Source organism: Mchenga conophoros, linkage group LG15, assembly GCF_057382185.1.
Source record: "Mchenga conophoros isolate Kocher_MC1m ecotype Shallow Benthic linkage group LG15, M_conophoros_male_GT1.1, whole genome shotgun sequence".
Lineage (NCBI taxonomy): Eukaryota > Metazoa > Chordata > Actinopteri > Cichliformes > Cichlidae > Mchenga > Mchenga conophoros.
Window position 1 is genome coordinate 15,034,293 of NC_140540.1, and position 114,865 is coordinate 15,149,157.

Sequence of the window (114,865 nt, forward strand, 5' to 3'; positions counted from 1 at the left end):
TTTGTGGAGTTCCACAGGGTTCTGTCCTGGGACCATTTCTGTTTACATTCTACATGTTTCCTTCAGGCAGTATTATTAGAAACCATAGCATAGATTTTCATTTCTATACAGGTGACACCCAGCTTTATATATCCACAAAGTCAGATGACACACACCAATTGGCCAATTAGAAACATAGCGTCTAACCCGATATCTACTCTGGATGGGATTACCACTTCAACTAGGGGTGGGCGATATAAACGATATACGATATAAACTATATAAATTTGGCCAACGATAAAGATTTTGACTGCAGCCCATGTCCAAATTCATGGACTCCATCCTCCTGAGGACCCGGCCTTTGCGGTCTATGTGGGCCGGGTCCTCAGAAGGTCGGGTAGGCCGGAAAGTAAACGGCTGGGGAAATTGGACGGTCCTCCCTTCTGATTAGCGTCACCGCCGTCTCGGTGGAGTTTAATAAACTCTGCCGTCTGCTCCTTGCTATCTAAAATATAACAGGACACTGGCGTAAATTGTCGACCGTCTCACACTTCTGTTTCAGTTTTCTGTTTGACGTTTAGTCAGCTGTGTAAAAACCAAGGAGGAACCCACCCAGGGTTAATAAAGTTTAATTTTATCTAATCTAATCTAATAACTTTAATCTCAGCCAAACCGATTTACTCACGAACAAACAAAACACTGAAAAAAGCCCAACAATAACATTTTTAGGTTGTCTAAGTGACTTATATATTACGTTTAACCCGAGTAGCGAAAGTCCGTGGTGATCTGAAAATGACGTGCCGGGAGTTGTGCCGTTCTCGGCGGCTTCAGTGACCCTCAAGCTCCCGGCTACCTATCGAGCTGGTGGGTAGCAGACGTCTCCGAAAACGTTGAAGCACGTTTGCAAATATGTGATATCTTGATAAACCGAGCAGATATTTGATGTTTACATAGCTACTTTCTCGCCTAAAATATGTTAAAAGTTTATTTTGTGACCCAGAAAGATTAGTATGAGTAATTTTAAAACTTAGTAGCGGCCGCCATTGTTGGAAACTGGAGTTTGGCTGGGCCGCGCTATGAATTCTGGGATATGGTGGGCCACGAAGGACACACCCGATCCATTCTTCAAATTCGGGGAAAAGGAGGACGCATTTGTCGGCTGCATTCGGAGGAGTCTACGAATTTGGACAGCCTTCGGCGCGTCGCTGTGACATAATTGGTCTACAAATGCGGCCTCAGGAGGATGCAGCCCATGAATTTGGACACGACCAACAAGTATCGCTCTACCGCGATAGCGCATGTTGATGATGTCATCAAGCTGCGCCTGTTTTGGTCGAAAGCATCGCAGCGGTTACAACCGTTATCATCTGCAAATTATGCAGGGCGACAGTCATAGGAAAGAGATAAAGCACTTTTGAAATATGGGGAAAGCCAAAAACTGCGCTTCCTCCACTTCTGTAATATTGATTCATTAATGTTGAGTTCTCTCGCAGCTGTTCTATTCCCATGTTGTTGCAGTATATTAATAACTAACCTTGTATTGTGGATGAATAATCTTAGTTGTTCTCCTGACTGAAGTTTGGCCCGTGTATAGCATCCTGCTATGCGGCTGCATTTGTCCCTGACCACCAGAACCCCCCACGTTAACTTTTATCGAGTGGAAAAAAGTTGGCGTTCATCCTCCAGCTTCACTGTGCTAATGTTATGCTAACATAGCTGTGTCGCTAGCAATCATGTAGCACAACATTATATACCAGGTAGTCCAACTTCAGTAACCCTGCAAACGCCACTGCTGTTTAGTCTTCTGTCTTCATTTATATTGGAAGTGATAGCAGAGCTGTACGTTTTAATTCGTTTCAAAAATCTCTCAGTCAGAACATGGTATGTCATGTTTAGGTGGAAACTAGCGAGCTAACTTCCTGTTAACTTCTAACTCCGTTAAATTGAATAAATTCTGTTTTCATGGACGCCTGGATGTTAAACTTAATTGTTACACCTGGTAAAGCAGCAACGCTGATCATTTTATTAAAGATGAAAGAATTTAGACCGTTTTTAACTCTCAGTGTTTGTTTGACTTTGGGACCTGAAGAGGACTGAGTTTTGGACACAGATTACTCCATGAAGCTCCTCATTACGGCAGCCATAATGGTCTGACAATCCATCAAGCAGTACGGCTTACCAAAGTTGTACTAAAACATTTTTTAACAGATTTCTGCACGCCCAAATCGGTTCGAGGTCAGTAAGCACAACCAGAATTCATACATAAGGCACACTCTTGATTTTTGAGAAAATTAAAGGATTTTAACCCTTGTGTGGTGTTCGTATTTTTGTTACTCAGCCAGTGTTCATGGGTCTGGTGGACCCGCTAGAGTTTTGGCTTTCCAAATTAACACTATCAAACAATTTTATGTTAAATTACTCAACAGATGTTTACTTCATCCCAATTACAAGACATATGAACAGCAAACATGGTTAATTTTTTCCCTTTACCTTTGTTAGATCACATTTACAAATTAATGTGCTTCTCGTTTTTCTTTTATATAAAATGTTATAAATAAATCAGTTATAATCAAGTGGAGTGAGTGGAAAGACACAACACATTTACACGTGAAAAAATAATTAATTGTTTAATTTTTCTTTTGAAAAAAACTGAACACGGGTCTCACAGACCTGAACACCATACAAGGGTTAAGTGTGCCTTATAGTGTGGAAAGTATGTTATGCAGAAGAAAATAATATATCGCGATATATATCGTTACAGCACGTGCTTCAAGTTATATCGCGATATGGATTTTAGGCCATATCGCCCAGCACTAACTTCAACACTGTGAGAAATCTTTCATGGTCATTTATGACTGGGACATGTGCTTCAATGTGCTTTTTAAACAAATATGTAAGACCGCATTCTTAAACTCTAAAATCAGAAAAATGCTGTGTCAGAACAATGCTGAAAAACTAGTATGGACTAGTATTCCTGGTGGTGGACTAGCAAAGGCAGCAACGCTAAAAGTTTAGTTGACTTGTTGCAGCCATCTGTACTCTGGATTTTTCAAGCCTCACTGTCAACACTTGGTTCATCTACATTTCTTTCTTTTTTTTTATTTGGAGCTAGAAGAGACTGTATTGAGGTTGATTAGTAAGCTGCATCCATACACATGGAAAATTGTTATGGAAAATTTCATGCTCCAAAACTGCAAAAGCCAAACAGGTTAATCACAGTACAGTCCGTATGACGGTGGAAGTTAACATTACAGACCAAATCTATAAACATGTTATAAACAATTTCAGTGTCAGAGTCTATAGCTTGGTTTTGAAGACAGTCGCAATAGGTCATTAGAGGAACTGCACTGAACTCCATTTTCCAGACCTGGAGTTTTCCTACTTTGTCCCCACTGACTTACTAAAAATAACGTCACCAGCATTTTAGTATTATTTCTGTTCAAGAGCAGGATATGATGACATGTTGTCCACACAAATTATGTAATTTATGGTTCAAATTAGAAAGCCCTGAACAGCTTTAATGGATGTATTTCCACAGTTTTCATATATTTGCTTATAGTTGGGGGTTTTTTTGTTTTTTTTTTCTTACTAATGCATTTAATAACTCGTCACCGCAATAAATATCTAAATGACAAATTTTAACTGATGTCACTGTTGCATAATCTGGAAAAAAATCAACCACATTATCTCCATTAACAACCATCCAGATGTGTGTGTGGGGGGCAACGGAAGTGTTGTTTCAAACAATGATGAGTAAAGGAGGAAATGCAAAGAGACAGACAGGCCACACGCTCTGTCTCCCACATTCATTCGAAACGCAGCAGGCTTTGTTGTATTTCCAACCACACAAAGACCATCTATGCAGTCTGGGTACACTAACAAACAAGGCTTCTTTGGGTCAGGTTGAGCTTGTTGTTTGTTCATTGCTCATTGTACTTACACAGAATTATAGATGAGTGGGGGCAACGTGAGTCAGTGGGCACATATACACCTACATGAGTCATTGTGGCATACGCAGCTGACAGGTTAGTTTCTGGAAAATTATTTCAAAGGACTATTCAGCCTACCTTGAGTTTACACCTGTAGAGTTTCGGGGGAATGCACTGTGTGGGAAGCGTGCCTCAGCTGCAAGCTGCAGGCTTGATAAATTTGTGTTTGGCTGTGTTGGTGGATGATATCACCTTGATGACATCACCACTGAAGTAATATAAATATTCATTATGTTTTCTTATACTTGAGAAAAAAAGAAACATAATGGGTGGTAAAAATCGAAGATTACATGTTTACTGAAATCCAGAGTCATTATCCTTTTCAGTTTAGCCACAACACTCATCAGAAGGACAAGAAAGGGGCATAAATTAAAAGATTGTCATTTAAAGACTCACAAAAGATGCCCACATATGGAAAAGATCTTATTTGATCTTCCAGATGCTTTACTCACAGATTCTTCCATTTGAGACCTCTCAAATAAAAAAAATTGAAGCTAAACTTTGAAACAGCAGTTAAAAGGTTCAAACAGTGTGCTACAAGTACATGGAGCGACCTGATGCAGGACTGAATTTATGTCTCTCAAGCAAGAAAGTATGATTTGGAGTATACTAGACGTTTCTAAAATTAAATGGGTCACAAATTCATTTGGTTACAATAACAGTAATACCATAAAAATCAAGAAAGGAAAACATGAAACAAAAAAAAAAACATAGGCACAGGTTTTATAATGTCAACGCATGAACAATACCAGGATCTTAAAACTGTGGCTGCTAAATGAATATTATTCATTTTAATGTGTGTTTCTCCTACTGTGATGGGTTCATATGCTGCTGCCAGAATGCTGTATTATAAGGTAAGGTTTTGTCTCTTCATAATAAGTAATACTATTTGGAGTATTCAGAGAAAACACAGTTACATGAAGTAATCTGTGGCTCTGGAAAGACCTTATAGGTTGTTACAGCATATGTGGGACTGCATTTTTAGGCACAGCACCAGCAGACCTGCTGTAGGCTGAAACTTAACTTACTCACAGCAAACACTCGATAGGGTTTGATCACAAACCCATCAGGTAGAACGCAACATATTTAGTTATGATGTGAAAACCTACAATCTACAGGTAGAACAATCTGTATGGTGTTATTTAAGTCTGGCACTTGATGTCATCCGTTGGAATGTATATCAACCAGAAAAACTGATTATGTAATCTAAACCAGGGGCCTCAATTATTATCAGCATTTTTGATATGGCCTGCCATAGCAAAGCAAAGTAAGAAAGGTTAATTCAAGGACCCACTCTGACACATTTCCTTAAGTTATGATGGTAGACTTTGAACTGGGAAAAACGAAGGCGAAATTGGTGAATTTTTTCTAAAGACATCTTCAGCTGTTTCTCATCAGCTTTGCCGATTGATGGTGGATTAAATTCAAAGGTTTTCAGACTATATTTTTATTCCTTAAGAAGAAAGGGCATGATTGGGAGTTTTGTTTTTTTTTTGTAGGTCATCGTGTAATAGGTTTTCTAGTTCATTTTACTTGAGATCAAATTGAGTTGTATATGGCCCATAAACTAAAACAGGTTTGACACACTGGTTTAGATTTATAGTAGATTCGTAGTTGTGTGTGGTTTGTTAAAATATTCCCTTCTTTCTAGATGCAATAAAGATATATTGTCACAGCTGTCTTCCATGGCTTAATAATTGATGCCCGCCTGGAATTCAGTTGTGCTCTCTTTTTCACATTTCTGATCACTCAGGAGTTTTTTTCCCCCACCCGTTTGTGCTCCAGTTGGCCAGCCTCTGCAGAGCTTGAAGGAAAGTCACAACATTTGGACTACCACTTATCACACTGAGGCACACAAGAAATTAAACCTTCATAGCCTCAGGTGAATGCTCTGCTGGTCAAGGCACTTTGCATTTTGGAGTCATTACATTGCTGTTCTGCTCAGATGGGAAAACAGCAGTTGTCCACATAACTCTACACACACACAAAATTTCAGAAATAAGCTCAATTTATCCCATTTGAGCAATTGTTCGCTGAGATCAGACATTAATATATGTATAGGAATAAGCTGTTTATTCCAAGGCCGAGATTTTATTCCCAGCTGGATAAGTAGAGCAATCTTAGAAGTCAAGAGGATCAGTTTGTGTTCACCAGCCTGATCTTTTCTCACAGTCTGTGCACAGCAGAGAAAGCTCTTGGTCTTGGCACATACACAGAGCTGAGCGCCTTCTCCCCAGAAATCAGCTCACAGTTTTTATTCTCCTAATACATTATTGAAAGCTATTTTTGCAGCTGCACTCAGAGAACAAAGGTATTGCAGTTGTCACTTTCAACTTCACAGACAGAACAGGGAGGATATTTTGGGAATCTTTTTTTTTTTTGCCCTTTTTCTCTCCACAAGTTCCACAAGACTTGCCTCCCCTCAAGCAATTTTTGTCTAAATATCTGAATGTATGGCGAGTGTGTCGAAACACTCTTGTTATCATGCTGTTCAAATGGGCCATCTTAAGTCTGGAATACACCGGCTATTCTGCTACAGAGCAGTTCATCATGAGAGGATTTAAAGTCAGCACAGCACTGACTCTGTAGCAGCCCATATGGAAAAGAAATAGTAAAAACTTATATGTGATTACTCATGAAAGTGGCCACTTTCTCATTACTTTCATACATTGTTTTAGTAAGTATCCAAAACATACACGTTTCATTATATAATTTTTCAAGGGATCTTATATCTGTTTTCACTCTTATATGCTTTTCATACAAGTTTCACACAAGACAGATACAAACTTTATAAGATTTATATATATCTTTTCCATATGGGAGAGTAGCATAGATTGCATGCATGGGTACAAAGGCTGCTGAGATAAAGATAAAAGTATTGTGCAACCAGTTGCTGGTGGTTGCTCATGTGAAATTGGTCACAAGAATCTATACACCACTACACAGCGCTGGTATCCTCATTGCGATTGCTTTGGCCAATAGCAGGATCCCACGGTCACCAGTAGTTTGCATGCATGAGGCCAACTTGTTTCCAAAAACGGCGGTAGTGAAGCGATGGTGAAGCTTAGAAAAGTGCAACGCAAACCGGAAATGAAAATCGTTAGATGCAAAGTAAAAGTTCCCTCAGCTGTATGGCACAGCTTTTCAACAGGTTAGAGAATACAACTTTTTGCAAGTGACTGCAGGGTACCAGCAAGTTGTAGACCAGTCTCTAGACCTGTGTGACCGAGGTCTTACTAAGGTGCATCCAAAGACCCTACAGGTGCATCACACAGACACCTGTTAATTAGTGCTAAGCATCACTAACCAAAATTGGAGCACAGACTTTGTGAATGGGGGTGTCAGTACAATTAACCAAACAACAGGTCGTACAATCAAATTATCTGTGGCAAAGCCTCACAAACAGCTAGGACTGTATCCACCTCTTTCTGCAAGAGTCACTCAGCACACACGTCTAATAATCATAAACTGAAACATTAATGTGGAAAAAAGCTACAGAAATAAAACTATGTTTTGTACCACCAGCATCGACATTACAGAAAGGTCACTGTGCCTCCTCAGCTGAATTCGTGTGACATCATTTTACTTCTAGTTGTAACAGTAAGCCATTCAGTTTTTGCAGTAACGACCATGATCATATGAATTATTCACTTAAGAATAGCTTTACTGTATCAACAGCGATCGTGGTAGCATGACTGATTTTGGAATGGATGAGTGCAAGTCAGTCTTTGGGAATTACCTATCATGTGTTACTTTGGAACTAAAAGAAGGGCATTCATCAACTTGTGATGCTAGCTTTAGAGCATGAGCTCACTTGAAAATTGCAAAACAAATGTAAATGTGTTGGGAGATATTCTGTGCTCACAGTCAGTGATCCTAACTGTCCGAGTATGTGGTGAGTTCATTAATCCTTTTCTGTACCCTGACGAAGTGTTGCTCCTCTTTTGTATACTACGCAGTCTCAAACAGATATTTCTGTACTTTCGTAACTGTTGCCCCATTTCTTTATAAGTGTAATATGCATGTATGACTGTTACCAGATTTATCATGTGGTTTAAAGTAGGTAAGTAGGTTGTTCATGCTCAAATTGCTCATGTACCCTATAGAGGTGGGTCAGTGTTTAGGTTTTAATTATAGACTATGGGACTGCTTTAAAAGTATATTTAATGAGTTATTTTTACTGTAGATTTTAGTTTATATCCTCTGTTTTGTTTCTGAACAATTCTGAACATTTCTGGTGCAAAGTTGAGTATTTAACCATGGTGCTTTACAGGCCATTTGAGGATCTGTAGTCCCCGAGGTCATTCTTTTACTTTCCATTTTCTCTTCCTTCGCTGTCACCCTTAAATAAAGGCGTAAAACGCACAAACATAATCTTTAAATCTTTTTATTCATGAGCTGATTTGTATTCCCCTTTAATTTCTTAGTTTGATCTTCTGTCGTATTTTGAACCACAGCGTTTACTTCGTTTTATCTCCTTCCTGCTTGTAGCACGCAGCACTGGTGAACACATCAGTATGTTAAGTCCAAATTGCATGGCCGAATTATCGAGCTTTCTCCCTCCATCTCCCTCTTTTGCTCCACTTCCAAGCCCTTTCCATACTTGAAATGTTTTGCAGGGTTACTGAGATGTTACACTGTCACTGTGCAAGTCTGGATTTTAAGTTACAAATCCTCAGAGCCCTGAAGACCAACCAAGCGAGACTCTGAGTCACCCAATGCAGTGTGTGCGTCTGTGCAATTGTGTGTGTAGCTTTTGTAGAGCAGGGAGCGAGGCTGTACGAGATGGGAAAACTCAATGTCAGCCACACACAGCAAAGAACCATCCAAGGCCTTTAGATGTCAAGCACAAAATTAAAACATCTCTCTGAGCGCCGTTTGTGTGTATTTGTCCCAGAAGCAAATAGATTCAGCCTGCAACCTGCGTGGATGATTAATTACGCAAACAGTTATTATGCTTGTCAGTTCACAGTGGGGTTAGGCCAAAGACGTCATTAAATTTCTCTCAGGGCTAAACGAGGTTTTAATGGGTCTGTTAGAGTCATCAGAAGAACCTATGGAGACAGGATTTTTTTTAATTTTATTTTACCTGATAGACTTTACAGTACCATTTGTCGCAGCAGCCTTGGAGTGCACTCCCAGATGAACATACATCATTGCTTCATGTAGGCTGAGAACTGGTGGAGCTGGTAGAACTGGTGGAGCTGCTCAGCGGCCAGTAGCTCTATACTTACTTCCTCCTCCTACCATTATTCTTCAAATGTGATTTCATTTACATCAACAGCCACTAAGCCAACGTGTACTGAATGATTGTGTTTACATCAGCGCTAACTTTGATTGTAAATTTTTTTGATTTAGTTGCAGTCGTAGTCTTTTGACTAGAACATCATTTAGTTTTCTTTTAGTTTCAATCGACTAAATATCATAAGATCATAGTAGACTAAATCTAAAGTTGATTCAGTTGAATAAAATATAAAGTGTTAAAGTTTGCCGTGGTTTTACCAGTGTGAGTTGCTCCATGATTTAGAAAGCGTTTCATTTTCCTTGATATCAAATGTGAAATGTGTCCATGTGTCTGCTCTTGCCTTCTTCCCAAGCACTGACATTTGGTTGTATTTTTCATGAGAAACAGGGAGCAAGCGTGTTAGCAGAACCCTCCCACCCAGATCAAACTGTGCGTGTCTAACCTTACCGCAGACAGACTGCTTCTGACTGGAGGACTTCCGAGCTTGTGCCGCCTTTCTACACAACCTAATTGGTTCTGATTGGATCGTCTCTCCAGAATGTTTTCATTTAATTTTTATTAGTTGACGAAAGTGTCAGTACCTTTCATCATAGTTTTTGTACTCATGCGTTCATTTTGATTTAGTTATCCTCTTGCTTTCACTGAAAAAAAGAAAAGAAAAAGCAATTGATGAAAAATATGACAAAAATTATTAGTCAACGAAATTAACACTGGTTTACATGATGTTATTTGGCTTAAATAACGCTGAAGTCTACATTAACACCAGTATTGGAAAATCTTACCCATAAAAAACTTTGTTACTTTTCTATTGCTGCTTGTAAGTTCAAGTCCTCATCCGGTTCTGTTCTAGGGCCTCTACTTTTTCTGCTGTTTATATCTGCTCCCTCTTCAGGACATTTTGGACATTTTTAAGAACTGCTATGCACTGCTAAGCAGGTGACATTCAGTTTCAACACATTCCGTTTAGTTTTAAGATATTTCTAAGCAGCCACCCTATGATAGCTGGGATAGGCACCAGCTCCCCCACAACCCTGAGAATATGTGGAAGACAGTGGATGGATATTTCTGAGCTTCGGATCTTGCAAAGGTGCTTAGACACTTTTAAAAGTTTGATGGATAACATTATTTTACAACTTAAGAAAATAATAGATATCCTTGTTTGTGTCTCTCACAGATTTGGTATTGGAAACTCCAGGTTCCTTTGCCACTTTTGCTATATCTTCTATCAGGAACCTACAGGTAACTTTTAACTCAGTTTTCACTTAGGATACTCACATTAAAACCTCTGGTTTGCTCTTATTTTTTATCATTTAAGGAATATTGCCGTTGCCATGCTCTGATCTAGAAATTGTTTTTCATGCTTTTATTTCATCACATTGGGGTTACTGTAATTCATTGTTAACAAAGCTTCCTTGGAACCTCTGCAGGTCAGTCAGAGCACTGCTGAGAGGCTTCTAAGTACTCACATGTCACATCGTTGCTAATCCAGTTGCATTACTTCCCTATTAATTATAATTTTGAAATTCCCCACAAAAAAATAATTAATGTTTAAGTTGCATTTTGAACACAGCTGAGTGTCTGTACCATTTAGATGTCTGTTAGGCCTCCAATCAACAGAACATTGCTCAGTGGATGAAGGTGAATTGCTTGAAATTAGGCTAAATTCAAATCTTTACAGAGCTAGAAACAAATACTGTTCAATAAAATTGTGAAGTAATTTGTTTTTAAAGCTGAACGGAGTTATACCACAAAACGTCCAAATATCTAGTGATCAGCGAGCATAATTCTGTGATATTTCAGACTGTTTAACATTAATGTATCTACTGTTGCTTGAATCATTCTAATTTTGTTGAAATGACTGGGAAAATAAGTTGGAAAAGAGCATGAACTCCCCTCCAGCGTTTCAAAGAATAATAATCAGTGTGTTTGTTTTCAGGCCTGATTACAAGTAAAGACAGAAATCAGCCACCTGGTACAACCACTTCACTGTATTAGAAATCTCAGTCTAGAGCTACTTGGCGCCTTGACCTCATCACCCTGCATATTCATCACACTGGATAATTAGGACTGCATTCTTGGAAATATGTGATGTTTTGCAAGAACTACAGATTTATGGGTATAGCATCTGAACATCGATATCAGCTTTATTTATGGTAAAAATGTTGCAAAATGTACACGCTTGTAGAATAAAATGTGAGAACGTGTTAAAAAAAACTTTGAAATTGTAATTGAATATTTTCCCTTGTAAAAATGCTTCAGACGCTTGTGTTTAAGTTACTGTAAAATAAGTAAATATCAGTAAATATGCCATTTACTGAAGGTGGTGGAAATGTTGTGGTTATATAAATTGTTTTGGGTAAATGTTAAAAAAAAAAGAATAGGGCATGGAGAGTTTTAAATTCAGTTATTATTATAATAAACATTGACTTTTTCCCAGGGGGGAGAGGGATACATTACTATAAGAAAATAAAATAAATTGCATTGGATCAGCCAAATTATTATTTTGTATATCAGTACTGGGCCAGTGCATCCTTATTAAGCTCCGGGTGTGGGATTTAAGTGGTTGATTTAGCCTTAAACAGGAATTTCCTCTTGGATACTTCATCCATAAAATAATCATCCACAGTTTATATGCTGGTGTGTAACACGTCACAATAAAATGACAATATTTTGATGATGGTTTTATCTGTACTGAGCTTCCTGTCTTGGCAAAGCACACAGAAACAGTGCAGGGAGCAAAGCTGCAGGTTTTAATAACAGTGTTTTGAACAGTCGCCTCAGACTCTCGCAGCTGCTTATGAATTGGTCATAAGGATGCTTTCTGTTTGTTACTCTAGATGATCCCTAAGTTGGGACTGCTCCAGCTGCTAAGATTTAAGGAGAAATTAAAGTCAGAAGACACCAGGTGCATGAGAACAGATGAGAAAAATGATTTGTTGGTGAACAATTCGATCCCTGGACAAAAAAAAACGAAAACTGCCCTTTTAACCTTCAACCAAAGTCCCTACAGAGCGTCTCCAAGGCAGAAAAATGACTGCTTCAGCTGTGAACATCTGCGTAGATTAAAAAAAATTTGAAAAACACTGGGGGGGGGGGGGGGGGGGGGGGGGGAAAGCTTTAAAGAGGTCACAAACAGGACAGAGACCAAAGAAGTGAACGTTTACTGACTTGATTCTCCTTGCTACTGCCCGAGTTTTGAATTTTCGAACAACATGTCTTACGTATTCCCAGATCCGTTCTGCAGCTGCTCCTGTGGTTAGGCAAGTGCTTTGGGCTCTGGTTTATGTAATGACTGCAAAGCAACACACATATACAGTACGGCTGACTGAGCTGCTGCATGGCCAACGCTGTGGCAAGCCGAAACAGAATCATTACAAACACTTTCACTTATTAAATTGGCATGCTGCTGAATGCAAGAGTTTATTTCATGGTTCAGTGCAAAGGAGTCAAGAGCAACGCCAGGATTTGAAGGCCAGAAACATGCCCTGATACTAGATTCATAGGAACAGAAGTATTTATCTTTATAGACAGAGAATAGAAAAAATGAAGCACTAGGAGTTTAAGTGGAGCCTTTTGATATGAAAAGGTTGACGTGGATGAATTCGTTGTATGGGTGTAAATATAAACACAAGTCAATTATAAGCAAACTCAACACACTTTTGCATTAAACGACTAAAAAAACGGAAGAGTGTAGCAGCAACCACCTGCCAGCGAGTCTGTCTTCCTTAAACGTCCTCACAACACGCTGCTCAAAGGTTTGTGATGATGGGTCTTCTGACACGTCAACAAAGCTGTCAGAGAGAAACTCCTCTGAGCTCTGTGCATAATACATACACTACTAACGCTTATGAATTTAACACTCAAAGGTTTGCTGAGGTCAGAATAAAACAATGTTCATAGAAACCATAAATCGGACATGAACACTAACAGTCAGAGGTACACTTTTCAAAATTAGGTGATCATACCCTCCAGATACCCAGTGCAAAAATGCAGAACAAGAGCTCCACACAGTGGAGAAAGTAAATCTAGGCACAATTTGCTCACGATTTTGGGAACGTCACAGTCTGCTGGAGGACCTTTAGTTAACATTTAACAAAATGGAGCTTTAATATCTTCTTCCTTTTCTTTTCTTTGTCTCAGCTTTGCCCTTCACCTGTGAGCCATTCACGCTGTACTTCAGTGGTCGGTCTGTGAAAAGAAAATACACAAAATACAAGAAGACAGAGAGTAAATGTACAGCTTTTACTGTGAGCTTTTAGCAGCAATGGGAGACATTTGCAGTAAAACATGACAAAGTTGCTGCTGTTTTACATAATATAAAACATTTTATTGAGCAGAATGTGGGGGGGATAGCAGAGTGATAGTACACTGACTTTGTCCTATTGCAACATTTATAGCAGATTATAGTGACAGTGTCGGCATGCTTGATAATCTCATTTTGCACCAAAACATTTTGTCGTTTTTTGTTGCTATTATACTCAACATTTGCCAGTAATTATTCACACAACTACCTGGCAATCCAAAACTGTAAACTATTTAAGCCACTATCGCAGTAACTAACAAAAGCAGAAAATATTAACATTTTAGAAAACTGAGCAAGATTGCTTTTTTCATTTTTCCTTTAAAAACTGTGATTAAATTAGAAAAATGACTAATTAGTCATGAGATCTATGTCAAGACATCATTTTCAGAATTAATTCCACTAAAATGAACACAAACCAACCTGGGAAAAGGATTTTTGTCAGCGAAGCTTTCACTTCAAAAAGCTCGGGGTTCTCCTTTGAGTCTTTCGTGGCATGGAAGCTCGTCAAGTGCAGCGCAAGCCACCAGTCTTTTCTTTCAGCCATCTTTTCACAGACAATGTTCTCCCAGTCTACTCTGTTAACATTACACAACAGTAAGAAACAATAATAAAGTATGATCTGTTTCAAGCTGAATTAAAAATATAACTTAAAAAAAAAATGCACATACTGATTTTGAAGCTTTTGGATCACTGCCTTTAAACGGATCCACACTTCCAGGTTGCTCCCCCAGCAATTGAAGTCCAGCATTTCCAGGACAACTCCCAAAGCTTTCTGGGTGTCACTTTGTTTCTCTTAAAGAGCAAAAATCATATATTTTTTTATTACAAGAGAGAAAGAATGATTTAGAGACACGGCTCTAACCTTGGAGAAAATCAAACAAAGGAATTAACATTACCTATTTAGTACTGTCAAAACAGAACAGCTAGCTGTAAATAACTTTTCTATACATTTACTATCATCGATTTTGCAGCAAGACTGAACTTTATTTGGCCAACGATAGACATTTAAATCCATATTTAATTCCCTTTTACCCGACTGAAGCAGGAGAGAGCTATACTCCAGCATCAACTCATGGCTGGGGACCAATGCATGGAGGACCTACAGCAAAACAAAAGGACATTTTAAGCTTTTGAAACTGAACTGGATACAGTGTGTCTTTTCATTTTTGTCCACATAGCTTTAAATCTAGTAACAGCCAATTTAAAACCTTATTCAGTGTGAAGTTTAACAGGGATCACTCCAGTTTTCCCTCAATACACAAATACACAAACTATAAAATATTAATCATTAATACCATTTGAACACCTAGATTCCAATTTAAATTCCATTTTTTGAGACATCTTTAAAGCACTGATTGAAATAGTAATTAGTTACAGTGAGTTTCATATGCAGCTTTACCTTCAACACTTTCATCAGTCTCTTCTCCGAAGCACCTTGTCGCTTTAAATACTGGTAGAGGTAGACATGCGCATTGGGATTGGGTGGGAAATTGCTGTCATACGCATAGTCATTCAGGACTTGCAGAGCCTCCTTATGATGCTCATAAAACTCGAGCATCTGCCAAAAAAATAAAACAACGGTCATGTAATCAATGCTAATATTTTCCTTACACTAAACAACAACAAACCTATAAACAGGGCAACATGTGACAAACAGAAAGAGGCTAAAGTACCAACTCCACTCACAGGTGTATTTCAAACACTTTATCTTGTATCCACTTCAGAATACCAACATTTTTCCTCTCAGGTTTGGAGACCTATTGATTGTCTATCCAACCATGTGGTTACGTCAGTGAACAAATCTCGCCCTGGTTTCACTGAGTGCGCTGCTGCTAGCTCCTCCGTAATCTTAAACTCTTTTTTATCCCATGTAAAGAGAACTAACTGGGCTATGTCACTGATATCAAAGCTCTGGTCCAGAGCCAAGGAGAAAAAGTCAAAACTGTCTGCTTTGTTTTTCAACTGTAGCTCCAGATTTCCCCACAATGTCCTTGATCCATCTTGTTATGGATGTTATGTTAGCATGTCAGAGTCCACCTAACGTCCACCAGAGAATGCCTTACAGCTTATTTTGTAGGAAAATGCAAAGCTGGTCAAACATGGATGCTGGTAGCATCCATAAGCTCTCGTATTTCACAGTGTGATTAGTAAGTAAGTATGTCTGTGGAGGTTCTAAGTCATCCAGGTCATCGTAGTCTAAGGAGCAGGGAAAGAAAAGCATCTGGACTTCTTTAAGTTGCTTGAAGATGTTTCACCTCTCATCCGAAAAGCTTCTTCAGTAAGAAAGTAAAAGGTTATTTATATAGCACTTTTCACAGACAGATGTCACAAAGTGCTTCACAAGAGAGGGAACAAAAACACAGTCATAAATACATCATGATAGGCTTCAGCGCCCCTGTGATCCTGAATTGGATAAGCAGAAAAAAAATGGACGGATGAAGGAAACGAAGGAAGGAATGAGTGTTTACCTCAACATATCTCAGTATGAAACAATCCCAGACGCCTGGATTTTTCAAAATCTCCTCAAGATTCACTGACGCTTGCCTGAAGTAGTTTTGCATGGTTTGATTGGAATCAGATTCATAATAATCTGAAAAAGAGAGCACCAAACATCAAAGATGTGAGCCCAGACAGACAGGTTTTCACACACAAACACATTTTTCCCCAACATAATGAATTTAAACTGCTCTGTCAAACACGCAGTTCCCATGTCTGACCTGTAGGTGGCAGTGTGACTTCACACGAGCCTCCTACACGCATCTTACTGAGAAACCTAAATAATGCATGTTCTGGGCTGTTATGCTGCACGTTGCCTTACCGCTGCTGGAGCGTGTGGACTTTTTGTCACACCAGATGATATAATCCAGCAGGCCCCTGTACGCCTGGATCAGTTTAATATTCTGAATCTGAGCTGCTGTCTCTTTCCCGTGCCTCCAACTCTCAGCGCTAGCAAGATGCCGCTTTGCATCTTCAATCTGCTGGTGGAGCAGGAGGTGGAAGGAATGTTCCAGAGAAATCTAGAAACACAAAATGACAACACCTCATAAGAAAAAAAAAAATGCAGATTCACATGAAAACTACACTGCGGCCACTTTTATTAGTTGAAGTACCATTAGGTAATGTCTAAATCCCGAATGCTTCATTCGCTCATAGATGGTGTTGTAATCTTCCATTGTTGAGTTGGGATGATGGTGAAAGATCTCAGTGGCAGTTCTCCAAATAAACTGAAATTTCAAAGAGAGCATTAAGGTCAAGGATGAAAATGAATGCAGTGTTTAAAGCTGAGTGTTTAAACAAGTCTTTATTAATTCTAATAAAATCTACCTCCTTAGATGGCTGCGCTGTGAAAAGATTTCTGTCTTCTAAAATTTGGGGGTAGTACACCATATATTCTGCTGCCTCCTCCCATCTGTGGTGCAGCATGGCTTCTCTGATGCGCTCCCGACACATGCTGGTGGTCCGGCGAAACCCATTCTGTTGAGTCTGATCTGAAGATGAAAGGTATGAGTTCCAAACCTCAGACAACATTGGATTTGTGAGGCTGATAGAAACATTTTTGATACCTTTTAAATTTGTTTTAATAAAGAAATAAAATATTTGTATTTCACATTAAAGTGAAGAAATTATTTCTTAATTACCGCTGACTAAACTTTTCTATAATGTAAAATCCAGGACTATGTAGAAGCCGGCAAACAGTGTACCATACATTGATCAGTGAGCAATAAGTCTTGCATCTAATATGTCCTCTGCTGTCTAACAGAAAAATTTATTTATGGAAATTCTGTACAACCCACCTCCATAAATGGGTTTAACCAGAGGGAACTTTGATTTCTTCTCTCCTTTTGAAGAGTTGTCCTCTGAGGAGTCAGAGTCATTCTCTAAGTCAATGTGAGGCTCCAGCTCTCTTTCTAAGTCATCCATAATCAGCACAGCAGTTAGACTCAGTCAGGATACTTTAACCGGCTCATCTGCAAGAAGAAAATTAGTAACAAATACATAAATGTATTTTTCTTCCTTTTTAAAAGGTACGTATTATTATATAAGACAAAGCAATCAAAAACAGGCACCATTAGTGTCACTGTTTCATGAAAACTTATTTAAAGATATGCATGACAACAAATTCCAATTACACCACAGTGCTACTGCACTAAAAATTGTCTATCAAAATGGTAAATGAACTGGTTCTTACATAGCACTACTACTCTATCTGAGCACTCAAAATGCTTTACACAACTTGCCTCATTCACCCATTCACACAAACACTTTTTCTATGGTCTTTCCCTGTAAGTGCTTTCTATCTAAACTTCACAAGCATTCATACGCTGATGGATGCACCGGAGAGCAACTTGGGGTTAGTATTTTGCCTGCACAACGCTACACCAAACCATATCATGCAAAAATCTTAGATACTTTGGATTCTCATCCACATACAGAAAGGTATCTGATGGCTCCCAAATTTATTGTGCAACATGATAATTACTCCAAACATGCAGTGCTTAATTAATTATGTTGTAAAAAAAAAAAAAAGAGAGAAAAAAAATGTTAGAAATTATCAAAAACTTGTTTAAACTAAAAAGTACATTTGTTATTTATTAGTCAAATAACAAGCTGAATTCACTTTGTATACCCAAAGTTGAGCTGAGCTATTTTCTTCTGGTTAGGAAGTAAACAGAAGTAGTAATAACTGTAATTTGACATCTTAATCAGAAAATAAATATCATTTAGGGTGGCTGTGGCATAAACCCTAATAAATTTGTTAAGCACTGTATATTGCCAGAGTCCTTTTTGAAAGAAAGAAAAAAAAGCAGTCAATCTCGGCTTGCATACAGACACAAGATCAAATCAGGCAGCTTGAATCCACTATAGAAATGTTTGGAACAACCTACCCAGTAGCTTAAAAACGTTGGGTATGAGAAAATAGAAGCATTACTGCTGTTTTAAAGACAAAAACACTCACTTTAGGACTTTACTTGTGTCTGGGTATTAACTTCCTGAGAAGGTAACGGACAAAATAAAAGTATTCAATACTTAGTAGAGGCTGAAATATTTGCACAGTACTGCATTTAAACAGGTGTGCTTGCCAATAGTTCAGTGATGTGTATTAGAGCAAGACCGCTTAAAAAGCTTTCATAATATAATTGGTCACTTTATACTAGAGTTGGCAATGTGCAATTGATAAAACTTTGGACATCTACACATGGGATATACCAGTGTTATTACAGTCTTGTTAGTGCAGAGCTATTCTTTGCAGCTGTATTTGATGCTAACTCACTAGCTTTCTTCACAACGGCTTATTTAGAGGCCAGCGAAAAACTACAACTTTAAGTTTTAAGATATCAAGAAATGAACATTTTTCCACAAAAGCAACAAAGAAACGGTCTGTTTTCTTCTGACTTACCCACCAGTTTTAAGTTTGCTCAGACTTTTCTGGAGAAAATTGTTTATCCTCCGTACCGATGTTAACAGCTACCTGCATCAGAGAGCTAACGTCCTATCCAACGAGCATTGCTGTTGTTAATCTTGAAAATTAATATAATGCAACGGATTGCTATGCTGTGGTTACTGTGACTTCCACACATTGTTTTTGACCGCCATGCTTTAGTACCTAAGGAAGTACAGTAGGAAGCTACGCTGCCATTGGCTGCTGTACCCGGAAAGGGCGGGGCAAATACTTTTCTCCTTCCTCCTCTGAATTGAAGCGAAGAAACCTTACAAAAATGACTCCTGTTTACAGATATTTCCGCTTTTGTGTTTCTATAAAATGCTGCGTTCAAGAAAAAAATAGGAAAAACAAGGATAAGAAACCCTAGACACAAATCAGCATTGTTTACCCTCTCCACTTTACTTTCTCTACGCTTTTATTTATATTAAACATTGGCAGTGTATAAAATACATTATTTTGTCACTTTTTACATAGCTCATGTTATTCACGGGTTTTTTTTGTTTATTTTTGTTTGTTTGTTTTTTTTTTTACCATTACTCCAAAAATATTTAGCTATGAAATACTGAACTTTTTACTCCACACCATTTATTTTAAAGATTTAGTTCCTTATTATCTTTCACTCAGAAGGATAGCAGCAAGAGTAAAACGGCAGGTTTAGAATATGTTAGTGAGATCTGCTATGATGTATGGTTAGGAGATGTTGGTCCTGACAAAAAGACAGGAGGCAGAGCTGAAGGTTGCAGAGTTGAAAATGTTCATATTTCATTGGGAGACTCTAGACAAAGTTAAAGGGACAAGGTTGAGATGGTTTGGACATGTGCAGAGGAGGGGCAGATATGCTGGACAAGTGATGTAGTGAGTGACAAGTGAATGTAGTGAGGGAGGACATGCAAAGGGTGACAGAGGAGGATGTAAGGGACAGGATTAGATGGAGCCAGATGATCCACTATGGCAACCCATAAGGGTAGTATTATAACTATATTATACGGGGTCTAAATTTTTCTTTTACCTCTTTTCAGAATAGTTACTTAGTAGAAAACAATTATCAGGATCTTGTGTAGTGCCACTTTTCATCAGCAAAGAGGCTCAGTGGTTAGTGCTACTAAAAACCTGGCAGGGCTCTTTTGTGTGGTGTTTACATCTTCTCCCTGTCATTGCACAGGTTTGCTGTTAATCTCATTAATTTCCATCATCGGTTAAATAAATGCTCATAATAAAAATATAATAAGATGCCATTTTTATGAGGGCAGAGGGATTCACATGAGCCTGAAAATCATGCCCAGTGTTCTCTCCACTCTATTTATTTATTTCTTTTCAAATAATAGATTTCCAATGGGCAACACCGCCTTTGTTTTTTACCCTCTCTGTGCCAGCCTATTTAAAAGATCTTGGAAACATCCCTGCCAAAGGCAAACAATGGAATCCATTAAGATAGTAAGATGAGGGCAAGTTATCAAGACACCAATATGAAGGAGCAATCCACAGCAGATATATTTGTATATTAAAAAAAAAGAAAACTACTACAGAGATATTCAGCATATACAAAGCAGTGATGTACATGATTTTCCCAGCCGGCAATAAAGTGTAAAGCACAACTGCAATGCAGGATCATCCTCATTAATCACGGCACAGATACTGCTCCTAAGCGCACATATGCAAAGTTAACTGAGACACATCAGTTAACTTTTTATGACGGTCATTTCGTGCTAAACGATAAATCAAAAGCATTTATGCATTAGTTATTCATATACCATTTTGGTTGTCTTTCCACTGTAGTAGTCAAATATGCCCAATAGTCAAGTATGCATGATAAGGAAACCCTTTTGCACATGCACTAGACTAAATGATAAGCCTCATTTATGACTGCATCTGCTTCATTTTTTCTTTTCTTTTCTTTTTTTTTGGTGTTGTTTTTTCCCCCCACCACGGCCACATGAAGCAGACACATCCAATCATGCATCCTGTGAAAAGCGATCCTGAGCCTACACCCAGCCGGATCTGCTGTGCTGACGTGTCGGCTCCTGCTGCCCAGTGCTCATGCTCCAGCAGCAGCAGCGGAGTCAATCCAGTCAACAGAAACTGCCAGCATGGCAGCAAAACACGTTTACCGACAGGGCTTTTTATTACTTTTATTTAACTTTATGTCAGCCGCAGCCCTGGAGAGAAGGTTCTCCGACATTAAGAGATGCGCCGATAAGGAGTGCAGCAGTAAGTCCGCTGGCTTTCCAACTATTATCTCAGGGGGGCTTCTCTGATGCGTCTTCGCACCATCCCGATACTACAGCCATAAACTGCCGTTATCTCTTGACCTGTTGCCGGTCGATATTTGCGACCTTGATCTCCTCTTGCAATTGTTGTGATGCTGTTTACCTGTGTGATGCCCAGTGAAAACAGGACAAGCAAACATTAACATTAATCATTTGGCTGGGTAGGATTACTGGTTTCGATGCAGCCCATGTTGGCTGGGTGCCTGTCAGCTTCGGCCTGCCTCGCTCCCGGATAGTGGAAGCTAAGGTTAGCAGCTAATTAGCCACCGGCCGGCTCGCTCTGCTAATGTTCGGGGTAAAGGTGATAGGTGAAGTTAAAGCCACGGTGTTTATAGTGTTCAGCCACATTTGCCTCACTCTCATGTGGATTTGTGGGATTGGGCTGCTTTGCCACAAATCAATATGCTTCTGTAACGCTTCTAGCTAGCAAAGTTTACATTTTTACCCTGCCTCCTGACTCTTAACCTCTACATTCAGTGCAAGACTTAATAAAGGACACGCAGCAGTTTTACTTACAATACAGAATATTCATTTAGCAATTGTTAACCACAACCGCAAAGTCATCTATAGGTGATAAGAACGTATTTTTATTGTTGACTTATCATCAGGGGGAGCTAATTTTGACTCATAAAACAGTAAATATCACACACTGTAACTCATAAAACACAAGTCAGAGCTGAAACTCAGCCACTCAGAAAGAAGTCTGAGTGAAATACAAAATTTCAGACAGTGGTTAGTAGCTAATACTTGAATCATAGTTAAAGCTTCACCTTTTCTGCTTTTTGTGCATCAGTTTTGGGCTTATTTTTCTAATGCACGTGTTGTTAAAGTGGCAGCATACATTTCTGTTATTTAGCTTTACATCAGTTAAGTATGTTGTAGTTAAAATGTAGTTGTCCAGTGAGATGTGTGGAATAAATACCTAACAACATAACAGAAGAAAACTGCCGACAGATAAGTACAAGAATTACTGACCATGTATGCTATCATCCCTCTTGTTGACTGATATGCACATTCAGCTGTAAGTATTAGTTATTGTTTATGTTAAGATGTCTTTGTTTCTCTGACACAACAGGCTGTAGGAAATGACAACAAACCAAAATTACTGGTTTCAGCTAAGGGTCGAATGCTTTGTATAAACATCAGCTTTAGCCCGATGTTTTACATCTGGTGCATCCAAGAACCCATCCACCCAGTTTCTTCTGCATATCCAATTCAGGGTCATATTTGGGGTGCAGTCCATTCCAGATGGTCTATCGGAGGCCTGACGAACCATTCACACTTATGGCCAATATAGAATCACCAAGTGCTTTACATGTTGGCTTGTCAAGCAAAAGATTGCTGATTCGATTCTAGCCTGCGATGCAAATAAACCTGGGGGTTTCTGTCATCAGGAAGTAGTTTCTAGAAAACTCACCGGACAATATGAAAGCACCACACAGCGGCCTTAGCCTGCAGTGGATTCAAACTCAGCTTCTTGGTGTGAGGTGACTTGAACTAAGCCCAAAACAAATATCCATCCATCCATCCATTTTCATCCGCTTTGTCCGGGGCCGGGTCGCGGGGGCAGCAGCCTAAGCAAAGAGGCCCAGACCTCCCTCTCCCCAGCCACCTCCTCCAGCTTATCCGGGGGAATACCAAGGTGTTCCCAGGCCAGCCGAGAGATATAATCTCTCCAGCGTGTCCTGGGTCTGCCCCGGGGCCTCCTCCCGGTGGGACATGCCTGGAACACCTCACCCAGGAGGCGCCCAGGGGGCATCCTTGTCAGATGCCCGAACCACCTCAGCTGGCTCCTTTCGATGTGGAGCAGCAGCTGCTCTACTCTGAGCCCCTCCCGGATGGCCGAACTTCTCACCCTATCTCTAAGGGAGAGGCCAGCCACCCAAAACAAATAAAATCTTTGAATAAGTCATTCTTACCCTTTGTTTTTTGTTTTGTTTTTTTCAGTGCTGCTGTGTCGGGGGAAAGCTGTGAATGATTTCTCAGGACCTGATTGTCGGTTCTTGTCTTTCAAGAAATCTGAAACCATCTATGTATATTACAAGCTGTCAGGAAGAAGACCTGACATATGGGCCGGAAGTGTAAGTATACTATAGCACATATTTATTGAGCTCTGGATTTAATTTGTGTAGTTAAAATCCTGAACATGTTCTCTCGCAATAGGTTGGAAGCCACTTTGGCTATTTCCCAAAAGACCTTCTGGCAGTTAACCACATTTATACTGATAACGAATATGAAGTTCCAGCTGAGGTATGGAAATATATAAGAAGATAATCCACTTGTGGATACCACAGATAGTAAGATGTAATTTTTAATTTATTTTTTTTTATCTCTTCTCAGGAAACAGATTTTGTCTGTTTTGACACTGGATTTGACAAGTTTGATAATTATGATGTAGATTTGCTCCTTGGCTTGTCAGCAGGGGAGAATGATAGCGAAAACAACAAAACATCTTACCAAGTCCAAGCAGCAGAAGCAATAGAAACAAGAGAAGAAGTAGCTCAGAGTGAAAAACAAACTGAGCATCATGATAACTTGGAGGAGCTTCATAAAGCCCCTGATGATCAAAGTGCCTCTTCAGCCGTTCTTGATCAGTCAGCTGAAACACCTTTACAAAACACAATGGAGTCCAATGCAGAAGTTGCACGTGATGCTACAGAAGCTGAAGAGGTTAAGGAAAAACATGTACCAGAGTCTGTCCCTGAAAACTTGTCAGAAAAGAGTGAAACCAAAGATACACCCGCAAAATCGGAAGTGGAGTCTGTGCCCAAAGATGATTTTGTTTCAGAAAGCGAACCAGTCTCATCTTCTGAAGGAGTTCAAATCCCTGAGTTGAAAACTACCATTGGTTCAACTTTTGATGCCATCGTCACCGATGAAGAAATCACCGAGAAAATTACCCCTTATGAAGAAGAGGAGGAGAGTGTAGACGTGGAAAACCATCCAGAAAGTGGCACTAATGTTAAAGAAGAAACTCCACTGTTCTCTTTTTCAGAAGACTCCATCAATACTCAACCATCTGTGGAAATCCCCAAGTTAAAAACGACCCTTGGGACAACTTTCGATGCTGTGATCACAGATGAAGACACCACCAAGAAAGTTACCCCGTATACAGAGGAGGACAGTGAAGATGTGGAAGACCATCCCGAAAATAATAGTGATACTAAAGAGGAAACTCCACTGCTGTGTTTTTCAGAAGAATCCGTCAACACTCCAGCATCTGACTCTATTAAAAAGCCTGAAACTCCACTGGCGACACCTGAGGATAAACCAAAGACAGCAGAGGAGAAGAACGTGTGGACATCACTCGGAGATGCTGTGTTTTCAGCTGTCACTGGAGTAGACATAACCACACAAGAAGTGAATTCAGAAGAAGAGGAAGATGATGATGAGCGAGTGCCAATCTCTAAGTTAAAAACTACTCTTGGGACAACTTTTGATGCTGTTGTAACAGATGAAGAAAGCACCAAGAAAGTTACACCAAATCCAGAAGACGACAGTGAGGATGTGAAAGATCAGCCCAAAAATGATAGTGATACTAAAGAGGAAACGCCACTGCTGTCTTTTTCAGGAGAATCCTCTAACACTCCAACACCGGAGTCTCCTAGAAATCCTGAAAGTCTGCCATTGACACCTGAGGATAGACCAAAGACAGCAGAGGAGAAGAATATGTGGACATCACTCGGAGACGCTGTGTTTTCAGCTGTCACTGGAGTAGACATGTCAGCAAAAAAAGTGAATGAAGAGGAAGATGAGGACGAGGAAGACGAGGAGGAAGAGGATGTAAAAACCCATGATGAATCACTCTCGGTAAAATCCCCAGAGGACCCAGAGAACATGGAGCCAGTTCTTCAAGATTCTTTGAATTCTACATCTGATAATTCTGATGTGAATGAAGGCACCAGTGACTCAGAGAAAGTTTTGTCTGATAAGAATGAAAATGATGTAGAAGTTACTGGACATAAGGAAGCTCAGGATGAAACCAAAAAATCAGCAGAGGATCAAATAGAGCATCTAACAGAGGGGATGAGAATATCCACGGAGCCACTGCCACAAGATAATAATTTAGACAACCATGAGGCTGAAGTAACACATATAAAAACCACACATGAAGCCACTGAAGACAAAGACGAGCAGGAGGTTCCCAAGGATTCAGAGATTACTGAAGACAAAGACGAGCAGGAGGTTCCCAAGGATTCAGAGATTACTGAAGACAAAGACGAGCAGGAGGTGCCTAACGATTCAGAGATTACTGAAGACAAAGACGAGCAGGAGGAGCCCAAGGATTCAGAGATTACTGAAGACAAAGACGAGCAGGAGGTGCCCAAGGATTCAGAGGCCACTGAAGACAAAGACGAGCAGGAGGTGCCCAAGGATTCAGAGGCCACTGAAGACAAAGACGAGCAGGAGGTGCCCAAGGATTCAGAGGCCACTAAAGACAAAGATGAGCAGGAGGTGCACAAAGATCCAGATGTCACTGAGGATAAGGCAGCAATACCAGACAGTATTACTGCTGCAGAGCAGAAATTAGACAGTGCAGTGGATGAAAAAGAAAACATGACCGAAAGTGAAAAACACCTCGACTTGTCCGCTAATGAGAGGTCCAGTGACTCAGACCTCAGAGATGATGATAACATAGTAAATGACAGCCTGCCTAATCAGATACCTGATGATTCAATGACAGATTTAGGAAGTAATAACAGTCGAGCAGAATCACCTGTTGATGAGCCAGAGATTCAGGATGCACTACATACAAGGGAGATGATGGAAGAAGATGAGACTCCAGATGCGGAGGAGGGGAACGATGAAGAGAGAGAAGAATTACTTGAAGATGAAAACGCGCTTTTGTTCTCGCAGTCAGACAAAACCTTGCCTGAAACAAGTCCACCTACCGTGTCACCTCCAGAGCCAGAATACAGCGAAAGCGTAATGAGATTGACTCTGCTGTGGGATCACTTCACAGAGGAGAAGATGGAGCAGGTCCAAAAGCTTCTGGGTCTAAAAAATCTCTTCAAACTGGAGGCCATGTTCATGGATCTGGACATAGAGTTTCAGGCTACCCGTCAGTCACAGACGGGTACTACAGAGGACATTGAAAATGCGCTCGAAGGCATCTTGGAAGCCTCTGAGAACACTATCTTGGACGAGATTGAGAAGATGCTTGATAGCCGGGACACTAAACACGACTATCATCACCATATGGACCCAAGTAATTTGGATGAAGAAACAGAAATACTGGACGACTTTCAGGAGCTGGCTTTCAGCCTGCGGCAAAAATATTCAACAGCCAGTGACAGCACGCCTTTAGCACTAGAACTGTCATCAGACACTGAGAAAGGTGGGTTTGATCTGTATTATTTGAAGTATCTTGAGTACAAAAAGGCTTACACGTCTCTGTGGTTGCTTACTCTGCTTTAAACATTGACAGTTGTGCTATTAAATATGTTCATTGCATCAGTTTATAATCAAAGTGAATGCAGAATTTGATACTGTGACGAAGCAGATATCCAGCATCTTGTTTCCAGATAAATAGATAGTGTCGTCATCACGCTAAAAGGGAGTTCAGTTCACACCCAACAGTAATGGAGCCGTTGAGATAGGATTTCCTGCTTTTCTTACCATCCTAACAACAATTAATTGTGGTCACAAAGGGAAAGAAAAACATGTTTTCTTCTCGTTCTCTTTGACATCAGAAACTTCCCCCTAGGTTTTTTCAGTGTAGTCAGCTAGTCAAATCAACTTTTGAGGTGAAATTTTAGATATGTTGACTATCAGTGAACACAGTGACATAAGACTCTGACCTAAATTAAAAGGAAATGTTCATAATTTCATTACAGAAAATTAAATAAATTACTTTTTAAAAGGTAAAAAAATAGCAAAAAGGCCCAAGAGTTTAGTGAACTTACCTCAAATTGCTTATTTTATTCAAACTCCAATCCAGAAAAAACACTCTTAAAGCTATTTTACAACAATAACAGAGGAGAAACTATTCCAAACTTTCTATCTTTTCTCTCACTTTGTTTACTGTTTTGTTTTTCTGAACCAATGGTTTCATTTTTGGGCAGCACGGTGGTTAGCACTGTTGCCGCACAGCAAGAAGGTCCTGAGTTCAATTCCCCCACAGTCTTTCTGTGTGGAGTTTGCATGTTCTCCCCGTGTTTGCGTGGGTTCCCTCCGGGTACTCCGGCTTCCTCCCACCGTCCAAAGACATGCAGCTTGTGGGGATAGGTTAATTGGATAATCCAAATTGCCATTAGGTGTAAATGTGCGAGTGAATGTGAGTGCGAATGGTTGTCTATGTCTATGTGTTCGCCCTGCGACAGACTGGCGACCTGTCCAGGGTGTACCCCGTCTCTTACCCTATGACAGCTGGGATAGGCTCCAGCGCCCCCCGCGACCCTGAAAAGGATAAGCGGAAGCAAATGGATGGATGGATGGTTTCATTTTCACTCAATATACCAATTTAGGTATAGCTTAAGCATCAAGCAGATGGTCACTGTAGTGGATTTTCTGGAGTTATCCCTATCTATTTGTTGATGTACTTCTATTTGAGGAGGTCTGAAAACACATTAGTCTTAGTCAATCTTTTAGGAGACTGATAACGTGACTGTCCAGTGATGGCGCTGGGTATTTTGGCTCTTCAGTGGGCCACAAGGACAGCTCAGCTGCATGCTGATAGTGAAGAGACATAATGTGTTTCTTTATCTTGAGAGTTGACATAGGAAAGGGTTTATGAAAATCCATAAGAGATTAGAATTTCAGAATAACTCTAACCCTTTCTTGTAATGTTAAAAATAACTATATTTCATATTACTAATGCATTTCACTTGAATAATTCTTTTTTCACAAAGCCAAAATGGATTTTCATGATAATGAATTTGTCTTTGCTCTGCAGATGTCATGCAATCTAGAGGCTAGTTCTAGATTTAAAATGTTTAATCTTAAATTTAAGCATTATTGGGTTTTCCCCTATGTTTCCATCTCAGATGAACAGGAATTGAATGTTAAAGAAGATGTGCTACACATTGCTGAGGAAGAATTGGACAAAATACCAAAGGCCGAGAGCGATGACAACCTGACAATAACGGATCCTGAAGAAAAGCCAGCTGAGGTTGAAGAGGAACAGCTGGTTAGACCGGACGTTAGTGTGGAGGAAGATGGTGGACACTTTAATAAAAACAAAGACAATCCGCTGAGCTTCAGCACATCTGATGAGATGCAAAAGGTGCCTCAAGCCACCCTGGAAAATGCCTTCGACATGGGCCTTGGTGTTGAGGTTGAACACTCACCCTCAGGTTAGTAATGTCTTTAGAGCAATGGTGTAATGGAATTAAATTGCAGGTTTCCACCAACAGTTATAATATGTAAGATTACAAAAAGGCTGTGTGGTGTAAATAGTAATACAGGTTCCCCATTGAAATTGTGCCTTGAACCTTAGTGTGCCATGGTCACAAAAAAGGAGCATAAATGTTTGATTCCTAATAAAATGGGGCGATCATGGCTCAAAGAGATGTCAGTTCGTCTTGTAACCGGAAGGTTGCCGGTCTCATCGTTGTGTCCTTGGGCAAGACACTTCACCTGCCGCCTACTGGTGATGCCCAGAGGGGCCAATGACGCGATATGGCAGCCTTGCTTCTGTCAGTCTGCCCCAGGGCAGCTGTGGCTACAACCGTAGCTTGCCTCCACCAGTGTGTGAGAGTGAATGAATAGTGAAATTGTAAACCGCTTTGAGGGTCTCGAAAAGCGCTATACAAATGCAATCCATTATTAAAATATCATTGCTTTTGTGAAATATTTAGAACATGTAAACACATTATGAGAATTTTGGACTTTGGCTACAATAAAATAGGATAATCTTGAGGTCAGCAAATCAGTCACATTAAGCTTCCTCTGGTTTTATCATATTAAAGTTACACTATATTAGTTACATATGGTTTTGCCTTTATGTTGATATTTAACTATATTCTGTTATAGAAGAGCTTTACATAATCCAGCAATAACAAACAGACTTACTAACTGTTAAATTCTGTTTGACAAGGGTCTATGGACTCCATGGAACCAGTGTCCGAAGTGCACGAAGAAGAAGTGGGGTTATTCTCAACAGGGCTTGTTTACACGGGCTGCATCCTTGCAATGATCACGAATAAAACTGCAGAGTGGAGCACTGTGGTAAGTGTACCACCATTGCATACACCACATCCTGTATACATTAGATTCACCACTAATCTAATTCACTAATCTAATTTGTGAAATATTTCAGCAACATCCAAATGAATCTAAATCTGTAATCAGTCTCGATGATCTAACAATTAAAAACGTCAAAATAATGTCCGATTTTTCTGATCTTTCTCTGTCATGTGCAGGGAAGAAGCACAAACATGCAGATTTTTAAGGAACAAGTTAAACAAATTAGTTCTCTATCATCTCCTCTGTCTGCGTATGCTGAATATCTGTTGCTGGTTTGAGTGCCGCACAGAAAAATGAATAAACAAATGTTCCCTTGATGGCTTCTTTAAAGGAAGTAGGAAAGAAAAAACTTATTATATACTTTTTAATGCTATCCCAGGACATCCTAACATCACTCATAGTTCATAGGGACATACTACATACTATACTTGAGTATGCTGCTATTGACTCTTTTTGGCGTGGTTTATTAGATTGGATGATTGAAGTCTGAAGAAACAATTTACTCATTTAACATACAGAGGCCTCGTTATCACGTGGAAGAACAACAGCTTGGCACCTCCAGCAAAACCCAAAACATTTGAACCACGCTTCAGAGCAGATTTTCAAAACATCTCGGCTTCGGAGGCTTGACACAGTGTCGAAACGTCTGTTTCGAGCTTCCCATCCCTACCAAAATTTACTATTTTATTTGAACTTAGAGTGGCTTAGAAATATTACTCGTAAATGAGCAGTACACAGTCCAGAAAAGTATTGGCCTCTCTGATATAGTTACGCACCATATTTTATGTTGCTAGGGTAACCAGATCCGGGCAAACTAAATGTGATGAAAGGGGTTTGTTTGCGAAGACTCTGTGGGACGTGTTGCCAGTGCCGAGAGGGATTTTGATCTAAATTAAAACATGAATACACACATACTGTGCAGGTTACAGGTTTGGCATTGATCAGGTCAATCACAAATAAACTTTGATTTACTCTAATTTAGTTCAACTCAATTACTATAGAATAGACATAAAGAGGAATTTAATTTTTTTTATGGTCCTATGTGGCAGTCTTTGTGCAGTCTTGCATTTCCTGTTTGCATCACTGTAACTGTTAAAATTTCCACCTCTTATCTCTGTGGTAATAATTTGGGGATTTTAGTTGGGAGGCATTCAAAGAGCGAATGGTTCATAAGATCACTGTTTCAAGACTGGGAGGAGACACAAAGCTATCCTCAGGGGTCACAAGCTAGTGGGAAGGGCATCCGGTGTAGTATCTGTAACAAATCAACATGTGGTTCCCTCCTGTGTGGCAACGTCTTGGGAAATAAGGGAACAGCTGAAAGCATGAAAGTACTTTCAGCAAGGAAGCATTCATAGTTCAGCTCATCAATTTTTAAACCAAAATGTTTCTTGTGAGACTAGTGTCATCAGGAGTGTGAGACTGTACAGCATTTTTATATCGAGACAGTGTCCCGCATTTTAAATGACTCTAATTTACAAAAATGGACTTGTGTCAGAATAAAACAACTCAAAGAGAACTTGGATGCATCCCTGCTAAAACCCAAAGATGATTAGCAGACAGAAAAGCTGAAAAGACAGCAACTGCAATGACAGCTGTTGGAAGCATGTACAGAAAACTGTTCCATAGGACCAATTATGAACTTCAGTTTCCATCTATGCTCATCACTAATAATAAAAAAAAACAAAAACAGGAGCCTCAGCTGGAGATGACAGAGTTAAAGATGCTCAGATTTTATTGGAAGTGACCAAGATGCTCAGCAGGATATCAGAGGGTTGGTGTGATAGAGTAGAATTCAAGGAATAGGGTGAAATGGAGGCAAAACACTGTTTTGTTTATAAGTTTGTTTTATAAGAATCACTGGCGAGGACTTTTGTAGAGCCAGCCAAAATGTAGGGCATTGTCGCAATATTTGGGGCAGACGTCACAGACTGTTGTCTTGCTGCTCTGAAAATAGGAGGGGATGGATCGATCTAAATATTGATTATATAGATACCGGCGTTGGTACTGGTATCTGATCAATACTTGTGTGATAGGATTGATCCTTTAGTTTATCTCCTCTGAGCATGTCGCTTCAGTTACATCAAACAGTAAGCATGTCTGTTCAAGCATCCCCACAGCCCTGTCCACACTTCGCTCATCTTCCTTCTTCCAGTTCTGCCGTAATTGGTTCTGATGTCACTCAATTTAACACTTAAATTTTACTGAAACTGAAAAAATATATCCTGAACATGAAAATATTTAAGTAATTTAAGTATAGTATAAGAACCCTTTTTGGTTCACTATCAAGTCATTTTTATTTATTAAGCACATTTAAAATAACAGGGGTTGACAGAAAGCGGTTGCCAGGAGGGCACATTTAAATTCCAGCGCTTCAAAAAAAAGACAAAAAGTGGGAAAAACAGTCGAAGGTGCACTTGTGATTTGTTGACCAATTAATGCAAAACTCACAATTATTTGTCATAAAAACGTATTCAGATTCACCTCATAAATCATTACATGCGGCTCTTAAAAGTACTGACGCAGGCAAAGCTGGGTCTGTATATACTTTATATAATAGTATACTTTATACTGTATATAATATTGAATAGATACCAAAAATTGCAATGTTGCATTCCACTATCCCACATTTTTCCGCATGAATAAACTCTTTTCCCCACATATAGTTTTTGGGGAGCTGGAGACTTGCATGACTTTAGAGACTTTTGTTCAGCCAGCCAAAATGTGGGACAGAGGATTAAAATCGTGTGGGTACACTTCTGGTCGCCCTACATAGACGTCGGTCTTACTGCTCTGAAAGTGTGGTGCATTATGTGAGAACTCAAATTTCCAGTTTTCCCTGAACGCCCCCTCCGGCCCTCCCCCTGCCTTGTTGACTGTCGCGGTACAGGCTGAAGTTCGACACAGCCGGTGCTGAGCTGGCTGCTGGGGCTAACGGCCTTATTGTGGCATGTACAGGCAGATAATGTGTTGTTGAGTTAGTGTAGCCTTTTTTGGTCGCTACAGTCGTTATCCATAATCAGAACCACCAACTCTGCTAACGACCGTCGCTTCACGATAACTGCTGTGAATGGGATTTGACGGGTGATCTTTAATTACCGTTAGCAATTCGTTGTTACCAACTCCTATCTCCACTATTTTACGTTGTCCATTTGTCTAACGACCGCTTATTTGTCTTTCATACGCGGGAGACATTAACGCTCCTGAATAACGAGCGTTTGCTTAACGATACAGTTACTTTGTGAATAGCTAACGTGCTAGGCAGCTAGCTGATACCTGTCAAACTAGCATCTGGCTAGTTCCGTTCTTGTTTTTAAACACGAGAATGGAGAGGGAGACATTATCCCTGCCTGTCATGGAACCGGAGAACACATATGTAGTTTTTGTGGAGGAACTGCAACATGTAAGTATTCATTACAGTATTTAAAAAAAAAAAAAAAAAAAAAAAGCCAGACTGACACCTATATGAATATTATTATTTACGCTGTCACGGCCTGTGGGGTTAACCATGACGTGTTAATTAGCAGGTGGCTGATGGATAATGACTTGGACGGTTCCTTGTCCTAAATCTACTCACCAAACTTGCCTTTAGTATTAGCAGCAGTCGACCGGGTCTTGTATATTTGATTGAAGACCTTTCACTGTCCTGTGCCCTTTTCATTGCTTTCTAACTTTTCTTACAGCCTAGCCTTTGTTGAATTTGTATTGAACATTTAGAACTGAAAAGCAGTAAATTGAAGAGAGGCTTTTAATATTTGCCATTAGTATTAAGGCAGCTGTAATCCCTGTATTTTATTAGAGCCACGGAGTGAGAGCATGTATGTGTTTGCTACTGTTGTCTCATGGGGAGTTCAAAGGTTTCTTTGTGATTGGACTAATATGCTCGGTTTGGTATGACTGGGCATAAATGAAGCTAGTTTAACTATAAAGTGAAACCCACCTAGCTTGTGAAAGAGAAAAGCTTGTAGTATGAATTGCTCCCTAATCAAGTAATGTATGAAATGCTACATCACTTCAAAATGTATGTATAGAACAATGTAGAAAAACACGTTATTTTTATGTTAATAAATAACCAACAGAATTATTTTGGTGACTAAACTGAGAGTGTAGACTAATCTTTTTGTGTTTTTATATCGATCCTGTGTCCTTTATCACATACACTCAGCTGCCACTTTATTAGATAAATACTTGGGGGCTTGGCAATGTTTTCCAGTTTTCTGTTGTCCAATCCTGCTGAGCCCATGTCAGTCATATCATTAGTTTCCTGTTCTAGCTTACAAGAGTGGCACTTCTGCTGCTGCAGTAGCCTTTCAGCCTTAAGATTCGTTGTGGGACAGAGATGCTCTTCTTGCTAATCTTGGTTGTAATGAGTGCTTATTTGAGTTACAGATGACTCTTTACTGATGTGTCATAGTTTGGTAAATGTTTGCACAGTGTGTTAGTCTAACGGTAGATTTAATTTGATGTTTAATCAGAGCTTCTGCAGTGTTTTTATTGTATATTGTCTAGTTTGTTTTTCCATTGGGCTTTTTTGTTTATTTATTTTGCAGCCAGATTTATAGTCATAATTATTTTGATACATTTTGAAACATGGTAACTCTCTTGTCTCTTTTTAATTAAGTGTCTTTGAGCTAAATAAAAAAAACAAACATTTTTGTAAACCAAAGTATTCATGCAATAGCCTGAACTTAAGCTTTTACTGAGAGGAAAAAGTGATGTTGTGATAGGCAAAATGAGAATATGAAAGGAAAAGTGCAATCAAGTTATAAGACAAAATAAGAGCATCACTATGAAAATAATTTTCAATCAATTTCTTTTTCAATCTTCTTTTCACCACTTTTGAAAGCTGTGTTTGTAACTAGAAATCGATATAATTGAATTGCATAGTGCTAGTTTAACCATCTGTTTCCAGTTTAATTTCGTTCTCCAGAGTTAAAGCTGTGGTTGTGGGGTTGTTGTTTTTTTTGTCTCTTCAGATGATTTCATTGCTGCCAGAAGAGTGGAAGCCAGGAGAAACTTTGTTTGGCTGTCCTTGGCAAGCTGTTGTCATCACTGCTTTGGTTGGAGTATTGACCTTCACCCTCTTCTTCTGGAGGACTGTGCTGGCAGTAAGTGTTGTGATATTGCTGCTCTGTTTATTTGGTGCCTGTAAAATGCCAATATTATTTGTATGAGCTTTGATTTAATAAGGCTTTGTATCCCCCTGGGTTATACTCCCATTGGATTGAGTTATACACAGTATAAAATCTTCCATATTTAGGTCATTGTTGGATGATATTATACACTGTAAGATTTAAAATTGATTTTTTTAATTTTATTTTTAAAGATAAAGAAGAAAGAGTACCTCGGTAAGTTTTCAGTTATAATTTTTGCACAACATGACAAAATGCATATGTGTACGGCCTCATTGATTGTGTGCTTTGTGTAATGGGAAAAGTGGATGAAAAAAGACTCGGAGAGCAAATCCAGGTGCACAAAAAGGAAAAGGATGAAGCTCTCGCCAAAATGGCTGAACTCCAGAAACAGGTGAGCCCCAGAAAGAGAAATGTTGTTGAGTTTCTCCTATACAAAAACAAACAAAACACATCTGATTCATGTTTTCTTCTTTTTGTAAAAGACTGAACAACTGAAAGAAAATCAAAAACAGTCAAAGGAAACTGTTAGTTGTACAGTGAAAAAGATGCAAGAGCTAGAGGTAAGCAGTAAGAGTCTTTCTCATATGTATTTAGTCTTACGTAACCGGGTTGAATCTTTGTTGACACTCAGTTATTTGTTGAAGGGTTGTCGTTAATTTTTTTTTCTTTACTGTTTGCAGAGTAAAGTCTTACAGGCTGAAACATTGAATAAACAGATGGCCGAGGAAAAGGACAAATACGCACAGCTACTGGAGGAAGAGCAGGCAAACACTCTCCAAAATGAAACCAGAGTAAGTGTTTCATTTGCTTTCTGCTCGTTGTTATTTGCGTTCTTTTCACTGATTCATGCTGCAATTATTTATTTATTTTTAACAGATTGAGAAATTAGAGAAGTTAAACGAGAAGCTACAAGCTAACAGGAAAAAGATTCAGGAAGCGCTCTCTAAGGTACAAATCCTTTTGGGATATTTTTTTTTGCAAACTCTGTAGTGTTACTGTGACCTTTTAGCTTTAATTTATCTCATAAACTGTTTTCTTTCATCCATAGACTACTGTTCTCCTGGATGAAGCCAAGATTCGGGAAGATGCCCGAAACGTTCAACAAAAATGTCTTGAAAAAGAGTTTGCTGCGTTAAAGGACGAGAACAAAACAGTAAGACAGATATGGATATTTCTCTTTTATATTGTCATTAATCTGAATGCCTAATCAGATTTAATTTATGCTTTTTACCCTGCCTCTTCTAACAGCTGAAGGTCACCATTAAAAGCTGGGAGGAAAAACACACAGAGCTTAATGAGAAGATTAAAGTCTATCAGAAGTCCCAGAAAGAACTGGAGGACTCTGTGGTGCTCAAAGATCACAATGTGGAGGTCATTTTTTTTCACTAACTACTGTCATAACTCTTCCTGATTTTTGTTATTATTTATTTATTTATTTATGAAATTGTCTCATTCTTGCACAATATGTCCACTTCAGGTGCTGTCTGAACTTCTGTCTGACCTGGAAGCTTGTGATTTACAAAAAGGTGACACCAAAGTTTTGGCCAATGGTGAAGTAGCACCTGGTAAGTTTGTAGTTTATCAGAATATTTATGGATGAAATACGGCGAGTAGTTTTATTAACCACTGTTTAATAATATAGTGTTTTGTTGTTCTTTCAGTGTCTCTTACAGACAAGAAGACGGCCGTAAAGAACAGAATCAAACAGATGATGGATGTTTCTAGGGTGAGATATCAACAGATGTTGTAAAGCTTATTATATTTTAGTTTATAGAGGATTGTTCGGTTTCTAAATGTTATTGCATTTTCCTGTATTTTTCCCTACAGGTTCAGACCACTCTTGCTGTAGTTGAAGAAGAGCGGGATCGCTTCATGACAAAACTACTGAATGAAGAGAAGTCCAGGAAGGCAATGGAAGGTACATTGTGAATTTGTTTAATGTCCTCGGGATTCCCATACACTTGTTTGCCATACACCTAGGGGTCATTTTTGACCCAAGGACAACACAAGGGTTAAGAAGTTGTGTAATTCAGTTGGGTATCTGCATCCTACTAAACTCCTCTTTGTTTTATTTTAAAACAGAGCAACACCAGGAGCTTGAACATGCAATCTCAACCCTGAAAAGTGAGAAGAGCCACATTGAAAACCAGTTCAAGATCCTCCAGCAGAAAAACGAAATCATGGTCGAAATGTATCAGCAGAAGGAAAATGCCCTGCAGCAGTAAGTGAAGTCTTCAGCAGATTCGAAATTGTTACTTCCTGTCGTGAATGTCTGAAAGTCTTCTGTATTTTTGTAGTTGTAAATTTTACTTGCTGTCTTTACACCATGAATGATGATGATGAGTAAGTGAAACCTCTCATCAGTTGTGATTTGTAGAAGGACTGGGAGTTACTGTGTTTCTCTGCGCACACAGGAAATTAACGAAGGAGGAGCTGGAGCGGCGCAGCAAAGAGAATCTGCTGTCAGAGGTTGGAGGGAAAGCTGTTGAAGCTGAGGAGCAGGTTAAAATTTTAAGGCAGCGCATTAATGAGATGGAGGACCAGATGAAGAAGACTGAGGAAGTCTACAAAGAGCAGGTAGACTGTGTGTTTGTTTGTTTTTTATCTTAACGTTTTCAGATTAGCCAACAAAATAAAAACATTACTCCAATCTGAATCTCGGCTGAATGGGATTTTCTTTCTTTAGATCAAAGAGCAGGAGAACAAAACTCACTCAAACTGGGTATGTTTCCACACCGTTTATTTACAGATGCGATAAATAATTTATTCGGTCTGCGTAAGATTAGTATTGAGCTAAAGCATTACTCTGCTTCTTTGTGCTGCCTGCAGGTGAACGCTCGTAATGCAGAGCGAGCTCTAAACCAAGAGAAGCTCGAATCATCGAAGCTTCGTGAAAAGTGAGTTTTGGCAGTTGTTAAAGCTTCCTTGTTGTTCTGGAGTATCAGAAATTTTGTTTGTTACTCATAATGAGGCTGTTTCTATACAGGAAGTTGCGAAAGCCTGAAAATGTTTAGTCGTTACCTCACATCATAGCTGTTCCTATTACTGCTTAATGTGACTTCAGGCTGAATAGATTGGAGGCTATTGATTGTTTGTTTTTGTTTTTTTTTGGACAAACTGTGAAATTATTTAATGACGTCACCTGTTACATTTTCATCAGATAATTAAAATTGCCGTTAGTCACAGCCCAGTTTAACTGCATCTGAGCTGTTTTTCTTCCTATTCACAGATTGGCTGTACTCACCTCTCAGCTCAATGAGCGCCGCGCTCCTCTCTTCAGACCAAACTCTGGTCAGCCTGCAGGCCCTCGCCAAGGTAAGCAGGCACATCTCACCCTCTGTTTTATTTCCATCAGCTCAGCTGTCATCCCGAAGAACCACTGAAGATAATACTGTTTTCTGTTGCGGGGCAGGGGGGCTCCAGTTTTGCCTCATATGTGTTCTGATTGTGTATTTGTCCTGTTCATGTGCTTGATTTTTCTTGGAGACCCTGAAGTGACCCTCTTTATTGCATGACTTGTGTTGTTTTGTCAGCTGCAGTTCTTTTCTTTTGGTAAATTGACGGTTCAATTGTAACAGGTGACTCATACGGGCCCTCTCCTGTGAGTGGGGGTGCACCATCCCCACCTATAATGATTGAGGGTCCCAGGCGTCCTCCTTCTGCCCCAGTTGCACGGAGAATTGACCCGTTTGGTGAGTCCAAGTGGATTGCTTCCCCCACTTCCTTTTTACCCAAGTGGAACATCACTCTCCGTTACAACCTCATCTCTCTCCTCTTTCCCTCCTGACTTTATTTTTCTTTTCAGCTCTCTCACCTCAAGTTTTCCTTTTATGTTTTTTCCTAGTGTGTATTGCATCCTGATTCCTTCGGGTACCAGCTCTTATTTTCACCCTCCCTCCCCTTCCAGTTGGATCATTTGCTTGTTTCTGTTGAAATGTGCTTTTGCTTTTGTTTCATTAAAAACAAGATTAGATTGTGGAAGAAGATTTTCTGAATTTGTATGTGTATGTGTGAATAAGTTATTCTTAGAAATCAAAGATGATTTCATTTAAATGCAAGGGTTTGGGTTTTTTTTTTTTTTTTTTTTTTTTTGTACCTCTGATTTATTTTTTTAATTTTTTTTCCTAGTGTGTACACTCTCTTTGTTTCCTCTTACTCTGTGTGTTGCGGCTGTGTTTTCCCTGCGAAGGGGCTCCATGGAGTTTTGGTTATTCATAGTTTTGTGTTTTTCTACCCTCAGGTCCTCGCCCTCCATCAGATCCCCATGGTCGTTACCCTGAAAAACACATCTCTGGGATGGGTATGTCCTCTGCAGTTTGTGCATTTCGAAGGTTTTGTGTTTATTTTGAACCTGTTATTAATGCAGTACTGTTTCCCCTCTTTCAGACATGATGGGCCCACGTAGCTCATCTCCAGCCAACTTGGATGCATCTGTAAGTTTCTTTTTAATCATATCAAACCCATTTTTATGTGATACCATCTCTCCTTTCATGTGTAGACTTAGAGCTCCTGCTGCATTTCCACTGTTTGTCCTAATCTGAAACAGACGCAAGCAGTAGATCCACAGATAAAAACAGAGACTAAGGCTGAGGTCACCACAGAGAATCCAGAGGCAGTGAGTACAGATGCTGTCAGTCCAGGTGTTGGTGTGAAGGTGTTTGGAAGCACTCCACATCCTCTTCCCTTAAGCTGGATTTGGATTTGGAAGGGGATCAAAGGCTCTTCTTTTTCTCTGGGGCTGACTAAACATTTTTTTAGGCTTAGTGTGTTTTTCATCTCACTGCACTGAAAGAAACAGCAACTCAAAAATGTGTCTTGAAAATACTGGGGTTATGAAAAATTGCAGAGTATGTGTGTCATATATCAAGATGCTATGAAAGTGGCTTGTTTTTAATCCAAATAACCATGGTGTGTGGTTAGTGGTCATGTGATTAAACCCTGGCTAAATGCACTGTGTGGTTTCTGGATCACTTCACTGCATGACAAAGTGTTAGCCCATCTATACTCTCATGAAAGTTGTCACTTCAAATTGTCATGTTTGTTTGTTTTCCAGGGTCCAGGATCCTTCATAGCATCACCAATCAGGGACTCACCTGGACCCATGGTCCACGGACCTCCACCTGGTCCTGCACCCTATGATCCAATGCTCCCTCCTGGCCGTCTGCCACCACCCATAGCTTACAGACCACCGCGACCTGGCCCATATCACCTCCCACCTGGCCCTCCTCTTCTTCAAGGTCCTCCCCTACCAGCTAATGGACACCCAGGTATGCCCCTGCCTGGACCAATGGGAGGAGAGTTTGGACCCCCCAATGGACTTGCAATTCCCCCCAGGCAAGGCCCTGGCCCAGGCATTGATCCCCGGGGTCCGCTCCCACCGCAATTCCGTCCCCCTCCACCTCATCACTTTGGACCGATGCCTCCTCCACAGGGTACGTTCAACTTTTTGTTATATTTATAACACTATATTTTTAGGTCCATATAAACCTGATGTGGACCTCTTTATATGCCAGACTTTCTCATTTTAGTTTTAGCCAAAATGGGAAAAGTTCACTAAAATGTTATAGTTGTACTGAGTAGGGCTGTAACTAACGTTTATTTATGTAGTCGACTAAGCTGCCAATTTTTCTTTGATTAGTCAACAATTATTTCCATAACTCTTATCTCCACTTCCCTCAACAAATTACAATGACCCAGGAAGCATGAATTTGAAAATAATCAAATATATTTTCAACATTACTCAACAGGACCGTCAGAATAAAAATGAAATAAATTAAAAAAAATAACGCGCAAATAGGAAACTAAAAATGGCTTTTGTCCATAAGGTCAAATAAAGATTAAATCAAAAAGATTTAATTTCTAGTCCAAAATAACACATTTCAAGATGTTTCAGTTCATGAATTCATGATTGCAGTGGACATATCTTTGAGATGATGTCCCCAGCTGTTGAAAACCACGCTAAAGATGCTCTCTGTCATGACTTCAGCCATTTGAGAGGTGGATGAGTCTCTTTACAGGACAAACTCATCTATACGACTTTGCTTAATACTAGTAAAATAGAATTGGAAAACTGTCATTTCTAGTAAAACACAAACTCTGGGACATACTTAGATCAGTTGAACTGCCAACAGACAGTCTGTTGTCATCATCTTCAGTATTCTTCAGATTCAGATTCATCATGCAGAAGAAGAGCAGCAAGCTATTAGACATGATTCACAGTGGAGTTGAGTGAGTCCAGATAGATTGACGTAGAGGCAGTGTTATGGTAAAGCCCGGAAATGGACTCCATTTGTAGCCGCTTGCAATGCTTAAAATTTGATGAAGAGCAGCCATTCATAAACAAAGCAGATAATAGCATGATGGTAAATGAGCAGAAAGTAGTGCAGTGTACCACATGATGAGAGGAGTTACGGCTTTAACAAAAAAATATATATATATATTTTTTTAATGTTTATACATGACATTTTCTCACATTTGCCACCATTAATTTCTAGTCATACAAGCCAATCTTACTTGGACTTAAAAAATATATAATAAACTGATCAGGGAAGCCATTCATATAGTTCGCCTTATCAACTCTTCGGTTTTAACTAGTTTAAGGTGGCATTCTGGCTTTCTAATACTCAGCTTTTGGCAGATTTAGATTCTGTTTGTAGCAGCTGAGGGGTTCCTTGGACTTACGAGATGAACATACACAATGCTTATCTCTTATTAAATAATGCCAACTTTATGCTTCCCTTCTAAAAATGGCAAATAACATAATCTGCTGCTGTGGTTTTCATCCTGGCTGACTAACATGAAACAGGAAGGGCCGGGGCGAGCTGGTCAGCAGTAGCTGAACTTTCAGAATAGGTGGGAGGGGATTGTCCACAAGTAAATGAAATGCAGATGCTAATTTGGTGCTGATTTAAAAATGAAAAGAAAAAAATTGAGTTGCAGAATATATTCTGGTCCCTGTTCATCTACTTGGGCTACTAAAGTCTGTGTAAGAAGACCCTGAGGCAGAAGAAGGCAAAGGCTTCTTTATTTCCTGAAAGAAGTACAGACCTGGTCTTTGGTCTTTTTTGTCTGTGTGACCATCATTTCCCTGCGATTTTCCTGTTTAGGTGTCCGTGGGCCCATGGGACCTCGTCCACCCTTCCCTCCTGACATGCGCTTCCCATTACCACGTGACCACCCTGGCCAACCTGTGGACCTGCCTCTAGGTGCCCCGCCTCATCCAGCACATCCTGGTGATGCTTATGGCCCGCCTGCACCCGATGCCCTCCAGAACTCTGTAGCCGCTCACAGCGTCCCCAGACAAGACCTGCACGTGAAGCAGGAGGCCCCTCAGGACTCAGCCAGGCCAGAAATGGTCAAGCCTTAAATATGCCACCAGCTATGGCAGAGGACTCAAACACCCCCGTTAACTAAACCTGTCACAATAACAACCCAGATCCAGTACAAACAAAGATCATGATTATTTTCATAGTCCAGATGCAAATGTTCTTACAGCGAGGCCCGCAGATTAAAGAATGATCAGTTATGTCTGAAATGTGAGCTGAAAGGGTTGCCACTTTTCTAAACAGCCTGTGCAATAACACTTCGTTTTATGCCAGATTTTCATTTGTGTTGATCTTTAAGAAAATTATATAGCTATGATTTTTAAAGGGGCAGTTTTTTTTTTTTTTTTTTTAAATGTCATTTCCTGTGGAAATTGTTTTTTAAAATTGAGAAACAGGAGGGAGGTTTAGCTTCTAGCATTTCAGGAATACCATGATTTTTCCCAAAGCTCTTGCTTTACGTACAAATTTCAAAGCAAATGTGTAATTTGACGGCCAGATGTATAACTTATTTTACTATGTTGGTAGAACTTTTATTAATAAAGAATATAAAAGCTGTGTGTGGTACGTTAATACTGAGGATGTTTTTTGTAGGGTGTGCGATGAAGAATATATGTGAAGAAATAAGGCGTACATCTGTGCTGTTATACAGACATGTTGGTCCGAAAGCTGCTGTTTCGTATTTGCTGTCTACTGCTCAGTGATTGTGCTGTTGGTGGGACAAGGACAAAAAAGCTGCTCGGTTAATCTGATTTGCTGAGCTGGGAAGTCGTTCCACCAACATGTTAATGTGCTTTTAAGTCAGAATGTGAAAACGTACAGAGACAATGTGTTTGCATTTTTATTGCTCAGAGTGATGATGACAGTTTTTGTTATTTAATTACCTGGGGTTTCTTTTTCTGGTTTACAGCTAAAATGTAACTTTTGTAGCTAATCCAGGTCCCTCTATGTGGAGGGAAAGTGTTAGAACAGAATGCCATAATTCAAATTAAAAATGAGGGGAAAAAAATTATTTGAAATACGTGAATTTGCTCCATTAATCAAAAACGTCTCTTAGTTAACCAAATATTTACTTTGACCCGCCGTGTGTCTGAGTATGACGTCAATAAGTTGGCCACCTGTGCAACAAAAGTTTCTCAGACTTCCCAAGACGTTTTTTTATGCTCGAGTGGGAGTTCATGTGAGTTTTCAGTCTTTTTCCGCTTACTCCACTACCAAAAGAATGTGTAAGGAGTAAATACACAACACTGCTTCTCACTGTCCTAGGAGACTCTCATTCATGCTTCATCTCGGATTCAGCGCTGGCTTTGGGCCACTTCTGCCTTTGTGCTCTGAGGATTGTATGCTATGTGATAGAAACTAGGGTGTCTTGTGGGCTGGATCTGGCACTCGGTGGTAGATTTCTCCAAGTAGCCCCTCCTAAAGCCATTGATGTCAGTGGTAGTAACATTGTGGTGTTGGCTTTTTGGTGGAAATTCTTGGATATGGTGTTACTGACCACCATCTTACAAACCACATTTACCCGAATATTCAGGAAGCTGGAATACCCAGAGGTAACCTGCACAGAAAGTACCCTGGCCAAAGCAGGGGATTTGAACCAGGAACCTTCCTGTTTCCTTTTTTTTTTTTGGTTTGTAAATCTGACAAAATGTTAAAGAAGCAAAACACGATACCTCGGCTACATAAAGTCATACGTCCGTGCTGATCTGTGCTAATTATAACTCAATTTTCTGTCTTTACATCATCTTCACATTAAACATTTTTATTCGTAGAGTTTGAAATACTTAATAGCATCACTTCTTGATATTAACTTTTCTATTTCAGTATATTAATGTATAAACTTTTCCTCACTCGAAAAATATCAGTTCAAATAAATCAACACACTGCCTCATTTGTAGTTTATTAGAAATTAAACACGCCGTAAATGTTTGATACAATTTCCTTCATTCTGCCAAAACGAAAACACTCCACAGTTCTCACTCCTGCCACATCAGAGCACTTCACACATACACACGGTTACTGTATATTCATCAGTTAGTGTATCTTACAGTTAATTTACAGTCCAGATTTTTTTTGTGACATTACAAAAATAAAATCTAAAAATCAAAAATTACAAGACGTTTTAGTGAAGAACATCTATAGAGTCAAAATGGAAAGAAAGATGTGAAAAGCTCGAGAAAAGAAAGAGGTCTCTAGAATAAAAAGAAGAGCACAAGCGCATGAGAACAGTTCTGAACGTAATCCCATTCACACAGAGCCAACACGAAATCTGCAACGTAACAGTGGATTAAAACCCTCTGTGTGGTTACGACAGCATGTGATCCAACACTGCGTATTGGAAACCGGTGCTAAACATCCGCTTCATGGCGAGACACTTCCACAGTATGCAGACCGTGCTGCATCTCTTTCCCTCTACGTTTCTAAATCCACGCTGACACGTGGCCACTGTCAGATTTATAGGGACATTAAACGTCTCCCTTTGTGATTTTTTCTGAAAAACCCAACCGTTTTTTTTTTAAAACCAGTATCACTTTACATGTGCTACAAGTTTAAAAAGAAAAAAACATTGATTAAATTGAAGATGTTACCTGTGATGGCCCCACTTGAGTCATTATAAACCTGAATGTGACTACTCACTAAACCAGTATGAAGTGCAGACTGAGTTTGCTTAGTGTTTAATTACAAATGAAAATTAAAAATGTACTTTTCAAATGATATGCACGTTTACTTCCGATGGCACAATTCTTGCATGACTTGCACTTCGTTAGGTACACTGGTTCAAATGCTGGTGAATGGAATGGCATGCTTTGGGCCCCTTGGTACCAACTGAGCATTGTTTAAACACCACAGCCTACCTGAGTATTGTCGCTGACCACGTCTATCCCTTTATGACCAGTGTTCCCATCTACTAATGGCTGCTTCCAGCAGGATACCACACCAGATCGCAAAACTTAAACCATCTCAAACTGCTTTCTCGAACATGACAACAGGTTTACTGCACTCAAATGGCCTCTCCAGTCCTTAGACCTCAATCCAGCAGAGCACCTTTAGGATGTGGTGGAACAACTCACAGGCATTTGCATCGTGGATGTGCAGTTGAAAAAAAAAGAAAAGAAGATATAGCCTAATAAAGTGTCCAGTGAGTGTAAGTTTAAACAGATACAGTTTGACATTTTGAGCGGGGAAACTTACAACATGTTACTTAGTGAGCTGGCGGCAGCTGAATCTGTGCAAAATAAGCCACCTTTAATTCAAAGCTGCTAAATGTCAGGAACTGTAAATGTTAAAGCAGGAAACAAAACTGTGAGACAGAGTCTGCGACAGGCAGTAAACAGATTCTTTGTCAGGTTAGTGCCCCTTTAAATTTCTGTTAATTCACTAGTTTTAAGACAAAATGAGGAAACGTCAGGACTCGTCTCTCTTGCGTCTGTTATACCTGTTTTAGATGTGTGATTATGAACCGTTCATAACTAAAAATGATAAAAGTTTATTATTGTAGTGCACTCCGGACTTCATAAATACACCCGGATTACAAAAAGCACTTCTTTTGTGGCTCAATGGAACAAGCTGTCGCTGTTTTGTCTTTAATTTATTTCATGTCTTCCTTGGTTTGCCGAACTTAAAAGTCTAAACTGAACATTGAAGGATTCAGATGCAGATGCTCACGGCCTCTTCCTGACCCCCCGAAAAAAAGAAAAAAAATCAGTGAGCTACGGAAGACTGAAATGAGGTGGTTTGAACATGCTACTTCTGGATTCTGGAAAACTTGGTATTTCCTACACTTCACAACAAAATCAAAGACTTTAAAATCTGAGTGTGAGCTGATGCGACAGGAATCCAGCTCTGTTCACTTTACTTTCTTCAAATACTCATGGAAAAAATAAAAAATAAATACCACAGGTTTTTTGTTGTTGTTTTTTTAGTATTGCTTGATGCGATGAGGGGGAGAGAGAGGCCTTCGAAGGTTCGAAGCGTGGTCCGACTTAGCTGTCTTTGTGTAACGTCTGATGAAGATGGAGATAAAGTGGTTTCTTTGTGAGAAGCTGCAGTTTCTTCCTCTTAAAGTCCGTGGGCTTCTTGTACCTGAAATGAAACACAGGAGCAGTTTTCACTCCACAATCGAGAGAAGATTTTTCTCCAGTTCACGCTGGAAAACGCTCATTGGACGGTGAGACTCACAGCTCAATTACGATCGGCCCGGGTTTGATCTCGTCCATTTCCATGAAGGCAAAACACTTTGTGCTGGTGAACCTCTTTTTGGGTTTGTAGTGCTTGAATTCAAAGAAGATAGCTGCTCCTGGAAAAAATGTAAACGTACCTCAAATGTTAAAGGAGGATATGAGAGAATATGTTTAATAGTCACATTAAATCAGGAAAAATACTGGTGCTGGCCAGGGGGATACACCTATTGTATCAATTTCAAATTCCCCTTGTTCCCAAGTTATCGCATTCACAAGATTTTCAGAAAACATAACCTCTGACCTTGAGATCGAGTTAACTGAGATAAGAACTTGCATGAGATTTTTTAAGCGATACATCCATGGTATCAATTTCAAAATCCTAGGTGACAATATTTCTAAATTTGCAGCAGGTTGCTGTCTCTTCCTGGGCTTGGTTGTGCGTGAGGTTTCTTCCTGTTAAAAGTGAGTTTTTTCTTCCCACTGTCGCCAAGTGCTTGTTCAAAGGGGGGCGTTTGATGGTTGGGGTCTTTACCTTACAATATAAAGCGCTCTTAGGCGCCGTTGTGATTTGGCGTTATATAAATAGAACTGAAATTAATTGAATTGAATTAACTTAGGTGCCACATAGGTCACATAGGTGCCACCTATGCAGTAATAATTAACCATTAACTAATAGTAAAGTGTGGAGAATTCATAGCCAGCAAGTGGTCTTCTTTCCTGGCTCCTGCACAAACTACACAGACATCTCTTTATATCTGCTACATGTGAGAAGGACTGCCTGGAGTTTTTGTTTATGTGTAAAAACAGCTTTATTTTCACTGCAGGTTTATTTTCTAGTCGTCCGCTCCTCCCCGCAGGAGCTCTCTTGCCTCTACTCGGAGAACGCTGAGCAAAAAAAAAATAAATAAATAAAAAAAATCACACAAATTACTTGGCATGCTGTGAACCCAGCGTGTGGCGGGGACTACCTTTTGGTAATTTCTCCACATGTCTCTGGACCTCCACGTCCACACTGAAGTGAATGTACGTGTCTTCCTTTCTGGTGGCCACGGGGGTATCCTGCACCGGGTTCAGATCGACACCGTTTACATCTGCAGCCACAGGAAAAGGCGGAGAGGTTTTCATGTACAGGGGACAGAGAGCGTGGGAGTACAGCTGAAAAGAGGGTGTGTCCAATCTGAAAGCAGCAGCTGTGAAGGTTATAAAAGCAACTCCAGGCCAGCCTGCTGAAGGCGTGCACTGTGGGATCTGTACCTTTGACACTGATGGTCATGTAAGGATCAATGCACTGTCCGGCGTCCTTTAACCCAATTTTTTCAATCCTTATTGTAAGTAGCGTCATCCCAGGCTCTGAGGGTAGCCGTGGTAACAAGGTACCTATAAAAGGACAAAGGTCAGAAGATATTAGCAGTTAGAACTGGTTTTAAAAACTGGTTTCAAGTTGGGGATTTTGGCAAACCAGTTTTACACATTTTGATCAATCCATAGGAATGATGCGTTTAATCCATTCTCCTTTAAGTCCCTATCACTTCCTGATGGATATCTGTCTTTGGGGCTTTGTCTACAGGCAGTTTGCCAGTAAAAAGTTAGTTTACAGAGGTTTAAATCTCTTTAGCTAAATAAAGTTTGAACTACAGCAGGAAACAAAGCTGGCGAGAGGAAATAAAGTGAACCAAAAAAATATCAAAGCTGTAGCTGTGAACCAAAAACCATCATCTGAAAGAAGATAAAGACACATTAAAACAGAAGGGAATACAACACAGCCAACGAGCCAATCAACAGTGGAAATAGGAAACACGTGACCAAATTATGTTGTCGTTTTGACCCTAATTTGGGGGCAAAGTTTCCCACCGTACACTGTGGAGTTTAATGGATCTGACTGGCAGTCCTGCACATGTGTTTTAAGCCCTTGTGACTACTTAAATCAAAGTTAATGCTCATTTAAAATTGGGGCTGCAAGTAATTGCTGGGATTTGAGCCAAGAAGTCTGCTGCTCCTTGTACATTACTCACATTTATATATAGTTTGAGCTATTGTAAGCACAAAAATATGGGTTCCTCTATTCGCCCCCATCCCGAGAATCTCACGTACTTTTGGTTTCATTATGATTAAATTGGACACAGAATTTATTGTGCTTCTTTTCTGTTGGATCAAATTTCGCAGCATCCTATGTGAACACTTTTAGAAAAGGTCATCAATGACTCTCACACACTCATCATGGGCATGAATGCCGTGGTAGTTTTTTGGCTTTTTAATAGTTTCTGTGAACTGTTTTTTCCAGGATAGAATAATAGTGCAGCATACAGCTTTAATAACACAAGTTTTAATATATTTTGCATTTTTTTCTCATCTCCATAGGGTCAAAGGTATACAAACAGGCTCAAATCTATACATACATCCGCATACAATCAACAATGTCTTTTAACTTAGCAAGGCTGAGGCCTTCTAACTTCTCGTTAGCAGTTGTTATTGACTACAACTAGCAGAAAATCTTTGCCGGCATAAAACAAAGATTTGTTTGACGGGACTCATTAGATTGATCAAGTTAAGAAGGTCTCTTGGAGAAATTTCTAAACAACTGCAGATTCCTGGATCAAACAACTTAAAACCAGGAACCAATGAGGCGCAAACTTCACATGAACTGGAAACGTCTGAAACACCAGCATCTCTGTCCACGGTGACACAATCATCATAGACGATGCTGACCAAGAAAGAAGCTCCTGCTCCAAAACCCACAACTGAAATTTGCACCACATGAACAAGCCAAATGCCTTCTGGAGAAAACTGTTATGGTCAGACGAGACAGAGATTGAGTTATTTGGCCACAATGACAAGAGGTATATTTGGGTTCGTAACGGTGAGGCTTTCAAACCAAAGAAAATTGTACCGACTGTCGAGCATCACGCGCTAGGGCCTCCAAATCCTTCCATCTAACCTCAAATCAACAGCTAGACGGTTGAAACTTTGTCACAGTTGGGTGTTCCAACAGGACAATGTTCCCAAATGCAAATCAAAACTAGGAAAATGGGAAGCAGGCTAACATTAAGCCCTTAAAATAAACTTCCCTATTTTTGGACTACGCTTAAAAGCCAGCTCTCCTCCAGGAAATCAAGCAATTTAAATAAACTCTACTAATTCTGCTGAGAAGAGTGTTCAAATATCCAATTAGAATTATGCCAGAAGCTTCTTGGTGGTTACCAAAAGCGTCTGCTTAAGGTGCAACTTAAGGGACATTTAACAAAATGTCATTGCAGGTGCATGGACCCTGTGTGGATTCGACAAAATACCAAATAAATAAAAATTTGTGCAAGCAAATCTTGCTTTTTTAAAGTCACTAAAGCTGCATGCTGTACAATCCATCCACCCTGGAAAAATAACAGGTCAAAGAAATTATTAAAAGCCCAAAATTACCATGACATTCATGCCCATGATGACTATGTATAAACGTCTGACCACAACTGTATATTTAGAGTTTTCGAAACCTCACTTTGGAATGATGATGGAACAAGGAGATGTTAGGTTGGGTATAACACATCCTCTGAGGACAGAAATGATCTCAGAGCCAAATCATCACATTTACCATAAAGTACTTAACTCTAATAAAGGAAATATTTCTGATTTTAATAAATGAGCTCTGAAAAAAAAATCTGTTTGGCCAAAGCTGATGGAATCAGGCTACCTTGATCAGTGGAAAAGCTTTCTGTTGGTGAAAGAGTGAATCATTAACTTCACCTTCCAGTCACATATACGCATCTAGTTCTAAAATTAACTCTGAATGAGGCAGGATTATTCACAGTCATGCAATAGAGGACAGATTCAAACGCCTTTCATTCATAAGCTGTACCTTGCAAAGCTGCTAATGAAGCAGGCGGGAATGAGCGGTGAAGCCATGCACGGCACCAACAGAAAAGACAAAAAAAAAAGCAAACACACACGGTCAGATGATCCTCCAAAACACGACAACATGTAACAATGACATGTGAACTCAAGCGGGTGATAAACAGGTGTAACGCACCAGGAGCCCGTGGCGGAAAAGCTTCTGTTGAACCTGCTCCCGCTGTGGCATCCTCCTCCTCTTCCAGCTCGAGGTTCTCCTCTTCACCTGGAGCAAAGATTTTCCTGATGGCAAGGAAAACAAACCCGCCCCCCCAAAACACCTGATTCATTGGACTGATAAAGTTTACATATCCCTGTAAGGAAAATATTTAAAGCGTGTGCCCCCCTTCACAGACACACTTTTTTTTTAGAGACCTGAAGATAAAATTATCAGCGCTTGTGTGTGATTACATGACTCATGTTGATCTATTAGTTATTCTTTTATTGTATTAATTCACAAAAATCTGTAAATCCAGTAATGTTGAGAGACAATGACACATGCAGCACGAGCCCAAAGCAGTAATAACACCAGTGATGGATTTTTACCTTAACGGCACCGGCTGAACATCGAATGGAAACTCTTTGTTGTAGGTGAGTACATTTCTAATTACTGTTGAAGAAAAAGGAGTTAGGTTGATTATATCACTATTAAAACATGTCAGAATATCCAGTAAATTGTCCATCAGTGTTTTTCCTTCATAGAGAAATTGTTTCCACAGGCCAGAGCAAAAGGAAAAAAGAAAAATCACCAGATCAACATTTTAAATTCGTCTTTCATTTACTAAAGTGTAATAAACATTTGTTTGCAAAATGCCCAGAAATGCATGTAGAGTTCTGTCAAATAAGGCCACACAGTTTCAGCACCTTTACTGTACACACATCAATCATGTTTTTCTGCAGAGTCGCCCCTTAGAGGCCCATTTCGAGCCAGGAAAAAACCCAGTCATACACTTACTGGTTTCCAGTTTCTTCAGGTCTTCTAAGTTGAACTCTTCCTTTGACTGAGTGCACTGAAGAAACCCAGACAAAAGATATGTTCAGTATTTGTTTTTCCTCAGGAAAAAATGTAATTTTTTGCAGCGCTGTGCAAAAGTCTTGAGCCACCCCTAATTTATTCATAATGGGAAATAGAAAAGTGTGTAAACATACAGCATACAAGGCAAAAACAACTCTAACGAGCTTGAAAGCCAAGATTTATGATCACTTTTATTCATCATGAACTGACGTCTCTTAGTCAAGCTTTCTTATGGTTTCTTTAGGTAGTCTTCAGAAACAGCTCTCCAGGCTTCTTGAATGACATTTACAGCTCTTTCTTGGAAGTTGGTCGTCTTCTGTTCAATGTGAGACGATCTCACACTTATCTCACATTAATGTTGAGGTTCAGGCTCAGGGGAGGTCAATCCACGACTGACAGTGACTCTTTGTGTGTGTTCTCTATTCAGGAATACTTTTCCTGCATTGGCAGTGTGTTTGGGCAGAAAAATAACGCCATTATCAAACACTTTCTGGACGGACCAGAATCTGATTGTACTTTTCTGTGTTCTTATTCCATCGATTTTAACAAGATCCCTAATGCACACTGGCAGAAACGCAGCCCCAAATCATTACAAGGTTTTACAGATGGGTGTAGACACCCACCGCTACACCTCTCTCCTGACCCCTTCTATACTTACCGATGATGATTTGAACCAAAAATGTCAAACTTGGATTCATCACTCCATAAAACCTTTTGGCACTGATTTCGAGTCCAGTTCTTGTTTAATTTGGCATCCCTCAGCCTTTCCTCCCCGTTTCCTTTCCTTAAGAACGCCTTCCTGACAGCCACCCTTCCACTGAGACCATTTCTGATGAGGCTTTGTTGAACAGTACATGGCTCAGCTGAAGGGTCAGATGGATCTCTCAGGTCCATGTGTCAGGTTTTTGATGGATTTTTTCTGGTTTCTTAAGGCTTTGAAGTACTGTTTTGTATTTTAGGCCTCTCACTTCTTTTCTTCTATACTTGACACTTTTCCTTATCTTATTTTAAGGACACCTTTTCAGTTATAGCTCTTTGGGAATCACTTAGTCCAACAATCACAATTTTATGCCTTTTAAAACTCAAAGTGTCTAAAGATAACATTTTAAATCATTTATTTGCTAAGTTGCCTGTTATGTGTAGATACAAGACCGTTTTACCCCTTGAATTAGGTGCCTTTTTATGCTTGAATGAGTCACTGGTTAGTGTTAAGTGACTTAACAAGGAAAAACTTCCCTTTGGAAATGGTCAGGTACAAGGAGTGGACCTGACCATTGGCCAATGTCCAAAGACAAACTTTGAAAGACCTTCAGAAAGCCTGGAAAACTATTGCTCAAGACCACTTTCAAAAGTGTTATATGCATAAGTAAAACTGCCGATGCTCAAATTTTACTTTTATATAATAACGATGACCTCAGCATCTCTGAAAACCTGGATACGGCCTCCTTTTTGTAGCTACTAATCACGCAGACTCCTATACAAACCTGCAAACTGGCACTTCTCATCTCCAGACATGTTGCAATCTTTGCCAGAGTTTTCTTTAAAAGAAAAAAAAAAAACACTCGTTAGTTTAAGTAAAGTGACAGGCACTCCGGTGCAGAAGCTGCAGGCGGATGTAATGATTACCTTCTGCTCTTCGGTGAAGTCTGATGAATTTGCTGACTGGACTTCTTTTTGCAGTTGTCTTGCCAAACTAAACGAACCCACATGAAACACAGTTAGACGCGTTAATGATTCACTGCAAGACCCTGCAAGACTCCTATAAGGTAAGGTGTGTGTCTGTGCGCCCCCCTGCGGACAGTAGAAGCCGCTGCAGTGATCTAGATTTTTGCATTGTTAGTGCAGTTTTAAATAAACTATTAACTGGGAGAGAAGCTGGGCGCATTTTAAGGAAATTGCAAAGACAAAGATCTGGTCTGAGAAGCAGAAACCATTCCTCACTCAGCAGATGAAACCCACCCATAACAATGAGAGGGTGTGGCTGACTGTTTCCCAACACTCTGAGGAATACTGGCCCGTTTCTGCATTGCATGACACATAATGAAACAGACTGCTCGCAGCTCCGACCGATTTTCCATGACAGGCTACATGGACGGACTCTCCCTTAAACTCTAAAGTGCTGCTGTGGACAGAGCTAGGATGCATCAGGCAACACATCTGCTCCCCACTGCAACAACTGCCACATCACGTCATGGATGGTAGGGTTTATTTACTGCTCCGAGAGCTGACTGACAGCACACGGGCTAACTTCTTGCACCTACTGTCTCCTACATGTTTCCCCGCAGATTTTAGGGACAGGCGACCCAGAGAAGGGAAAAATAATAATTTTTTAAAAAAAAGAAGAAGAAGAAGAAGCACAGCGCCCGGACTGCGTTCGGGTTAAACCAGCGCTGTGGACACACAGGACACACATGTTGAATGCAACTTACATTTGGTACTCATCTATAGCCTCCACTAATTGTCCCCACGAGTCAAAGTCTGTGCCTTTCTTAAAACTGGCGTGCCATTTCTGAATAGTCTTGTTGACATCAGACATGTTGGCGGGGCGGATACTCGCGGCGCTCTCAGGGCAGCATAGCCGAGGAGGAGATTCATCTACGGGGCTTCAGCTGCAGCGGAGTCGTCGGCCAGGTCATCTGCTGTCCAGAGGCGCGCGGATAGACCGGTGACACTCCGACCAAGCCCTTTCTGCCTGCTCACCCTAATATCAGCGCATCCGCAGGAGAAAGGAAGTCCCGCCTGGAGCTCGGGGTGCGCGCGTTTCGGGACTCGGGGTCGCCCGAATGGGCGAAGAGCACCGCGGCGCGTTTGAGGTTTGAGTGCTGCGGGGAGAAAGAAGAGCTATTTTATTTAAAGGTGCAGGGATTTTTAACAACTGTATACACCAGCAACAGCTATGAAGCAGTACTACAGTTAAAATACTGCAAAGTAACAGTGTTCATGTTTGGCTGTTTGGGGTTGTTTTGTTTTTTTATGTATTCTCCACTTTTTATTTTATTTTTTTCTTTTCTTTTTAGGTATAAGGATCTTTCACTACACTGTTTTGAATTTTAAAAAACAGTAAACACAAGCTCCAACGAAAACCCCCCAAATAATATTTATAATAAAATACAATATGATTGTGACTGTTTTATTTATATAGCACCATTCTTTACACTTATACTCAATGTGCTTACCAAGCGATCAAAACAAGAGAAATCATAGACGTCTACAGTGTCTTAAGGCAATACAAAATGCAAGCTAACGAACACAAACTTATTATATGTAGGAATAATTAAAAGGTTTCAAGTTAAACATGTGTTATTACAACACTAACAGGGTCCACATGATTACCTTTTATTGTAAAATTTAAAAGTGTTATTTCATTTATTTATTTATTTATTTATTTATTTGTCTTGATGGTTGCTCAGTCATGCAGGCAATGAAATCCTAGACCTTATTAGCAACTCTATAAACAGTATATTCGCATTATGTGAATACACTGTTTAGAATGAAACCTGCAGTCAGCTAAGATAGAAGTTACTTGAATGAGTGACGAAACGTTTCCCGCACGTAAAACTCTACGTCTTGTTTTCTCCCTACTGTAATATGTTCATGGACACCGTAATATTTCTACTTTGGGTCTGCAAAAGCTGAATAAATTTAGAATTAATAAAAAAAAACAACTAAATGATTTTAGAGGGATCCAAGTGATTCATGGGCTGTCCAAAGATAAGCGTTGAAGCACATCTGTGGCCTTTATTTTGAAAGAAATCGAAATGTCTTCCGGTTTCTCCCAGTATGTCGGGATGTGGCGGAGGAGCTGAAACAGCGCAGCTAGTGGTGTCCTTTCGGACGACTTGGCCGCTGACAGAATGAGATAAGATGGATAAAGAGACGGCGGCGGATTGCTGTGCGGCTGAAGACGATGAATATCCGGACTCGGAGGTTTTTTGTCTGATGAGAGTCGGGAGGAACTCAGACTGGCTTCGCTTGTTCGAAAACACAGAGGTGCAGCTTGCTAATGTTAGCTAACGTGCTATATTTATACTAACATGAAGCTTGCTGAAGTTCACGGCAGATTCCAGTTTACATGTTGGGGGAACATTACCCCCAATTTATGGTTAATAATTAAGAAGTGTTTTAAGCTGAAGAGTGTCCCTGTCCGTTTTTATAAAACCGGAGATGCAGACTGGAGCTAACTAACATGTTTATTTTTGGCTGTGCAGATCACCATTGGACGTGGTGTGGATGTAACCTACCAACTACTCTCTCCCACCTGTCCCCTAATGATCTCCAGACTGCACTGCACTTTCAGGCAAAGTGAAGACGGCCACTGGACAGTGACAGACAAGAAGGTGACAACGAGCTTTATTGTGAAATATATTTTACAGCTGTGCTAGAGGTCTTTGGTACAAGTCCTGTGCAGGGATGGGCAGCACTTTCTCTAAGGGAGGCATGCTGACGTGGATAAAATAAATAGAGCCACACGAAATTAAAACATGATGCGCATATTACTAAATTATGCCAAACCCAATTAGTGTGCGAATATCTAAAAGCTAAAAATGGGTTCATGTTTTAAAACCCACCAGTATTATGTTGGCATTTGGTGAAGTTTTGAGTCAGTCTGGTTTACTGTGACATAAAGCCATAAATACACTTGAGCATCAGCATTGTCAACTTTTCTATGTATTTATGTGTTCATCACAAAAAAAGGATGTCAGGGAATGCCAATTTTGCCCATTTGTGTTGTAGGAAGTTTATGTTATTCTGTAAATCTTTTCGTGGTATTTATCTGTCACGCACATCTTTATATAATAACGGCAAAATAAGTATTGCAACAAGTCAAACTGTGCAACAGATACCACAAATTATACATACACAAATAGCAAAAGTTTCAAACCCTTATAACTCTAGAAACATGAGATGAAAGGTGAACATCAATACCATACTAATCATATACTGTTTTATGTTCTGAGGTATACTAAAATGCAGAAGGCCAAAGGTTCAGGACCTTCAACAGCAACATCAAATCACATTAGATGTTAGGCATTGAAAATGTGAAATAGATTAAGTTAAACTGCCAATATTTTATCATTACTATTTAATGAACATTTCCCCAAAGATTGTTAAGACAGTGTGCATCCTTATGCAAACTTTCCATGCTATGGTATTTTACTTGTAGTGTAAATTTCTTCATCTGCAGTTTTGTCTTTTTCTTCCTTACTCGTGAATGAAATCTAGTCTGTTTTGGCCTTTAACAAGTGTGTTAAAGTCCGGTTCACTGTCAGCACTAAGGTGGGATTTGATAAACTTCATTAATAAGAATGTCTGTTTACGTATGAAGTTAGATTCAAAGAGGACCAACATCTTCTGTGCATGCCTCCTTATGTGTTGAAAGTTCTCCTTTTTGAGAGAAGAATTCAAATCCAGCGCTGATACTGACTCGAAGTTCTCTGCAGTAGGGAATCAAAAGTGCAACAAGCATCAGTAATGTGTTCATTTTTAGCACTGACTTATGCAACACATCCTGGTGTACAATACAATGGAAAAATACCAGTTCCAGTTATGGGTTCATTTCAGTGTCTTTATCTGGGATCTGCTTAAAAAGTCCAAAATTTCTCTCTGTAAGCTCTCGGTTGTAACACCTGTCGGTTTGTTCCATTTCAGCCTCAGCCTATCCGCGTGCAGTTCATGAATAAATCTCTGTCTTTCATACTTGCTTTCATTTTGCTTTCTGAACTCAACTATGTAGTCTTTGGTAATCTCATGTACAAAAATTAGTAACTGCTCTGTCGCCCATCCCTTTTGTATGTGTCTCTGAATGAAGCTGTGGTGGGGAACGTTAACGTGGACATGACCTACAGTCTGAACGGCAGAATGACATCATTGTAAAATGTTGCATGTTTGAAAAGAGTTTCAGTGTCCTGGACACGAAGGAGTGGAATCACCTGCTGAGACGGCTCCTGAAATTGTTTTGGTGTGAGGAAATATCCTTAAACAGTTTACTCTCCACCATGTGTAAATGTCTTGGAGACAGGATGTTTAAGTAGTGTAGGCTTGTTGTGCGAACATCCCGTACAAGACACATGGACTACAAACAATCCACGGTACCTTCGTGACATCTGTCGACCACCTCTGTCATGCCACCACATGAAAATGACTCCTGTCTCCCAGCTGGGATACAGCTCTGGGTCATACCAGATGCTACAAAGTCCATGAAATTTAGTGGGTCACTTAATATTTGCATGTGTGGCCTTTCAGCCGTGTGATGAGTTTGTATTTATCCATAGATGCCTTTTTACAGTCCTGTTATTTCCAGCAAATGGCAATATGTCTGAGCTTAAGTTTGGGCATTTGTGACTTTAAAGTACATTTAAATTCTCAAGTTAATTCAGTTTTAAATATGTTTCTGTACCAGTGTATTATTTTGGTTCTGTTTTTTTCCCTCAGAGTCTTAATGGTGTTTGGGTGAATGGAACTCGTCTGCCTTCCGATGAAGCCCATCTGGTCAGGCTCGGAGACTCCATACAGCTCGGAGTTCCTGTAATTGGAAACAAAGCAGAGTTTGACTATGTCGTCGTCCAGAAGCCCCTCAGAGACATTAAACGCTTCCTGGCAAAGAAACTGGTAGAGCGAGTAACTTCAAAATCTGCCCACATATCCAAGAAGCCCAAGAGGAAATTGACCATGGAAGAAGTGGAGCCATCTACCTCGAAGCCCAAACTCTACCGCTGCTCTTCTGCAGACAAGTCCTTGGCAGTGCCCTGCCCTTTATCTCCGCTAAAAGGTCAGCAGCGACTCAGTCACATAAAGCCAGAGGGAACCAGACCTGGCAGAGATGACCGTCAAGCAGAACGACCTTCAGATGGCTCCAGTGCTACCCGTGATTTTGACAACTTGCAAATGTAAGCCAGAGTAACAGCAAGATAAGAAACAAATGTACCCAGTAATAAAAGAATGAGTGAAAAATACTACTCTGAAGTTTTATTTTCCTTGTTTATTGTCTGCAGGTACAGTCAGAACATTCTGCTCTTAAGGGAGCAGGTGGATAACACCCAGAGGCAGGTCGCCTCCCTGGAGGGGGAGCCCCGACAGGCTGACCCGCTCAGAGAGGAGCAGGTCAGGGAGCTGCGGGGTCAACTAGATACACTCAGAGCTAAAATGCACAGGATGGAGACATTAGAGAAGTCTTTTAGTGAGACTAAAAGGCTGCTAGAGGTGAGTTGTTTTTTTGTTTTGTTGTAGTGTCTTTTATGTACAGGAGTTCCTTCATTAGCACCCATTTTAAAAATAGCCTCTGTTTGTTGTCTTGTTGTTACTTTTTTTTTTTTTAAAGCTCCTACAAGTGACAGTTCATGCTTGATTGGCACTGCTTTGTAAGATGCTATTTTAAATCAAATCTGTCATTAAATTTTAGTTATTTGACAGCCAGCAGGCCTCTGGTGTGAGTGTCTCTGACCAAACAGTCAGAAACAGACTCATAAGGGTGGCCTGAGGGGCTGACGTCCTCCGCTGAGGGCTGTGCTCACTGCCCTGCGCTGTGGTGCCCGATTGGGATTAGCTATAGAATACCAGAACTGGTAGGTCTCTCCTTTTCACGGATGAGAGCAGTTCACCCAAAGCACGAATGATAGACACTGGAAAATGTTGTGCTGCCTGTAACATTGTTTAGCACAACTGATTTGGTGTTGCGTTCATGATGGTCTGTGGAGGCATATCCATTGAGGAACATAGAGGCCTCTACGCTCACATAGAGAGTAAATACAGCCTCTGTGTGAAAGTAGATGCACAGATATTGGGATGATATGCTGATACGCTTTCAGCATGTTTCATGGTGATGAGCAGTTCTACAGAAGATGGACAAAAACTAGTCTTGGATGTTTTTCCCACTGTTATTAGTGTTATTATATTTTATCATGATTGTATGTGAGTATGCATTCATATTGGGGGGTTATGTGTCTTTCTATTCCTCTGCAAAGTGCTCTGAATTTCCTCGTGTCTGAATGGTGCTGTACAAATAAATCCAACTTGACTTGTTGCAATAGCACCACACTCAAATTCAGTGAGCTCTCTTGAAAGGTCCATTCTTTCACAAATACCAAAGATTAAGCAGTGTAGGCCCAATACTTTTGCACCTATAATCCAAAGAATACAATTTTTGCATAAATAATTGCAAAACTCAAAATATTCTCTTTCACCCTTTTATGCTTGTAGGAGCAGAAAACGCAGCAACAAGAGGAGCTTTTAAAAAAGCAGCTTGAAGAGGCCCTGCAAGAAGTATGTCGGATCAAACTAATTTGTGTGCAGTAGCTGTTATTATTTAGAGTGCTTGCATTTTGGTAAAGCAGAATACATTTTAATATGTGAATTTGTTTTCCACAAATCCTTAGCAAAAGAAAGTGATAGGTGAACTTGCGCTCTCCCGACAAGGCTTTGAAGAGATTCTCTTGGCCAAAAACAAGGAGTTGGAGGTGACAAAGGTATATTTAATTAATGCATTTATTTTTTTCCCTTCACATATTTCCACCTGCTTTTGCTTTCGAGGCTTCACTCCATTTCATCTGTTACAGGAGGAAAAGGAAAAGGCAAGAGCCCAAAAAGAGGAAGTAGTTACACAAGTGACCGAAGTGCTGGAGAATGAGCTTCAGTGCATCATCTGCTCAGAGCTCTTCATTGAGGTAGAGCTGATTACAGTTTAAAAGCAATTATTATGAAACTTATTATACGTTGTTTTGTGTTTGAGCTGATTTGTATACTAGACACCTCTAACTGTCATCACCTTGGTTGATCCCCTGCAGGCCGTCATTCTGAACTGCGCTCATAGCTTCTGCTGTTACTGCATCAATCAGTGGCGCAAAAAGAAAGATGAGTGTCCCATCTGCCGGCAGGCCATCCAGTCTCAGACCCGCTGTCTGGCGCTGGACAACTGCATCGACCGTATGGTGGAAAACCTGAGCCTGGACATGAAGGCGAGGCGGCAGACCCTCATCTCTGAGAGGAAAGGTGAGAGGTGCGTTAACAGTGGTGTCCTACATCAAATACAGTCAGAGATGCATGCGTGGCATTATGACGTCTGCTTTCACTTACAAACACAAACCACTCAGAGTAAGTTTTCCTTGTTTCAGATAAGCGAGCTGTTGACCATGAAGTCATCAGATCAGGTCAGTGGAAAGCAGTGAAATGTTTCTTTGATGCTGTTGAGTCGGTCGGGTTATTCAACAGGGAGGAGTTCAGTAGTGTGTCATCTGTGGGTGTCTGTGGATTTATATGCTGATGTCACATTTTAGTTCATAGTGAAAAATAAAACTTTGTTCAGTCCTATGAAAAACTAAGTGTACCCCATGATTCAGTAGCTTATAGCTTGTAGTCATTTAGCAGCAATAACTTGAAGTAACCATTTTCTGTAAGACTTTAAGTCTCTCACGTTGTGGAGGAATTTTGACCCACTGTTCTTTACAGTGTTGTTAAGTTTATTGAGGTTCGTGGGTATTTGTTTATCCAAAACTCTCTTAATGTCCCACTGTAACATTTCAGTTGTTTAGGTTTGGACTTTGGGCTATTGCACCTTAATTGTTCTTTTTCAGATACAGTTTGTTGTAGTTTGCTGCTGTGCTTGTGATCATTGCTTGTTGCATGACTCAGTTTCAGCCAAGCATTAGCTGTCAAAAAATGGCTTCATATTTCACTCTCGATTGCCTTGGTACACGGAGGATTCATGGTCGACTCAAAGACTGCAGGGTGTCCAGGTCCCGTAGCTCTAAAACAACCCCAAATCATCACCCTATAGCACCAGGTGGGGTTGTGATGAGGAGAGGTGGATTTTTCAAACACAAGATGGCAGCACAATGAAGCATTTTCTCTGTATTAAAATTGCAAAAAAATTGAGCTTTCCTACAGAAGGAGCTACAACATTATGTATAGTTGAGTTAGTGTATTAATGTGCGGTATAGTGGTGGTGAAAATGAGCATCGTCTGGTCCTGATGTTGGTGGTTTTAGTTTTCATCAGATTTGTTTCCAATTTGAAAGACAGAGCAATGCTGATCTCATCTTTTTAAAGTTTGACAAAGAGCTTGAGAGTCCCTCGTGAAATGTTTGCAAAATGCAACTTTTTGCCTTTTTGTGTTTCACAGCAGCTGAATCTGCAGAGGTGATGGTGATCCCCGATGATGACAGTAGCAGCAACAGCAACAGCGACAGCAACAGCGATAGCAGCATGGTGTCCATAGATAGCAGCCTCAGCTCCGTGTTGTCTGTGGACACGGACAGTAGCATCCATTTGGAGTCCAGCTCTCCGTACAGCGGATACTCTGATGACAGTTCTGATGAAGATGAGGATTAGCCCCTTTTTCTCCTCTGGGCTGTAATATGGAATTAGACTTTTCTGCTGTTGAGTTTCGCTTTTCCATGGAATGTTCCCGGGACATTTAGGATAGAGGATGCAAAGTTTGGTCCAGGGAGGTTTATGTTTAGTTATTTTTTTGTAAAATAATCATTTGTGTTGTCTTTATTTTCAACTAAATGAATAAAGTTTATTCATATGCATTTCAAGTTCAATTTCTGTTTCCTTATATTTCAAGTAAACCTGGGAATTCAAACTTTTGTCAGTGGCACAGAAATCCTGCGTGTGTTTGGTGATACACGTTTTACTTCTTTAACATTTACTGGCCCAGGTAACTAAAAATTCTGCTGTGTTTTGAAAGTCGCCACCTTGGTGTTAAGTTACATTCGCAAACAGCCTCACAGTTCAAACAATGTGTTTAAACTGATGTTGCTGGTACCACAGCAACATCAGTCCCTTATGACCAGACAATGATTGTGTTATCAAAAGCAGATAAAGGCAGAAAAAGGGGATCTAGTGGCTCTTTTATGCTTTGGAAAAGGGATGTTTAATTAGATTAGAATAGAAATATCCCTTATTGTCCCTCATTGGGGAAATTCAGGTGGTCCAGCAGCAAAGTGATAGGCAGATGGAGCATTCAGATTTAAAAAAAAACAAAAAAAACTTCACAACATAATGACAAAAAATACTGTGGAGTTATTAAGTTATTTAAAAAAATCCATCTTGTATGGTCCCTCTGTGCCTGCCTGGCTTCTTTATGGGTACTCCGGCTTCTTCCCCCTGTCCAAAGAAATGCATGTTATCTTAATTGGCTGACTGTGAATGGTGGTCTGTCTCTCTATGTTAGTCTCAGGATTGGCTGACAACCTATCAGGACCCTGCCTTTCAAGTGGGATAGAGTCCAGCCCCCTGTGACCCTGAATTGGATAAGGGGAAGAGAATGGATATATACGGATGGATATAAATCTCCTATGATGAAATATTTCTATGCTGATGGGCTGCAGCACAGTTTATAATGTGGTAATGCTGTAATAGTAACACTTTCCAGAGCTACTCTCATTTATTATAGCCTGCCATGGTTTCTGGCTGTGAGTCAGGGATTAGAAATCAGGAGAAGATCTGCTAACTGAACCCCAGTAAACTGAATCTTATATAGAAGTGTTGAGATCAAACATAATCTCCTTCGTCAGCTTTGTTGGTTCAGTTTGTTTTTCCATTAAAAGAAAAAGAGGTAAAAGCACATCAATGCTGGTTACCTAGCATAAATCCATTAAGCTTTTTGTTCTTCAGTTGGAAAACATCCTCCTGCATTTAATAGGTTAACAAAACTAACAAGTCTCAGTGTGTTAGAAAAAATAAAGGCAACATGTTTTTAAAACGACATACTGTCATTTGTTTTCTGTGGCTCCCTGCCTTCAATTCATGCCCTGAGTCACCTGGGAGTCGCCCTGCCTTGCAGACAGGCTGTGGAGCTGGGAGGCTTGCAGAAAAGTCTGGCAGCACTCCACAGTTTACCTCAGCTCTCACTGCTTCAGCCTCATATAAACAAACAACTGAATGACTTCAAGTCTTAACATAGTGTGGGAATTTTCAGTAGCTTCGCATGATTCATAGTTGCTGAGATTATGTTTCTTTTTTTAAAATTAGGATGTTTACATGGGCTGTTGAAGCGCACAGGGCAATATTTAAAGGGCACCACTTCCAAAAGGCTTTATTGTCATCATGCCCCTTGACCATTAGAGCTGTCATCTGAAAAAGATCATGAGATCATGAGTTACTTCACAATGTTACACTTCTAAATCTACCAGCGGTGGGCGTCACATTTAAAAATAGATTTCCATCTTGGAAAGAAGCACTTTATTTTGCTAAATCCTTCTATCCTTTAGTAATTAGACACACGCTCTGTTGCCTGGTAACTAATGCAACAGCTCCTTGGGATCTGAAAGAAAATGAAAGAGAGATGGCACCGGCTGCTCCGGTGCTAATGCACACAGTCCTCAGACTGCAGACAGACAGCTTTGATCCTGTGTTAACTCCATGGCCTGGCTTTGGTTGAGGTCTTAATTGCACTATAATCACTTCATCTATCTAATGCTCCTGAACTAAATCACTTATTATCCCTGAGAAACAGCAATTATTCAGGAAGATGTATAAGCAAATATCCTGCCGCGCTGCACTATTTGTTAGGGGGGAAAAGGTAGATTCAAATGTAAATATTCACACATTCTTAAATTAATTATTATTATATCTTAAAAATAAAATACTTACATTGCCAGAAAGTAAAAGTAAAAGCACCCAGGCATGTTATTCTTTCTTTTGCATCTTCTGATTCGATACCTCTGGCAAACAGTAGGGTTGAATAGCTGGTTGGTTTTTCCCATTTCTCTTGTTTGCTTCATGCCAAAACATCAGAGATGCCACTTTGATCAGTAAACATGTGCACCTCTTATGTGGTGCAGTGACAACCCCTCCCTTCGAACACTGTGATTCACTCCACAGAGAGCACTGGGACAGCAGCCCACAGAGTGAGTTTGCCTTCTGTGCTGTGGATGCCTGATGTCACGCCAGTCCATTAAAAGCCGGAGTACGAGGGACGCGTGTGTCTGTCGGACCGCGTTTCACGAGGACGACAGTGATGGACTGCCTTGGGGCTACAGTTGGAGCCTCTCGTTCCTCCATCCGAGCCGCCATCCGACTCCTGGAAGCAACCTCACGATGCCAGTAACAGCTATCTAACTGTTACTCAGTCACGCTCTCTCTGCCCAAGCATATGGGGAGCAGAGTCAGGATTGCAGCATCATGTACCTGCTTTCATCCATGCTTGAATGTTACACAACTGATGAAAGCTGATGAAGTCCACAGATGATTAATTCAAGGAACAAATTTATCCTGCATCTACTTGGTATTTGATTCGGGCACTTTAAAGCAAAGATTCACACAAATGTATGAAATTAAGTGTTACATCTTTCCACTGCATCAAAGCAGCAAGTCTACACACTCTCGTTCCGTCTTTACTATGCTACAATGCTTTTCAGACTATGAAAAAATGCTCTAAGTGTAATTTGTGGCTTATGTGATAACAGTGGTGTCAAATTCAAACATCTCATTCTCTCAGTGCAATTAGCTCCTACAGCTGACTCTAAAATTTGTGACTCCATCTCTATCCATGTAAAATAACTTGGCCTTAAATGATGTTTTGCTTAATAACAACCATGAATCTCTTAAGGTGGTATTTACAGATTTCTCACCTCCTACACAGTAGCCTTGCGCCTGTTTTGTGTTGCTTGTGAGACAGATGGATCCACTCCAGTGTGCTCTTTTCCAAAAGGCCCATGGTCCAGACCCAAGGTCCATCTGGCAGTTTGGTGGCATCTGAGTGTTTCACAGCATGATCACTGCTTCCTCAGATGCAAACCTAAACACAAAGCACTCGTTTCTCTGTGAAAATAAAGCTGTGGTTGTATAAATACTGGATGTTATTTAAACATGCGATTTGTTCCAGGTAGCTTTGATTCCCAAATTAAGCAACTTATGATTGTACTCTTCTTCTCTTTCTACAGCTCATTGTTATTATTATTAATATTAATATTAGTAGTAGTAGTAGTGGTAGTAGTAATACTATAGCTTGTCATTGTCTGTCTTGTGTATTTAAGAAAAACTGTTTCATTTCATGAAACTCGGAAATTTGTTTTCCCGAACCGGTGACTCACAAAAATGAAAATGATTTCCATGTGAAATGCGTATTTCCATGTGTCTTACTAAATTTTGTATTTATTTTTTTTGTCTCCTAAACACAGCAGTAAACAGTATAAACATTACGTTTATACGTACATCGAGGTATCGGTCAACATTCAGAGTAAAAACTCAAATTTCCCAGAGACGTTAAAGTAAACTCACTGCGTTCCGTTCCCATGGGAACAGATGAACCCTAAACCAGTACTGCAGGTATGTTAGCATGTATACGACAAGGATTAGGCTGTGTATATCTAACTGAATGACATAAAACAAATATTAAATAGCTCCGTGAAGAAGTTTTTATTCGATAGCTATAACAGTGGTGGGACTACATGCTCTTAAGCTAACTATGTAAGATACCGTATTGGTCAGAAGCTAGCAACTTCTGCCCAACTTCAAAAGCAACTCAATAGCCCAATAGCTGAGCTACTTAGACTCACCATATAACTACAATTGAAAATATAATATCTGTCTATGAAGGAAACTTTAAATGTGTGATTTATTTATTGACTTATTCTTTTTTATTATTCATTATTTATTTATTTATTTTTTTAGTCCACTTCTGGCACTTATTTTGTAAAATTACTGTAATAACTTTATTCGAACATTGTTAGGAAATAAAAACTGCACGTAATCGCAAAATGTAATCAAAGTAAGTGAGTTCGTTAACTGAATTTAAATTAAGCTGATGCAGTTCATAAATTATTATTTTATTTAGGGGAGAAAGCTATTTGAACCTACCTGGCCTGCCTGCCACCCCGTTTGTTAAATTATTATTTTAACCACATTTTCAGAAAGCTGAGTTCAATTTTCTATTCACACCCAGGACTGATCACTGCAGTGATCATTGTAGTAGACTAAAAGACCACAAAAAGTAACACACCATGCCACGGTTGAAAAAAGCTGTTGAGAAACAAAGTCATTGAGATCTATCAGTCAATGACAAAGCAGTTTCTAAGGCTTTGGGACTCCAACAAACCACGGTGAGAGCCATTATCCACAAATAGACAAAACTCGGAATGGCGATGAACCTTCCCAGGAGTTGCCGCCATAGCAAAGTTACTCCAAGAGGACAGTGACGACTCATTCCAAGAGTTCCAAGGAGAAAACCCCCGCTAACAAAAACGACACAAAGGCTCGTCTGGTGTTTGCCAAAAAATACCTTGATGATCCCCAAGACTTTTGGGAAAATATTCATCCAAAATTAGGGTCCAAATTTATCCACACTGATGTGAAAGACTCATTGCCAGTTACTGCAAATGCTTCATTATAGTTCTTGCTTCCAAGGGTTGCATAACCAGGTATTAGATTTTTCACATCACCAGGCTATTTGTAAGGTGATGGGCCAGATAGATTTAAATAGCTTTTTCCCTTAATAAATGAAATGATCATTTAAAAACTACATTTTGTATTTACTCAGGCTATCTTTGTCTAATGTTAAACTTAGTTTGATGTTCCAAAATATGTAAATGTTACAAATATGCAAAAAAAGTTAGAAATAAGGAAGGGGCCAAATACAGCACTGTATTTTCCCCATACATTTCACTTAAGTGCCGTATCTCTATACTATAATGCCTCTCTTTATCCTCCAGGGCTAATCTTATCCAAAGTGAAGATTGCAGTAACATGAGGAGGATCATTGCTGAATATCTAGACTGGTCACTGGCTACAGTGTCCAGTTTGTCAAACCTCTCTCTCCAGTGCATAGTGAACAACTTTGAAGGTGGTTTTTAGTATCGCTATTATCCACAAGTTTATAATCTCACTTGTAATAAAGCTGGAACTTAATTGCAAAATGTATACCTGTTGCAGAAAGGCCAATATATGAAGAGCTTACATCCAGTGAGAAGGACTTCATTCAGAACAGAGTGTCCCTTTCCCTGCCTCTGCATTTCGCAGCCAATGTTTTCCCAGATGGCGTTTACTGGAAGCGATGCTGTGAGCAGAAGTGGAAAGTTTGTGACGTCTCTAATTACGGCGAAAGCTGGAAACGAATGTTTTTTGAAAGGCAGCTGGAGAACATCATTGAACTTTTCGTTCCAGGCATAACAGAGCCAAAGACAGTTCTAGACATGGTCACGCTTTGTAAAGACCACATCAAGAAGCTAAACATTGCTCAGCTTCTGCCACCTGTCAAGGAGCCGCAGACAGAGGATGAGGAGCAAGCATCAGAGCTGACACTTGCAAATGATGATGATAAATCTGGTATGGACCACTTTGACTTTAGGATCTTGCTTGACAAGCTTACAAACCTGGAAGAGCTGCACTTGGTGTACAAAGTCAAATCATGTGGTATGAACTTTGAATGGAGCATGTTTGAGATGACCAACCGGGACTGTGAGTCCCTTGCCAAGGCACTTAAGTCCTGTAAGACATTAAAGGTAAGTATTGCATTAAATTACATAGTACCCATTCCAGATATCCTATGTGAAAAAAGCTCCCGCCCGACTTCGTGCAGAAATAAATCCCCATTCTATGTACGTTTTTACAAGCCCTCAAATAACAGGAGTGGGATTGGGTTGAAATTTGGCACCTTATTTTGTTTTCCAGCATTTTGATGCTGCAGGATAGCTGCAGGATATTTTTGGAACAAAAAAGCTCAAAAAGCTACAGCAAAATATCAGTTTTAAAACCCAGGACAAGTGTTGCACTCAGGAGTCAAAATCTACTTGTTGCTCATTGCAGTTGTTTTTCTGTGACCAACTTTGAGCATCAACATCAAAGGATATGTCAAGAGTTCTGCAGAAAAAAATGCAAAAATGTATTTTGTGTAATATTGTAATATTTTAATACTTGCAATCTATCCATTAATTTTTATCTGGGTTCTGGCTGCGGGGGGCAGAAGTCTTAGCAGAGACGCTCAGAGCTCATCTGGGCGGACACCAAGGCATTCTTAAGCAGGCCAAGAGATGTAATCTCTCATGTGAGTAATGGGTCTGCCCTGGCACCTTCTTCTACTAGTGCACACCTAAATACCTTACCTGCATCCATTAGGTATCCTAATCAGATGCCAGAAGCCCCTGACCTGGACTTTCAATGTGGAAGAGTAGCAGCTCTACTCAGAGCTGCTACTCTTCTGACTGAATAACCAAGTTCTATCTATTTCATATTCCAATACTGATGCTCAAAGTTGATTATAGAAGAAATTTTGCTGAACAAAAAAGCTGATAAAAATTTGATCTTATTATAGTTTTTAACTGTTTTTATGTATGGATGTATGTATGGATAGTCAGTTTTTAAGTCTATCCGAACATCTATTCCATCCGTTTTTCTTCTACTTATCCAACAGAAACACAATGCTATGATGGTACATCCCCCCCAAAAAATAAATTTTAATCCAATCTAAAAAGTGCCAAATTTCCAGCATCCACTTTGTACTTTGAGAGCCTGTAGCACTAAAAATGAAGGCAAGCATATTCTGAGGGTGTCCTGATTAATTTTTCAATGTTTACCCATAAAACATTACTTATCTGATCGTGTGGTGCTGATGTGTAAGCATGTTATTTTTTGTGTGTTGCTTGGAAAGACCCATCACAGGTTCTTACTGTTTCCTCAGCTCTTTAGGCTCCATCTAAGCCACCTTGAAGATAAAAAGTGTCGTTTGTTGGTGAAGTACCTTTTAGACCACCCCTCCCTGCGCACTCTAGATTTTTCTCACAACGTGATTGGAGACAGCGGAGCCAGAGCCATCGGCAAATTGCTCACAAAGAGCAAGCTGGAGATCCTTAACCTGTATGACAACAATATTGGCGGCCCTGGGGCCAAGGCTATAGCTCATGCCTTGTCCAAGAACACAACTCTTGTGTCCCTCAATCTATGTCTGAACCGTCTGAAGGATGAGGGTGGTCAGGCTATTTGTAAGGCCTTGTTGAACAACAAAACCCTACTTCACCTGCAACTGGGAGCCAATGGGGTAACTTGGCTTACTGTGCTTTCCCTGTCTAGTATGTTAGCACAGAATAACACCCTGAAGAGCATTAATCTCTCCTGCAACACACTGGGTGAGGTAAGAGAGAAATAAGTCTACTTTTCGCAGCAAGGAAAACTGCTAAAATTAGAAACATGCTGTCTCAGAAAGATGCTGAAAAAGAAGTCTATTGTAATTCCTTATTATGTGGCTGTTTTATTATTGAAAGAAAACGGATTGCATTCCTCCGGACTGCAGAATACATTTTATCCAAAATGTATAAATTCCGCACCCTAACCATCCTATGCACTAACAGGAATAGAAAGATTGTGTTTCTGCCTTGTTAGTTAATTCAATCCAGAAGTGAATTTAAAATCCTTGTCCGCACATACAAATTACATACAAAGTCCTGAATGACCATGCCCCTTCATATCTTGAAGACTTGGCAATATAGTGTATCAGGCGACAGACACACTCTTTAATTTCAAGGTTAGACTTCAAAACTTTCCTTCTTTTCACATGCACATCCAAGTTTCTCTTTTGATTTAACTACGTTGTATTTTGAATCTGGAAGCAAGTGCCACCAAGAAAGTGAATCCTTAAAAGACCATTAACAAACATAACATTTTATGGACAAATTGGGCGTCTTTGCATAAGAAGTAAGACATTTGAATAGTTTCCTTTAAATTCAGACATTCAGTTGATACATTTCTTCTTATTGTCTAGAAGTAGATGCAAAATGATTTTATTTGCATAGTGCCCTTCTCTTCATCTCGCCCTCTAGGTCCTCTATGCCATGTAGGAGGCTATTGCCATCGTAGGCTTGTAAAGACCACATCATATCTTTTCATGTAATTTCATGTGTAAAATAATTAACTGATAATTAACTGATTATTCATTTATTAGAACTTTACTCAGCAACAATTAAGGATAGCGTTGAAAACATCCATCTGTCCGAGCTACTAAAGTGTATGCGTTTTTTTATTCTGTGATATTATTTCTTCTTTAATTAGTTTTGACTGCTGTTTAGACCAAAGAACCTATTTTAATTTAGTCAACATGGCTCATAAACAGTATATCAATAAGTTAATAAAACTGATAATTGATTTAAAAAAAAAAGAAAGAAAATAATTTGTAGTTGCAAAGATATTATTATTATTATTAATAATAATAATAATAATAATGATAGATAGATAGATAGATAGATAGATAGATAGATAGATAGATAGATAGATAGATAGATAGATAGATAGATAGATAGATAGGTTTGCTGTTATCCCGAAAGCCATGCAGATTAAAAACTGTCAAAAATTAACTGACAGAGAGGAAGAGTGAAACTGTTATTTTAAGTTATGGTTTCACTGTAACCACTTATTACTTCTTCTTGTTAAATTTGTCAGCTTTGGAATGCTGGTTCATTTTGAAAAACTCTCAAAGCATGCTAACGCCTGTGCAGACACAGCATAGTGAAGTCAACAGAGCAGCTGTAAAGTACTAGGATTTTCAATTATTCATAGATATGTGTGGGAAAACATGTAATAATGGAAAACTGAGTAAGTGTTGTTTCCCCAAGAGAGGTAGATCTGAATTCCCCCTTCTCATGCTCTCTCTTCTTCGGATTTTAACTGCATATTGTATCTCTGACTGGAATACACTGCGGAGGATCAAAAATCACCCACATAGCAGAAATCCAACATGCAGTACCATCAATATTTTTGACCTTGGTTTCAGAAATAGAAATGCCTGTTTTACAAAAAACAGCAAAAGACTGGTAGCAGCAGCAAAGGGGAGCTTATAAAGTGTGCCGTATTTCGAACTGCAAGGTTAGCAGTGAGATGTTTTTCAAGGTTATTGAGGCCATCAGCAGAGCTTTTAGGTGTGTGTATGTTTGCATTTGTGCAGGTTGGAGGGAACGCTTTGGAGGAGGCGATGTCTCACAACACCAGTGTGACAGAATGCAATATCCACCTGACAGACATTGAAGAGCGGAGAGTTTCCGTCATTAACCAAATGGTTTGGAACAACCAGTTTAGAAAACAAGAAACAAACCCAAGAGAGAAGAATACTGAGAATGCCAACTGATGGTTTTTATAATATAAACCCATCTTTATCAGCCGTCTGTCTTTGCAATAGATGAACGTATTCATCTAAAACCACAATAAACGAAAATATGCAGCAAAATTCAACCAAATTTGGTCTAAAACACAACAGATGTAAGTGAGCCCTACATTAATTCTAACGTAAGAAAAATGCAGGATATGATGTGTCATTAAGATCTTTAAACTATCTCAAATGAGTTGTCTGATATCTACTTAATTCATAATGATTGAAGCAGATGATTGGTTCCTGGCAGACCAGGTCATGTATCAATCATGGGTATCCTGCGCTGTCATTAGTTGTTGTTTCAAACAGTCTCCTGCAAGTTGAGCAAAGTTTATATCGGGATCTACCTACTTTGCGTAGCCAGCAGGGGGAGGGATCACAACATCACAACTCACATTTACTCCAGTTCGAGTAACATTTCCAGAAATCTTCCAGCTGAGACTTTTTAGACAATGAGTAAGTGTGAAAAATATGTCCTGTTTTGATTATGAAGCAACAGGAACCAATGAGCTTGGGACCGAGGGGATGGACCAGCACACTGTTGCTTCTGTTCTATTTACTACACTTGTTGACAGTATCAAAAGTTCCCTTTGGCTGACAAACATGCAACACTGGTTGCATCAGTTGACCTCAGATCAGTGATCATAGTCTTTCTGGCATGTCTGTTGTGTATTTTTAAACAAATAGACCAGATATTTTAGTGAGCATTTCAGTTTATTGAGTTTTTTGTTCTACTTTGATACACATGTTTGGTATTCAGTCCTTATGTAACATCAAGGCAACGTCGTGATGGTGTTGGAATACATACAGACTTGCATTGTTTTATTTTTACCTATAATCTACTGGTAAATAGTGTAACTCTTGAACTAGGCGGCAACAAAATTATCAGTCAGATGTAATTTACAGTCATAGCCATGAATCAGGTGTATGTCACAGGTGTCACACCTAAAATCACAAATCAGTCTCCAGAGCCATTTGAAGAGAGGTTATTCTGGACTAATTTAGCCAAAAAGCAGAAAAATCTATGACAGAATACTGATTTATTATATTTAGATCCTTAGTAATCACTAAGCATATGTTTATGCTTAGATATACCTTATCCCAAAGCAGTCAAATCACACCAACAGCATTTGTATTTTTAAAAAAGTATTCTAAAATGATTAAAAACGTGTTTAAAGGGAAACAAAACCATCCCAAAACAGCCTTTTTAGGGGGACCGTTCTGCTTCTCTCCATTTAATAGCAACACATCAAATCTGTCCCTGCTCCAGTTAAGTGTGTGTTTGTGTGCATGTGTGCACACAATATCCACATCGACTGACATTCTACACTCCTGTCTCTATTTATTTACAGTACAAAGCCATCCTGCTCTACAATGTTAAAAATCCACAGATTTATGGAAGTATAAAAGATGAGGCCCAAAGCATCATTGAGTGAAAGAATACAAATCATCGTACGAGCCTAATCTACCTCATAAGACATGATAACGGCTATAGCTGCTTTCTTTGCAGAAATGTTATTCTAACAGTCATCTATAGAGGAAAAGTGTATAGCTTTAAAACTTTCAGTCAGATTGTAATCGGTCAAATAGCTTGTTTCTGTTGCTGCGTAAACATTTCACGGGTAAACACATTTTTCTATTCTTACATGGGACTATGTATGAATATCACAGTGAAGCCACCTGAGAGGCTTGATGATGATGATGAAGGAGAGATTGTGATGATTTCAGAGTGGCACAGTGACTTTAGCATTGACATCCGGTGCATCCTCCTATATTTTGATTAACATAACAAAAAAGACATTTCGGTACATTTAAATGCCCTGTGGAGACTGCATGCTGTTATTTGTGTTGTCCTCTGAGTCATGCAAGTCCACTTGAGTCTCTGACTTCTGACCAGCACGAGCTCGGTTGTGATCCAGTCCTTCACAGCTACAAAATAAGTAAAGAATCTGAATGGGCTAAAAATTAACTTGTTAGCTCAATTGATTCCCAGCCATTTTAGCTCAGATCACTGACATCTGTTCTGTGAATAGTTTAACATACACACTGGAACCACTGAAGATGTATAGAGAGCCTAAAATAATAACTTGCCATTTGTACACTTCAGTTTTTCTGTGATTAAACTAATTTATTTCAAACACTTGTCATAAATGTCCCCCTATCTCAAGATTTCAGGTGAGATTTTGGTGTTAGCATCTTGAATACAGGAGCCTGAAGCTGTTCATAACCCACCGCATTAAGTTGTTAGAGCGGTAATATGAGACGTATTATTCTGAAGAGTTGTTTTGTTTTCTTTGATAATGCAGATGTTTTTTCTAGTGGAAGATTTCTCTGGTAATAACCTCTTTTTCATGCTAAGATACCGCATTTTTCTTGTGTTTCATGGTGGAATCAATTTTAGCAAAAATCGACTTTAAAACGTTGCAGTTTACCGGACCTTTACACACAGACTAAGTGATGGATTTATGAATAGCGAGTGCAGAAGTGAAACTCAATGACTGGAGATGTTTGCATCTGCACCTCCGCCTTCTTTATGTGCAGATGAGAACATGAGTGATTATCGAGATGTTGTTGCAAGCAGAATCGTTGACCTGAATACTATCCTGAGTTTGGGGTGAGGTTGCATAGATGACCTTGACCTTGACCCCCTCATAACAAGCCTGTTATGAGGGGGTTGTGTCTCAGTCCACAGCTCCAAACACAACAACACACATGGAATGTAATGAGTATGGCTGATTGATCACTTTATCGGGAAGGCAAATCTCAACACCAAATGTCTAAACGCAGGTGAGGTTCATAGTATTCAGTGATGGCCGTAATGGCAGTATGATCCATGTATATCCGTCGTTATGGACGTCCTCTATGCTTAACCTCCATTCCTTCAAGTGGCTAAATGACTGTCCAAAAATATTAAGGAGTGCTGGAAGAAATAAACCAAACTTTGAGCGATGGGTTGTGCTGCGGGGAGTGGCTTTTGTCACTGTTTGCATTAAACACTGCTTCGGTTCTTGGCTGCAAAAGTAAATTTCCCATCAGATACCGCATGCACTCAGCTGAGAGGAAGTAGGTTTTAGTGTTTTAAAGTAATCCTTTTATATAATTAAATCTGACACTATCAGTAGTGAATCCAGGCCTCTGCCTATTTCGAGTGTTTTCGATGGCCAGCTCTCTAGCTGTCTCTCTGATATGCATCAGCAGCAGCAGCAGCACAGGGCTGGCTGTGTGAGTAATGTGAAAAAGAAATCTGAAAAGCATTTTGTGTCTGATTCTTACAAACTTGTGGATTTTTGCCTATGTTTTCAATAACCTTGATGTGTTCTTCTGCTTGTTTTAATGGGAGGATAGTGAGATGAGATGAGAAGTCATTGCAGCTTGTGCTTGTCAGTAACGGTTGATGCTAGGCACTTAAATAAAGAGGTAGGCTCAATGAAAATATTGCCCAACACGAACCTAAATGGATCTTTAAGATTTTAAACTGGCGGAGTTGACACTGATTTCTCAGCAGTGCAGTGAGGGTATTTTTTACTGCTTTACAAAATGTACAGTTTGAACAGTTTAAAGAAGTGTTTATGAATCAGTTTTAAATCCTCGTGTCCTTCAGCCCTCGTCTGCTAAATTATTCAAACTCCTCCTGTGCTATATTTGGCGAGCCATGGAGTTTAATGTCATTGCAGCCAAGCACATATCAGCTGACTGAATGTTTTATCCGCACATTTATTTTCAGTTTTTTTCTCTTTGAATGGATTTCCATGAGCATTAACTTTGAATGGAGACATTAAATCATCCAGGATCAAAATGTGTTAACATGCAGATTTCTGTATTTGTCGACTGTACTGACTTCACTTTGATAAGAGCCATGAGAGGGTTAGGGTGTTTGGTTTCAGCAAAACTACTTAGTCTCGTTAGTGTGTTTTGACAAGGTTGCTTATCTTTGCGTTCCATTTCTCGTTTGGCATCCATTTAATTTTTTCATTTGCTGCTGAGTCAAAGCCCATTTCAGGCTTCATATACCGGGAAATGTTACTCATATCTTTGTAAATTGTCTGTGACTAAGATCTGTAAATATGGCATTTACACTAGGATGGGATGGCCCTTGATTTTCATTGGTTATCTGAATCTCAACAGACTCTTTAGGGCTGCACATGACACTTTGGCAGTATCCTTTAAAGCCTCGCTGTATTTTAAACAACAGTCTCATCGGGTCTGTTTTTCCCTGATGTATTGAGTGATAAATTCCACACACATACTTTGTTGTAATTGCTGTTGTGTCAGGTGACAGTATGTTTAGAAATGTTAACAAATCCTTTGTTGTGGTAACTCAGAGAATGCTCTTTTTTTTTTTTTTAAATCTCTGTGTTAAAGAGACACAAGAGTCCATGTATGAAGAGTTTCCTTGGCCTTAGCTCGTGTCATCAGAGTGAAGTTTCTACACAGGAGCCATTTCTGTGCAGCGAGCGGTGGTCGTGGTTGAGGCAGCCTTCGTTGCGATGCACGATGAGCACTGGGAAGTACAGCGCGTCCTGATAGGCTGGAGGGTTCTCCTCACTGGCCTGCTGGCCTGACAGACAGCGCGTGCTCTCTGTGGGACACGACTGCTCATTCAGGCTCCCGCTGCTCCTCCACAGGCAGCTCCGCCTGGAGCCGTACAGCCGACCCAGCGAGAAGCGGCTGGCGCTGAACGGGATGCGGGGGCTCCCAGTGTTGCAGATGCTGAGGGCGCTTCGGGAGAAGATGGAGGAGCTGCTTATGGCACGGTGGCAGCGTTCGCAGTTCTGCCTGTAGCTGCCATAGCCTCCGGATAAGGAGTAGCTATTACAGCTCCCTGAGAGCTGGGCCAGGTCCATGAGAACCGCCTCAGAGTAGCTGGGCACTAGCTGCTGGTTGGAGCGGATGTGCCACTCGAGCTCTGTGCTGTCAATTGTGTTGACCCGTGGGATGTGTCTGCAATACACCCGCTCGTCAGATGGCGTTACTGGCACATAGTCAAAGCCGAACAGCTTCTCAACATGGTAGTGCACACAGGAAGTACGATACTCTGTCAGCACCCTCATAGGCCAGGACAAGGTGAAAGCAGCCGCTACCCAGAAGGTGGAGTTGGAAGCATACCATGGAAGGTGATCAGGGTCAGAAAAGGCAATCATATACTCCTTAAAGTCGACATTCTTCAGGTGCATCCCCTCACGTGCCTCCATGTAATCATCAAGGCCCTCGTTTTCTGTAAAGAACCTGGCCCGCTGGTTCAGGTAGGAGTTTTCAGACTCCACATTGGCAAAGCTAAAGCACTTGGTGAACCTCAGCTTGGTGATGGGGAAACCATCCAGGCCCAGCAGGTTCTTCGAGATGTCCTTAACCCCGCAGTTACCGTAGTCAAACTCCGCCTCGGCTACGTGGGTGTTTACTCTCTCATGGTAGACCTGTGTAGTGGTGTAGGCATCTCCATTACGGTAACGTGTCACCTGTCGCGTTCTCCTGACATAGTGATAGCTGATGGCCTTCCACCAGATGCAAGGCGTAGCCTGCTGCATGCGCTGTATGCGCTCCGTCACGCTGTCCACATCAACCTTGTACTGCAGCTCATTCCTGGTGTAGCAGTGCCAGCATTCGACCAGGTAGACCACATAGAGCATGACCAGGAAGGCCAGGGGGATGTAGATGTAGCCATTGGAGCAGGGACTGTCATGGTACATCATAGAGTTTCCCTTGTAGGCGCTATTGAAGGTGAGGCGTGTGACCTCTGTCACCTGGCACCAGGCCATCACCCCGACACAGCCGTACATCAGCAGTGACAGCAGCAGGCATTTCCAGTGAGTTTCCTGACACAAGGACTTAGCCAGAGACTGTTTCTGAGGCTGTTGCTGCAAAAGAGAAAAAAATGATTACAAACACAGGTATTAACATAATAATATAAGAAGGAGTAACCTATACCTGAAGATTTAAATGAATGGCACATTTTAATGTGGCATTGATGAACACAACCTAAATACCTGTAGGCAAAAAGTTAAGGAGCAGCGGCTCATGTGTATAAAATATTTAAGGAAATATTCTTCGTTGCAAGTGCTTTTGCATAGTTTATGCATGAGCCAAGAGCCAACTGCTCATTTCTTGCTCTGTGCATGTTATAATCAGACGATTCCTTCATTATTACCATTAAAATGTAAAAGAAATCCTGTTGTCACGTGAGAGTTGAAGACTTGAAAGAACTGATATGATTTTAAAGAGTCAAAAACATTTAGGCAGACAGGCAGAAAAAAAGGCTGTAGTCTGACTTGGGCAGCATTTAGATGGTGCCATCCTTTATCTCCTCGGGGCACAGCAAGCCCCAGCGGCTGCATCAAAGAGCTCGAGAGCTGGTTACGCCCTGCAGGAGCACAGCCACACAAAACCTGGCAGAGATTCAAAAGTCCCAGGAAGGGGAAGATTATCACTAAATTCATTCAAAAAAAATTTGCATGACAGACCTCACTTCTAACACTTCAGATTAGACTGTAAATGTCTAGATTTTGATCTATAGGTCGCCTCTAAACACCACATTTAAAAAAAAAAAAGCATCTGCTCTATCACAGCGCTGATTTATTGAACTCGACATGTCAGCTCTGTGCTCTTCGAGTGATAGACGAGCATAAATAATCAATGTTCTTGCATCATAATTAACTTCCCGACCTTGGTCACATGGTCTTCAAGCACACTGCCAACCCAAGGCTACACCCCACAGAGCAAAAGGGATTAACAGTGAAATTCCCCACTGAGATAAACCTCCTGCAGGAGGAGTGCTCGCTCACCAGCATTCTGGCCACGTTCGAAAATTACAATCAATACTACGTGGCACATTTTGTGGCCAGTGTTACATTTTACAGGCTCGAGGTTAATGATGAACAGTTGTGCAGTAGGAGATATCGTTCTGATTATGTGCCTGCAAAGCAAATGCATCTCTGCATGTTACAATCTGATTAAAAATGTGTTAGAAAAACCTTGCGCTGGTCCTAAAATATGAAAGGAGAATCCATTTTTAATTGTAGTGAGTTACATTTATATTTAAGGCAGTTATTGTATGAAACAGCTCTAAAAGTCTTCTGTGTACAGTTAGCTGAAGGCTCTTGTATCATTTTTTAATATTTGGTTTCAGTGTTGTTTTGTATTTAGTGAAAATTCCCTTTGCATGAAAGCAACAACTGAGAATCACTTCAGCACGCCACCTTACGTGCTTATATCCTAATGTAATTTTACAGTTTGCACTCATAGGAGTCATAGATTTTAATATGAAAGTGGCTATTGTTAAAAGGAAAAACAGTTTCAAGAAGGTTCAAATCTGTACAGTCTTCACATTCAGGAGGCTGCCGTGGTGCCTTTAGTGCCTCTCGCAGTCATGGACACTTTCTCTTGACATAATAAGACCAGCTAGGTTATATAAAAAGACTCTCTTGTGTAATGGATATGTAACTTGCCCAGCATGTGTGCATGTAGGGGAAGACTGGAGAAGAAGGAGAGGAATTGGGTGTTATAGTTTAATTCAGGAAAACTGCTGTTGAGTCCTTATGTTTCCAAATCTGTTTTAGTTTTTCCCTTAAGGGAAATTTACAGACTCCCCCCCCCCCCCCCCCCCCCTAATACAACATCTCACTTCTCCCAGCCCTAGTAACGTCAAGATGTCTTTTAAATGCTGCGTGACTTTCAATATCTTCTGGAAAGATATGAGCAAAGTAAGTTTTTTTGTTTTAACACTTTCGTGTACCTGATTGGACCGTGATAGATTCTTAAACCTAATTTTGGAAGCCTGCCCGGAGGACACAGGAGCGTAATCATGGCGTTCACACGCTCGAGTGCGCGCATGGGTTCGTATAATAGGCAAATAAAGCGCTTTAAGTGCTGTGCAAACACTTAAATCAGAATCTAAAAAAAAAAAAAAAGCCAAATGATTATTACCGTGAGATTATTACAGTGAGCATGCACAAAGGCAGCCTGTCACTTAAACATGCCACACTACTCAAAAGCCTTAATTTACTGCAAACAATTCTTACCTCTTCCCGGGGGCTTTCCGTCTCCTCCTCGGGGACGGTGGTGGTGGCGGTGGCGCTTTCACTTGCCGTTGCAGCCGATGCTGGGGACATGGTAATAACAACAACACAAAGACCGGTGGTGCATGGATCTCCTGATGGGATGGGGGCTTTCCAAAGCAGAGTGAGACATAAACACGCCGCGAACTCCTCCGCGCATCATCCGCAGGAAACCAGTGCAGCAGGAACCCAAACAGAAGGGCTCAAAGGATGCTGCATCCCCAGCCTGTTTCAGGTGGGCACACTTCGCATGGTGTAGCCTACGGGAACGCGGTCATTGTGCCTCCGAAGAAGACTGAGAGGCTGTGACTCTTCTCGCGATGCGATGGTGATGGTGATGAGGACTGCTGCGGCGAGGGATCCAGTGTGATGAGGGAAGTGACAAAGCTCCTCTCCCTGCAGGCAGAGCCCATGACACCCAGTGAAGCTGCGAAGCAGGACAAAGGAGACGGGCAGCGGCACATGCGAGCAGCCAGCCCGACACCACGATGTAAATAACACGCACGTACGTGTCCACGTAACTCACAACAGCACAGAGGGGCGCTGCTGCTGCCGCTGCTGAGGAGGGGGTGGCTCCTCTCAGCAGAGATCTTTATTCTGATCTGTATTTAAGCAAGTTCTTTGAAAAACAGTAATAGTAAAAGCTCACGTAGGGTTTAAATTCGTTATATATATGAAATTAAATAAGCCACCTGTGATGCTCCTCAGATGGTATGATTTTTTGGCTTGTTTGTCTTTGTTTCTTTTTGTCAAAGGGTTTAGTTTAGTTTAGTTTAGTTTAGTTTAGTTTAGTTTAGTTTATTCACAAATCAATCAAAAGTACAAATTCCAACATAATAGACAAGATAGCCATTTGTTAAATGGGACTCCCCAAAAGCTAACCACATCTTATGAGTAGGGGCCTAATCATCAGATAATATAATGCAAATATAATTCCCAGGTCATGTTTCCTTTTTTTGCAGCTGTTTTATTTCTGTGGGTTTTTGTTATGTATTGTTTGTGTATATTGGATATTCCCTGGATCTATCCATTTGGACTTTATATGGGTCAATAAATGTCTCTCTTTCGTTTTAGTCTGCCTATGTGTGCTGCATTTGGGTCCCTCTCTTCCACCCTGGACACCACCACAGTTTGAAGACATGCTGTACAAGATGAAACACGAGACAGCGTTTGCGATGAAAAGTGTTTTAGTTAGACACTTTGGTCAGACTTTAATAGCTTTTATCACAGGAAGGAGCCATTAGAAAATAATTTCACTGTAGTCATAAAGGGATGGACACAATCGGCTACATGCTGTGATGTTTAAGTGACGCTCAAGTGGCCAAAAGTGGCCCACGCCATTAGCAGCCTGAACTCTATATGCAAGGCAGGATAGATCCATGCCTTCATGTTGTTTATGTCGAGTTCTTGTCATCCAAGTGTCACAGCAGAAATCGATCAAAGCAGCCAAAATTTTTCCAATCTTCTGTTGTCCGGTTTTGTTCAGCCTGTGTGAATTATACACTCAGTTTCCTGTTCTAAGCTGACTAGAGTGGGCATCCGGTGTGGTCTTGTGCTGCTCTAGACCATCGGCTTCGTGGTTCTATGTCCTGTGGATTCAGAGATGCTCTTCTGCATACTTTGGTTATAACGAGTGATCTTTTTTGAGTTACTGTTGCCTTCCTGTCAGTGCAAAGCAGTCTCCCCATTCTCCTCTGACCTTTGACATCAACAAGGCAGTTCCACCCAGTGAACTGCTGCTCAAAGCATATTTTCTCATTTTCTTCTCTGTAAATCATAGAGATAGTTGCATGGGAAAATCCCAGCAGTTTCTGAAATACTCACATCAGCACATCTGGCACCAACAAACATACAATTTTCAAGGTCACTTAATTCACCTTTCTTCCCCATTCTGATGCTCAGTTTGATTTTCAGCTGGTCATCTTGACAATGTCAGCATGCCTAAATGCACTGAGTTGCTGTCATGTGATTGGATGATTCCACTTTTCATTTCAAATAAACTTCCTAAAGAACATGTGATGATTCCACAATAAAGTTGTATTTTAAATTCTTAGCAAATTAATCTCATCACTCCACCAAATATAGCTTTCAGACAAAAAGAAAAAGAGTACAAAAGTTCAAGTTTAAGCTGAGATATGGTTTACTTAATGCTGTGAATAAGGAGAAGAGGGCAAAAAGACAGAATTGCCCCAAAGCGTTTGTCATTATTTCATTGTTTTTTGTGAAAGAAGAGACCATAAGAAGACCAAGTAGGGAAAACTGAATATTTATCCTTGCTTTTGTTGTGCACAGCCCTATTTAAACAAGAACACTTTCCTGTATGATCCTGGAACACCGGCCTGTGTTTATCACAGAGCACAGTATGGACATTGGACTGGACTCCTGGTGTAAAGTGGAAAAAGTAAACACAACAGTAGAGAAAAACAGATGGTAACTCTTAACAGCACTAAATGCTTCCCTCTAACAGTCAGCATTGTTTTATGTTGTAGACTGTTTTCATCATGGACCTACCCCCCTCCCATTAAAGTACAGAAGCAGCTGTGTAAGTGAGCCCTCTAAAGGCCAAACCACAGGAAGCGTCTCAAAAAAGTAAAAGTAAAAATACAGATGATTAAAAAAGAAAAGCTCTGAATATTTTCTTCTGTTTATTTGACTGCATCAATCCCAAAAGCATGCAAAACAACTACAGACTGACACTGTGAGCTCCTGCTGCTACAGACAGGACCCCTCAGCACATATCAGTAGCTGCTCATGTTTAATGTCTCCTCACTTTTAAATCCAGCAAAATGAGTTTTCTATAAACCAAGCTCTGGTTTTGCAGCTTCTTAGAAAAAGGACTAAAGCTCAATGAATAATAATGTGCTTGTGGTTTATTGTTGCTACCAGTGACAAGCCTGAAAACCGAGACTTCCGCTGTGGACTTCAAAAATAAAAGCCAGATGAACGGAGTATCACAGTGGGATGCTTGTTGTGTTCTGAATGAGTACATTAATGAGATTTGATACTTCTATGTAAGTCAGACTTAGATCCCATACTTAGATTATCACACTTTACTGTGATTGTGCTCTGAACCACGCTCACCTTTGAACTCCCCCGCTGTTTTGATACCAAATACACATCAATAAGGTTTCATGAGTGCACCTTGCACAGTTCCGAGTGATTGTTTTGACGCAGACAGACTCAGACTGATAAGCTCAACTATCTCACCTAATGAATAGGCCAACAGGTTTATTTATAAAAAAATCATAAATAAACACAAATGGGCTTTGTGTTGATCTTGTAAATGCACACCGGATGAAGGTTACTTTATATGGCGTCTTTCAAACAAAAATAATAGAACTTCCTTCCTTTCTATGCTTCAGATAACACCCGCGGTCAAACTTTATTTTGATATCTACTGCACACATGTGAAGTTTGATAAGTGCATGTTGCACACATGCTATTGTGGTGATGTAATTAGTCCATGTAGAGACAAGCATACCTTCCAAAGTATTTGGAGCCTCTGTGGTAAATCGTATTGCACAGGGTGTCACCAGGATTACAAGTTGTGAAGATGTGAGGCCTGCATATGCTCCAAAAGGGCTTAAAGGAACATGTCATTGTGTTAGCAAGTTTTAGTTCTGTGGTCAGATTTTGCATACTTAATTGGTTTTATTGACAGTTGAGTAATTGTTTTGTTAAAGCAGTTCATTTAATGCTGTTTATGAAAGTGTGCATGGGCTCATGCATCATTCAGAGGCAGTAATAATCACACAACTCAAGCGGGGAATAATCACATAAACAAGTTGTTTGGTTTTTTGATTCTATTGTTTCATTTTTCGTTATTGTATGTGATGTTGCTGCTTTCAGTATCCCTGCAGCTGTGGTACACAGTGAAGACTAAGGTTCTCAGAACAACTGAGACTTAAACATCAAAAATTGGAAATGCAAACCAACACAGTTCATTTATTTGATTATATATTTACTGTTTTTTTATTAGCACACTAGACAAGGTTGATTTCATAGTGTGTGTGTGTGTGTGGGGGGGGGGGGGTATTGTTATTAAGCATTTTGTATATTTCTTATTTTGCGCGTTTGTTGGCCTCATTGAATGTTGATATAATAATAATAATGGATTGGATTTATATAGCGCTTTTCAAGGCACCCAAAGCGCTTTACAATGCCACTATTCATTCACTCTCACATTCACACACTGGTGGAGGCAAGCTACGGTTGTAGCCACAGCTGCCCTGGGGCAGACTGACAGAAGCGAGGCTGCCATATCGCGCAACAGGGGTGTTTCCAGGAATCGTTAATGGGGTGGAACAGGATAGAAGAATAACAGGGCAGGTTGGGTGGAAGAGGGGAGGCTGGAAATCAGAATATTTGATCAGAAGTAAATACAATTTGAGGCTGGTGTAGCTCTATGCCCTAATATAAATGATGTTATATGACAGACTCTTTGTGTAAGCGAATATCATGTTTCATATTTCTTAGCCTAAAGATGTATTCATGTTAGCCACAAAGTGAAATTTGCACTGGATGATGTGAATAGACACTAATCTGCATTAAAGGTATTTCAACTTTGCAAAAACCCATGAGCGGGGATTCTCCTGACACTGCCGACAGTCAGAAATGAATGATGAGCTTACTGAAGTCATTTGAGGGAAGCTGGAGTTTAATAGTTCAACTTTACTCTTAGATAAAGACCGATGGGGGAAAAGGAGAGGGTGTGGGAAAAGCTACTGATTGTACTCCTCCTTATCCCCTTGACTTTTGGGGTTTTTCCACTGTGACTGTGCAGCGAGGCATCAAAGTGCACTTAATGGAAAATGAAGATTATACAGAATCGTCCTTCTTCAGAATCATTATCATTTTTAAAAATAATAGTTATTAGTCGTTTCCTTATTTTTTATTAATGTGTTTATCACTTTGATCTCCAAATCCCTCCCAAATTACTGAACTTCTTCCACAATCTCATTCTTTCAGCCACTACCCAGACCTCGTGATTGTAGATATCATGATTACATTAGACAACAGGTCTTATCTATGTTTAGCACTGCAAGATTAACAAGCAGTCATTTCTTTTTTGGGGGGGGGGGCAGATGTCACCCTATGCCCCCCTCTGGACATGCCCCTGAAAATAAATTCCAGTAAGAGTTAGTCAGAAGCCTGCGAACTGTTACCATGTCATCCTAATAGAGCACTTTGCTCTCAGACTGCAGGTTTAATTGTGGTTCCAAGGATATTTAAAAGTAGAATGAGAGGCAGAGCCGTCGGGTTTCAGGCTACACTTCTGTGGAACCAGCTCCCAGTTTGGATTCAGGAGACAGGCACTCTTTTGGATCAGGTGACCCTGAATCCCCCCTTAGTTATGCTGCAATAGTCCTAGGCTGCTGGGGGCTTCCCATACACTAAGTATTTCTTCTTCACTCATCTTTTTCACTCATTATGTACTCACACTCCATTTTGCATTTAATCATTAGTTACTACTAATCTCTGACGCTCTTCCATAGTATTTAGTCTTTTGTCCCGTCTTCCTCCGCTCGCTCTCAGAAGATGGTTGCAGATGACTGTTCCTCCATGAGCCTGGTTTCTTTCTTTTAAAGGGGAGTTTTTTTTAATTCCCAATGTCATCAAGTGCTTGCCCAGGGAGGTTGTTTTAATTTTGGGGTTTACCCTGTATTATTGCAGGGTCTTTACCTTACTCTACACCACTTGAGGAGACTGCTGTTGTGATTTGTGGCTATATTATTAATAAATGAACTTAACAAAAAAAAATGAGAAGACACGAAATGGAAAGTCATCAATGGGTATATATATATATATATATATATATATATATATATATACAAAGCCTTAGATAGTGTGCTTTTATTTTGATAATCACAAAGTAATTCCGCTCTCACACCCGACTCTCCGGCGTTTCTGCGCGCGCGTGTTCGCGAGGGAACATACTGTGTGTGTGCGTTCGATCACGCCACTGGGGATTCCCCCGCGTGACAAAAACAGCTTTGCCTTTCACATGTCAGCTCTTCCCCTTCTCGCCTTTCATTGCTCATATGCTCTCCGCCTGGAGCTCACGCATTTACCGGATATTTAGTCGACGGGTAGTCGTTAGTGTCTCGTTTCACTCGTTTTAAACCCGATACACCATGTTTTCGAAACTTTTTAAAACGCGTTAAATCGGTAAAAAGTGAACGCCTCTTCCTACACAGAGGGCACAGTGTTGTCGGTTAATGGCATGATACGCAGCGGCTCGTTCCTCTGGTTTCACGAAGACGGTGCGGCGGTTATCACAGGTGTCACCGGGCTGTCCGGTCACATCACCGAGCACCGAGCGGCTACAGCGCCCGCAGGAAGCCTTTAAATCCTCGGGGAAGGCGGGAGGGGGAAACCCAGCGAGGCCACCATCATCATCACCACAGCAGCACTACCATGGCGAGCCATGACTGTACTAAAGAACACTTGCCGGAGGATAACCGCACAGACTCAGGCATTGATTCGTACCGCTCCATAGTGAAGTCGGAGGAGCCCCGGGGGCCGAGCAATGACCTCAGCGGGCCGAGGGACAAGTTCTCCGGCGGGGAGGAATGGCTGGACTCAGCCTACGGTTCCTCGTCTCTCACGGTAGAGAGCCTGTCGGATATAGTGGAGGGCTGCACGATTTCCAGCAGCAACCAGCAAGTACAGAGCTCTGAACTCTCTGAGCAGGAGCAGGAGGAGAACTTGCTTACAACTATTACAGAGGATGGAGACACGTAGGTTTTTAATTGTTATTCATTTAATTTCCATCAAAAATAAAAAATTCTTGCTCATCTTGCTAGAATATTTGCTGAAAGGAATGCTGCTGCACACTGGTGGGTGAATACAAACCTTTTTGCATTTTAACTGTTTCTCTCTTAGAGGTTTCACCAGCTTTTTTGGCACCCGTGATTTTTATCCTTAGTTGATATGGTTGGCAATATCCTACAGTTAGTTTGCAAAGCTCTTTATGATTATCATTTCCATTATCTAGTGATTTGTACATTAATGCCACCACATTAGTTTTAATTGGATCACTGCCTGATATGTAGTGATGGGGATTTATTAGACAATGTACGATTCAAAATGATTTAAAACAAGAAAAAAAGTATATATTTTTTTATAATTGGTGACCTGTAATTAGAAATCTTTTTGTGTATTTGTTCTAAATATTGCACAGAATAATTTAAAGGTTACCAGAATAGTTGCTGGTTTAATTTTGAGCAGGGTAGTAGCTTCTCACTTTTTTTTTTTCTTCTTCTTCTTTTTTTTTTTAAGTCTGCTGTAAGCTGATGAACTTAAAATCGTCATGAATGGCATTTCTACTGCAGCTGGAGTCTGTAAATCACATTAAATTTCAGGCACAGTTTTTCCCATGGCGATACAGGTTTTAAAGGGGATTTCATAAGAGTGTGATACTGCAGACTTTTATAATGAACTTTGTCCTTGTCGCATATGTGACCGGTCTCCATTGAGTTGTCGACTCTCAGTCAGAAAACAGAAGTGAAACAGATAGGTCTGGACTTCCCCCATGCAGCACAGACAAAGCACATGCTGTGAGGTAGCTGTGTGGCCCGCTTTTCATCCAAGAAACTTGTTGATCAGGACAGGACAGTGTGTACGCATGTTTTCATTCCTCACAGGCTTCTTTCTTTCCCCTTTGCTTTTTTTTTTTTTTTTTTTTTTTACTTTCTTCCCCCTTCCTTCTTCCAGACAGCTAAAAAAATCATTTGCAACTGAGCGGCTTTTCGCTGCTCTTCATTTCTCAATTTGAGTCAGTGAAACTTTTGCACACAATCTAAACACCTCAACCTCCACACACACACACACAATCTTATCAGCCCATGCAGACCTTCTTGTTTCTTATGTGACCCACTCATCTAGAGTTGCAGCGTCATCAACCAGCAGACCGATTTAATGAATCCTGCAGCCACGACCAGCCGGTGTGATCCTGATGTAGTCACATCACACTGCACAAGTGTTGTTGTGTCTCTGACCTCTTTTCATTTCCGCTTGCTGATTGTTGGGGCCACATGGTTTCATTCTCACACCCTAACTATAGATACCTGGTGGAGGGGGAAAAAAAACACCTGAAACACACCACAGTGCATTGCTTCGACTGACAGAATCATGCAAACACTAATTTTCCCCTGTGGGATTTTTTTTTAAAGTTCTTATTCATTCAAGTCTTACTCAAACCAGGAAGTCCCTTTCACACAAAGACATTTGCTGACAGGTTTATGTCAGTGCAGCTCCATCAGTCTGCAGACGTAGCTGACATTTAAGCATCACAAAAATGTAATGTGGCTTCTCGTGCAGTATCCTCTCATCTTAACCATTACTGGGGTACTCGAGCGATGGATTAACACTCACAAGCAGCTTTGTATTTTTACATTTATTTTCATTTTCTCTACAGTTTTTGGGAATTTTACATTCCTAGAAATGCACAAGGAATCATGCACTTTGTCACCTGCAGCCTTCCTAATTTACTCACAGTGAGAAATGCCCCACATCTGTTTCCTCATTGCTTCTTCTCAAACAGCCCAAAGATATTTAATTCAGTGGGGAAAAAAAGCCAACTTATATGCTTAATCGGTGTTGATAATAGTAAAGTAGTAATACGTTTTATGTATTTATGGCAGTAACTACAAGAAATGCTTTTTTTCCCCTTGTTTTGTGCCAAAAATAAGCGTAAAATATTGTCACCTTTTTAAAATAAACCTTATGCAGGTACTTTATCTTTTTTTTTCTTTGTTTCTCAGTGTCAGTAGCTGCAAACAAAATGTTCAGTTGCATGATTAATCCTTATAGATTTCAATAACTGATCACTTTAAAAAAGCAGCTGTATTATCGCTACCGCTGCACATTAGTTTTTGAAACGCTGATATTTTAAATTTGTGACTAAATAAAACTGAATTCTTTTTTTCCCCCCTTTGGTGTGGGTCTTTTGAAATAAAGTAACCAAATTTACCATTTAACAAATCGATAAATGCCACGTTGTTTACTACTTTGTATAATTAGACATGTGGCACTGTAAGTGTTCAAAGCTGAGTGTACAGCGAGACGTCGTGGGAACTTTTGATCCCACTCTGTCTGCGTCTGAAGCAGCCCGCGGCGTCCAGCTTTGGGTTAAATGACATTTACTCTGAAAGCAGAACGTCTCGCTGCTAAACTAACAGAGAAGTAACTGCTGCGGCGAATCGTGCAGCAGTAAAACATCAACGCTTCAAGCCCGTAAGATAAAACCTGATGTCCGCAGAATTTGGACTCAGCAGTGAGTTTAAAGAACTTGAAGCCTCAAACTTTGATTTTAATCTGTTAAGATCCCTTTTCCAGATGGGGCCCTCGCTATGTTGCTGTTGAGTCTAAATTAAGCACTAATGCTCAGTTCCATTTCCTGCTTTGCGCACACATTTGTTTGCTACAACTTCCCACTGTGTTTTTTTGGGTGGCGTGCTTTTTGTTTTGTTTTGTCTTTTGCTGTAAGCGTTTAAACTGAAGCCTGTGCGATTATATCTGCTCACAGATGTTTGATTTTTTTTTTTTTTTTTTTTTTTTTTTTTTTAAACCACCAGCACCTTGCTGTGCTGTCTAGAATTTTTTTGTATTGCTCAATACCCCAACGACTCAGTCTTGCCATTCAGCCCACTAAGTGTTACATTTCGAGGTAGTCTCTTGAAATGAATACCGAGGAAAATTGTTAGGCAACATTTGTTGAAATTCACAGCACTGCTTTTTTTTTTTTTTGAGGGGGGGTAAGTTGCTCAATTTGAGATAAAGTAGGGCTGCAGATTTTTCCAGACGTAACGGTTAATGTTCATCTTCTCTTTTTCTTTCTCACTCCCGTAGAATCCTGCACTTAGCAATTATCCACGAAATATCACCACTTGCTAAGGAGTTGATACAGATATTCCCAACAGAAGTCCTGGACATCCAAAATAATTTATATCAGGTAGGTACAGCAGGTCCTACAAGTTGCTTCTGCTGGAATTTTTTAATCCACAAATACTTCCTCATCTGCACCTTGATTGTGGAAGCGGTGGCTTTATTTATATCTCTGTACTTCCAGAGAACTCTTGTTCCTCTTTATTTGCAGTCCGTCCTCACTCGGGACGTCACTGTGGGTGGTTCCAGTGTTAACTCATAAGGGACTTTGAATGGAAACTCCCCTCCTCTACTTCATGTAGAAATAGAACCACAGGGAGCTGTGGAGTGTATCCTTGTGTGGATGTGGGTGGAGGAGTTGTTCCAGTCCTTCAAGAAGTCCGACCAGAGACTTAACTTGAACTTGCAGAACTGTCAAAAGGAAACATATGAAGTTGAGACTCAGCACTTCACGTAGTGACTCAGTTAGCTCTGTGCTGGGCTCTTTTGGTTTCCTAATTTCCTCTTAGTAGTCATTCTAAGATTTCACATTTGGACACATTACCAAGAAGAAATTTGTTTGCAACCCAGGGGGTTTAAAATAAAAATGCATCTTCATTTCTGAAGGAAAAGGAAAACAAATGGATTAGGGATTTTTGCCATATTTTAACACGTGGTCCTGTGAGTACAGTCTCGCAGCAAAATTCTGATAACACAAAAAATTGCAAAACGCATAAAAAAAAAAAAAGGGAGGGAGAGACAGCACTATCATACTCTACACCTACAGCAGTCTCAGTAAACCACAGTGCAGAGTAACCGCATCACTTGTTGTGGATTAAAGATAAAACTCAATTTCTCGGAAAGGGTTTTCCTCACTTGTACCTGAATGCAGCAGGTACAGGCCTGCGCTCTGGGTATTTTCAAAGGGAACTATTAGACTTTTACCTATTTCCTCTCATATTTATACCACTTCAGTAATGGGTGCTCACATTAAACATGGCAAAAGTTTGGTATAATGAGGTCAGTAATCTCAATGAGCCGAAATTTTAGTGAAGCTTTGGATTACTCTAACGCTCAGAATCATCATTCATGCTAAGCTACTCTACTAGAGTCCAAAAATAATAATGAGGAGTTAGAAATGAGGATAAGAGCATTCTTGGAAATACAGGGAAGCTGCAGCTGTGAAGGAGAAGTGACAGGGTATAAGGACAACAGCTGAAGAAATATATAAGACCACCATCAACCTGTTATTGTCAGTATGTTTGATGAATCAATGGACAGCTAGTATTTTTTTTGTGTGTCTTTGCTTAATATCAACTCAACATTTTAGTAGATTATTTAACATCTCAACTTAAATATGAACTTCTGACGTGTTTTTGTTTATATTGACCAGAGACACACAGGTAAAGTTTTTGTTTTGTTCCTCAGAGCCCTTTGCACCTCGCCACCTACCTAAACCTGAGAGAGGTGGTGCAGTGTCTGATGGAGAAACAGGTCAGCATAGAGCTGCAGGACCAGGACGGGAACACGGCGCTCCACGTGGCCTGCCAGCACGGGCAGTTAGAGTGTGCAACCGAGATGACCAAAGACGTTTCTCCCAGCAAGTTGGCTCCGGTCCTCGAGACCCAGAACTGGAGAGGTGAGGGGAAAACAGTCATGGCTGCTACTAAATCTGTTTATGCGAGTTTTTATGCATTAAAGTCAAAAGTTGTTTTTGTTTTTGTTTTACATTTTAATGTCGCAGAAATATTTAACTAGCTTGTCTTTCCCTGATGTCCTCCTAAAAGATACATGAGGATTTTCTTGGACAGTAGCAGAAGAAATAACGCCCACATTTAGCATTGATGTAGAACATGTTTTGTGTTGTATCGATACAGTGTTGGTCTGTATTCTGCTTGAAGTTTGTAAAAACTGTTTGACCTAAAAGTGAGCTCCACATTGCAGATTTCAGACAACATTTGTAATTTCAGGTCTTGGCTGTCTTCACTTGGCTGCACTGAACAGGCAACATGAAATTATGAAGCTCCTGATCAAAAAGGGCGCAGATCTGAATATACAGGTTAGTCTGTGGATTCCCCCCAAGTCAATGCACCATATGAGCTGTATTTGTGTAATTAAGTTTTGCATAAAGGCAGAATTCACACTAAACAGAAAGCCTTTTTTGCACTCGTGTAATTCAGCCTGAAATGATCACAAACAGTGCAGCTCCACTTGCAGACTTCAACTCATAACACTGAAAAGGAAAAGGTTGAAGGACCGGATGAAGAGTTTGTTTTTGTGGAAGCAAAGCTGCAGTCTTTATTTATTTTTTTCCCCTAAGAGGGCTTTCCGTACTTGTTTAATCCAGTCATATGTCTGCATTTATAATCACATACGTCCTGTTTAAACTGTGTTTACCACATCGGGACCTTATGTTGCGTTCCTATCATAAATCAGCTGCACCTGTGCAATGCTGATAGTGATATGAGCTGAGCTCGGGGCTTCCTGCAGGATTCAGTGAGACATAATTAGATTTGAGATATGATTAGGTCAGACTAGCCGGCCGCTCTTAACTTTCTATTGATGGTAGGGAACGTGGCAGTCCCGAAACCACCCCAGACATTCCTCTTAGTTTAAATCAGTGGCCTAACATATCAGTCTGCCTCACGTCCGATGTATTGAATTATTCATTATTCTAATTAGAATGTACTTTGACCTTTTTACTAGCTGATTTCAAGAATGTGGAATTGCAAAAATAAAACTGTGAAACTGTTTAAATTTCATAATGAATTTCTGCCCTTTTTGTGGAATTTCTCATCGCTTTTCTTCGTCCGCTCCCCTCGTAGGAAGGAACCAGCGGCAAAACGCCTCTTCACCTCGCTGTGGAGCTGCATGACATCACATCTGTGAAGCTGCTGCTCGGCAGCCGAGCCAACGTGGACGCTGCAATGTTTAATGGCTGCACACCCCTGCATCTTGCGGTGGGGAGACAGGACGCCACCATCGCCACCATCCTCTGTCAGAATGGCGCCGACAAAATGCTGCGAAACATGGAGGACGAGACGGCGTTGGATTTGGCTGACGGCAATGATGATGTAAGCAAATATTAAGGGTTGAAATGCACTGTTGTACATAGTTTAAATAATAAGACTTAAATCCTGTTTTAAAAAAAAAACCCACAAAACAAAACCAGCAATATGTATGTTTTGCAGACTTTCAGTGGTAACTGTGCACTAACTCAACGCACAAACCTAATCTGTCAAGCCTCCTCCTACTGCCTGACTGAACTCATTCTTCGTTTACTCTTTAAGTGGTTTAACATCACTAACCTACCAGTTCAGAATAACCTACCAAAGCATACAAGCAGGGGACCTGGTACTCTTTTAAAAAGCAGAGTAGTCACAGCAGAAGTGGATTTGGTTCATTTGTTTTCATTTATTTTACTCCAGTTTGTATGAAGCTCACAGACAAACACTATTCATGGTTTCAATTTTGACCTCTTGTGCTCTAAATGCTCTGCTTAGTTCTGGGTTTCCTAGAAAGACATTTAGATAAGGGATAAGTCATCTGTACGGCAGCGCTTGTATAAATGCTGTTCTCTGGTATTTTTTCTAATCATTATTTAAGGATCAGTAAAGTTTGACCTGCTTCTTGTTCTTGTCTTTCAGATTCTGGCTCTATTTCCTTTTGATGACATCCAGATCTCTGGAAGGTCGTTGGTTGGCGTGAAGTTTTGAGCTGAGTCACGGGCTGAACAACAGTCCTCTAATTGTCTGGAGCCTCACTGCAGCTCATATAAATAAAAATTTTAAAAACCTATATTTTGAGCTAACATTGTTGATTAGTATACATATGCTTAGACAAGTATGTGCACAGTATAAATCTCACTTCGCTCTGATTAAACAGAGTAGTACCGCTTAATTGAAAGATTTTACAAGCTTGGTTATTTTGCTTCTTTCTGCATGCCTCTGGAGATGGTTGTACTCAGCTGTAAAACCCCACCTCACTGTGAGTACCAGACTGTCTCTAAACCTGTTCAGTGCCCACAAAAAAAATCTACCTCTTTATCATTTTGACCTGGTTTCAGTGGCTACAAATAGAGTATGCAAAATGCATAGTTTCGGTTTCTCAAACTTTATCAGTGACTTTGCATTGAAATTGAAGTAAGTTTTCATTTTTTAAATTTTGTTTTTAACTCTGAAAATGTGGCCTTTCACTGTAGTGCATAAAAGAGATTTTTGGAAGAATGCAATCAGAGGTGTGAACAGATATTTAAAAAAATGTAAATCCTGCAAAAAACAAACTATTCTCATCTCTGCTTTTGCTAAAAAAAAAAAGTGACAAGTGGTTAAAAATGTAATGTATATAACAGGAAATGCAGCTTGATCTTTTTGATTTGTAGTTTTTGTTTTTTGCTTGGAATAGTGAAACTATTTATCTCAACCTAGCTTTCATCAGCAGAAACTGTTCTTTGTGTAATTACACTGGCCTGTCTAGTTAAGAGTTCATTTATTTTGTAATAAAAAGACAGGAAATTCATGAATGTTGTCTTTTTTAATTGCAAAAACAGTCATGGTAAAGTACGTGTTTAATTTTGAAGGTTTTACATATCAGCACTTAATAAAAAAACTAATCAGATCTTAAAATTAGCTGAATACAGCTTCAGATAAACTACAAAATGTGGCACGGTTTCATTATTTATGTGTGGAAAAACTAAGTACAGTCTGACGTCTTTAGGAACTAAATAGATAAACAGCAGCCAGTCAAGTAGCACGGGCAAGTGTAAGCACCTCTATGAAAATAGAAGCTTTGGTAATTTGCTGCTCTGAAACCTTAGGGTGTGTGTTAACATGATGACAGAGGAGGACAAATCTGGGAAGGATTATACAGCCATTTCTTCACAACTGTGCAGACCAGCTGTCAAGCACAGTGGTGGAGGAGTCATGATTTGAGTTTGTTTTGCACTCACTGAGTCACTTGTAAAATCCTCTGTTTACCAAAGTATTCTAGAGCCGAACATGACACCATCTTTTCAGCGTTTAAAGCTTATTCAGGACAATGATCTCAAGCGCAGCAGCAAATCTACAACAGAAAAGAATCAAGGGAGTGCAATGGCTGAGTCAAAGTCCAGACCTGAACCTGCCAAATGCCTAGGCGGGGCCTAAACGAATCCCCACAGACCTCCTGAGGCAACGTTGTAAAAAGGGAGAGGCAAAATTCCTCCGTAACGATGTGAGCGGGTGATAGTGAAATAGAAACAAAAATGCTTCTACAAGTTATGGAATCATGGGGAATACCGAATTTCTCACATGCTGCCAGTATGCCACGTGTTGCTGTTCATCTGAGGCTGTTTACCTAATTTAAAACCTGATTAAAAACTGGATTTTTTTAAATCTCCTCATATGTAAAACCGTAGAATTGAAAGAGGGTGTCCTATCTTACTCAAGCATGCATCTCTATCTAATGTGTGCACGTGCACAAGCCTGACACGGTTTACCAACGGTCTTACATGTGCAATTCCAAGTTGTTGAAAGCCTCAAAAGAAGGTGTTTCAAATACGCACAGAGACAGGTGATGCAGATATATTTTAGCTTCCACTTAAATGAAAGTAAAGATGAGATGATTAAATGTTATGTTGTACAGGAATGCTCCTAACAGCAAAAAATCAGCTGACTGGAAACATGGTTTATTTTTGTTTTCCTGTAAGTGGCTTCTTCCTTGTGGGTCTTACAGTACAATGACCGGTGGAACTGTGGAAATTCCAGTTGGTTGGATTTCTATTATAAACACATTACCCACCGCAGAACAGGTTCACTTCATGTTCATACAGGTATATTGACCTGACTAACTACCTGGCAATTACAAAATTACTTTCCTTTGACCAGGTAAACATGACAGCAGAAGCAGTAGCTGCAGATTTGTCTTTATCTATTTCCTGGTCAAATTAGCTGTATGGTTGCAAAGCACAACTCAAGTTTTATATTGAATATAACAGTTAATTTTATGGGATTTTCTCATCTTTCATTATCACATGTGCACAAACAAAACTTATGGCAACAGCTACCAAACCGACAAACCTCTGTGGTCAGTAGCTAGAACAGAGTTATGAAACTATACCAGTCTACTTCTCCATTCAAGTGTAATCTGGAAAACTGATACTGTTGTGTTATGTACAGTAAAGACCATGCTAGTGCTGCAAAAGGTTTTAAAAATGGTGTGTTCAAGTCATGTATTCCGCTCTGTGCGATCCTTCTCAATCAACATCTATGATGATAGTATGCGTAATACACTCAGCAGGTCAATTATCTCATCAGGTCTGACTAATACTCCTGGAAATAACATTTCTTTCTAATGGAATGCCGGAATTTCCATTCTTGCAGACATCCACCTATGTGGACATAGCCTACGTGGGATATTATTCAGATAAATATATCAGCTGCTATTATGTGATATCTTGAAATACGGTTTCGCTGTAATATCTTGGTTTAGTTAATGATTAGCTGCTGTATTGAATTTGTTTTTATGACGGAATGTCTCTCTTCACTTTTGCAGTCAGAAGGAAACAAAGACGAGACAAACGTTGGAGGAATTACTACTGAGGTGTAGTGGAACGAGGGCACACATTCCCCTGCGTGAAAATAAAAGGAATTCCTTACTGGTGACCTGTTTTAGAAGTGAGTCAGGGGTACGGCAGGCACTGTGGCGTCGTTGAAGAAGCAGCTCAGATGTGTTTATCAGCAACAATGACAGCAGCCTATTTCGATGCTCACTCACTGGCATGAAGGAAGTGCTTTACTGTGCATGTGTTTATGAAGTAGGATTCATTTGAAATGCCTCATGCATAAGGCTTTCCAGCACAGCTTAACCTTCTTCAGAGATGCATAGAGTGGATGTCTTGGTTGTCTGGGCCTTGTTTACTGTCTTTTATACTGGAACTCTTCAAAAACTATATATATCTTTACATTTTAATCATTTTTTCTTATATATACATATAAAAACGGTATGTCACGTCTTATATGCGATGCTTCATGTTTCCAAGAAACGGCAGAAATGAGTCATTACATGTAAAGAAGAGAAGATCTGTTTGCTGCTTTTGCATTTATTTGTATTTACTTACATATCAATAAAAATAAGGAATGTCATCCAGACAGTCATCTCTATGAGCAGGGGGGGGAAAAGCCAAATTAAGAAACACAACAACAGCTTAAAAGTTTAGACTATGAAGATTTTCAGACACTGAGCAGTGGGAAGCACTGGCATCAAAGTAAAGACCTGTATCTTTACATTTTAATCTTTTTTCCCCCTGTTTGTTTGTTTGATTCATTTTCAAAGATCTGAATCTTTGAATTGTTAATTTTCTTATGTTATGCATTTACATTTACACCACAAATATGATATGTTTTGGTCCAAATTTAGGTATTTCTTTAACTAGAGCAGATAATTATTTCAGGCTCATGTGCCATCTTATAGATATGGTATATTTATACTTTAAAATGTGACAAATAGTATGTATGTCAAGCTTTAAAATGAATAACACGGAGTATAGAGTAGAATACTTCCAAACTATAGCTTCCACCATCTGGTGTAAAATCTTGGCCCAAAGAAGATTTCAATATTAGATTGGTTGAGAAACTTGTGCTACTGTTGGCCAAAGAGGAGAGGGGGAAAGAAAGGCAAGAGTGTGGAAGTGAGTTTAATTACTTCTGGAGTTAACCATCCAAAGCAAAGGACAATGCACAAGAGAAGTGCAGGAGAGAGTGCAAGCAAGGTGGAGTGAGTGTAAATGAGTGTCAGGGCTGAGGATTGGCTCAGGATAAGTGTCAGCAGCAATAGTATGAAAGTTTACAAGACGATGATGTAGACAGCAGCACTGATAAAAAGAAGGCTGAGCTGGAAGTGGCAGAGCTGAAGATGGGCGTAACCAGGATGGACAGGATTAGAAATGAGTAGATCAGACTGACAGCTTAGGTTGGGCCTTTTGGAGACAAAGAGAGGCGAGGCTCAGGTGGTTTGGACATGTGCGCAGGAGAGATGGTGGATATACTGGACAAAAGATCACCATGGTGAAAATTCATGGCATTCCAATCACAATAGTTGATCACAGGGCTATGGTGGGCCCACTCAGTGCCCTGCTGTCTGTGCACGTCATAGCCCAACAGCTCTGCAGTTCCTCCTCCACACCGACAGGGGTCAGGGCCGCCGGGAGGGCGCCGTTATCTCTCGCCAGCATCCTGTGGTGATGCTGCTGAGTAAAGAGGAGGTGGCCTTTCCTGCTAAAGTGAACACATCGGCTATTGAGGAAAAGTCGAAGACCTCTGATCTAAAGGCGACTAGCCTGAAAGAAAACAGCATCTCATTATTTAGTCATTTTTCACCTGGCGGACCCACGGGGCTTCATGGTGTGTCACAGCGGGGACGCTTGAGTCTGTCGGCGTGTGTGCTACGCCGGGTGTCGGCCACGGAGTGCAGGGAAAATGCCTTCTTTCTCACGGAGGTAATATTTTTCAGACAGAAGTGTAGCTAACTGGGAAAATGTGTCACGCTGAAGATGAGTTTGAGGTATGGGCTCATTCAGCTCACGGTGAACCTTTCTGTGATGCAGCCTTACGGGGGCAGATTTTTGAAGCTGTAAGCAGCCTACGGAACTGGTATTAGCTTACACTAATTTAGCAACTAACGGTCCGACCTAAACACCCTTTCGTTTGCCAGCCTTTACCATAAATGGGTTAATTTAGTTTTATAGCGAGCGAGAGAGAGAGAGTCCGCTTTTTCTGTACAGTCTACGGCCGTTTGATAGTGGGCGTGTCTGTCTGCAGGCAAATATGTTGAAATATGTTTCATATCTAAGTCAGTTTACTGCAACTAGCCCAAGAGTTATGTGTGCATTCATTAAAGGTTTAATAAATGGTTCCAACACCTATGGAAAAATACCTAATACTGGTACAAGTATTGGTGTTTTTCCACTCTACACTTTCTACATCTACCCCACCAGCCTTTTTTTTTTTTTTTTTTTTTTTTTTTTTTTTTAGCAACTTGGGAGAAACAGTTCCGTTATTGTAATGAAGACCTGTTGCTCCAGTTTTAGTGGTACATATATGTGCACACGTCAATCTAAACAAGTGCTCATTTTCTCTGTTTGTGTGTCTATGGCGTAGCAGCATGTAGGATGGCTTGTCTGGTGCAGTGCATTCCTTCATGTAATAAGCTTCTTGTTCAGGGCCCAGGTCTCCCTGCAGTAGGCTATTGGCTGACCAGGGCGCTGCAGAGTCCCAACACAAAGAGGCTCTGTGTTAGCCGGGCTCACAGGCCCCCACAGGAGGAGGCCCTGCCTCACTCCAAATGGGATACATCTCAGTGCTGTTGTCGGCAAGGAACACACCTTTTCACAGGAAGCCTGAGTTTCACCACAGGTGTCCTTTAGTCATTAGTAACACTTAAGCTGTTTGTGGGAATGGGTGATGAAGAACATCTGATGTCTTCACGGCTCAGTTAGCAAGTTGGTTGTTTTAACTGATTCCATCAGCTCATTTCATCATCCAGTGCTCTCATGCTGTAGCCACAACCAGACTACACTATGCTTGATGCTTTATTATTATGTTATTAGCTTGGAAAAAAGTTTTAAGGTGGGATTTATGGCTCTGGAGGAGGTTTTCTGAAAAAACTGCCCTATTTTTTTTTTTTTTTAAATGTTTTAACATGCTACAAACTGCATTTAAAAGATAGCAAGTTAAGTTTATAACTATTTTCAAGAGAAAGCTGCTTTTTTACAGGATGCTACAGAGTTAAATGCACAGAGAGTGGTAAGTTGCCCCATAGTTTTGGAGCTCAGGTCTGGAAGGAAGGCAGAATCCCCCTTAGTTTCAGAGAAAGGGAGATATTTGAGGACTTGATAACCCAGTTTGGAGAATAAGGGTGTAGTGGTTCCGTCATATAGGTGGATCTGTAAATAGACGGATCCACCTACAGACAGACAGATCAGGGAAAGATAATTAATTAAAGATATTGTGAAGATGCATAATGTGATGGTGTCTTCTTCTGCAGTATTCGTCAGTTTAATCAAACCTTCACCCAAACTGTGATTGGGGACAAGGTCACATATGTCATTTTACGGGCATGTTTTCATTTTTGCTAAGAATCGCTACTCCGTGTAGAGGATTGATTAGATTTTAATGAAAGTGCGTGAAAATTGAATAACCATTGCAATGCTCACAAATTAGCTTTAATTTTAGATGCTTAAATGAGCAGACATAAACAACATTTGTGTATTGTTCATTTAATATTTATCATCAGCCTTGTTAAAATAGAAAGTAATGTAAGCTGTCTTGTTTATGTGTATAAGCTGTAATCACCAGCAGACTCTCATTGATATTGTTTCTGTTATGTAGCCTGATTGGTAGTTTTGTGTCACCCTGTAGGATTTGGCCTGCACTCGTGTTGCTCCTGTTCCCTTCCGCTGTGACTGCAGAAGAGCCTTCGCTGCTGGATGGCTGGCACGATGTCTGGCTCTTCCGCTTTCTCGTCAACATGCTGGGATACTCAACCATTATCATCCCTGGCTACCTCCTCATTAGCTATTTCAAGCGCACCAATTATGCAGAAACAGGTTCGGGTTTTGAGAGAATTTTACTGTCTTATTTTTAAATGCACGAAAGCTGCTGATCTAAAACTCCTTGGGCTTTTGTCTTTCTCACGTTTATTTAGGGAGTGGGTTTTGCTTTCCTCTCATAAAGACCTGCGTGTTTGGAAACGAGGCCAAGACCAGCTTGTTGGATGACACGTCTGCAGCAAGCAGGAATGAGGCTGATTCGGGTTCAACACTCAAACAGGCGTTAAAGTTAATCTTTTGCGCTGCCGGACTTCAGGTATCCTCCCCCAAAACCTTCAGTCATTAATTGCATATGCTAATGCTACCACATTATGTCCTATTTCTGAGGACCCAATGTTTGGAGGTTGAAGTATGCCACTGTTTGTCGATACTGTATTTAGAGCAACATCCAGCACAGTGCAGTACAGCAATAAAGGTACTGATCCATGCAGACAAATTAGTTATTTACAAGATTTGTTCAAGGAGTGAAGGTTGTATAATTCTTTTTTTTTTTTTTTTAAAGGCGGCATGATGGTAATGTCGTCACAGACCAGTTGTACTGGATACTTTGTTCTCTGCCTTCATTGATAACAGAGCTCACTACAGGCAGACCGGACATCCTCAGATTAAAGCAGATCGCAAACACGCCACACCTGCTCGACCATAAATTTCACTTGTGTTGAATTAGACTGGCGACCGGGGATGGCTGCTTAGGGTGTGCCCGCCTCTCACCCAGTGATAGCTCAGATAGGCTCTCCTCTTTGTTTAAAAACAGAGTGACCGTAAGCCCACTCCAGTGTTGTCTGAGTGACTTTAAAACAACACTGGAGTGGCTTTGGGATAACTCTTGAGCGGCACAGTTGAACCCCCTTCTCAAACAGAAACATACATCGCTGGTGAGATCTCAAATTTCTGACACTCATCTTCCATTGTGATAGCGCTTTAGATACTCTGCAGTCAAGAATGGCAAAACATTTCCAAAAACGAGGTGTACAAAACTTCAAAGCTTCAGCTAAGTACTCAGTAAAGGGCCTGAATACTTCCGCTTTCCTTTCAATATACAGGCAGTGAGTTTATAATAGGGGAAATGATGGATTTAATTCAGCCGTTGACAGTAACACGGTTAAATGTAAAAAGAGTAAAGGGTTTGAGTAGTAGTAGTGTGATTCCTGCTTTTAATACTACAGTGGCAGAAACTGGGGTCAGAATTCACACCACCTGAAATAACTCTTTTAACGCTCTTATTTGATAAAGTGATTTAACTCAGTGTTAAGAATAAACTTCTTTTCTTATCTTAGGTTTCATATTTGACATGGGGAGTCCTCCAGGAGAGGGTGATGACTCGTTCTTACGGAGCCGCAACTACAGATCAGGAGGGAGAGAAATTTAAGGACTCGCAGTTCTTGGTCTTCATGAACCGTATCCTTGCTCTGACTGTGTCAGGCATCTGGTGCGTCATGTTCAAGCAGCCTCGCCATGGAGCACCCATGTACAAGTACTCCTTCGCCTCGCTCTCCAACATCCTGAGCAGTTGGTGCCAGTACGAGGCCCTCAAGTTCATCAGTTTCCCCACTCAAGTCCTGGCCAAGGCCTCCAAAGTCATTCCTGTCATGCTCATGGGCAAGATCGTGTCCCATAAAAGCTACGAATACTGGGAGTACTTCACTGCTGTGCTGATCTCGGTTGGCGTCAGCATGTTTTTGCTCTCAAGCACAACCGACAAACATCCATCCACCGTCACCACTTTCAGCGGGGTCATCATCCTCATCGGCTACATCGTCTTCGACAGCTTTACCTCCAACTGGCAGGACAACCTGTTCAAGTACAAAATGTCATCAGTGCAGATGATGTTTGGAGTCAACCTGTTCTCCTGCCTCTTCACCGTCGGGTCGCTGCTGGAGCAGGGTGCCTTCTTTGAGTCGTTGGGTTTCATGACCCGCCACTCCGAGTTTGCCTTTCATGCCGTGCTGCTGTCCGTGTGCTCGGCATGCGGTCAGCTCTTCATCTTTTACACTATCAGCCAGTTTGGTGCTGCCGTCTTCACCATTATTATGACCTTACGGCAAGCTTTCGCCATTCTTCTCTCGTGTTTCCTTTACGGTCACACTGTTACCTTAGTAGGTGGCTTTGGTGTCGTTGTAGTGTTCCTGGCACTTTTCCTACGGGTGTATGCACGTAGCCGTATGAAGTCAGGTCGGCGGGGAGCGCAGCCGCTTGCACAGAAGGTGTAGCGCTCCAAACTGGGAACTAAGACCACGTTTTCTGTGGTGCTATTTGTCTATTTGTGTGCATCTTTCTTTCTTTTATTAATTTTTTTTTTACCGTTCAGTTCTTTTTAGTTTTATTTTTATTAGCAATGGTACAGAAAGGGATTCTGCAGTTTTTACTCTTACACCAAGGTACCCCCAAGGGGTTCATGTGATTCGTTAGGTCAGAGAAGTTTTGAGTGCCTGCAAACTGCCTCTTCAGCTCTTTGTTATCTTTTTTTTTCCCTTAAACCTCCATACGTTGCCCATGCATCCAGTTTAGGGTTTCTATGACCATGGAAAATGTACGAGTTTAATAGCTAGGCATTATTTCCCAAGCGTTACTGATATTGTCCCTTATTTAACTTTATCCAGGCTAATGGCACCATTTGTTGGGTTATCCTTCAGTCGCAGCAGCCAGATGTTTATCTAGCAACCTATTGTGTTGGAGAGCAGGGGTCTTTATGTGGCTTAAGATGGTGTCAAAACATGTTGCATACATTTTAGTTTAATTTAAAATATATTAACATGTCACATAGGCTAGCATCAGTTAGGGTTCAGGTAGACAAAATTCTGGGTCATAATGAAAGAATCAGATGCTGCTGTGGGTTGTTTTAGAATTTTTTCTCCACACTATGTTTTACTTAATGTTTTGAACTTTGGGCAAAAAAAAAATGTGTGTGTATATATATATATATATATATATATATATATATATATATATATATATATATATATATATATATATATATATATATATATATATATATATATATATAAAATCTTAAATCAGTTTTTTCAAGCCAACTTGTCAGTTGTGTACTTTTGTAAAAGGACTGCTTTGATGTGAATGTTTGGGGAACACTGAATGGATGATTCTGATGCCTCATTGCTGTCACAAATGATGTGAAGATACTGTAGACCCAGGGGTCAGTTTGCAGAATGGAGTGCATACAAGGGAAATGCAATGTAACTGGTACCTTGTTTTTATCATTCTACTATTTCCTCTGGTAACTGGATTAATATTAAAATAACTTAATACTATCAAGTGTTTTGCAGTGATGTTTACATTGTTTTTATTTAACCAGAGGAGACTGAAAAGAAGGTAGTAACATCTGGAGAAATTGAACCAGCCATGTCGCCAAAGAGTTATTGGACGTCACCTATCATTTTTCCTGTTTGGCCTCAGCCCGACATTCAATGGCATTGACCACAATCTTAGAACCTGGTATTTACAGGGAGTTCATTGCAATGGTTTGAATAATTTTTATCTAATACACTCCATTTTTTGTGTAAATGAGCAATTTCTTTGAAGCTATCATTTTTTTATCAAATTGGGTAAAACCAGCACGGTGGCACGGTGGTTAGCACTGTTGCCGCACAGCAAGAAGGTCCTGAGTTCAATTCCTCCATCAGGCCGGGGTCTTTCTGTGTGGAGTTTGCATGTTCTCCCCGTGGCGACCTGTCCAGGGTGTACCCCGCCTTTCGCCCTATGACAGCTGGGATAGGCTCCAGCGCCCCCCGCGACCCTGAAAAGGAGAAGCGGAAGCGAATGGATGGATGGATGGGTAAAACCAGGTGAAAAATACAAAAAGAAACTAGATGGAGTTATACCTTTTTCAATCAAATACAATGGCATTGTATTATTCGGACCATGAGGTGCACCAGATTATAAGGTGCACTGTTGATGGATGGGACTGTTTTCATACATAAGGCGCATTAAGCGAAATGAAACAGTCAGATAAGTCAAACTTTACTCAACTCATTTTTCTTGCTTTCTCCACTTCCGTACCATTGATTCATTAATGTTGAATTCTCTTGCAGCTGCTCTGTTCCTATGTTGTTGCAGTATATTAATGACTAATCTCGTATTGTGGATTGATTAATTCATTTGTTCTCATGACTCAAGTTTGGTCCATTTACAGCACCCTGCGTTGCGATTGCATTTATCCCTAACCATCAGAAACCCTCACGTTAACTTTTTTCGAGTGGAAAAAGTAAGCGTTCATCCTCCGGCTTCACTGTGTTTATGCTAACATAGCTGTGTCGCTAGTGATGTCATAGCAAATCATTATATACCAGCTAGTCCAACTTCAGTAACCCTACAACAGTCACTGCTGTTTAGTTTTCTGTCTTCATTTATGTTGGAAGTGATAGCAGAGCTGTACGTTTTAATTTTTTTCAGAAATCTCTCAGTCAGAACATGCTATATCATGCTTAGGTAACTAGCGAGCTAACTTCCTGCTAACTTCTAACTTATTTAAATTTAATAAATCCTGTTTTCATGGATGCTTGGATGTTAAACTTAACTGTTACACCTGGTAAAGCAGCAACGCTGATCACTTCATTAAAGATGAAAGAATTTAGACCGTTTTTAACTCTCAGTGATCCAGCAGTGTAGGGCGGGGCAATATGGCCAAAAATATTCATCACGATATATATATTTGAAAATTTGCGATAACAATATAACTGACGATATAATTGACATGAGACAAAATACTTTACATCTCCACAACTTTATTAGTGCAAAAAAAAAAAAACCCCATTGATGTATTTTCACTTAAACAAGCAGCTGTTTTTTATGTGCATTGAAGCTATATAAAAATTTAACAGTGCAAATGCAAATTCCTTGCTCACAGTTTAACCAAAAGGCATTTCCAGTGGAAATTGGCCAACATATCCTGAGCATAACCATGTATAATTTCCACAAAACTTAAAAAGAGGTTATACACACTAGAGGTGGGAATCACCATACATCCCAGGATACGATATTATCACAATACTTAACGCACGATACGATATTATTGCAATTTTTTAAAATATTTTGCGATATTCAGATTCTGTACATAAAGGTAAACTTTATCAATATTCATTTTATCTAATATCAAAGTCTCACACTCAGTCTTTCTCTCATTTCAGTCAGTTTTATTGTTGACAAACTGAACGGTTTGTATTAGTCTAGTCCAACTTAACTGAATGCAACCGTCTGGTACAATTATAGCTATTCTGAACTATGCAATTTATGAAAACTATGCAGCCCATTCAGCAACTGAAGAATTTGAAAGTAAATTAAAACAAAATATAATTTTACATTAAATAAAAAAGTTTTAAACTTAATTAAAATAAAACATGTCTTAAATTAAAATAAGTAAACTGTCATGTTTGTTGCTGCAAAAAAATAGTTAAACACATTTGGACAGTGAAGGAATGTCAGGATTCTTGCTCAGAAAAAGGATCAACATGCTCTGAAGTCAGAGCATGTTCCAGTCCACAAAAACTTTTTTTGTAACAAAATATCGATTTCTGCTGTCCCTGTATCGATACATTATTAGCAAACAAAATATCACGATACTACACAGTATCGAAGTTAAGTGGCAAACGGTCATACCTAACTTACATTTGTGCTGGAATTACTCTGTGAAAGCAGCAATGTGCATAAACTACTGACGGTAGGACGTTTTGCCAAAGTAGGATGGTTTGTCAGAACACCGTGTACCACATAAAATCAGTTCGGTAATAACGACGGCCCGCTTGCATGCTCTACCAAAAATGTGCTTTGGTGTGTATCTGACGGAAGAAAGCCAAACCAGTTCCACACCACTGAAGTTGCACCATTTTTACAAACCAATTCTAGTTCAGCTTTAAACAATCCGCTTTCGCCCTTCTCATTCTCCGTCGCCGCCCTGCTTTTTCCGCCATGTGCGTATAAAAACAAGGCCACTGCGCATGCATGTTTTACCCATATTCTATCACGATATTTCATTTTCTTATTATTGCCTGACATTATACCGGTATTACCGTGAACGGTATGATATGGCCCAGCCCTACTGCAGTGTTCATTTGACTTTGGGACCTGAAGCAGGCATAGTTTTGGACCCAGATCACTCTGCGAGGCTCCTGACTAATGATCGGTGCGGCTTTGTACTTTACCAAAGTGGTACAAAAACATTTTTTGACACATTTGTGAGCGCTGTGTACCACATAAAATCGGTTCGAGGTCAGTAAGCACAACCAGAATTCATACATAAGGCGCACTGTCGATTTTTGAGAAAACTAAAGGATTTTAAGTGTGCCTTATGGTCCTTCTTCTGTGATGTGATTTGTAAATTCCAACAGTGTGCCCCATGAATCAAGCCTGTTTTATGCATTTCTGCATGAATACACCTGTGCATCCTTGATTATAGTTAATTTAGCAAATTGCTTCTTGCTTGTAGTTGCATTTCAGGAATGAAGACCTCCTTCATTGTAGTATACTGAGATTTGTTACAGGATCACAAGCAGGAAGAAACTTTACTCTACTTTTCCTGTAATCTTGCTCATAATGAGTCAATCACCAGTGGCCCAATGGCCCACTGGTGATTGACTGGTGTAAATATTAAGCAGACTGTCTTAAGGTTAGTCTATGATAAAATTGGTGTCACATTTTGTATGAGTGGTATTTGATTTACCGACTTTTTCTGAACATGTATGAAAAGTTCAATGTGGTTATAAAGCACACTTGGCAGGTCTGAATCTGGTGATATTATTTCAGTAATCTTATGTTGCTACTAAGTTCAGTCTGAGTCACATACAACACACTTTCAGGAGGTGTGAGGTCCCGAGATGGTAAAATCAAAGTACAGTTTTACTCTCTGCTCTTTCACAACCAATAACTAGAATCTCGGTTTTGTCTTTTGTCCCTTGGAGGTTACTTTGGGCCATCTGTTCATGTCAGAGATACAGATTTCAAAGGAGTAAATTTGGCTTTGGTGAATAGGATTTACATCTGTGTAAAGGTGGGTGTCATCTGCAAAAAAAAGCTGACAATCGATTTTCATGAAGCGAATGTATATTTCTGTATTGGCAGCGATAGCAGCAGCAGCACAGTGCTGAGGCTGCTGTGCTTCAAAGCTTTAGGGGCCTGAGTTTTTACCATAACTGCAAGTTGTTCAGTTCAAATCATTTGATTCTCTTTCCGAAATGCCACGGCTCCCGTGTCCCTTCCACCCTCTCCTGTCTCATCGAGCGACAAGACAGCAAATATAATTTTCGAAATACGTTTGAGGTACTCTTTGCGCTTGTCACTGATTCATTAATCAGTCCACTATTATGATTCACTGAACATCAAAACGAAGACCGGGTTTGACTGTGAAGTGCCAGAAAACATTTCCCCCTGGTTTATCGATCTCAAAGCGGCTCAATTGGGGAATTTCCCTACACCTCTCGTTTTCACAAGTCCTACACCCCATCTGGGTTGTAGAAGTGCGTCACTGCGTCAGTCTTAGCACTCTTCTTTTCAGTGAGAGAGATTTAAAAAGAAACAAACAAACGAGAGGTGGGGTATAATAAGAGCTGCAGACAGATTGACCTTTGGTTTCAGCCCCCACTGGACCAGTCACTGTGAGCTCTCGCTCTGACTGCAGGGATGACACATTCCGAGTGTTTTTTATTCCTTTATTAAAAGAACATTTGACTGTTTCCATTACTTGGGAGCTTCCCGAAACAATATTTTCCTTCCACAGAAGCTGCACTACTGTGCAAAAGTCTTAAACCACCCTAATTTCTTTCTATTTTGAATATGGACAATGAAACATGCAAGCTTACATATGAATACAATATATAGGATAGAAAACGCTGTTTCTTTTTTAGCGGTAACACTGCAGCACCAGAGAAATGTGAAATGAATAAAGATCAGTTACAAAGCATGCCTCAGAAATCTGCAGTTTCAGAGATAAAATGTGCTATTTCTTCTGGATTTTGATACATGAAATGATAATATGATATTGATAATACAATCATATGGTAATATACACCTAAAGAAAATATATTTACTGCTTTTATTTAAAGCCCAGCTTGCGAGGCCAAGGGAAGATTCTGTGGGGATGTTGTCACATGGATAAATGTCAGCTCATTAATAACCTTGAATATTGTGACACAGATGCAGTAATGTGCAAAAGGTCTTGAGCCACCACTTCAGTTTTGTTTTAAATATAGTGCTTAGAAAATGGGAAATGGGTGTTGCAATTTACTGAAGCATCCGCAACCATACAGCATATAAGCTTGAAAGTCAATACTTGGTATGATCACCTTTAATCCCAACATAGCCTGAACTCTCTTAGGTAAATTGTCTTCTGATTTCTTTAAGTAGTCATCCGGAACAGTTCTCCAGGCTTCTTGGAGAACATTCAAAGCTCTTCCTTGGATCCTGGCAGCCTTTTATTATTTTCTTTGTCAAAATAATCCCACACTGGCTCAATAATGTTGATGTCCGAGCTCTGGGGAGGCCAGTCCATGACTGATAGTTCAGGTCAATTTTACTGAATTGGCAGTGTGTCTGAGGTCATTGTCCTGCTGAAAAATAAAGCAGAAGCAGCTGCCGATCAGATAATTTCCATATAAATGGTGGATCGAAATCTGACAGTAGTTTTCCGTGTTCATACTTTCATCAATTTTGTATGTGATGTATGTGAAATGTAGGCCCAACTTACTTTCAGATACTGTTCATCTGATGTACTTAGTTTTTTAGGCCTGTAACCTCTTCTGCCCTCCATTAATTCAGCTTCCTCAAATTTTGTAAGGACACAGTGCACACAACGGCGAGATACTCTCAAGTTCTCAGGCTAATAACTCTTTGGGAATCACCTTGTTGCTGCAAAAATACTATACTGTTGAACCAACACTGTGTTATGTTTGACATTTTTCATAGATTCAGATAAAGAACTAGTAAAAAAAAAGAAAAAAAGAAAAAAGAAGCCATTTGTCGTGTGTAGATGCATCACTGATTCATTCCCTTATGTCTTTTTTATGCTTGGATGATTCATAGGTCATTTCAACAGCATATTATGAAAATGAAAAATATTACGTGCGGTATATATTAATATGCTTTTTAAAAAAAAAAAAAAAAAAACCTTTGTCTTTTAGTTTTTTAATAGATTTCCTCGTTGAATCAGAGTACAGTTCAAAAGGTCAAATAATGAAAATCTAAATATAGAAGGAAATTTTAAAGAAATGGGGGGCAGCTTAGGAATTTGCACAGTACTGTAATATAAACATTTGAATCAGTCGAATTAAATAAAAATTATAAATCATTTTTACCCTGAAAAGACAATACAGAAGAATTTGTCTTCACTGGTTTGACAATTGTGAAGGAATCAAGAGGGAATTTTGCAGAGTTTAAAACAATGCAGATGTTACCAGACTTCAATAAGACTTGATATAATGATAATGACTAAAGGTAGTTTGCTTTGTGAGTGTAAAGGATTTAGGAACTTTCATAGACAGACTAGGGACACCATTTTTTTAGGTCAAAGTCATGAAGGTTTGAAGTCATGGCTTGTTTTTGTAATTCTCCAAACTCCAACTTCATGTTTAATAGCAGTATTTTCCAAAAGACAAAGATCTCGAAATATAATTACAATTCCAAGAATCAGAGCATCTGGATTTCTCTTTGGAATCTTATTTTTAGGGGGGAATTACATAAAGATGGAATGTGTTTAGATTTCCAGATTAGCCAGAGAAACTGACCTGCAGCCAGAATGCTTCAGAAATAATTACAGTAAGATTTTACTAACTCTGGGTCACTGAATCTGAAACAGATGCTTAAAATGATTAGCTGTCTCTAGTTTTCATGATATGCTGAGAGGTCAGTTCTTGGACCAAAACTTCTTAACTGAAACCAGAAAGGAGTAAAACACATTTTGACCAATGGGTTTTGACAAACAAAGGCCTAGATGTGAGTCATTTGAGTCAAGTATTCTTTTATTTTGTAGGAACTGAGCTTTTTTTGAGTTGGATTTCCACCAAGTCTGAAATGCCGTGTCCAGTTTCAAATACTAAACTTTCTCTACTTGCCTTTTGACCTCTGCTCTGACGTTATGTTTGAATCTTAGTACTCGGAAATCCAGATAAAATCTAGATAGGAAATCTATATATTACCACAAGTAATATTTTTCATTTTCATAGTATGCTGCTGAAAGTTCTGTGACTCATGGAACTTTCACCAATGAAATTCACTTAACCTTAACCTGGATTTCCTCTCTTGGTACATGTAGCTATGATGAAACCAACATACAGTACTATGCAAAAGTCTTGAACCACCCTTATTTCCTTACTCTTTTTGCTTCCAAGGAGCCAGACTTTCTTGTGCTTTTTAAAGTGGTCTTAAGAAATAGCACTCCAGGGTTTCTGAAGGTATTTTAAAGTTTGGGAGTTTTATTTTTATGACATTCACTCGTGGACTCGCCAAGACCTGAGATCTGGCCCTTCAGTTAATCTAGTGACTGTTCACCAAAGCTTTGTCTGAAATGGGTCAGGCAATTGTCAAGAAGCCATTCTTAAGGGAAAGAAAACAGGGAGAAAAGGCTGGGGTATGTTATTTACACAAGAATCAGTAGCAAAAAGATTTTATGGATTGATATGAATGCAGGAGATCAGAAGAGAGGTACAACAGTGAGTGTCTACAGTCATCTGTAAAACACGCTGGAGGCTCTGTCATGGTTTGGAGCTGCATTTCAGCCAGTGGTGTTGGACATCTTCTTAAAACTGATAGAACCAACAACGCAGAGAAGTACAGTCCTGCCAAGCATCTGATTGGCAGTGGCTTTATTTTTCAGTTGGACAATGATCCCAAACACAGTACCAATGCAGTAAACTCATATCTGGATAGATAAACACACAATGGAACAGCATCCGTCATGGATTGGCCTCCCCATAGACGTAGCACAAACTTTCATGTAATTAAAGCATTAAAGCAGTGCGGGATTCTCTCGACACAGACAGAGCAAAAGGACCCCAATATCCAAAGATATTAGAGTGTCCATCAAGAAGCCTGAACCAATTCTGACGACTATGTAAAGAATTTATAAGAAAGTTTAGTGAAGAGAGTTCAGGCTGTGTTGGAGAATAAAGGCCTGAATTTCCACAAATGCTTGCACATCTTTCAATAAATCGCTGCATATATTTCCCATTTTACTAGCAAAATATAAAGAGGGACTGGCTTTTCTCCATGTGGTCACAAGAGCTTCACGTGGCCTGGCAGGCTGAGGTTGAGGTGGGGTGGTAATAACTCTGCTATGTTTTCTAGTATACTATTTCAAATTCATTTTTTAAACTGTTAGATTAAAAAAACCCAGTGACAATATTATCATATGAAGCAATCATAAACAGATAAGAAGGCTGATATTACAATTAAAAATTAACCCTCATTTAAACAGTGTACACAGGTGTAAAATGTAAAACACTGAATGGCTTTTTTATTCATTTTATACCACTGAAAACTGTGTGCACATGTGCACCTCACTTGATTTGCATTTCTCTGGCGCCACAGCGTTCCCCCTAAAAACTCAGTAACAATTTAAACCAGATTTTACTTTAAACACTCTCTCAGAAGTTTTCCCTGGGCTGTAGAGCAACACAAAGAGCTCGTGTGCCACCCTCTTACAGCTAGTCATAAAGGTTAACATTTAAACCGATGTTTGTGTTTTATTCTTCATGATAAACTGTTATCTGCTCATCTTGCTTCCTTCCTACTTAGTGTGGGTGTTTATCCTGTTCCTGTATAGTATTTACTAACTGCTGTCAATATGACAATTATAACACCCTGCCTTATGGGTGTAATAAAAATGTTTCAGATCATGAGTAGAAGTTATGATTTTTCTGACATTTAGTATTTCAAATGTCAAGGAAACGAAAATACGCCACGCTTAACACATGACACCAAGGTGATGTGGTCGCAGTAAGCATTGTAATGTCAAGTTAGATTTGCGGTGTATATGATAGGTATTGTTTACTCATACTAAAACTACACGTCCGTGGTGGTCTGTTATCAGTGGGCCACAAACACACAAACTCTCTCGTTTAGGTCATCATGACATAGGCAGAGCCACACAGAGAGAGGAGCATTTCGATTTCTTCTCAGGGTCCTCCAAAATTATCAGGAGCACTCCTTTGCAAGAGCAAAAGCCGTGTAGTCTGACGCATTTTAAACCAGTTTCTTGGCATTTCTGCGCTGGTATCGCGCACAAGAGCAAGACAGACTGCAGTCTGCAAAGGTCGCAAGATGCATTCACAACTGTGACGCTGCTGCCAAACAGCAGGAACCCCTCCATTATTGCGCTCAGCATTTGTGGGCTGAGAACAGACTTGCAGAAAGGAGTTATGTTTCCACAGGATGTCTTTTGTTGAAAAAAGAAAAAAGACAAGTCAGATCAGAAGCACCTTTCAACTTTACAAGGGAAACCTATTCTGACTCTTGATTAACCTCACAAGGAAATTTCCATTAGTGCTGTCGGAAACAGATGTCACCGTATATTAGAACATCCCTTTGAGGTTACCTATTTGTCAGTCTAGATTCAGTTTATTGGGAAAAACAGTTATGCATCTATCCCTGTTTCCCCTTTTTCCTTCTAATTAAATCTGCCTTTCCTCTAAATGGAGAACAACCATCGTTTTTTAGTGTTTGAGTTCAAAATGTTTTTTGTGCATGTAAAAAAAAGCTAATTCTTCAGCACAGGCAAGAATTAAACTTCATGTTGTCCAGCTAAAAGCATGTGGACTACCAACAGTTCATCACACAGAGGACTGAGAATGAGTAAAGGAATTTGATACATATAAGTAAATATCCACTTTATTAGGTACACCTGCATAGACAGACCAATAATCAGTAATAATAGCAAGAATACTATAAAGTGCATGCATGTAGGCAAGTCTGTTTCACAATACTTTTCTTGTTGGCACCAAAGTTCATTCATGATAATATTTTGCATTATGGGGGCCAAACCCAGACCAGTAAACCTTTTTTTGGAACACCTGAGTGCCTGAAAACGGTCTCTTTTTAGCGCAAAGTACAAGTGCAATCTGAAAAACTAGTATTTTAATGATAAGCTGGGAAAGAACATTTTTTTAAAAAAGGGTCCAATTTGAATAATGTGCCTCAGCATTTTCACATTTAGTCAGCTTACTGATCCACAGTGGTCATGTTTATTGTTTGCTATAAAGGTGTGATGATTCAGACTTCTGGCTCAGATGAAATTAATAGTTCAGCCACTCTCGTGCTGTGATCCATTCTGAAAGACTCGTGTCACCGTGCTTACTGGTGCAAAATGCAGTGAAAAGTCCAGAAATGGGTTCTCCTCCTCCTTCTGCTCTTCCTCCTCTGCAATTTTCACACTTTACATAACCATGCTAGGCCGCACTGAACCCTTTGGGAAGCAAGTTCAGACTCCTGGTGTGCATCCATGCCACAGCAATAAAGGTTTTGATTATGCTCAGCGTCAGTGTTTGATGCATTAGCCTGCTGATGTAGTGGAATCTAAACGAGTGAAAGAATATTAATTTACATTTGCTCACATGCTTAAATTTCATGTATGGTTGTGCTTCAATAGTTTGAAAAGGGAGTACGCTCAGAAGGCAAGGGCGATGATGACATGTGGGGATATCGATGTCCTTGCCAGATAAACAAGATGAGATTCTCAGGGCTGTCTAGACCAGGGGGTGTTAAACATAAGGACTGGGGGCCAGAATCGGCCCAGCAAAGACTCCAGTGGGGCCCACTGGATTTCTCTGCAGAAAAGGTTGGAAGAGAACATATATTTTGGACTTTTAATTGTACTTTCATAAGTTTTACAGCTTTTCCTCTTCTCCTTGGCCCTTCATGCTACACCAAAGTAATTAAGTTATAGATTTCTGTAATTTTACTCATTTGCTTCTTAAAATTTAAGCCCAAGGAGTTGTGCTGAGAGATTTCTTCCTGTTAAAATAGCACTTCATTTTTTTATATAAAATATCTCAGGGATTAAATGTGTAGTTAAACTTCTGTACACTGGCAGAAAGTACAGTTTCAGTGGTCCAGGCAAGTTCCAAGTTAAAATATTCCACACATTTGATCAAACCTTTAAGATCAGCTATATAAACACATAACAAAAACTAACATTTATAGTGTTATTTGATTTACCTCATCTAACCCTTATCCTTTGATGAGTTTCCACAACATATTTATATACACGTGCTTCTGGGAGAGCAGAAAGAGTATCTAGAAATGATGAATAGGACCCTAATATTTAGGAAACTGGCTCATATGCCCCAGCTTAAAATGAGACTGAGTTTTTAGAATTGTGGTTTTTAAGCTGCCAAATAACCAAAGCTACAAACATCAGCCAGGAAAACATGACAAGGTATAGCAACGAGTGGTGTACCTTCCAAACCAACCTCAGGCATGTCTTTATCTACACCATACCACATGGAGAGAAAAAGACTTGCACTGCTGCTGCAAGGTGAGTAGGGTTTGCAAAGACACATCAAGGGAACACACAGTTCCCTAACTGTGTCATGGGGATGGTCTTATCCAATCCTTAAAGATATTTAGATTTTAAAAACATACTACTGTATCATTAACTACTGTTAGGGGTTTGAGTGGGGGATAGGCTGGGATAGGCTCCAAATGCACACAATGCTCTTAAGTGGCTGAGAAACGTAGATGTGTTGATTATACGGTGATATTTACACTGATATCCTTAAAAAACCAACTCATTTACTTTTACAGAAATGGACTGGTTCATTATGGTGTTACTGATAGGACAACACAGGGTAGAGAATGGCACTGAGGGACACGGTCAGCCCAAGCTTCACTATATGGCTACACCCCTGATTAAAGGGGCTCACTGCTGTAGTAGCAACTTAATTTTCATGTTCAGTGTCCACATATTTATTGTAATATACTTTGCACAGTCAGCTTTCCCTTACTGTCATGGCAAGTTTAACATGACCTTTACTAACCGTGCCTGGTTGATGCCATTAGTCCCGCTGTCACTTTGTGCCGTATTTTTACATTTATTTACATAACGTTGTCAGTATTTGCGCACACAGCGCAAGTCTTAAGAAGGTGGTCAAGTCATAGAGATAAGAGGTGGCAAAGAAGCAGCGGAGTCAGTTTCTGAATGACAGAGCTCAAGTTTCCTCACTATCACTTTGACTGGAGCGAGTGTGAGTGAGTTAGTGTGTGAGGGGACAGACACCCACACGTCACTGTTTTACTGACAAGAGTAGAAAAACTGCTGCCACCTACTCAAGCTTGTACAAAACACGACTTCCAGGAAAGCTACACGCTCTACATTTCCCCCAAGTGTTCAGCTGATACCGCCTCACGCTTTGAAG

At 40.1% G+C, this 114,865-nt stretch overlaps 8 protein-coding genes and 1 long non-coding RNA gene across 14 annotated transcripts; 5 read left to right on the forward strand and 4 right to left on the reverse strand.

Moving 5' to 3' along the window:
• Positions 1 to 12,709: 12,709 nt before the first annotated feature.
• On the reverse strand, positions 12,710 to 19,112 carry taf1a (TATA box binding protein (TBP)-associated factor, RNA polymerase I, A). Of its 2 annotated transcripts, none has more exons than XM_085246757.1 (11): positions 18,919 to 19,112; positions 17,311 to 17,484; positions 16,841 to 17,004; positions 16,627 to 16,740; positions 16,335 to 16,533; positions 15,985 to 16,106; positions 14,916 to 15,074; positions 14,549 to 14,615; positions 14,185 to 14,308; positions 13,937 to 14,091; positions 12,710 to 13,401 (listed from the first exon to the last, which is right to left on the reverse strand). In XM_085246757.1, exons 2-11 carry the CDS (start codon positions 17,435 to 17,437, stop codon positions 13,319 to 13,321), a joined length of 1,314 nt encoding a protein of 437 aa, XP_085102883.1. In that variant the 5' UTR covers positions 17,438 to 17,484; positions 18,919 to 19,112; the 3' UTR covers positions 12,710 to 13,318. The 2 variants fall into 2 exon arrangements, with proteins under 2 accessions (XP_085102883.1, XP_085102882.1); XM_085246756.1 differs by having other exon boundaries at positions 18,915 to 19,112.
• A 1,835-nt stretch (positions 19,113 to 20,947) lies between these two features.
• Positions 20,948 to 42,428, forward strand: mia3 (MIA SH3 domain ER export factor 3). Of its 2 annotated transcripts, XM_085246712.1 has the most exons (28): positions 20,948 to 21,167; positions 23,174 to 23,307; positions 23,390 to 23,476; positions 23,567 to 26,564; positions 28,213 to 28,521; positions 29,265 to 29,395; positions 34,390 to 34,521; positions 34,740 to 34,761; positions 34,851 to 34,939; positions 35,031 to 35,108; positions 35,229 to 35,339; positions 35,425 to 35,496; positions 35,597 to 35,701; positions 35,797 to 35,919; positions 36,026 to 36,113; positions 36,210 to 36,274; positions 36,376 to 36,466; positions 36,631 to 36,769; positions 36,963 to 37,125; positions 37,235 to 37,270; positions 37,378 to 37,445; positions 37,778 to 37,863; positions 38,127 to 38,240; positions 38,789 to 38,848; positions 38,935 to 38,981; positions 39,095 to 39,163; positions 39,602 to 39,980; positions 41,655 to 42,428. In XM_085246712.1, exons 1-28 carry the CDS (start codon positions 21,047 to 21,049, stop codon positions 41,912 to 41,914), a joined length of 6,177 nt encoding a protein of 2,058 aa, XP_085102838.1. In that variant the 5' UTR covers positions 20,948 to 21,046; the 3' UTR covers positions 41,915 to 42,428. The 2 variants fall into 2 exon arrangements, with proteins under 2 accessions (XP_085102838.1, XP_085102839.1); XM_085246713.1 differs by lacking the exon at positions 39,095 to 39,163 and having other exon boundaries at positions 20,949 to 21,167.
• A 1,329-nt stretch (positions 42,429 to 43,757) lies between these two features.
• Positions 43,758 to 53,690, reverse strand: aida (axin interactor, dorsalization associated). Of its 2 annotated transcripts, XM_085246720.1 has the most exons (11): positions 53,372 to 53,690; positions 52,569 to 52,635; positions 52,427 to 52,480; positions 50,883 to 50,937; positions 50,474 to 50,537; positions 50,067 to 50,170; positions 49,896 to 49,907; positions 47,306 to 47,428; positions 47,020 to 47,142; positions 46,050 to 46,167; positions 43,758 to 45,953 (listed from the first exon to the last, which is right to left on the reverse strand). In XM_085246720.1, exons 1-11 carry the CDS (start codon positions 53,476 to 53,478, stop codon positions 45,854 to 45,856), a joined length of 927 nt encoding a protein of 308 aa, XP_085102846.1. In that variant the 5' UTR covers positions 53,479 to 53,690; the 3' UTR covers positions 43,758 to 45,853. The 2 variants fall into 2 exon arrangements, with proteins under 2 accessions (XP_085102846.1, XP_085102847.1); XM_085246721.1 differs by lacking the exon at positions 49,896 to 49,907 and having other exon boundaries at positions 53,372 to 53,685.
• A 1,031-nt stretch (positions 53,691 to 54,721) lies between these two features.
• rnf8 (ring finger protein 8, E3 ubiquitin protein ligase) lies at positions 54,722 to 61,473 on the forward strand. 2 transcript variants are annotated; one of them, XM_085246714.1, is made up of 10 exons: positions 54,722 to 54,932; positions 55,151 to 55,279; positions 57,375 to 57,829; positions 57,935 to 58,142; positions 59,139 to 59,201; positions 59,315 to 59,404; positions 59,495 to 59,602; positions 59,723 to 59,927; positions 60,050 to 60,085; positions 61,056 to 61,473. In XM_085246714.1, exons 1-10 carry the CDS (start codon positions 54,807 to 54,809, stop codon positions 61,262 to 61,264), a joined length of 1,629 nt encoding a protein of 542 aa, XP_085102840.1. In that variant the 5' UTR covers positions 54,722 to 54,806; the 3' UTR covers positions 61,265 to 61,473. The 2 variants fall into 2 exon arrangements, with proteins under 2 accessions (XP_085102840.1, XP_085102841.1); XM_085246715.1 differs by having other exon boundaries at positions 59,723 to 59,934; positions 61,056 to 61,156.
• Positions 61,474 to 61,623: 150 nt separating this feature from the next.
• Positions 61,624 to 65,764, reverse strand: LOC146558087 (uncharacterized). Its single transcript, XR_014888544.1, has 3 exons — positions 65,741 to 65,764; positions 64,513 to 64,679; positions 61,624 to 62,044 (listed from the first exon to the last, which is right to left on the reverse strand). It is a non-coding gene; the product is annotated as an uncharacterized LOC146558087 (long non-coding RNA).
• Positions 65,145 to 71,711, forward strand: drc5 (dynein regulatory complex subunit 5). 2 transcript variants are annotated; one of them, XM_085246718.1, is made up of 6 exons: positions 65,145 to 65,209; positions 66,592 to 66,722; positions 66,812 to 66,937; positions 67,043 to 67,380; positions 68,556 to 69,005; positions 70,809 to 71,711. In XM_085246718.1, exons 2-6 carry the CDS (start codon positions 66,626 to 66,628, stop codon positions 70,986 to 70,988), a joined length of 1,191 nt encoding a protein of 396 aa, XP_085102844.1. In that variant the 5' UTR covers positions 65,145 to 65,209; positions 66,592 to 66,625; the 3' UTR covers positions 70,989 to 71,711. The 2 variants fall into 2 exon arrangements, with proteins under 2 accessions (XP_085102844.1, XP_085102843.1); XM_085246717.1 differs by having other exon boundaries at positions 66,812 to 67,380.
• Positions 71,705 to 79,540, reverse strand: tmem151ba (transmembrane protein 151Ba). Its single transcript, XM_085246716.1, has 2 exons — positions 79,025 to 79,540; positions 71,705 to 76,864 (listed from the first exon to the last, which is right to left on the reverse strand). The coding sequence occupies exons 1-2, from the start codon at positions 79,112 to 79,114 to the stop codon at positions 75,422 to 75,424; spliced, it is 1,533 nt and encodes a 510-aa protein (XP_085102842.1). The 5' UTR covers positions 79,115 to 79,540; the 3' UTR covers positions 71,705 to 75,421.
• Positions 79,541 to 84,980: 5,440 nt separating this feature from the next.
• On the forward strand, positions 84,981 to 93,445 carry nfkbie (nuclear factor of kappa light polypeptide gene enhancer in B-cells inhibitor, epsilon). The gene is made up of 6 exons (XM_085246719.1): positions 84,981 to 85,800; positions 88,913 to 89,015; positions 90,356 to 90,566; positions 90,898 to 90,986; positions 91,753 to 92,001; positions 92,575 to 93,445. The coding sequence occupies exons 1-6, from the start codon at positions 85,478 to 85,480 to the stop codon at positions 92,641 to 92,643; spliced, it is 1,044 nt and encodes a 347-aa protein (XP_085102845.1). The 5' UTR covers positions 84,981 to 85,477; the 3' UTR covers positions 92,644 to 93,445.
• Positions 93,446 to 97,097: 3,652 nt separating this feature from the next.
• slc35b2 (solute carrier family 35 member B2) lies at positions 97,098 to 102,439 on the forward strand. Its single transcript, XM_085247611.1, has 4 exons — positions 97,098 to 97,400; positions 99,322 to 99,509; positions 99,608 to 99,768; positions 100,790 to 102,439. The coding sequence occupies exons 1-4, from the start codon at positions 97,381 to 97,383 to the stop codon at positions 101,720 to 101,722; spliced, it is 1,302 nt and encodes a 433-aa protein (XP_085103737.1). The 5' UTR covers positions 97,098 to 97,380; the 3' UTR covers positions 101,723 to 102,439.
• The last annotated feature ends 12,426 nt before the right edge of the window (positions 102,440 to 114,865 follow it).

What these genes read in the sequence shown, in the direction of transcription:
- taf1a (XM_085246757.1), bottom strand. Translation starts at nt 17,437, where the DNA reads ATGGATGACTTAGAAAGAGAGCTGGAGCCTCACATTGACTTAGAGAAT. An exon ending in GATTTAGACATTACCTAATG is followed by an intron (nt 16,534 to 16,626) that starts GTACTTCAACTA and finishes TTGTGTTTCTAG; the next exon opens with ATTTCTCTGGAACATTCCTT. An exon ending in GACAAAAATCCTTTTCCCAG is followed by an intron (nt 13,402 to 13,936) that starts GTTGGTTTGTGT and finishes TTCTTTTCACAG; the next exon opens with ACCGACCACTGAAGTACAGC.
- mia3 (XM_085246712.1), top strand. Translation starts at nt 21,047, where the DNA reads ATGGCAGCAAAACACGTTTACCGACAGGGCTTTTTATTACTTTTATTT. An exon ending in TAAAGGACGAGAACAAAACA is followed by an intron (nt 35,702 to 35,796) that starts GTAAGACAGATA and finishes CTCTTCTAACAG; the next exon opens with CTGAAGGTCACCATTAAAAG. An exon ending in AGGAAGTCTACAAAGAGCAG is followed by an intron (nt 37,126 to 37,234) that starts GTAGACTGTGTG and finishes TTCTTTCTTTAG; the next exon opens with ATCAAAGAGCAGGAGAACAA.
- aida (XM_085246720.1), bottom strand. Translation starts at nt 53,478, where the DNA reads ATGTCTGATGTCAACAAGACTATTCAGAAATGGCACGCCAGTTTTAAG. An exon ending in GTTCAGCCGGTGCCGTTAAG is followed by an intron (nt 50,171 to 50,473) that starts GTAAAAATCCAT and finishes CCTTGCCATCAG; the next exon opens with GAAAATCTTTGCTCCAGGTG. An exon ending in GGGCCGATCGTAATTGAGCT is followed by an intron (nt 45,954 to 46,049) that starts GTGAGTCTCACC and finishes GTTTCATTTCAG; the next exon opens with GTACAAGAAGCCCACGGACT.
- rnf8 (XM_085246714.1), top strand. Translation starts at nt 54,807, where the DNA reads ATGGATAAAGAGACGGCGGCGGATTGCTGTGCGGCTGAAGACGATGAA. An exon ending in TTGAAGAGGCCCTGCAAGAA is followed by an intron (nt 59,202 to 59,314) that starts GTATGTCGGATC and finishes ACAAATCCTTAG; the next exon opens with CAAAAGAAAGTGATAGGTGA. An exon ending in CCTCATCTCTGAGAGGAAAG is followed by an intron (nt 59,928 to 60,049) that starts GTGAGAGGTGCG and finishes TCCTTGTTTCAG; the next exon opens with ATAAGCGAGCTGTTGACCAT.
- drc5 (XM_085246717.1), top strand. Translation starts at nt 66,626, where the DNA reads ATGAGGAGGATCATTGCTGAATATCTAGACTGGTCACTGGCTACAGTG. An exon ending in CATAGTGAACAACTTTGAAG is followed by an intron (nt 66,723 to 66,811) that starts GTGGTTTTTAGT and finishes TACCTGTTGCAG; the next exon opens with AAAGGCCAATATATGAAGAG. An exon ending in AGTCCTGTAAGACATTAAAG is followed by an intron (nt 67,381 to 68,555) that starts GTAAGTATTGCA and finishes CTGTTTCCTCAG; the next exon opens with CTCTTTAGGCTCCATCTAAG.
- tmem151ba (XM_085246716.1), bottom strand. Translation starts at nt 79,114, where the DNA reads ATGTCCCCAGCATCGGCTGCAACGGCAAGTGAAAGCGCCACCGCCACC. An exon ending in CGGAAAGCCCCCGGGAAGAG is followed by an intron (nt 76,865 to 79,024) that starts GTAAGAATTGTT and finishes TCTCTTTTGCAG; the next exon opens with CAACAGCCTCAGAAACAGTC.
- nfkbie (XM_085246719.1), top strand. Translation starts at nt 85,478, where the DNA reads ATGGCGAGCCATGACTGTACTAAAGAACACTTGCCGGAGGATAACCGC. An exon ending in TCCAAAATAATTTATATCAG is followed by an intron (nt 89,016 to 90,355) that starts GTAGGTACAGCA and finishes TTTGTTCCTCAG; the next exon opens with AGCCCTTTGCACCTCGCCAC. An exon ending in TGGCTGACGGCAATGATGAT is followed by an intron (nt 92,002 to 92,574) that starts GTAAGCAAATAT and finishes CTTGTCTTTCAG; the next exon opens with ATTCTGGCTCTATTTCCTTT.
- slc35b2 (XM_085247611.1), top strand. Translation starts at nt 97,381, where the DNA reads ATGCCTTCTTTCTCACGGAG. An exon ending in ATGCCTTCTTTCTCACGGAG is followed by an intron (nt 97,401 to 99,321) that starts GTAATATTTTTC and finishes GTCACCCTGTAG; the next exon opens with GATTTGGCCTGCACTCGTGT. An exon ending in CACCAATTATGCAGAAACAG is followed by an intron (nt 99,510 to 99,607) that starts GTTCGGGTTTTG and finishes ACGTTTATTTAG; the next exon opens with GGAGTGGGTTTTGCTTTCCT.